The 137,359-nt window shown below is 52.0% G+C and overlaps 8 protein-coding genes and 2 pseudogenes across 18 annotated transcripts; 4 read left to right on the top strand and 6 right to left on the bottom strand.

Annotated features, from left to right (window-relative positions):
* Positions 1 to 11,020: 11,020 nt before the first annotated feature.
* On the top strand, positions 11,021 to 11,839 carry LOC311620845 (AP-3 complex subunit sigma-1-like; annotated as a pseudogene). Its single transcript has 2 exons — positions 11,021 to 11,331; positions 11,572 to 11,839. The product of its transcript is annotated as an AP-3 complex subunit sigma-1-like (transcript).
* Positions 11,840 to 16,063: 4,224 nt separating this feature from the next.
* ACHE (acetylcholinesterase (Yt blood group)) lies at positions 16,064 to 21,847 on the top strand. 2 transcript variants are annotated; one of them, XM_084881555.1, is made up of 6 exons: positions 16,064 to 16,198; positions 17,301 to 17,504; positions 17,818 to 18,927; positions 19,273 to 19,757; positions 20,497 to 20,666; positions 20,776 to 21,847. In XM_084881555.1, exons 3-6 carry the CDS (start codon positions 17,860 to 17,862, stop codon positions 20,907 to 20,909), a joined length of 1,857 nt encoding a protein of 618 aa, XP_084737681.1. In that variant the 5' UTR covers positions 16,064 to 16,198; positions 17,301 to 17,504; positions 17,818 to 17,859; the 3' UTR covers positions 20,910 to 21,847. The 2 variants fall into 2 exon arrangements, with proteins under 2 accessions (XP_084737681.1, XP_084737680.1); XM_084881554.1 differs by having other exon boundaries at positions 16,111 to 16,198; positions 21,507 to 21,847.
* Positions 21,848 to 22,283: 436 nt separating this feature from the next.
* On the top strand, positions 22,284 to 23,081 carry UFSP1 (UFM1 specific peptidase 1). Its single transcript, XM_084881600.1, has one exon. The coding sequence runs from the start codon at positions 22,423 to 22,425 to the stop codon at positions 22,876 to 22,878; it is 456 nt and encodes a 151-aa protein (XP_084737726.1). The 5' UTR covers positions 22,284 to 22,422; the 3' UTR covers positions 22,879 to 23,081.
* SRRT (serrate, RNA effector molecule) lies at positions 23,079 to 37,589 on the bottom strand. Of its 6 annotated transcripts, none has more exons than XM_084881518.1 (20): positions 37,288 to 37,589; positions 36,881 to 37,020; positions 30,239 to 30,367; positions 29,874 to 30,020; positions 29,437 to 29,625; positions 27,492 to 27,661; positions 27,193 to 27,377; positions 26,877 to 26,975; positions 26,676 to 26,793; positions 26,326 to 26,480; positions 25,893 to 25,954; positions 25,698 to 25,776; positions 25,193 to 25,381; positions 24,741 to 24,914; positions 24,502 to 24,655; positions 24,153 to 24,346; positions 23,891 to 24,047; positions 23,604 to 23,705; positions 23,365 to 23,491; positions 23,079 to 23,272 (listed from the first exon to the last, which is right to left on the bottom strand). In XM_084881518.1, the coding sequence occupies exons 2-20, from the start codon at positions 37,000 to 37,002 to the stop codon at positions 23,197 to 23,199; spliced, it is 2,628 nt and encodes an 875-aa protein (XP_084737644.1). In that variant the 5' UTR covers positions 37,003 to 37,020; positions 37,288 to 37,589; the 3' UTR covers positions 23,079 to 23,196. The 6 variants fall into 6 exon arrangements, with proteins under 6 accessions (XP_084737644.1, XP_084737647.1, XP_084737645.1 ...); XM_084881521.1 differs by having other exon boundaries at positions 23,604 to 23,693; XM_084881519.1 differs by having other exon boundaries at positions 23,604 to 23,693; positions 26,326 to 26,483; positions 37,288 to 37,588.
* A 2,201-nt stretch (positions 37,590 to 39,790) lies between these two features.
* On the bottom strand, positions 39,791 to 43,347 carry TRIP6 (thyroid hormone receptor interactor 6). Its single transcript, XM_084881556.1, has 9 exons — positions 43,086 to 43,347; positions 42,718 to 42,845; positions 42,483 to 42,608; positions 41,797 to 42,186; positions 41,384 to 41,477; positions 41,103 to 41,272; positions 40,515 to 40,693; positions 40,154 to 40,274; positions 39,791 to 40,042 (listed from the first exon to the last, which is right to left on the bottom strand). The coding sequence occupies exons 1-9, from the start codon at positions 43,192 to 43,194 to the stop codon at positions 39,911 to 39,913; spliced, it is 1,449 nt and encodes a 482-aa protein (XP_084737682.1). The 5' UTR covers positions 43,195 to 43,347; the 3' UTR covers positions 39,791 to 39,910.
* A 344-nt stretch (positions 43,348 to 43,691) lies between these two features.
* Positions 43,692 to 53,268, bottom strand: SLC12A9 (solute carrier family 12 member 9). Of its 3 annotated transcripts, XM_084882041.1 has the most exons (15): positions 53,132 to 53,268; positions 52,170 to 52,391; positions 51,867 to 52,001; positions 50,782 to 50,913; positions 50,289 to 50,371; positions 50,063 to 50,114; positions 49,330 to 49,437; positions 49,088 to 49,199; positions 48,403 to 48,560; positions 48,214 to 48,296; positions 47,901 to 48,025; positions 47,552 to 47,744; positions 47,203 to 47,377; positions 46,865 to 47,011; positions 43,692 to 44,974 (listed from the first exon to the last, which is right to left on the bottom strand). In XM_084882041.1, exons 2-15 carry the CDS (start codon positions 52,348 to 52,350, stop codon positions 44,088 to 44,090), a joined length of 2,571 nt encoding a protein of 856 aa, XP_084738167.1. In that variant the 5' UTR covers positions 52,351 to 52,391; positions 53,132 to 53,268; the 3' UTR covers positions 43,692 to 44,087. The 3 variants fall into 3 exon arrangements, with proteins under 3 accessions (XP_084738167.1, XP_084738166.1, XP_084738168.1); XM_084882040.1 differs by having other exon boundaries at positions 50,063 to 50,371; XM_084882042.1 differs by having other exon boundaries at positions 50,063 to 50,371; positions 53,136 to 53,249.
* Positions 53,269 to 71,897: 18,629 nt separating this feature from the next.
* Positions 71,898 to 87,639, top strand: EPHB4 (EPH receptor B4). The gene is made up of 17 exons (XM_084881515.1): positions 71,898 to 72,417; positions 75,093 to 75,163; positions 75,398 to 75,685; positions 76,346 to 76,742; positions 77,752 to 77,907; positions 78,074 to 78,406; positions 78,728 to 78,852; positions 79,208 to 79,373; positions 80,466 to 80,568; positions 80,759 to 80,823; positions 80,936 to 81,049; positions 81,151 to 81,398; positions 84,154 to 84,369; positions 84,647 to 84,796; positions 85,182 to 85,375; positions 85,581 to 85,736; positions 86,907 to 87,639. Exons 1-17 carry the CDS (start codon positions 72,366 to 72,368, stop codon positions 87,034 to 87,036), a joined length of 2,964 nt encoding a protein of 987 aa, XP_084737641.1. The 5' UTR covers positions 71,898 to 72,365; the 3' UTR covers positions 87,037 to 87,639.
* Positions 87,640 to 121,221, bottom strand: ZAN (zonadhesin; the record flags this gene model as incomplete). Its single annotated transcript, XM_084882122.1, has 43 exons — positions 87,640 to 88,931; positions 89,083 to 90,203; positions 90,300 to 90,402; positions 91,538 to 91,678; positions 92,125 to 92,263; positions 92,358 to 92,557; positions 92,977 to 93,116; positions 93,419 to 93,589; positions 93,844 to 94,015; positions 94,200 to 94,329; positions 94,806 to 95,053; positions 95,388 to 95,529; positions 96,065 to 96,276; positions 97,642 to 97,952; positions 98,292 to 98,416; positions 98,614 to 98,778; positions 98,889 to 99,139; positions 99,559 to 99,700; positions 99,933 to 100,141; positions 101,228 to 101,404; positions 101,718 to 101,812; positions 102,176 to 102,290; positions 102,581 to 102,761; positions 103,000 to 103,247; positions 103,531 to 103,672; positions 105,212 to 105,414; positions 106,110 to 106,279; positions 106,393 to 106,497; positions 106,841 to 106,990; positions 107,327 to 107,470; positions 108,481 to 108,626; positions 108,868 to 108,992; positions 110,385 to 110,501; positions 110,662 to 110,803; positions 112,975 to 113,159; positions 114,167 to 114,632; positions 114,729 to 114,916; positions 115,890 to 115,977; positions 116,161 to 116,432; positions 116,595 to 116,741; positions 117,235 to 117,287; positions 118,441 to 118,535; positions 121,207 to 121,221. 42 exons carry the CDS (start codon positions 121,219 to 121,221, stop codon positions 90,104 to 90,106), a joined length of 6,870 nt encoding a protein of 2,289 aa, XP_084738248.1. The 3' UTR covers positions 87,640 to 88,931; positions 89,083 to 90,103.
* Positions 121,222 to 128,403: 7,182 nt separating this feature from the next.
* Positions 128,404 to 134,369, bottom strand: EPO (erythropoietin; the record flags this gene model as incomplete). Its single annotated transcript, XM_084882121.1, has 6 exons — positions 128,404 to 129,133; positions 129,294 to 129,473; positions 129,746 to 129,832; positions 130,070 to 130,212; positions 134,019 to 134,125; positions 134,311 to 134,369. 6 exons carry the CDS (start codon positions 134,367 to 134,369, stop codon positions 128,975 to 128,977), a joined length of 735 nt encoding a protein of 244 aa, XP_084738247.1. The 3' UTR covers positions 128,404 to 128,974.
* A 1,986-nt stretch (positions 134,370 to 136,355) lies between these two features.
* On the bottom strand, positions 136,356 to 137,135 carry LOC311621733 (transcription initiation factor IIA subunit 2-like; annotated as a pseudogene). The gene is made up of 2 exons: positions 137,131 to 137,135; positions 136,356 to 136,957 (listed from the first exon to the last, which is right to left on the bottom strand). The product of its transcript is annotated as a transcription initiation factor IIA subunit 2-like (transcript).
* Positions 137,136 to 137,359: the final 224 nt, after the last annotated feature.

The raw sequence follows: 137,359 nt of genomic DNA, 5'->3' as shown, positions 1-137,359 counted from the left end.
TCCATGAAACAGGGCAGCCTACAATAACAAATAAATAAAACACAATAAACAGCCTGGCCAGTGTGGCTCAGTGGTTGAGCATCGACCCATGAACCAGAAGATCACGGCTGGATTCCTGGTTAGGGCCCATGCCTGGGTTGCAGGCTTAATTCCCAGTAGGGAGCATGCAGGAGGCAGCCGATTGATGATCTCCCTCATCATTGATGTTTCCATCTCTCTCTCCCTTTCCCTACCTCTCTGAAATAAATAGAATTTTTTAAAAAATATAACAAGGTATCTAGATGAGGTGGAGCTCAGAGCTAGACAGCAATACCACAGATGCAACCCAAGGAGGGAGCTGACAGAGAACCAGGCCATTCTTGGGGATCCTCCATTTTGATTTGTTAACAGATTTTATCAGTTTGCAAAGCATTAAAATACTCGTTTTTGGAAAGTTTTGTTGTTTTTCAGGAGTTTCTGTGAGACTAGGGCTCTGTGGTCAAGCACTTGGGCTGACTGAGATGTAAACAAAGCACTAAATTTGAGCTACTGTGTTGAGGACACAGACATGAATGGACCCCTGTTGTAAGGGACACCAGGCTCCTGGGAAGATGGATCCTGATCCAACTTCAGGCTCCCTGATTCCTTCCCACCCATCCTTTCAACTTTATTTCCCTCTGCTTCTCAAACTTCCTTCTGCTCCAACCAGCAAGCATCTAAGGCTTTCGTACTTCTTGACCTTTGCCTGAGCTATTTCCTACGCCAGGAATGCCCTCTGATATCCCTTTCTCTTTCTGTCTATGAAACTCCTACCCATCATTTATTGTTTTTCTCCTTTATCTCCTCCCACCAGGAAGCCATGTATGATCAGGAAGTGACCTTGCCCACTCCTGAAATTTAATGGCGCTTACTACCAATAGCTCTCCCATGGCTCTTAATTATCATTTAGTGGGAGGGATTACAGTTACTTGAATGCCTGCTTATAAGGGGGAGAGAAAGGTTATATCTTTGCATTCTCAGCTAGGTCAGTTTCCAGGGGAACCCTCATCTAGTTTAGGAAGGAGATGGTCAAGAAGACTGCTGGGCCTAGCTGATTTGACTCAGTGAATAAGAGTGTCAGCCTGAGGACTGAAGAGTCCCAGGTTCGATTCTGGTCAAGGGCATGTGCCTCAGTTGCAGGCTCCTCCCCGGGCCCAAGCTCTGGTGAGGGTGTGTACAGGAGGCAACCAATCGAAATGTTTCTCCCACATCTCAGATCAATATTTCTCTCTGTCTTTCCCTCTCTGTCTTCCACTCTGTCTAAAACTCAATGGAAAAATATCCTCGCATGGGGATTTTAAAAATAAGATAAGACTGCTGTAGTCTTCTTGCTGCTGTCCAAGAAAACCCCACCCACCCTCATGATGGAGTCCAGCCTTACTTTCCTCTAGGCTGTCCACATACAACTGCAGGAAGCCAACCATTGTCTTCACTGTCAGAGAAGTGTAAACAAGGATCCCAGAACGCTGGTGACCTTGAGCCCCTGGCAAAGGCCAGTGCTGTGCACCTATTGTTTAGTCCAGACAATGGGGGAGGGGGGGTCAAGCAATTTCCTGACCAAATATACTCAGAGTAAATCTTTCTAATATTTACTGACCTTTAGGGTAGTCTGTTACAATTACTTGCCTAAAGGCTAGATGTGTATTCAAAATTGAATAAAAGGTTGGTGAGGCCTGGGCACCAGTGGAAGTCCTTTCTCTTGCATTGGGCTTGCCCTCCTGGCCCCCAATATTTCCAAATTATTATTTCTTGTCTCGTCTCTTTCATTTGCGTGCAGCCCCTTCTCCAGATCCTGAACCCTGAACTGTTACAAAAACCAAAGAAGAACAATACTTAGAGAGATGGAGTTACATTTATTACGCGCTGGCCCAGAGGAAAATGTATCTCAAATTCTGGGCCCCAATATGCAGGAATTCTCCCTATTTATATAATCCTACCCTCTTTGTCTCCCAAATATGGAGTGTTTCCAGCCCCATTTTGCAAGTTCTTAAAGAGCCAGTGTGTACTGAGGTCTTGAGACCTCAACCAGAGGCCTGGCCTGGCACCAGCACTGATGACCTTGTCTGGGGAAGGTTAAATCCACAGAAGCCAAATAACAGTGTTAAAATTTCAAGCAGCAGTTTTCATACAAGATGGATGTTTCAGAACCACGTGGGATGTGGGTATTTACATACACCAAGACCCAGATGTGGCTCCAAAAATAAACATTTTATCTGTTTGCGAAGCATTAAAGCATTAAAATAAATGGTCCCCACCAAAGTTTGAGAGGGACAAAAGGGCTCCTGGTGAGGGGACATGGGCAGAGGTGGGAAGACTGGAGGCTAAAGATGTTGAGGTTAGCCCAATCATTAGTTACATCCACCATTGGGCCTCTTCATAGCACCTTACTCCACAGGCGAGGTAACATTACAGAGGGGTTCACGGAGAACAGTGAGGGCCATGGGGCTTTCTCCCAGGTCTCATCATTGTCACTGGGGAAACTGTGAATCCAGGGAAGCACAGTCTGGGACCACCCTTGAAATGTCAAGGACTATGGAGAGAGTCAGGGGTGGTTGGGAATGTTAGGCCAGTATCCTCACCACCCTCTCCGCTGTCATGATCTAAATTGTGGATGCAGTTGAAGGTGTGAGGGGGTGGGAGTCGACATGCTGACCAGAGTTGTCTCTGAAGGCCTGGTTGGTGGGATTGGGCAATATTGTTTTGCATGATGACAGATGAGTAACTGTGTGTGAGGCAAGTGGAAACCAGTGATAGTGATGTTGGTATGTCAGTCAGGAGATATTATGTTATGCTGAGATAATCAACAATCTTAAAGCTCAGTGGCTTATAATAGCAAAGGATTATTTCTCACTTATAGTACTTGCTCATTTCAACATCTGTGCTGTCCTCTATTTCATCTTTATTTGAGTACTCAGGTTGATGAAGCAGCCTCTATGTGGGACATTATCAGTTTCATGATAGCAGGAAATGATAGTTGGCAAAACCTCAAGCTGGCTGTTTAAGCTGCTTTCCAGAGATAACGTGCGTCCCTCCCATCCATGTTTTGCTATCCAAAGCAAGTCACATGGTTGCACCTGAGTTTGACAAGAAGGGATATAAAACACGTCAAAGAGAGGCACCGCAGGTCTGATGCCAAGCTTAATATCAGTGGGGAGAGAAGGTATAATCTACTGGAGAGAAGGAAAGTAAACATGTTAAGCAATAACAAAACCTACCACAGCTGGGATCCTGGCAGTGGTTATGGTTTATGCTAATCAAAATCCATCAATGTGAAGCCAGTGTGGCTCAATGGTTGAGCATTAATCTATGAACCAGGAGATCACAGTTCGATTTCCGGTCAGGGCACATGCCTGAGTTGTGGGCTTTAATCCCCATTAGGGAGCATACAAGAGGCAGCTGATCAATGATTCTCTTTCATCTTTGACTATAGGCTTGGTGCATGAAATTCATGAACTCGGGGGCAGGAGGGTGCCCTCAGCCGAGCCTGCACCCTTGCAGTCCAAGAGCCCTCAGGGGTTGTTCTAAAGGCTTAAGCCCACTCCCCGGGAGGAGCAGGCCTAAGCCGGCAGTCGGACATTCTTAACCCTGCCACAGAGGTGGGAGAGACTCCCGCCACTGCCGTTGTGCTTGCCAGCCCACCAGTTGTGAGCCCAGTTCAGGGCTTCTGGCTAAGTGGCGTCCCCCCTGTGGGAGCACACCGACCACCAGGGGTCTGCCTCTGGTGGTAAGTGCATGTCATAGCAACCGGTTGTTCTGCAGTTCAATAGATTTGCATGTTAGCCTTTTATTACATAGAACGTTTCTCTCTCTCTCTCCCCCTCTTCCTTTCTCTCTGAAATCAATAAAAATATATTTAAGGAAAAAAAATCCATCAATGACATCAGCAGATAGAATAAAACCCCTGATGGGTCTTTATGTGTTCGTTAAATAAAGCTAATGGAGATGGTCCCTCTGGTGATAGAATTAGGAGAACCAGATGGCATGCTGGTGGGCTCATCCCCAACTCCAGTAATCAGAGATGCTGGAGAACTGCCCACCTTTATACTGGACACTGCAGCTATGTTAGAAAAAGGAAGGAAGAAGGGTCCCAGAACTGGGGAGATTTGACAAAGTGCTCATAGAAGTATTGGAAGTGATTACTAACAATGGGAAGGAGGTACCTTCAATATTGGGTACCTCCTATATCAATATATGGAGTAACATGAGAAGCAAGAGATGGTAACAACTAGTGTTATTTCTGGACATTTTGTATAAAAAAATAAGACAGTAATGGAGAGAATTTTGGTATTGGTAGGAGATGGTGGAACATGATCATATCTAAAAATCAAGAAATAGGGTAATAATGAGGATAAGAATTGGCTCACAGCAGAATATATACAGTACAACTCCATTTATATGACTTTTAAAGGCTAATCCAATCAATATTTTTAATTAATATTCCACAGGTGTATAATACCATAAAGAAAATCAAAATACTTATTTTTTTTAAATGTAAGATTTTTTTAAAATATATTTTATTGATTTTTTACAGAGAGGAAGGGAGAGGAATAGAGCTAGAAACATTGATGAGAGTCATCAATCAGCTGCCTCCTGCACGCCCCCTACTGGGGATGTGCCCGCAACCAATATACATGCCCTTGACCGGAATCGAACCCGGGACCCTTCAGTCTGCAGGCTGACCCTCTATCCACTGAGTCAAACCGGATTCGGCTCAAAATACTTATTGATACAAACTTCAGGATAGCAATTATTCCAAAAGAAGGAGCTATATGCAATTGGTTAGAAGAAACTAGGGAGTCTCTAAGTATATGATGCTCAATTTCCTAAGCTGGGTAGTGGATATATGGATGTTCTTTATTATTCTTTTTTTTTAAATATATATTTTTTATTGATTTTTTACAGAGAGGAAGAGAGACAGAGAGTTAGAAACATCGATGAGAGAGAGTCATCGATCAGCTGCCTCTTGCATGCCCCCCACTGGGGATGTGCCCGCAACTAAGGTACATGCCCTTGACCAGAATCAAACCTGGGACCCTTCAGTCCGCAGGCCAACGCTCTATCCACTGAGCCAAACCGGTTTCGGCTCTTTATTATTCTTTAATCATGTGTGTGTTTTCTATACTTTTTATGAATAATGTATTTCTCAAAAAATAATTTAAGGGAATCAACAGTAACATACAATCTAAATAATCAAATAAGCTATTTTTTAAAAGATTTTTTTACTGATTTTTAGAAAGAGAGAGGAAGGGAGAGGGAGAGAAACAGTCATGTGAGAGTAAAGCATCCAACAGCTGCCTCCCGCATACCCACATTTTCTTTATCCATTCAACCAAACACAGGTTGTTTTCATGTCTTGGCTATTGTAAGTAATGCTGTAATAAGCATGAGGGTGCAGGCATCTTTTCAAGTTAGTGTTTTTGTTTCCTTTGATAAATACCCAAACGTGGAATTGCTGGATCATATGATAGTTCTGCTTAATTTTTTTAGGACCCTCCATACTGCTTTCCATAGTGGCTGCACCATTTGCATTCCCACCAACAGTGCATAAGGATTCCCTTTACTCCATATCCTCACCAACACTTGTTATCGCTTGCATTTTTTATAACAGCCATTCTAATAGGTATTGATATCTCATTGCAATTTTGATTTGCATTTCCCTAATGATTAGTGATATTAGCACCTTTTAATGTACCTGTTTGCCATCTGTATGTCTACAGTATGTATATGATATAGAAATGTCAGGGATAAAATATTAATCAACTTTTGAAAAGTCTGTTTCCATGTGAAGTTTTTTTTTCCATAAATTGATCTGTTTTCTCCTTTGTTTTATGCATTCATAGTACTCCTAGGAACAATCAAGTGCTTAGCTCACACTAAGTGACAGCCAGTTTTGTTTTTAACTTTCTTTATATATTTTTAATTGATTTTTTATAGAGAGGAAGAGAGAGGGATAGAGAGTTAGAAACATCGATGAGAGGGAAACATTGATCAGCTGCCTCCTGCACATCCCGCAACTAAGGCACATGCCCTTGACCAGAATCAAACCCAGGACCTTCAGTCCACAGGCCAACGCTCTATCCACTGAGCCAAACCAGTTTTCAGCTTGCTTTTAACTTTCTTATTGGCATTTTCATTTTATCACCACTACTTTAATACCGTTTTTATAAATTCATCATAGGCTTTATGATTAATCCAAAAACTATAGCTTGAGAAAGAAAAATTGGAAGAGGAAATGAGAGAGCTTGCCTGTTTCAGAATTATGGGGGTTCCAGAAGAAGAGAGAGAGCAAGATACTGAAAACCTATTTGAAGAAATAATGACAGAAAACTTCCCCCACCTGGTGAAAGAAATAGACTTATAAGTTCAGGAAGTGCAGAGAACCCCAAACAAAAGGAATCCAAAGAGGACCACACCAAGACACATCATAAAATGTCTAGAGCAAAAGACAAAGAGAGAATATTAAAAGCAGCAAGAGAAAAACAACTAATTACCTACAAGGGAGCACCCTTACGATTGTCAGCTGATTTCTCAACAGAAACTATGCAAGCCAGACAGGAGTGGCAAGAAATATTCAAAGTAATGAATAGCAAGAACCTACAACCAAGATTATTCTACCCAGCAAAGCTATCATTTAGAATTGAAGGTCAGACAAAGAGCTTCACAGATAAGAACAAGCTAAACGAGTTCATCACCACCAAACTAGTATTATATGAAATGCTGAAAGGTATTCTTTAAGAAGAGGAAGAAGAAGAAAAAAGTAAAGATAAAAATTATGAACAACAAATACATATATATCAACAAGTGAATCTAAAACTCAAGTGAATTAAAAATCTAAGGAACAGAATAAACTGGTGAATATAATAGAATCAGGGGCATACAAAGGGAGTGGCCTGACAATTCTCAAGGGGAAAGTGGCGTGGGGTGTGGGAAGAGACTGGAAAAAATCGTATACCTATGGATGAGGACAGTGGGTAGGGTAAAGGCAGAGGGTGGGGTGGGAACCGGATAGAGGGAAGCTATGGGGGCGGGGGGGGGGGGGGGGAAGAGGAACAATTATAATAATCTGAACAATAAAGATTTATTTAAAAAAAGATTGGTAGATTTTTTTTTCATAGTATTGTATCAATCAATGTTCATTTCCTAGTTTTTAAAAAAATATATTTTTATTTTATTGATTTTTTTTACAGAGAAGAAGGGAGAGGGTTAGAGAATTAGAAACATCGATGAGAGAGAAATATTGATCAGCTGCCTCCTGCACACACCCTACTGGGGATGTGCCTGCAACCAAGGTACATGCCCTTTACAAGAATCGAACCTGGGACCCTTCAGTCCGCAGGTGGACTCTCCAGTTAGGGCTATTTCCTAGTTTTGATCATTGTATCATGATGATGTTAGATGGTAATATATCATGATGATGTTAGATGGTAATATTCAGAAAAGCTGAGTGCAGGATATACACCTCACTATTTAAATTCCTTCCACTGTCCTTGAACCTCAGGGTCCCTATGGATGTCAGGCCCTCCTGCCCTCCTTCCCACTTTCCCGCCAAGAGTCCTCCAGCCTACAAAGAAGGAACTAGGGGAGATCTGATCTTTCCCCTTCAATCTCAATCCTTGAAAATCATGGAGCCCCAGAAAAGGGGGTGGTCTGGGTGGAGTAAAAAGGCTTCAGAAGCAGCCGCTGAGATGGGGGATAGTAAGGGAAGGTCAGAAAGATGGGTCTGGAGGCTAAGGGACCACTGTGGTGGCCTGTGGTTTCAGAATGGGCTGGGAAGACTCAGTGGGTGCTAACTTCCTCTCACCATGGTGGAGGCTGGGCATCTCCCACCCTCAGGCCCTGGCCTGGCTGAAAAGGGCTCCATCCTGCTGTCAGAAGTGCCATCCGAGTATGGTAGTGAGCTGAGACTTGAGGTCCCAGGTGGAGACGAGGAAAGTTCCCTGAAAACTGCAGAAACCATTACCTGCCTTTCCTCTCCCTCAGAGTTGGGTATCGTTCACTTGCCTTCCCCGTTCAGAATGCTGGAGCAATACCCAGGTACCTATAACCCAGACCTATTTTCAGGTCCAAGATGGCTGGAAGGTCTGACAGACCAGATCCTTGACTGAGGCCTGAGAGAGACAGAGAGAAAGGGAAGGAGAAAATAGGGGGGAAAGGGAGAGTGGGAATCAGGTAAGAAGCTATCCCAGGAAGCTCATGTAGGTACCTGCCCCACCCCTTTTCTTTTCTTGGACTCTAGGAGTTCACTTTCTGGAAGTCAGAGAAAAGGTGAGTGGCTCTGAGGCACACCAACCCCAGAACTAATCAGAATTCTCATCCAAAGTCCAGGGCCTCCACTAGATAGCTAGTAAAAGTAAGCAAATACTTAACCTCTCTGAATGTCAGTTTCAATTTCCTGATGGTTCAATTGTAAGGATAATAGGGTGTGCCTCCTTGGAATGTTGTAATCAGGAATTATATTGTATGTGGGGTTTTTTTGTGTTTTTTTTTTTTTAGCAAAGTGTTCAGGCCTGTGCCTGGCAAACAAAACCCCAGGAAGCACAAACATGAAAGTAACACTGAGTCTGAGCTACTCACCAACCCCCTCTAGTGTTTCTGATGTTGTAGACATTGATCTGGGGCTCCTGCTGTCCACAGGACTATTGGCCATGGGGCCAACCTTGCAGTAAGCTTGCACTGTCCCCAGTCAAGGTGGGGATATCCCAGGCAAGCTCTCCCCAACTCTACACCCCTCTGTGTGTGATGCTTGGTCTCCTTGGGATGAAAGCCAGATTTACCCAAGGAACCTCTACTTTGCTGCTTGCTTTAGCCTCTGGCACCATTATAGTTATGGACAGATATCAACCTGAGAAAGGTACCAATGTGTGTAATCCATCTGGAGCACTGGATATGGAACCCACTCTACCCTACCCCCAGCTAGAAAGAAGCAAAAATAAGCAGAAGGATGCCCAATGAACTGCATTGGAAAAGACTGTAAACTAGCTAAATAGTTAACAGAATTGTGAAAGTAAAATTAGACTATCCGGAGATTTGTGTAAAATGCTCAAAACAAGCAAAAGAGCAAAAAGGTATAAACAGGATGGATGGATGGATGGATGGATCCAAGAAAGAATCATGTGAAATTACATAACTTGGGTTAAGTATGAATTTTATGCCAATCTTCAGAAGAGGTCACAAGAAGACGTGGAGAGAGGGGAGAAAAGTCCCTTGGCTGGCTCGGGCTCCCAACTCTGCAGGTCAACAGCCCCATTTAATAAGGGTTGGGACAGTGGCCTCAGACAATGGCTGCCCCCAGTATCTACTCTCTCTTCTTCCTTAGTATTAGGACAGTAAAATTTTAGAGGAGTACACCGTCATCCAGGAAGTGTACAAAAACTACACCTCTGAACCTCCTGCATAGCCAATTACAACCTTAGAACTAGGTTCTGTCCGGTGAGATATAACTGAAGGGTTGTGTGTATGGTTTCCAAATATGTCTTTAAAGGGAGGAGCAAGGCCCTTCTTCAGCCCTTCCTTCTTCCTGCTGGCTGGAATCCAGATGTTACAGCTGATGCTCTAATAGGGGTGTCGAACTCAATCAGAGAAGGGGCCAAAATCTAAAATCCAGCCTAAATCACGGGCCGAATGGTTTACTGAACAGTCATAAACTGACAATGTCATAAACTGACAGCGGAGTGCAGTGATGACAGCGCGGTGCGGGCCACATTGCAAGGCCTGGCGGGCTGGATTTGGCCCGCGGGCCTTGTGTTTGACACATGTGCTCTAGCAACTACATTACACGATTAAGTTGAAGCTACGTGATGGGTAGGCAACAAAATTCTCTGTAAAGGAGCCTGGTCCCTGGCCTCCAGGACATCCTATCAATCTTACATGGCCTACTTCTAGGTTTCTTTTATGTAAGAAAAAAATATATTCCATTATATTTCATTCAAGCCATTATTGTTTGGGTTTCTGTATCACATAGCTGAACTGAATCCTAACCAATGAACAGAGGAGATGAGAATCCTTTTTGTTAGCAGAGGTGGGGCAAGGACTAATAAATATGTACACATGTACTACCTTAATAAAAAAAAATGGAAAAATAAATAAATAAAATAGAAGAAGAAAAAAAGTAGGGATTCCCTGTGTTGTCAAAAGTGAGCGACAGACATGCAAGGGAAGTAGGAGTGTTCCCTGAATTGGTAGAACTGGTGGTAGAATCAATATTAATTCTGGGATAAATAGCATGGTAAACGAAGAAGTGGAAAAATCAAGGATATCCCTGCAGTGACGGCTGTGGAGGGTAGGATCACAGAGGATGCTGGGGAGGTTACTATGTTGAACTACATAGGGAAAGGTATCATGGCTAGACAGGTGAGGGTCCTGCGTTGATTAGGGTTGGGGAGAGGCTCAAGGTAAAAAGAGGAATTATTCCTGGAAGTTCTATCCATTTTCAAGAACAAGCTCAAATCCTTGTCCATCTCTCTTCATGACCAGAGTTGTCCCTATTAGTTCTTGTACTCACTGACTGTCCACAGCACTTCCTGCTGACCCACACAGTCTGTCAATCCTCAGGAGGTTAGTCTGGACTGATTGTAGGGATACCTAATCCAGCATTTCTCCTCATGTGGTCCTCACAGCATCCTCATGGAACTGTCCTGATGAGCTGCTAAAAAATGCACACTTAAGGACTCCACCCAACACCGAACGGATCAGTCCCTCTACATGGCCCCCATGATTCCGACATACACTCAAGTCCAATGCACCATTTTACACATGGTGAAGCTGAGGCCCAGACAAGTAGTGACTTCCCAGAGGTCTCACTGAGAACAAGAGAATCCAGGAATCAGGACCTCCAGTGTACTCCAAAGCCCTGACACCTGCACCCTTTATCTGGCTCTCTTGGGTGGTCCCCTGAAATTTAAAAACCCTCTGAGGGGAAGGATCACAGTGAGATCCTGAGGCGAAGCTGATAGCCCACCCCAGCCCTGGCCCTCAGCGCTTACCTGGCCCACCCAGCTCAGCCATGATCAAAGCAATCCTCATCTTCAACAGCCACATAAAGCCACAGCTCTCCAAATTCTACCAGCCTTGCAGAGAAGATAGCCAAGCAGCAAATCATCAGGAAGACATTCCATTTGGTATCTAAGAGAGATGAAAAAGTTTGCAATTTTCTGGAAGTATAATTAGTAATTGGAGGAGCTGACAACAAACTGATTTACAGACATTTATGCAATGTTATATTTTGTCTTCTGTGTGGATTTTTCAGACAGTGAACTTGGCATTGAAGATATAATTCAAGTATTTGTGGAAACACTGGACAAGTGTTTTGAAAATGTCTGTAGCCAAAACTGGTTTGGCTCAGTGGATAGAGCGTCAGCCTGTGGACTGAAAGGTCCCAGGTTGGATTCCGGTCAAGGGCATGTACCTTGGTCTCGGGCACATCCCCAGTGGGGGGTATGCAGGAGGCAGCTGATCGATGTTTCTTTCTCATTGATGTTTCTAACTCTCTATCCCTCTCTCTTTCTCTCTGTAAAAAATCAATAAAAATATATTAAAAAATAAATTTAAAAAAATGTCTGTGAACTGAATTCCATTTTCCATGTAAGCAAGGCTCACAACATTCTTACAGAGACAGTGATGAGAGAATGGTATTAGAGACCAACATGAATGAGATTGTTACATAAATTAATGCAAAAAAATTAACTGGAGAAATCTGAGGCTGGCTTAAAGGGAGTTCCAGCGCATACTATAACAGCTGTGAAAAATATGAATCTTCCTGAGACTCCAAGAAATATTTGGTGACATCAGTATAAAAGTGCCAAACCTGTCCTCTTTTAAATAAAAGATTTGAAAGTCCACTTCCAGGTAAAATCCAGGGGAGAAAGTCGTAAGTTTACCATGTAGTTGTTTATTAAAAACTAGAGACCCAGCACACGTAATTAGTGCATAGGTAGGATCTCTAGGCCTGGCCTGCAACTAGGGCTGATCCCGGCTGCCAGCTGCCACCAGCCAACCACTCTTTGTGAGGGTGTGATTGGGGCCCTGCTTACTCACACCCACTTTGGCCTGGTGCCTCCACTCACTCCTGGTTCTCTGTTCCCCATCAGGCAACTGGAGCCTGCCAGGAGGGACCACAGGGAGAGGGACAAAGAGGTTGGCCAGCAGGTCCTGTGGCTTGGGGGCAGCTACTGGATTGAGCGTCTGCCCCCTGGTGGTTAATGTGTGTCATAGCAATTGTCGTTTCACTGGTGGATTTGCATATTACACCTATATAGAGAGATAGAGGAGAGTCTTTTTTTTTTTTTTTTTAATATATTTTATTGATTTTTTTACAGAGAGGAAGGGAGAGAGATAGAGAGCTAGAAATGTCAATGAGAGAGAAACATAGACCAGCTGCCTCTTGCACACCCCCTACCGGGGATGTGCCCGCAACCAATGTACATGCCCTTGACCGGAATCGAACCTGGGACCTTTCAGTCCGCAGACCGATGCTCTACCACTGAGCCAAACCGGTTTCGGCAAGAGAGTCTTTTTTATTTAATGTTACCTTTTTAAAAATATATTTTATTGATTTTTTTACAGAGAGGTAGAGAGAGGGATTGAGAGCCAGAAACATCGATGAGAGAGAAACATCAGCTGCCTCCTGCACACCCCCACTGGGGATGTGCCCGCAACCAAGGTACATGCCCTTGACTGGAATCCAACCTGGGACCCCCCAATCTGCAGGCGGACGCTCTATCCACTGAGCAAAACCGGTTTCAGCTGATATCTACTTTAGCAATAATTTTTATAACCCTCTAACTCAACAAAATAAATAAACGTATATCTTATCACTGTTTAAAAAATAAATATACATTTAAAAAAAATGTTTCTAACTCTCTGAAATGGAAACACAATCTGCATGGTGTCCTCCATCCTCACAAAAATCCCAGGACAAACTGCAGGCAGAGGAGACACCATGGCCCATGGGCACATCTCCCAGAGCTGCTTGCAGCTGTAGAGCCCTGGCCTCCTGCAACACCTACCTCACAGGCACAGGGCTGCGTGCCCTGGAACCCCATGCAGTCTTGCAGATTCATCCGACTGAACATTCAACTGACCCCTCTTTTACCCAGAGTCTGGGAAGTACATGAGGGGCTCCAGGAGTAGGATACCGCCTCAGATTCCAACCCACCCACACCTCCACAGCCCCCATACCCTCTACTGGGCTTGCCTCCCCTTCTTCCCATCTCCCCAGGCCTGGAGAGTGGATACCGAAATAAATGGCTGCATCCTCTTCCTGCCCAGAGACTCCAGCATGTTTGGAAACTCCACTTCCCCTTCCCACTCCCGCTGGCTGACTTTCTATAGTGCCCACCTCTACCCCACCCCTGGAAGGAATAGTTCTGACTGGCTTCAGAAGGCTTCACAACCTGCTTTGCTCTTTCTTACCTCCCACAGATCCCTCACAGATATTGCCTCTCTGAAGCCATCCCTAAGTAGGCAGGAACTGCTCTTGTCCTTGCTCTCCACTCCAGCCCCCGCAAACACATCTGGACACCTTTTCTGACTAAATCCAGTTACCATCACCCACATAAATATAGGACCTGTCTCGCCGGGAGATTGCAGCCCACCATGTGTGTCCTGTCCTTGATTCCAATGGCAGGTCCAGGCTATATTCAACACTGACCTCTCTGAAGCAGTCTCTGCTGGGCGGGCTCCTAGGACATGCCCTGTCCTTTCATCTTCTAAATTATCTAAGGTCCACTAGTTCCTGATAACCCTGGGCTAGAAGCGGTCCCTCCCTGCCTCCCCTATCTTCGTGGTATAGGCCTAGGGACTTCTGATTATAAAAGTCGGGTGAGGCGCTTGTGTGGCACAGCCCTTTTTGGAGAATGACAGGGAGGCAAGCCCTCATCACTGTCAGGACCTTTTCAGGTCAAAAACCTCCACAGCCTTGGGCCTGGAGCATGCCTCTGCTCGTTCATTAACAGTTGACTGTTATCATTCTAATAGTTCATAATTACCACGCTGGGAAACCTGCCTCACATCCTTTTCTCCTGTAGCTACACCAACTGTCCATTTTTCTTATCCCCACCCACAGCCCTAATGACAGGGGACATGGTCTAACCACTAGAGAGCCCTCAACCAGGACGCTGAAGGCCGACTACAGGGAACCTCGGCGTCCTTGCAAGGGGTTCGGGGGTGACTGAAGAAAGGGGTTCAGAAAGCCAGGCGCGGTGGGAAGATAGGATGAGGGGTTCATCTCCGCATCCCACCCCAGTCTCCGAGGCCCGAGCGGCTGTCTTCCGCGCCACCTGGCGGCCGCCGCCTTGAAGCGGAGAACAGACTGGACTCCCCGAGGATCCCGGGCTTGCGGAAACCGGTCCCCTCGGGACCGCGCAGCCCGGGGAAAAGCACGTCTCTGGATTCGGGTGGGTCCCACGACACTCGCGAGACCCCGGCCCGGTGCATCCGGCCCCTCCCCGGGGCAGACGCAGGGCCCGGACGCGGGGCCCGGACGCTGCGGGGCTCCCGGCAGTATAATGAGCATGCGCGCGCGCCCGCCGCTCCACGAGGGCCCCGCACCGCCGCGCGCGCGCACGCTCTCCGGGACGCTCGCCGCGCCAGCCCGTTCCCGAGAGCTGGCCACCCCGAGGGAACAGGGCAGCCTCGCGCGACGCAGTCACGCGGGCGCCGCCTCACACGTTTCCGCCCTCACCTGGAGCGTGAGACGCCGCCGCCGGGCCGCACTTTCCCACGGGCGACCCCCCAGAGGGCGGGGCGGGGCGGGGCGGCGGCTCCGGCGCTCACAGAACAGCCGGGGGGCGCCCGGCCTGGCCGCTCCCACCTGCGGCTGCGGCAGCCAATGGGAGGCTGGCCCGGTGATGTCATGCCCTTAGCCGACCCCGGGGAGGAACGTCCGAGGTCACCCGCCGGGGAGCCGGCGCAAACCCACCCCAGGGGTTCCCGAAGCTTCCACTGCGATAGAGTGCGTCCTCCCTCCTCTCCATCATGGGGGTCCCCTTCATTTCCACTGTGCGTCCCCCCTCCTCTCCTTCATGGGGGTCCCCTTCATTTCCACTTGTGCGTCCCCCCTCCTCTCCATCATGGGGGTCCCCTTCATTTCCACTTGTGATCTGATGTCCACATCTTCATTTCCACTGTGGTGCCCAAGAATGTCCCCTGTAACCTTCTCTCCACCAGGGCCGCCTGGTCCTCTGGGGGGGGGGGGCCGTCTGGTCCTCTGAGGGGGTCACATGGTCCTCTGGGGGGCCGCCTGGTCTTCTAGGGGGGGTCAATGGTCCTCTGGGGGGACCGCCTGGTCCTCTGGGGGGCCGCCTGGTCCTCTGGGGGTCACATGATCCTCTGGGGTACCGCCTGGTCCTCTGGGGGGCCGCCTGGTCCTCTGGGGGGCCGCCTGGTCCTCTGGGGGCCGCCTGGTCCTCTGGGGGCCGCCTGGTCTTCTGGGGGGCCGCCTGGTCCTCTGGGGGGTCCTCAGCCACGCTCTCACGTGCCGGGCTCGCAGGCCACCCTGCTGGGTCGTGGCCGGGATGCTGATTTACTCAGTCCCCAGCCCCAGATGGAGCTGCCACCCGCCGTGTCCGGGGTGTCCGTCTATGAGTGTCTGTCCCTGCGTTTGTCTGGCGGTCACTGCGTTTGTCTGGCGGTCACTGCGCTTGTCTGTCTGTCCCTGCGTTTGTCTGGCGGTCACTGCGTTTGTCTGGCGGTCACTGCGTTTGTCTGTCTGTCCCTGCGTTTGTCTGGCGGTCACTGCGTTTGTCTGTCTGTCCCTGCGTTTTTCTGGCGGTCACTGCGTTTGTCTGTCTGTCCCTGCGTTTGTCTGTCCCTGAGTTTGTCTGGCGGTCACTGCGTGAGGCCGTGACGGTCTCACGTCCGCCTGCGCTTTCTGTCCCCGTGGGCGTTTGCGCCACCGCCGCGGGGCTTTGGGTCGGTCTGTCGCCGCGTGTCTGTCCGTCTGTCGACGGGCGGCGGTCACCGGCGTCCGGCGGGCCGCAGGGTCTCCGTCTCCGCTCCGAGGGGGAGGAGAGGCGGCGGCCCCGGCGGCGGGGAGTGGCGGGGGCGGAGACAGTGGGCGGGGGCGCGGTGCGGGCCGGAGGGGTGTGTGCGGGGGGCCGGAGGCGGCGGCTGTCAGAGTCGGCTCAGCCTGCGCGGGGAACGTCGGCCGCCTCCCGCTCCCGGCCCGGCTCGGCCGCCTCAGGTGAGTCTCCCGGACCCTCCCCGGCCCGCGGCCCCTTCGGCGAGTGGGACCCGGGGCCTTCCCGGCGGGATCCGGGCCCCTGATCCGGACGCCCCCGGGCCTGCCCAGAGACGCCCCTCCGCCGCCGCGCCACACTCCGCCTTCTCTCGGAGCTCGCCGCCGAAGACGTACGGTCGCCGGTGCGGGAGCTGGCACCCCGCAGGGCTGGCCGCTGCCTCAGCTCCCGACTTCTCTGGGGACCCCCCGCCCCGAGCGTCCAGTACCCCGTTAGTCCTCAAGTCTGAGGCCACTGGAAGACGCCCCCTGCTTAGGGCGGAACCCAGGCCGCGCATGTTCCCGGCGCCCGGCTGCCATCCCCCACCCCCACCCCGCCGATCCCGCGACCCCGGCGCCCTTGCGAAGCGCCGGGCGAAGCCCCCTGCCTGGCCCAGGCATCCCCCTCCCACGGGGACTCCGTCTCTATTTTGGGGGAAGGGGAGGCTCAGCGGAAGCCCCGAGTTATAATTAGCCCCACTCGGGTTTCCTAGATAATCTCAACCCCACCACCACCACCACCCCCCCAGCTCAGGGCGGCGGGGGCTGGGAGAGGGGTGACCGCCGCGAGAAAGGGGGAGTTCCGACCCGGGGAATTTTGATCCCTTGGCTGGAGATGCCGGAACCACAGCAGCTGCGGCCCCAAAATAGCGCCCCCGCCCCCTGCAGCCGGGGATCTCCGGAGCTTGGAGAACACAGGCGTCCCGATTCGCCCTTCAGACTCCTCCGTAATGCCCTACACCCCTCAGACCCCCGCCCCAAGTTTTCTGCTCCTTTACTTGGGGCGGGGAGCGCCGTTATTTTACGGTCTCTACTGCCCCCCTCTGGCAGCAGTGTGCACAGCATCATCAGACCAATGAGGGACGAATCCTGGGGTCCAAGGCTGGCGAACCCGTTCGCCGAGGCTAGGCGACAGGGATGCCCAACTGATGGGCACACACGGGTACCAACACGCTGTGCCAGACCGTGGAATAGGCGGGCTTGGCGTGGCAGGGTGTGGAGTAGGCAGGATTTGGGGTGCCCCAGGACCTGGGGCTCCCACATCCTGAATGCCCAACCCACCCTCCAGGGCCCCAGCCCTGGCCAACGCAGGAGAAGCTGTGCCTTCACGCCACCGCAGCCACCGCACGCACGCACGCGCCCCCATTGGCACCTCCCATCATCGAGGGCTACACCCCTGTCCGGTGGCCTGTACGTGGACTGCAGCCTCTGGTGCGGGTGCCCACAAGGCTCACACTGGGCCCAATCCAGCCCACCCAGCTGGGGGAAGGAGGTGAGGGCGGTGGGTCCTCTGGGGGGGGGGGGGGGGGCGGGGCGGTATGCTTGGCAGATCTCATCTCAGTTCCTTCCATCTGTCTGTCTGGGTGTGAATGGGCCTGATCTCTATCCTCCTCCTGCTTCTCACTGTCTGTCTGCCTGTGTCCTTGTCTCTGCTTGTCTGTCTCCTTCCCTCCATTTCTCTCCTCCTCTTTGCCAATCTTCCCCACCCCCTCTGCAGCTTAGCGATAACCCCTGGGCAAGAGTGTTACCTAATCTCCTCCTGGCAGCCTCAGGCCTTCACCCTCTGCCTTTCTTTCTCCTAACAGCCGCCTGCCTGCCTTGGCAGCCATCTGCCTGCCTTGGCAGCCATGAGGCCCCCATGGTGTCCCCTGCATACTCTCTTCCCACCGTTCCCACTTCTCCTCCTCCTCCTCTTCCTCCTGGGAGGAGGGGCAGAGGCTGAGCACCAGGAGGATCCAGAGCTGCTGGTGATGGTGCGTGGGGGCCAGCTTCGGGGCATCCGCCTAATGGCCCCTGGGGGCCCGGTCTCTGCTTTTCTGGGCATCCCCTTCGCAGAGCCACCCGTGGGCCCCCGTCGCTTTCTGCCACCGGAGCCCAAGCAACCCTGGCCAGGGGTGCTAGATGCCACAGCCTTCCGAAGTGTCTGCTACCAATACGTGGACACCTTGTACCCTGGCTTTGTGGGCACCGAGATGTGGAACCCAAACCGTGAGCTGAGTGAGGACTGCCTCTACCTCAACGTGTGGACACCGTACCCTCGGCCTAGGACCCCCACTCCTGTCCTCGTCTGGATCTATGGGGGTGGCTTCTACAGTGGGGCCACCTCGCTGGATGTGTATGATGGCCGATTCCTGGCCCAGGCAGAGGGGACCGTGCTGGTATCCATGAACTACCGGGTGGGAGCCTTTGGCTTCCTGGCCCTACCAGGGAGCCGGGAGGCACCAGGCAATGTGGGTCTTCTGGATCAGAGGCTGGCCCTGCAATGGGTGCGGGATAATGTGGCAGTCTTCGGGGGGGACCCAATGTCAGTGACTCTGTTTGGGGAAAGTGCAGGTGCCGCCTCTGTGGGCATGCACCTGCTGTCCCCACCCAGCCGGGGCCTGTTCCACAGGGCTGTGCTGCAAAGCGGTGCACCCAACTCGCCTTGGGCTACGGTGGGCATGGGAGAGGCCCGCCGCAGGGCCACACTACTGGCTGGACTCGTGGGCTGCCCCCTAGGGGGGGCTGGTAGCAATGACACAGAGTTGGTCGCCTGCCTGCGGACACGGCCAGCTCAGGCCCTGGTAGACCACGAGTGGCATGTGCTGCCTCAGGAAAGTGTCTTCCGCTTCTCTTTTGTGCCTGTGGTAGATGGAGACTTCCTCAGGGATACCCCGGAGGCCCTCATCAACACTGGAGATTTCCACGGCCTGCAGGTGACTAGTGGCTGGAGCGGGTAGAGCTGGTTCCTCTATGCCTGTTCTCCCACCTACCTACCTACCCCCCCTACCCCTGGGGACCCAGGCATGAGGGCTCCTCAAGACCCACTTCCAAAGGCTTCTCTTCCCTGAGGGTCCAATCCCAGGGTGGCCAGTGGGACAGAGAGGAAGAAAATGTGGGTATATTTTCTCCTCTCCATCCCCCAAGCTCATACTCTCTACCTCCGTGGTGCTGGGTCTGTAACTGTCCATCTCTCTGACTCTTTGTCTATCTGTTTCTGTCTGCCTGTCTGTCTGTGTCTGCCTCCACCCCCACCCCATTCCTTCATCCTGTTCCCCTAGGTGCTGGTGGGTGTGGTGAAGGATGAGGGCTCCTATTTTCTGGTTTACGGGGCCCCAGGCTTCAGCAAAGACAACGAGTCTCTCATCAGCCGGGCCCAGTTCCTGGCCGGGGTGCGGGTCGGGGTTCCCCAGGTGAGTGACCTGGCTGCCGAGGCTGTGGTCCTGCATTATACAGACTGGCTGCACCCTGAGGACCCAGCACGCCTGAGGGAGGCCATGAGTGACATGGTGGGTGACCACAATGTCGTGTGCCCTGTGATCCATCTGGCTGGGCGACTGGCCGCCCAGGGTGCGCGGGTCTATGGCTACTTCTTCGATCATCGCGCATCCACGCTCTCCTGGCCCCCCTGGATGGGGGTGCCCCACGGCTACGAGATCGAGTTCATCTTTGGGCTCCCTCTGGATCCCTCGCTGAACTACACCATTGAGGAGAGAGCCTTTGCCCAGCGAGTGATGAAATACTGGGCCAACTTCGCCCGCACAGGGTTAGCAGTGCCAACGGGAGGACGGCCTCTGGGAGCCAGGGAGGCTGGGGGGACAAAGGGAAAGGGGGAGGAAGACAAGCAGAGGCAGAGAAGAAGGGCCAGAAAGAAAGGGGAAAGTCCACAAAGGAAATGAGACCAAGGGGGAGAGAATGACAAAGGAGGAGGGGAAAGGAAGGAGAAAGTGGGGTGGCAGATCCTGAAGAATCAAGGCAAAGGGAATAGATGGACAAGGAGAGACAGAGTTGCCATAGCAGTTAGGAGGGTGAACCGTAAAGCCGGATTTTATTATCTGGCATACACACACACACACACACACACACACACACTTACACTTTACCTATCTGAAGAAGGGGACAATAAATCCAGTGTCACATGGGTGTTATCAAAAGTAAATGTGATGTTTGTAGAGATAGGACTGAGCCTTGTTACATAGCAAGAGCTCAACAAATCAATTTTTTAAAATGAGAGAAACAAAAATCACGACGGGGCAGGAGAACTGAAGGAAATGGAGAAGAGAGACAGAAAGAGGGCAGGAGGAAGGAGAAGACTCCAGATGAGGGATACTGGAGAAGAGAAAGAAGGGTTAGGGCAGCAGTGGGAGGGAAAAGGTGGGGCTCCTCTTGGAGCTTAGAGGGCATGGGGTCTGGAAGCACCTGCCTCCTCCTCCTCACCATCTCCAACCCCCAACCTCAGGGTGGGGCAGGCTTGACTGAGGCTGAACCTTCCCTTTCTTACACAGGGACCCCAATGACCCCCGGGACCCTAAAGCCCCGCAGTGGCCACAGTACACGGGGGTAGCGCAGCAGTACGTGAGCCTAAACCTGCGGCCTCTGGAGGTGCGGCGGGGGCTGCGAGCCCAGGCCTGCGCCTTTTGGAATGGCTTCCTACCCAAACTGCTCAGCGCCACCGGTATGTAGGGCCAGTGGGCAGGGGCTGGGTGAAGGGGCAAGAAATGGGGCGTGGAGAAAGGGGAGTGGAAGCCGCCGGCGGGGTGTAACCCCTCTCTCCTCCCCACCAGCCTCGGAAGCTCCCAGCACCTGCCCAGGCCCCGCCCACGGGGAGGCTGCCCCGAGGCCCAGGCCCGGCCTCCCCCTGCCCCTCCTTCTTTTCCTCCTCCTCCTCCTCCTCCTCTCCCGGCTCCAGCGGCTGTGACCACAGCTCCTTCCCCCTCCGGCCTCTGGGGGCCCCTCTTCTAATGAGTTGTCGGACCTGGGGGAGGGCCCCACTCAGGGATCTCCGACCCAGTGCCCCTGCCCCCCTCAAACCAAAAAGCTCCAACTAGACAGGGCATGGGGAGGGTTGACCTACAATCCGTCTCAGGGACTCACACACCTTTATTGTTTAAATGGAAATGGAAAAGTTCATTTTATTTTTTTATAAAATTTATTCCTTGGAGCCCGAGACTGGTGTTGGGGGAGAGGGAAGACTCGGGGCTAGATAGCAACTCCCAGTGGGGCTATAACCGTCAACCATTTCTGTCTCTTCTCTTTTCCCATCAACCCATTGATGCTCCCTGCCTCTGACCCCTTCTGTCCCCTTGTCTTCCGGTCATTTTCTCCCCCTCTCTCTTCCCTTCCGCCAATCCTTCTCCGGCCCCACCTCTACCCTCACCCTCCCTGGTCTTTCGTGTTTCTCCCATCTACCTGATCCTCTTTCCACCATCCCACGTGCCTCTCCTTGTGTACTCCTGCACTCACAACTCCCACCCCGACCTTCTCCACATCCTCCTTGTCGGGCGCCGGGCCGCAGACACGCTGGACGAGGCGGAGCGCCAGTGGAAGGCCGAGTTCCACCGCTGGAGCTCCTACATGGTGCACTGGAAGAACCAGTTTGACCATTACAGCAAGCAGGATCGCTGCTCAGACCTGTGACCCAGGCGGGACCCCCGCGTTCCGCCGCCCTACCCGCCTTCTCTTGGTCCCCAAGTTGTACATACTATTTATCTAAGGGCTGGGATATTACAGAGGAGCCCTAGACCCACCCCAACTTTTCCCCGGAGCTTCTTGTCCTCTGCATGTCTCGGCCGAGCCCCCTACCCCGTGGTGCCTTCGCCCCTCTGGGCTGCCAATAAACTGTTACAGCCAAAGGTGTGTGCGCGACTGGGAGCGGTATGGCAGAATGCCTAACGAATTGGGCCGAGGGAATGAAGGGGTGGTCGCTGGGACACAAGGCGCCGCCCCGCAGAGAACTCGCGTCTGCGCAGTAAGAAGGGAAGGGCGGTGGGCGGAGCAGCGGTGCATTGTGGGAAGCCCACAGCCACATGGTCCGCAGGGCCTATGCTGTTTCCTGCTGCCTGGCGATATTGTCAGAACCTGTGCGCCGGTCCTGCCCGCAGCTCACTCAAGACCCAGGCCGGCCGAGAGTAAGTGCTAGATCCTGAATTCTCCTCGGAGTTCACTCCACGCCGCCAGACGCAACTAGCAACTTCTGCCCTAACTCGGTAACTCCGCTCCTGCCCACCACTCTGGAACCACTGAAGGACGTGCATCTGGGCCTTGCGCCACCTGGCCACGGCCCCGCTCGCCTAGCCATCCTCTCGGGCCACTACCTCTACTATCACTATGGCTGCGACGGCCTGGACGACCGGGGCTGGGGCTGCGGATACCGAACTCTGCAGACGCTGTGCTCGTGGCCACATGGCCGGCCCGTGGGTGTTCCCGGATTGATGGACGTGCAGGCCGCATTGGAGGACATGGGTGACAAGCCCCCTGGGTTCCGGGGCTCCAGGGACTGGATCGGCTGTGTAGAGGCCAGCCTCTGCCTAGAGTACTTCAGAGGACCCCAGGGGCGCCTCTGCCACGTTCCCCGTGGAGCTGGACTTCAGGGGGAGCTGGAGAGACTTCACTCCCACTTCGCAGGAGGCGGCGGGCCTGTAATGGTTGGGGGGGATGCGGATGCGCAGTCTAAGGCCTTGCTGGGAGTCTGTCTGGGGCCAGGCACCAAAGCTTTCGTCCTGGTATTGGACCCTCACTGCTGGGGTGCTCCAAAAAACCCCACTGAACTACAGATTGCTGGTTGGGTGGGCTGGCGAGAGGTGAGCACAACATTTGACTCCAACTCCTTCTACAACATGTGTTTGACCAGCTGTAACTCGGAAAAGCAGCTGCCTACCCAGGACTGATATCCCCAAAACAGGACTGTCTCTGGCCTCACACACTCAAGGGCAGAGGCTTAGAGACTGCAGCATCCCAGGCCCCCAGGAAGTCCCAGTAGAGCCTGGAAACTCTGGCATCAATAAAGTAGCAAGGCCCAGCTTAACCATTCCCCCAGCCAAAGTTTGGGAGGATTTGGGGAGGTATATAATAAACATTTGGTCAGGAATCACTGCGGAAGTGCTTTTATTGGCAGTAGGGCTGGACGTACAAAAAATTCTGAGAGCTGGATGGGACAAGGCAGTCACAAGTATAGATGGTACTGAGAGTGAGGGAAAGTTGATGGCTCAAAAGAAATCCACATCATCTGGAGCATCCAGGTCACGGTATTCAACAATGGCCCGTGGATCTCCACGGACCATCCTGTGAGATAAAAAAGAGGTAAAATGGGATGAGAGTTGAGGGTCCCAGTTTGAAGAGGGCCAGAAAACTTGGACATCTTATCTCATTCTCACCTGTTTCGAGGTTTCCCAGGATAACCTCCCTGGCCTCGGAAGACATCATAGTTCCCTCGGCCAGCACCATAAGGGGCATGAGGATATGGAGGCCCTCCTGTGGGGACTGCAGGGCGGACAGCACCAGCTATGAAAAAGATCAGTGTTGAGTTGAAAACCTATGCCCTCAATTATATCTTAGCTGCTTTCTCCCTACCCCTCAAAACCACCAAGCCCTTTCAAGACCTTCCTATACTTACCTCCATACCCCAAAATAGGGGGCCGGGGCTGGCCATAGGGCATCAGGCTCTGGGGAGTCTGGTGTGGGTAGGGGAGTCCTGGAGTCAGGCCTGGGGGGAGTACAACACGGACAGGGACATGAATTACTGGGGAAGGAGGTTTGGGGATAGACAGGACACAACTAGCTGTTAGGAATATGGCCAGAAAGGTAAGAAACTTTTTCAGAGGACAACAGGATAAAGAACAAGGAGTCCTTAAAGAGTCAAGGGAGAGTGAATGTGGCAGACCCTCATGGATCGTATCTTACTCTGGGCAGGACCAGGTGGCTGAGCTGGCTTGATCTCAGGCAGAGCTGGGCGCTTAGCATCAGTGAGAAAGTTGTTAAAAAATGCTACCTCCTTCTTCACTTCCTCAATTTTCTCTGAATGCTTATTGAAGATATGTTTGCGTACAAACTCAGGTCCCTGGATGAAGAAGAGAGTCAGAACTGAGCAAGCAGTTCCCTAATTCCCTAGACCCCACAATAATCACCCTTCCCTCCCACCTATCCCATAACTAATATCCCAGACCTTGAATTTCTTGCCACTGAGAGGGCATAGCCACTTATCCTTGCCCAGTTCCTGGGTGTTAGAGGTGACAAATTTTTCCACTTCCTGCTCAGGATCTTTGCGACCCATCTTCTGGGCCTCTTCCTCTGAAAGTGATTCCCGCACACTCAGCAGTGGAGTCAGCTTCTCCTCAAATGTCTTCTGCCACTCTAGAACTGTGGTTTGGGAAGAGGCAGACAGCAGGTTGGAGAAGGAAGTCAGAGCAAGGAATAAGCAAGGAGGGGATTAGAGGAGAAGGTGACAGCACTGCTCCAGAGCAGAACTAAAACAGAGGCAACTAGAGAGAAAGGGGCACCAACGGGGAGCTCACCCTCTCCATGACTGATGCGGTTGGGTGGCATAGGCCCCCGAACATGGATAATGCCACAACGGTTGGGCATTTCATCCTCATTGGGGTACTCGCATGTGTTATAATAATCCAGGGAATGCACAATGCGCAGATAGAGGAGGAGTTTGTCCAAGACCTAAGAGGAATGAGAAGCCATGAGTTCACACTCACCCTATATCACCCCAAGCCAAGCTCTCATCCCACTCTGCTCTCACTGGCACCTTGATCAGCTTCTCATCTCGTTCCACGTTGATCTCTGCTGGGTTTCCTTCCTTAGGAGGCTCCTCCGGGGGGGCCCCGCCACTACTCCCCAGCAGCTCTTCCTCCTCAGCACTTACTTCCTCAATCAGGTAGTCAGTGATATTCTTCAAGATTGGATTCTGAGAGGGCAGGCTCTGGTTAGGAGGGAGAAGGAAATCAAGTGAGGCAGAGAAAGTCCCTTACCGTAGGTAGCCTGGGAACCTAATTTGAAAGGCAAGGTGAGGCTGAAAGAATTCAAGGCTCACTTGGCCTGTTACCGCTGCCTCAGGATTTGTCTTCATGTTTGTATTTGCTCTACAAATTAGCCCACAAATAATCACTAACACCAATCTGTTCTGCTGGAAGACCAGAGATGCCCACAGATGAGGGGGTATTGGCTGCTTTTGAAAAAGTTCTATGGAGAGTCACTGACTGTTGGCAGAGGAGGTGTCCCAGGCTCAGAGGCCCAGAGCTGGGTCCTGTCGTCCAAAGTATGGATCAGCTTGGCTGCCAGCTTAATGTCATTGCGCACTATCTGCTTGTGTTGAGTAATGCCATTGATATTGCGGACGCGACGGGTCAGGTCTCTGTTCACGCCAGGACTCAGCTCACACTCCCGGAGCTGGGAAGAACAGAAAGCTTATCAACACTTCCCCAAGAAGCAGCAACTCAAAAAACTGGCCCTATTGAGAGCACCAGTGATTAGAGACTGAGTTCCCTGAGGACAGGGATCAGGTGTGTTAACCAAAACAGTCCCAGAGTCCAGCCCAGAGACAACAGCACACAATTAATGTGAAGAGACTAAATAGATGAAATAGGGGCAGAATGAAAGACTAGAGGGCAGATAGAAAGAAGCAATCAATGAACAAAACATTCGGAGGTGTGCAGCATAGGGAGCCGCACTTCTTCCTCAAAGCAGTCCTGCTCCAAGTACTCACTCGGATATTCTGCAAATTCCAACAGATCTCTTTGATGTTAACACTGCGGTCAAATGTCACCCAGCCACGACGGAAAAACCTAAACAAGAACAAAGATGTCAACATAATCCTGGAGGAAGGTGATGTTGGCCATTAACCTTCCCCCTGCACCTTTTCTTCAAAGTATCCAGGGTCACACTTCTCTCCATCCCTCACCTCCTCTCAGGCTGGGGCTCTGATAATGCCACACGCATAAAGCCCGGATATCTTTTACAAAGCTGGAAAAGCAGAGGAACAGAAACCCCTTTAGTAATTTAAGGAGTCACATCTTCCTTCAATCCCCCCCCATCCCCAGGACCCTAGGGAACTGCTTTTTGTCTTTACTCAGACAAGGGAAAAACAAGAGCTTCAGAGTAACAGCACTTAAAGGCAAATGGTTCAACCAGGACCAGCCCTAGAAAGGCATGGGCCCATGGGAAAAGAGACTCCCTATTAGAAAAATAGGGATGAATATTAGAAGCAGTGTCAGATTATCTTCTCCCCACCTAGTATACCCCCCCTTGCCTCCCAAATTCTTCCCCCACCCAACCCCAGGCAAAATATGAAGCTTGGGTGTGGTCCCTGCCCCCAATGCATTTTCCCCACTCACAGAAATGATCTCAGCCCGGGAAATGTTAGGTGCGATGTTGCGCATAAAGAGAGAGCAAGTCTTATGCAGAGGCCGGGGTTTACATTCCACCCCAGGAGCATCCTTGGGCTTCTCCCTTTCTTCTTCCTTGGGCTTCTCCTTTTCCTTGAGTGCTTCTTCTATGCAGGAAATGGTGGGAGTTAGTGAGTTTTTATTGTTGATTTTGGAGGAGATGGAGAAGCTGTCAAACTCCCATCCCACCTCCCCCAAGCCCTTTTCTCCAAAAAACCACCCTCCCATCAATTTCACCAACTTCTCACCTCCCCCACCATTCATAGGAAGGGAATGGACTAGAAGAAAATAAAACCTACCAGCCTCCTCCTTCTCCTCCTCAGCTTGGCCACTCTCTGACTCTGACTCCGACTCCGACACACTGCCTTCGTCAAAGCTGTCATCACCACTCTGCTTCCTATTCCGCTTCTTGCTACCCTGTGGGAGCCACAACAAGAAGAGATGAGCCAGACAACCAGGACCCCAGTCCTGACACTGACCACATGTAAGAGATCCTCTACCTTTTTGGCTTCTTTTTCAGAGTCTTCTTTCTTCTCTTCCTTGTCCCCATCACCCTCAGATTTCTTAGTTTTGTCATCACTACAACTGCCATTTTCAACCTACAGGTAGAGATAGTCACTGGAATGTCCATTTCCCCAACAATCTTTATCAAAGGACCCCTCCCACCCTCAACAACTGAGCCTAGAAGTTCACCTCTCCCCCACCCAATACACAGCCCTCTAGTTCTAGCTCCAGTGGACCCCAGCACAACTGAAACAGTTCCGTTCTCTTCCCCCGGCACTCACAGGCAGCACCCAGGGGCCCCAGCACTCAGACCTGTTTGCCATCTTCCTTCTTGTCTTCCTTCTCATTGGACTTGCGCTCTCCATCCACCAGGCCTGGTCCAGCCCGCCCTTCCTCTTTCTTGCTGGGCTCCCCAGGCTTTCCTGCCTGTTCCTCCTCCTCCTCCTGCTCCAGGATGCGTAGATCATTCTCTGTACCTCCTTCCATCTTAATCACAGCTACCAACAAAGGGAACAGAAATCACAATCCAACGGTCCTAGCTTTCACCCTGCTTCTATTTCCCAACCAAGATCTTGGCCACCAGACATCCACTGCCAGACCAACCCACACACCTGCATCCAGCATCTTGACAATGGCATCAGCCTTGTCTATGTCCAGGAGAAGATTATCAAACCAGCCACTCTCCATGAGGGACAGGAATACCCTTAGTCGGTTTTGCAGGGCCCCTCGGGCCTCCTGCCGACGCTTCCCCACCTCATCTGGGTGGTACTTAGACCGAAACCTACAAAGGAAGTGGGAAGGGAAGAGACAAAATAGTCACTGGAGGCCAGGGCCAGGACATGGGGAGGGGCCCACGAAAATCAGAACTTTGCCCCCATCCTCTCATACCCATAAAAGATCATAAAAGCAGAGATTGGGGAGAGGGGTATAATAAAACACCCAATACCCCCAAAGAAACCAGAGGTTATTTTCTGAGAGGATTTGGGGGAGAGCCAGAAACTAAGAGCTCTAGATTTGGGAATAGGGGCCCGGGGTTAGAGAGGCAGACCTTGCCTTAAGTCTCTGGAAGAGACTAACTTAAAAAGTGTAGTTTCCCGAAGCTTCTGAGAGGAAAGCTAAGGAAATAATAGGCCCCAAAGAACCTCCCTCTCCTTGCCAACCCCAAAGCAGAATCAGTGAGAGGACTGTTTCCACCAACTCCCTTCATCCCTAGGTGGAAGACAGGGAGAAACCTGAAATTTACCAGATAGGAAAAGCCAAAAAAGGCAGGATACCTTTATTATTCCCCCCTTGGGAAGATAAGCAGATGGTGAAGGTACAGGGAAAGACCAAAGGGAAAAACTGAAGTGCCCTTTTAACCTCGAGTACTGCCCACAGGGAGAGCAAGAAAAGAAGGGTAGAGGGTTAGGGTAGAGCATGAAAACATAAAATAAGACTCTGGGGTAAAAAACAGGAAATGAAGTATAAGAAAAAGAAGTATAAGAAAGTCCCAGATATAAAAAACAAAGGGAAAAACTGAAGATCAGACAGAGAAACCGGGGGGTGGAGGGATGGCAGGCGTGTTAGGCTGGGAGCAAGAACAGAGACAGGGAGAGAAAAGTACATGAGAGTGAGACAGAGAAAGAGGAGGACAGTGGAAGACATAACAGAACCACAGTTGAGCATAGAGGAAAGAAAAGCTGCAGGCATCACCTCCAGGATCTTTACCTTGGCCGCTTGGTCAAACAGAGCTCAAGATTTAACTAGCGCGCCCAGGGCCCATGCTGCAGGTGGGCCACCGGCTGGCTCCTGGCTGGGGTGTCCCGGCCCGGATGCCGCACCCCCGCGGGACTCCGCGGTGGGGGCCCTGTCTGACTAACTGCCTGAGCAATCACATTCAGCTAAACTGCTGCATTGTGCACAGCAGTGCCCTGTCTGTCTGCCTGGCCGGGGCAGTGCAGCTCAGCCCAGGGGCTCATGTATGGGCTGGGTATGGTGGGGGTGGAGGTGGGTTTGCTCCGAGCTCCGTCGATGAGCGGGTGTAGTTCCCAGTTCTGGCTCTTTTCAAGGAGGAGGAGCAGAAAGAGGATGAGGAGGAGGAGCAGGAAGGGGGGAAAAGATGGTTGATTAAAATTAAAACATCCACAAAAAGAAAAAAATTAAAATTCTTTTCTGTCAAATGACCCTGAGATCTTTGCTTTTCTTGTCTGGATTCACTCGTTGCTTTTAGGACACCACAGCCACACAGGGTCCCGGCGATCAGGAATGACAATGACCCAAATCCAGCAAGTGGGTAGCAGTGTGTCTGCTGCCCCAAGGGAATGGGTGGCTCTGCAGCTGCCTGGAGGTGTCCCACTGACTGAGGACAGTGGGGAAGGGAGATGGATAGGGGGCTGTGGCAGACACTGAAGTGAGGAGGAGAACCCATCAGCCAAGGCTGTTGTAATTCCCATCCCCCACCCCATCCCAGGAAGTTCTGGATTGGGGAAAATGGGAAAAGGACAGGGCTGCAAGCTCCACTGGCAGGACCAGGGGAAACATGCCAGGGAAAAGACCACAAGAAAGTGGGGCACTCACCATTCCTCGTCCTTATGAGCCAGGAAGAAATCCTGCATCTGCTGCCTCCGAAAATCCAGCTTGTAGTCATTATAGCGCTTAACTGCCTCTGTCTCATCCACAGAGTCATCCAACGATAGGAGAAACTCCTTGAAGGTTTTCATTACCGGTGGTGGCACACCCAAGTCAATCTCTGCAATGCTACCCAGCCTGGAGGGTGGGGAGATGGTCAGGAAGTCTTGGTTTTAGGGGAAAAGGTTGGAGGCTGGAGAGGTCAAGGTAGCCAGCTGCCCCCCTTCCTTTGCCCACATGGACCTCACCCCAGCACCAACTGTTACTACCCCCACAGGCACTCTGTGTATCTAACCCACTTCCTGACGCAGTCTTCAGCAACCCAAATCATTCCCCAAGCCCAACAATTCCCTTCTCCCAAGAATCCTAGAACCGCAGGTCTTTACCTGGCCTGGATAGGCAGGACATGATGCTGCATGATGTGGACATCTGGGTGGCCCCAGGGCTGAGGGGGGCCATAAGTTGGGCCCCCACCACCCCCAGCATAGGGCATCTCATAGCCACTGTGGTATGGGTCAGAGCTGTGCTCATCCCTGAGGGTGGGGGACACAAAAGTCAGACAGAGGAGAAAATCATCTCTCCGGAACATAAAGGAGGATGGGACAGAGGGAGAGACATGGAATGTGGTCTCTCACCCAAGGGTTTAAAAAGGACAAAAAAATAAAAATGGGTTTATAAGAAGTTCGAGAAAAGGAAATGACAAAGTTCTCAGCAGAAGTGAGGGAAGATAGAGAAACTGTTGCCATCTCACCAGTCTCGCCTCATGCGCTTCTGTGGGGGGCTGAGCTCATGGCGGGGAGGAGAGAAGCGTTCTCGCCGATTCCTGTCATAGTCACGATATTCACCCCGACTGCGGCGCTCCCGGCCACGGTCCCACTCTCTGGAGACAAGTAACAGTAAGACACAGTTGGATATCCCAAGGTCACACTCCTGAACAGGCCATTCCAATCCAGACTAAAGTCTGAGACACCAGACTAAAGCCAAAAATTATAAAACTACTTGCTAAACAGAAAAAGACTCTTGCCTACTTCCATCACTTCAGCTATTACCCACAAACTAATAGCTCTCAATTCTCTTTCTTCCAGCCTGGCCTTCTTCCTGAATGCCAGACCAATATCAATAATCCCCTAAAAGAGATCTGGGGGAGATTAAAGATCAACCGAAGGACTTGTATACATGCATATAAGTACAACCAATGGACACAAAACTCTGGGGAGGGAGGGTATGTACGGGAATGGGGGGTATTGATATATGTACAAAAATAATAATTTAATTAAAAAAATGTAAAAAGTAAAAAAAAAAAAGTTTTAACTTTAAAGAAAAAATAATAATCCCGGCCTAAAAGATGGCCATTGTCACCTTAAATTCAATATGTCAGAATTCAGCCTATTATTTCCATCATTATGGGACCAAACTTATTTCCCCCTCCTGTTTCCCATGCTCGGCATTATCAATATATTAGAGGCCCGATGCACAAAATTCATGCACTTGGGGGGGGGGGGGCCCCTAGCCTGGCCTGCATCCTCTTGCAGTCCAGAAGCACTTGGAGGATGTCTGACTGACAGCTTAGGCTGGCTCCCTGGGGGGTAATGGGCATAAGCCATCAGTCGGACTCCTTAGCACTGCCACAGAGGTGGGAGAGGCTCCTACCACTGCCACTGCACTCACCAGCCATGAACCAGCCTTCTGGCTAAGCAGCACAGCCCCTGTGGGAGCACACTGACCACCAAGGGGCAACTCCTGCATTTAGCGTCTGCCCTCTGGTGGTCAGTGCATGCCATAGCAACCAGTCATTCCACCATTTGGTCGACTGGCATGTTAGCCTTTTATTACATAAGATTACCATGTATCAGTTATCAAGTATCACCCTAACCATGACTTTATTGGTTTGTTAATCCTATGCCTCAAAGCCTATCAAAGCTGCCCTCTTGCTTGTCATCCCTAGGTAATTTCTCTTCTGAGTGCAGCATGGGTTCTGCTTACCTGCCTCTGGTCTCTCCCCCCTCCTCTACAGTCAGTGATCTTTCTCAAATATAAATCTAATCATGCCATATCCTTGCTTAAATGCCAGTACATAACGTTGTTTAAAACCTTGGTTCCTAGCTGTCATCCTAGACTCTCCACCAGTCATTAGTATCCCATCCCCATCACAACAAAATGTCCTTTGCTTTAGCCCAGGTTTTTCAAACTTCTTGGTCTTAGGACACCCTCACACTCTTAAAAATTATTAAATATCAAAAAAAAATTTTGCTTACATGGATTTAATCCAGGGGTCCTCAAACTTTTTAAAGTGGGGGCCAGATCACGGTCCCTCAGAGAGCTGGAGGGCCGGACTATATGAACTACTAATTCCTACTGTAACACCTCGGCTGCGCTCACTGCCCAAAAAACCTGGCGGGCCGGATCAGACTCCTCTGTGAGCCGCATGTGGCCCGCGGGCCGTAGTTTGAAGACCCCTGATTTAATCTATCAATACTGTATTCAAAATAAGAACAGAAAAATACCTATTTAATTTGAAGTTGTATATTAACATGTTATAGATTTTTATTAACAAACTAAAGGCCCGGTGCACGAGATTCATGTCCTGGGGGGAACAGGGGGTCCCTCAGCCTGGCCTGTGCCCTCTCGCAGTCCGGGACCCCTGGGCAGACATCCCACTTGCAGTCCAGAACCCCTTGCTTCTTACTACCCGTATGCAGTGGCAGTGTGCTGCGCTCGCCAGCCTTGAGCCCAGCTTTTGGCTGAGTGGCACTCCCTCTGTGGGAGTGCACTGACTACCAAGGGGCAGCCTGGTGGTCAGTGCGCATCATAGCACCTGGTCGTTCTGCAGTTCGATTTGCATATTATGCTTTTATTTTAAAGGACTAGAGGCCTGGTGCATGAAATTCATGTATTAGGGGGGTGTCCCTCAGCCAAACCTGCACCCTCTCCAATCTGGGACCCCTCGGAGGTGTCAGCAGTCGGACATCCCTCTCATAATACAGGACTCCTGGCTCCTAACCACTTGCCTGCCAACCTAATCACCCCCTAAGCACTCCCCTGCAAGCCTGATCAATGCCTAACTGCTCCCCTGCCAGCCCAATCACCCCCAATCCTCTCTGCTGCTGGCCCAGTAACCCCCAACTGCCCTCCCCTGCAGGGCTGGTTGCCCCCAATGCCTTCCCCTGCCAGCCCAATCACCCCTAACTGCCCTCCCCTGCTGGCCTGATCACCCACAACTACCTCCCCTGCTGACCATCTTGTGCAAGGGTATGAGGGTCAATTTGCGTATTACCCTTTTATTAGTATAGACGGCTATTTTACAAAAAAATATCGGTGAGAAAAGTGTCCTAGTTTTTACAATTAAAAATCTTTTCAAGGCCTGCTTTAACAGACAGCTAGATTCTCATATTTGCTTCTATATTTAATCTTTTGTGATATGTTGTTTGCTTGAAAAATATGAAGAAACCCTGCTCAGGTGGCTCAGCTAAATGGAGTATCGGCCGAAACTGGTTTGGCTCAGTGGATAGAGCATCGGCCTGCAGACTGAAAGGTCCCAGGTTCGATTCCGGTCAAGGGCATGAACCTTGGTTGCGGGCACATCCCCAGTAGGGGGTGTGCAAGAGGCAGCTGATCGATGGTTCTCTCTCATCGATGTTTCTAACTCTCTATCCCTCTCTCTTCCTCTCTGTAAAAAATCAATAAAATATATTTAAATTTAAAAAAAAAATGAAGTATCGTTCCCATATTCCAAATAGCTGTGGGTTCCATCCCGTCAGGGTATATATGGCAGGCAACTGATCCATGTTTCTCTCTTTTCCTCTCACCCTCTTTTAAAAAAAAAAATCAATAAAAACATATTTATTTTTTTTAAAAAGGGAATACTTTAATAGCCTTTTCAGATAATTGGGAATATTATTTGGTTCCACCCAAAACTTGACAAGAGGTAGTTTGTTACATTAAAATCTATTTTTCTACCTTGATCTTTAAATAGATCTTGACACATCTCCTTAGATAATATCAAAATATTAATTCATTAGTATCACTATCTCCTCAGAAAACACTTTAAATAGAGGGAAGCTGTCAAGTTCACATGGGTAGATACAAGTTTTCCAAAACTTGTTTTCACTGGAAAGTTACACTTCCTCATTGTCAACAAAAGTGACAATTTTCTTTGAAGTAACAAATTGTTTTCAATAAAATTTCTGCCAAACACCCAAATATGATAACCAATTTTGATACTCTTTTCATTCAGATTTTTAAAAATATATTTTTATTGATTTCAGAGAGGAAGGAGAGGAAGAGAGAGAGAAACATCAATGATGAGAGAGAATCATTGACCAACTGCCTCCTAAACACCCCCTAATGGGGATTAAGCCTGCAACCCATACATGTGCTCTGACCAGGAATCAAACTGGGATCTCCTGGTTCGTAGGTTGATGCTCAACCATTGAGACACACCAGCTGGGCTCATTCAGGTTCTTAAAAAACTAAAAAACAAAAACAAAAACAAGCCCTAGCCCATTTGGCTTAGCAGATAGAAATTCAGCCTGTGGACTGAAGGGTCCCAGGTTTGATCCCAGACGAGGGTACATGCCTAGGTTGTGGACTCAAGCCCTGGTTGGGGGCATGCAGGAGGCAGCGAAACAATAATTCTCATCATTGATGTTTCTCTCTCTCTCTCCCTTTCTTTTCCTCTCTGAAATAAATACCTATTTTTAAAAAAAAGAAAAAAAAGAAAAAGACCTGTTATTCAGCTCAGTTTAACCCCACAATGCTTTTCCTCAAGATGATCACTTTAGAAATATTTAAAGTGATGAATAGCAAGAACCTACAGCCAAAAATAATTTACCCAGCAAAGCTATCACTCAGAATCGAAGCCCAGATAAAAAGCTTCACTAATAAAAAAAAAAAAGCTAAAGGAGTTCATCATTGCCAAACCAGTATTATATGAATTGCTGAAGGGGGTTCTTTCGGAAGAGAAAGTAAATAAAGATAAAAACTATGAACAACAAATATGTAACTATCAACAAGTGAATCTAAAAACTAAGGGAATTTAAAAAATCTGATGAACAATATTAACTGGTGAATATAACAGAATCAGAGGTATGGAAGGGGAGTGAACTGACGATTCTCCGGGAAAAGGGGAAAGGGGGGTGTGGGAAGAGACTGAACATAAACTGTGCACCTATGGATGAGGACAATGGGGGATGGGGAAAGGGCAGAGGGTGGGGTGGGAACTTGGTGAAGGGGAGCAATGGAGTGGGGGCAGAAATGAGGAACATTTGTAATAATATGAACAATAAAGATTTATTTTTTTATGCCGAGACCGGTTTGGCTCAATGGATAGAGCGTCGACTTGGGGACTGAAGGACCCGGGTTCGATTCCGGTCAAGGGCATGTACCTTGGTTGCGGGCATATCCCCAGTGGGGGGTGTGCAAGAGGCAGCTGATCGATGACTCTCTCTCATCGATGTTTCTAGCTTTCTATCTCTCTCCCTTCCTCTCTGTACAAAATCAATAAAATATATTTAAAAAAAAAAAAAAAAAAAAAGATTTATTTTTTTTAAAAAAAAGATAACCACTTTACTCCTATATGCATACTTCCCATTTGTCATGAGTATTAAAAAATGTATATGCAAGAATCCAATTTAATAAAAGTTTAAGGACATTAAGTGAAAGTGGTCTGGTTTGTTTGTTTTTATGTTTGGTGTCACTGCCTTGATTTGTGCTAAGGCACCAGCAGTCTTACCTACCATTACTATAGCACCAGCAGTGCAAATGTCAATACAGTGAAAATGACAATACTTATTTAGTATTACAGTACTATAAAAATAGTTGTATTTAATCTCACACACACCCTAGGGTCTGTGGACAACATTTTGAGAACCACGACTCGAAAAAAACTAGAATATCTGCTCTTTTCTGCACCCATTATATCCACAATTCAAAGCTGTTCACACCACATATGTCTGGGGAATTCCCACTCATCTTCCCGTCTTGCTATAAGCATTACTTTCCTGTAGCTCTCCCCAATACACCACCTCCACCACTGTTCCTCTCCCTTAAAAGATGTTCCTTCAATGCTTGCCATTTTTCTGATGATCTCTCATACATACTCATTTGTAGCATACGCCCCAGAACATTTTGCACCCCCAAGACTGTAAGTTCCTTAAGGGCAATATAGGCCAGTATGTCTCTGCAGTTAAGCAGTGACCCAGGAACCAAGAAGATACCGGACTGGATCACCAGGAAGGGTGTGTGCAGGAGGCAGCCATAATGTTCCTCTCTCATAAATGTTCCTATCTCTCTAAAATATCAACCTTTTAAACACCGTATTTAAAATAAATAAAAAACTACATCTTATTCATCTTCAAAATCCTCTTTCTTAGAAAATACCAAAGAAAACAAAGTGTCAGAGTCTCTACAGTGAAGAGATGTCTCCATAGTGAAGATGTTCCTTCAACGGTTGCCATCTTTATGATGATATGATGATGATGATGATGACGATGATGATGGACTGAATGATTTGTTATCACAATAAGTGAGCAAAAACTTTTTTTTCTGGTAGTGTTTGCAAATGGAGCCACTGCCATCAGCTGATTAGATATTGGTGGCACCTCTTATATTAAAAAACAAATCTTCCAGTTTCTCTTCATCTTGATTGTTTTTGAAATCACATCACATGTTTCTTAATGAAAGCACCCCAACTATAATTAACTCAAGAATATCCCAGAGAGCCGAAACCGGTTTGGCTCAGTGGTAGAGCGTCGGTCTGCGGACTGAAAGGTCCCGGGTTCAATTCTGGTCAAGGGCATGTACCTTGGTTGCGGGCACATCCCCAGTAGGGGGTGTGTAAGAGGCAGCTGGTCGATGTTTCTCTCTCATTGGCGTTTCTAGCTCTCTATCTCTCTCCCTTCCTCTCTGTAAAAAATCAATAAAATATATTTAAAAAAAAAAAAAAAAAAAGGAATATCCCAGAGAGCTAATCACTCTCGAATCAGACCTAATCCCGTCACAGCCGAACTCAACCATCACTGTCCAAGGATCTTTCTGATTTTTAGGCAAGACAACCACAAGAAATTGAATCATGTTTCTGCCAGGGAACTGGTCTGACCACCTCTCCACTCAAAACAATTCCATACTACTTTGTTTGAATCAATCTTCTTTGAATTACATTTATAAATACTGCTTTTACTGCTTTTCCATACTCAAACTCTCTTAATTCTATTGCTTTGATCTTGTGGATATTTCAATAATCTTTGGCCAATAGCAAATAGGTTTAACGAACCACATGAAACAATCAAGTATGCAGGATTTCACAGTTTGCCCTTATAAAATTAGCGAGGAAATGCAATGAGGGTGGAGTGCAGCAGCAGGAGACGGGGGACAAAACTGAGGAAAAGTGTCTTACCGGTCATTCCAGTCGTCCCCTCGACGTCTCTCATCTCTTTCCCGCGAACGGTCATAGTCGCTGCGCTCTCTCCTGAACTTGTCCCTGCGTCTTCGGTCGTACTCGTCATCACTGTCACCCATGGCGCGGTCTGAGGCGGCCTGGGGCCCAGAGAGGGGTGCTCAGGGGTGTTGGACAATGACGAGATGACAAGCTCGCCCCTCTGGAGCTGCACACCCGCCTCTCCCCGCAAATGCCAGCCTTCCGCCGTCCCCCGCCATCCTATCTTCTTCCCCGGCGGGTGGACCGCCCCCACACTCCACTCCCACGCCCCCCTCCCGCCTGGCTCTCCCGCCCATCCCCATTGGGCGCCGGTCCCTCCCTCCGGCCTCAGCTCCTCAGCTCCCAGGCCCCTCCCATCCCCCCACCTGGGAGGGTCGCGACCGTTAGTCTCGCACTCCGACGTACTGGTTCTCTGGGAGACCTGCGCCCGCCCCTCGCCTCGGGCGCGCGGACAGGACCGGGGAGAGGGGGATACGGGCTCTCAGCTCCGGGGCCGAGGAGGCGCGATGAGTGTGGGGCGGTCGAAGATTGAGCGGTCGGCGCGCGCTGCTCGCGCAGCGCCTGCGTCACTCGCGGAACTGCACCTCGAACTACAAACTACTACCTGAGCGGCCCTAACTGGAACCAAACCAGAGAGGGAAAGGCAGGGTGCACAGGGGGATGATGGGAAAGTACGGGGAAACTGGGAAACCTCGCGATATTTCCGGGGCGGGATCTGCGTAAACGTAAGGAACTACGGAGGGTGGGCTGGGCCAAGCGTAGCCTGAGGAGGGCGGTAGAGTCCTTTGGACGTGGAGGAGCGCTTCCTCAGGCCGAGGTCGAAGGTCGCACTCACCCGGAAGTGTCTGGTTCTGGACCGTAGGCATTAGCCCGCCTTCAATTTGCTCTGAGTATTTCAAGACGTCGGAGTGGTTCACCACTCCCCTCGCGTGGGGCAGGGGCTTGAGGAATGCGGGTGTTCAGCGGGGTAGGGCAACCATTTTAAGCATTTCCCACCATTTTGTGCTCCCACCCGAGAACCAGCTTTTATTAGTGCCTAGTATGCGCTACCTGCAAAACCCATTATTCCCACTCTTCTTCGGCAAAGGTGCCCCTTTTGTAAGTAATACTGTCAAATCTCAGTCTCATCCCCAACTAGTACTTTCATGACAGAGTTTGTAGATTGAGATCTTGATCAACAGGCATTATCTAGCTTGCCCCAGAGTAAATGCACCGTCACCCCAGGAGTAACATCTAGTCAGTGGGTTGTTTGGTGAGTGTGAAGATTTCATAGGAAATGCTGCCTCCCTGCAGCATACTGCTGCCTTACTCCCAGCACTGAGAGGAGGGCTGTCTTTACAGCAAACTACATTAAAAAGAGTGTATACAGCCCAGCCTGCATGGCTCGGTGGTTGAGTATTGACCTATGAACCAGAAGGTCACAGTTCGATTGCCAGTTAGGGCACATGCCTGGGTTGCTGGCTTGATCCCCGGTGTAGGGTGTGCAGAAGGCAGCCAATCAATGATTCTCTCGTCATTGATATTTCTCTCTTCCTCTCTTTGAAATCAATAAAGAAAATTTTATGTGTGTGTGTGTGTGTGTGTGTGTGTGTACAATCAACCCTTGGTGTACTTTGGTATCTGCAGGGAATCGATTACAGGACCCCCAGGGTACCAAAATCTTCAGATGCTTAAGTCCCTTATACAAAATGGCATAGTGTTTGCATATAACCTGTACACATCTTCCTATATACTTTAAGTCATCTCTAGATTATGTATAATGTCTAATACAATGTAAATGCTATGTATATAGTTCTTATACTATTTAGGGAATAATGACAAGGGGGGAAAAACTCTACGTGTTCAGTACCAGATGCAACCATGGTAGCCCTAACCACATAGTACACGTTAGCTAAATGTAACTGTTTTTAAAAATATATTTTATTGCCCTAGCCGGTTTGGCTCAGTGGATAAAACATTGGCCTGCAGACTCAAGGGTCCCAGGTTCAATTCTGGTCAAGGGCATGTACCTTGGTTGTGGGCACATCCCCAGGGGGCGGTGTGCAGGAGGCAGCTGATCGATGCTTCTCTCTCATCGATGTTTCTGACTCTCTGTCCCTCTCCCTTCCTCTCTGTAAAATCTCAATAAAATATAAAGAAAAAAAGAAAGCTGTCATTTAAAAAAAAAAAAAAAAAAAAAATATATATATATATATATATATACACACACACACACACACACACATATTTTTTTTTATTGGTTTCAGAGAGGAAGGGAGAGAGAAAGATAGAAACATCAATGATGAGAGAGAATCATGGATTGGTTGCCTCCTGTATACCAACACTGGGGATCGAGCCTGCCACCTGGGCATGTACCCTGACTAAGAATTGAACCATGACCTCCTGATTCATAGATCATGCTCAACCACTGAGCCACACCAACCAAGCTAAATGTAACTTTTTTTCTGAATAGTTTCTATCCTCAGTTGATTGAACTCAGAGATATAGAGGGCCAATTATAGCAGAGTTGCAAAAAATTGGACCAGGGTCCAGCTGGTGTGGCTCAGTGCTTGAGTGTCAACCCATGAACCAAGAGGTCACTGGCTGCATTCCTGGTCAGGGCACATGCCCAGGTTTCAGGCTCAATCCCCAGTAGGTGGCATGCAAGAGGCAGCCCATCGATGTTTCTATCTCTCCATACCTATCCCTTCCTCGCTAAAATCAATAGAAACATTTTTTTTTTTTAACAGAACTAAGAAGACCTAGATTCTGCCACTTGGGAACCATGCAGTCTGGGGAAGTCACTTCTCAGCTAAAAATGCGGACAGTCACAACAGTTATGCCTCGTTGGGCTGCTGTGAGAATCAGATGAGACAATAGACTTGAAAGTGTCTTGTAAACTCTTGAGAGATTATTATTTCATCATTGGAGGAGGAGGAGACAGTATTTGGTGGCAGACTAGTAAAAGTAGATGGGAAGGGAGGATGCAGCAGGTGCTTCTGGTAAGACTCAGCAGTCAGTGGTGACGGTGGCTGAGAGCTCCTGGATACGCCAGGCACTGCAGGCCTTGCACAAGATGTGCCCATCAAGGGGGTAGCAGCCCTGACATTCACCCTCAGAGGAGAGCAGCAACCCGCACTCCTGTTAAGAAAGAAGCAACAGCTTTCCACCAGGCCAAGACCTCTGGGTCCTACTACACCCAGCGAGCCTAGAACCCAAGAACTCCTCTTCCCCTGGCCCAGACCCCCTCACCTCACACTTGTAACAGCTAATGTGAAAACTGCGATCCAGAGCAACAATTCGCACCGTCTCCTCCTGACCTGGCTCAGGCATGATGGCCCCACCACACACTGAACATCGTGGAGCAAACTTCCTGGGGTACACAAGAGAACCAAGGGGGTTGTCAAGCCCCAAGGTTCAAGGAGACTAGCAATGGAGCCCAGAGGAGGTGGGGTGCAGGACAGAAGAGGACAGGCCAGGGATGAAAGCGATGTTAACCAGAACACGGCATGGCACGGGTGGGAAGCAGGAGGGGCTGGTCCTGGGACAGGAAGAGATGAGAAAGATCAGAAAGGCAGACATCCTGAGACAAAGGTGGGGGATCTGGCCTGACCTGTGGAAGTCCTCAATGCAGTGGATCTGGCTGGTGGCATCCACCGTGAAAGGAATGCCATCAAGCCCGCGGTGGCACACCACACAGGTGAAGCAGCCAGGGTGGTAGGCCTTCCCCATAGCCCGAAGGATCCGGTCCAGGATGGGCTGAGAGCAGGTGGAGCACTTCTCCAAGGTGGCCTGTTGGGAAGGAGGGCAGGAAGGTTGGAGTCTGGGGAGGACCACGGCAGCCCTACAGGCACCTGCCAGCCCACCCATCTGTTAATTTAGTGAGAGATGGCTTTGAACAGATCTGAGTACAGAACTGCAACTTCTGGGACAAGTTATGTAGCCTCTCTGAGCTTCAATCCCCTTCAGTATATGCCTTACAGTGTTCACACACTCCCTTAACTCTAAAATAAATGCCTCACATTTGTAAGGGGCTGTTGTCCTTCCCCTTCAGCAGCCAGTATTTAGCTGCCTAATTTCTCCCTCCTTGTATATCAGTTTCAAGATGAACTGAACCCGTTCCTCATGGACATCTAGTTGCCACCTTGGATGGAAGCCCCTGCCTCTTCTGCTGGCCCACCCCCCAGTCCCAACCACTCACCACATAGCAGCTCTCACAATACGCCCTCCTCTCCACGGCATAGAAATGCTGGCCCCGAAGCTGGGCACGGCACGTAGAACACACAAAGCAGCCAACGTGAAAGACGCGGTCCAGGGCGACAACCCCGGCCCCATCCCCAACCACGTCTTCTCCACAGCCCCCACATCGGCCTGGGGACAGGGAGGGACAGGGTCAACCTGCATAGGCCAGGAAGCCAGAGCTGGTGTCCCTCTGGCTCTCCGGTCCCCCACCCTTGTCACCCACCCTCAGACTCGGCTCACCGAAGTACTCCCCACTGGGCAGGTGGCTCATGTCATGCACCAGCTTCTTGGTCAGTCTCTCGAGCTCCTCCTCAGGAGGCTGGCTCAGGGGACCCTGGGGGTTGAGAATCAGGAGTTTGGCACTACCTCTAGCTCTCAGTGCTGTCAAAATACCTGAGGGTGACCTTGAAGTTCCACCTAGAAAGCTCATTGGAGCATCCCAGGGTCCAAGGGCATGACTTAAAAAGCTAGTGTGACTCCAGTTCCCCTCCCTCCCGACATTTCCTGACCTGCCCCACACCCCTGGAGGGAGAAAGGTAAGTGCGGAGCTCTGACAATCCAGGTCCCTGACAACCAGGACTTAGAACACCACCCCCGCCACACAATCAGTGTCCAGGTGTCTGAGGACTCCAAATCCCATCCCCGGGGCTTACCTGGTGCCCGTACCCACTTCCTCTTCCAACTCCGAGAGGACTGGAGCTCCCAGCAACCTCCTCTTTACTCCCAAGCCCTGGCTCTCGGTGGCTCCTATAGCCAGCCCCCCAGACGTCACCTCGGCCTGGGAGAGGAAAGTGGGGGCCCAGCAGGGGCCCCGAGGCCTGAGAGGGTCCCCCCCTGGGAGGGCCACAGCCTCTCACGGGCTGTGCCACCTTCACTTGCACAGGAAAGGCGGGGCCGGCAGGAGTGCTGGCGGTAGCATAGGAGGCTGGGGTGGGGCCCCCGTAGGGGGATGCCGGGAGCAGCGGCGGAGGAACACCCCCTCCATTCGGCTTCAGGGAGCCTGAGCCAGGGCGGTAGGCAGAGGGCGGAGGGGGCTCGTAAACCTGGGGAGAAAGGCAGACCAAAAGGGGTGAGCAGGCCATTATGGGACACGCGTCTGTGGAAACCCACCCCCACCCATGTGTGTGTCACCCAGGTGAGGGCTGGTTTCTGACAGGGGCCCACCCTTGAGTGGCTGACAACCCATAAGCTCTGGTGGCCCAACTCCTGAGCTGGTGTGTGCATCGCTTACACAGAGAGAGAGGGCGGGCGGTGGGGGTGTGCAGGGTGTGCAGGGAAGAGATTAGGCTGAGGGAAGGGGGACAAGGGAGAAGGGACAGGGGAAGAACGGGAGGGTCACCTGCCGGTCAGGCCGCCGTGGGGCATGACCTCGACCCCCATCCAGCTCAGCCAACATGTTAGTGAGGGAATCTATCTCAGCATCCAGACTTCCTGGGTGCAGCCGCCCCCGGTCTGGGGGGAGTCCCTGGGGATAGAGCAAAAGCAGGGAGAATGCAATCACATGGCTTCCTCTCCTGCCCAGGGTGCTATGCACACTCCGCCCCCCCGGCCCCCCCAAAAAATCTGGTTCTTACCTGCGAGCGCTGGGGTGCTCCACGGCACCCCACCCAGGCCGGCCCCCGGTCCTCCAATCCCCCGGGGGCCTGGTAACACTGCTCCGGTGGGACGGGGCAAAAACTGACCCTGGGGTGGGGCTGGAGTGCTGGGATGAGTTAAAACAAAGTGAAGATGGGGATGGGGAAGGGGATAAGGGTGACATTTGTGGAGGCTGCCCTCTCGGGTCCCTCTTTCCTCCCCCTTCATCCCACCCACACCCACACCTACACCTGGGATCGGGGAAGGAGACCGGGGGCCGCCGCGAGGGCAGGGTCCCTGGCTCCAGCCCCGCTCGGGGCAGGGACGGCAGGAGCCGGCGGGGCGGGATGCGCTCGGGCTGCCTTACCCGCTCCGTGGGCTGGCGGCGGCCCGGGGGCGCCTCGGGGGAGAGCTCGCCCCGGAGAGGCTCGGGCGGGCTCCGGTTGCCTTGGGGGGAGCCAGGTGGGCCCCGACATGGCCGGGAGCGGGGGCTGCACGCAGCGGTCAGGGTCCCGCGGGGCCCCAGGCCTCCGGCCTGCAGCCCTCCTTCCGTCCCACTCCTCGGCTGGGACTCCAGGAAAGAAACTTTTTCTGGCTTTTGAACGCCCCCTTCCTCCCTAATTTGAGGGAAGGCCACGCCCCCGGTGATGTAAGCACATTCCTGGGGGAGGGTCACGTGGCCCCCCTAGGCTCTAAGCTGCGTCCCTTCCCCCTTCCCTTCTCCCCCTCCCCCAGAGCGGGCCCCCTGCTGCCCAGAAGGGAGGCTTTCCGCTGGAGCCCCAGCCCGGGGACGGCGGGCGGCCTCCGTTCCCACAAGCCGCCCCAGGCTGCCACCGCAAGCCCTGCACGTGGCCTCCTCGCCCTGGGACACTCCAGAGCTCCTCTTTCCCACATGCCCGCCTCACAGACCTCTCCCTCTTCCCGCCCCGCCTACCCAACCCCCACCCCCACCAGCAGGGCTCAGCCACAGCAGTTAGTGTTTTGGTCTTTTATTCAGTTCAGCAGTTAGAAAAATAAAACAGAACAAAAACATCACAACCTCAGGGGGTCAGTGAGTCTGTCAGGTGAGGGAGAGACTGAGGTAGCCTAGAGTCTCGAGCAGAGACCTAGCCCCCATCAAGGCACCGGTGAGGGGAAGGAGGGGGCAGAGCTGACTCCCTCCCCTGGCGTGGCAGGGACGCCGCCCTGCGTAAATTAGTGCATCAGGGCCCCTCTCCTAGAGACCCAGAGCTGCCCTAGCCCAGGATCCCCTAACGCCTCCGCCTGGCCATGTGTCCCACGTTCAGGGCAGGCAGGAGGCAGCCCGTCCCCTCCTCGTCTGCTACGAAGGTGGGCTGCCAGACTGGCCACTCTATTCCGGAACGAGGCATCAGAGATCAGTGCAAGTGACAGGAGTGACACCATGAATGAGCAGCGTGGGGCCCAGATCTCGGCTCAGAATCTCCAGCAGTGCCAGGTAGTGGGGGTATCGGGCGGGATCAGCAGGTGGCCGTGGCAAGTACAGAAAGGTGAGAGCCGTGGTGGGCCCCTCCTCGCCATCCCCACCCTCGGGCCCACCGGGGCCTCCTCTGCCGCGCCCTTGCTGGGCCCGAACCAGGCAATTGGCGCTGCATGCCAGGGCCTCTGCCTCAGAGTCTCCACGCCTGCTGTTCACAAAGTCCCCTTCCTCCTCCTCCTCGGGCTCTCCGGACCCAGCCCCATCACCCCACACCACCTCCTGCACCTCCGCCCGGATCCTCAGCTGGCTCAGCAGTGCCCGAAGGCGCCCCTCAGCAGCCCCGGGGGCCTCTTGAGGCCCAAGGCACAGGAAGATCCGGAGCCGGGCACTGTGCCAAGCAGGTACCATGCCCAAGATGGTTGCCATCTGCAGCAGGAAGAGGCCACAGACGTCCACGTAGCCCGGGCCACCCCGAGGCCGCAGCAGGTTGAGGGGCCACACGTCCACATGATGCTGCTGAGAGCTACTGCCAGACCCCCGGCTCAGCCGCTCAGGGGGCAGGGCCCCACAGGCCCGTGCCAGAACCACATTCTTGTTCATCTTGAGGGCGTCTACCACTGTGGCCACGTAGTCCTGAGGACTTAGAGAGCGGGGGCTCCCAGGAGCCCGGGGTGGAGGGAACAGGGTGCTCAGGGCTGGGGACCCGCCCTCCTGGGTACCATCAGCAGGCTCAGAGAAAGCCGGGTCTGTCAGGAAGTGATCCTGGGGTACAGCATCATCGTAGAAACCCAGGACCAACGTGTTGGGCTTCATGCCACCTGGGGGCAGAGAGGGGGAGGCAGGAACAAAGCAACAGGAATTAGACTCACCGGCCGAGTGTATAGCACGCCATACGCGTTCACTCATACCTGCTGATGGCAACACCGGGTGTGACATTTGTTTGTGCTGTGCTTGGGTTCTTAAGGCAACATTATGCAGGTTTGCATAATGAGTTTTAGTTTTCCCAAACACTTTCTCATGCATTTATTTGATTCATCTCCATGACTAATCCCCACATTTAAATGGGCTAAGTTTCACCTTAGGATTCTTTTAACTAACGAGCACTTTCAGTGGCAGTGAGATGCATTCACTCCAAGCCTCTAGCGACACACATTTTTCATGATGGGCAGTGAGAGTGTGACTCCACTGGGCAGACGGGACCCCTGAGTAGTCAAGCTGATGGCCTCGATATCCGAGGAAAACGGCTTGCAGACTCTGCTGGGGGATACTTTGCTGCACTATCTGTTTCCCTAATGATCGCATGTCCAAAACATGATCCCCGGGAAAGGGACAGCTGCCTTCTGCATGCTAACCAGGGCCATATCCTGTTGAAAGCACTTTGTATTTTATTTAACCCATCAATCCTTGAAGCAATGCTATTTCATAGGGGCTATTTACTCGCTCCCTTTATAAATAAGGAAACCGAGGCACAGAGCCCTGAAGTCACCTGCCCAAAGATTCGTGGCTGGTAGACACACAACTAACTCACTCAGCACCAGAGCCCATTCTCTGAGCCCCTGGGCTGGTGTGCATACCAACCACAATGCCCCAAGTCCCTGCCAACAGCTCCTGGTTTTTTATTTTTGAACAACCAGTGTGGAATCAGATAATTCCCCACCCTCCCCTCCCCCCTTAAAGAGGGCCGACTCTGAGATCTCTCCTAAGATCCTTTCTCTTGAAAACAAATGGGTTGCCAGGAGAATTTGTTTAAAGGAAATCATTTTGCTTTTATTTGAATCACTTTCTGCAGGATAAATTTCCTAAAAGTAGGTCTCTTGCTTGGCACAGGTTTCCCCACAAAAGAGATCAGGCCCTCAGATGCTCCAGGGTCTATCTCATAATGCCTGATAGCATCCCAAAACACCTCAACACCTGAACTCTGGCTGATCTTACTAGTCACATCAAACTAGTCACACCCCCTCTTGAGCATTTGCCAGGGTTCTGATTTACACCCAACAGGGCAATGTCCAACACTTGATCATTAGCCAGGTTCTGAGTGGAGAAGGAATCATGCACTCAGAGGGGGCACAGAGGCCAGTGCCAAGATTAAGAAAAAAGGAGGCAGCTGAGCACGGATTTGGAGGAGGCTGGGGTGCAAGGCCAGAGGCCTCAGCACTACAACAATCACAAGCTGGGAATCTCCCACTCCACCCAAAAGCATCGGCCGCACACACCCTCCGAATCTCTGTGGAGGCCATGTTACAGACCTCCCGACTGCTCCACCCCTTTCAAGGCCCAGCTGAGATACTATCTCATTAAAAACCCTTGGCTGGCCACATAAGGGCACACTGGTCTTCCTCTCTCTGGACTCAGGTGGTTAGAAACCAGCTGTCACGGATTTGGTGGGGCAGCCCCAGCTTCAAATAATACTCCCTTTGTCCCCGGAAATACAAATCCAGGCTCCTTGTCTTCAGAGCCTGGGCCCCGATTTTTGGATCAGAAAAAAAAAAAAATGTGTCACCCAACTCTAGTCCTTAAGCGTCTCTTCCAAGACCCGGTCACATACTATCTTATTATCTTTGAGTGCCACATCTTATCTGCATTAGATTGTAGGTTCATTTTGGGGTTTGCGGTCTGTAGTTTCCTCTCTCGGGTGGTGGAGGGGAGGGAAGCAGAGACTGAAAGGGGCCACAGAGGGGTCCGAGGGGACCCAGGGAGGAGAAGCTCACCGAGGCCTGAGATCCGCAGCAGGTGCTGAGCCCCCTGGCGCACAGAGGGCGAGAGGGTGAGGTCCACAAAGGCTTTCACTTGGGCCCGGTCCACAAGGCTCAGCCACGCCCCATACTGCGGCTGCACAGGGTCCGAGGGCAGGCAGTCTACGAAGAAGGAAGGCAGCAAATGGGGGCCAAACTCAGGTTCTTTATCCTAGAGTCCAAACCCCATGTACGCAGAAGAAGAAGTTTGGGCAGGGCCGTGTGCTGGGTGGAAGGGTCATCTGGGGAGAAGCACGAGGCCTCTGGGACTCAAAGAATAACGAGAAGCAAAGGAGAAGTGGAGGGCAGCTCACCGAGGTCCCCCAGCGTGACGTGGCCTAGCACGTAGAGGCCTCCCTTCTTGAGCTGGTTGGCCAACCGAAGCAGAGGCAGGGCGCCCCGGGGGTTCCCCACCAGGAGCAGCAGCTGGGGTCTCCAGAATTTCACGTGGTCCTTCCGCACGTCCAGCCGAAGCAGGTATTTACGCACCTGGGGAAGGGGTGGGGGGTGGGGGAGGGGAGGAAGGACTCAGCTGGGCAGCCCTCACTCAGTGCCTACCAGACAGGACCCCCGGCTCTAGCCGAGGGAAGAGGAAGCTCTTTGTAGGGTGGGCTCTCCCAGACTGCCTCCTCCCCTCCCCACCCTCCTCTGAGATCCCCCAACCTGGTGAAAAAGCAAGGCCTGGCTGACGTAGCCCCAGCTGCTGGGGCCGCCTCGAGCTGTGAGCAGGGCGCAAAGCAGGCCCATGAGCAGCAGGGAGCCGCCTGCGGCCCCAGGGCTGATGAGAAACATCATGAGGAGGCAGGAGGCTACCCCCAGCAAGCAGGTGTGCCAGGAGAACAGGCTGAAGGTGGGGCTGCAGGTGGACAGAGAAAAGGAAGGACACTCAGGGCCAGCCCTGAACACCAGGCCACTCCGTTCCATCCCCAGATTTACCCCCCCCCCCCCCCCCCCGTTGGTCTGAGTCCTTCCTATTCTTCCTCTTTTTCAGGGGACACAGGCAATCTCTCACCGGAAGTTGGGGGCTGAGGCCCACTCCAGGCTCAGGCAGGACAGGTCCACTGCAGCATAGGCCACCAAGTAGAAGACAGTAACCACAGCAGCCAGTGTGTTCAGCTTCCCAGCGAGGAGCACCAGCTGGACAAGGACCAGAAGGCTGGGCATTTGAGCTACTCCCCACCATGACCTACTCCCCATCAAATGCCAATGCATCCTGCCTTGTCATGTATATCTCCCAGCCCACAACGTAGCTCCTCCTGATCCTGCACACACACCCAGCGAGGGCTTGGGGTGAGGGGAAGGGCAGGCTAAAGAGAAAGGCTTACCTGTACTAGGGCCCATGAATAGAGCACGGCTCCCCAGGGGTTCCCCCCTTGGGACACCACCTTGGCTGGTGCCAAAATCATTCCTGTGCAAACAGAAAAGCAGCAGCACATTAGCCTGGGCCAAGCACAGACTGAGACAGACACAGAGGGCATGCTCCGAGCTGGGCAAGGAGGCAGGGGACAGCGCACCAAAGAGGTCGTCCTGGGCCAGGGCGTGGAGGATGCGGGAGGCACCAATAAGGGAGCTCATGGAGGCCGAGATGGATGTGGCATAGATGCCGATCAACACCAGTGGGGGCCACAGGCTGATGGCACGAAAGAACCCGTAATCCTCCTGCAGCAGGGTCCTTCAGGAAGGGCAAGAGGAAGACATGGAAGAGAAATGTGCAGCCATCTGGGGTCCTTGTGAGAAAAGCACTCACCACACTGTGTGGGTGGGGTTAAGAGGCCAGGGTTCTCAACTGATCCAGCTCCTATCTCAAGGACCACAGGAATAGATCGAGTGTGCCGGGGGATAGACTTGACATTCATTGGTTATTGTTGGGCTGCAGTGTATGAACAAGGAGCCAACTGTTCATGGAATTTGACTGGAAAGGCATTCCCCACCCTCAAACCAAGTGCTTATAACAGTACCAGCCACATGGCAAATGCTGGCTGCGGGTTATCTATCAGCACTTAGCCAACCCTCCCATTGGCGGCAGCAGCAGCTCAATCTCTCTCCCTTGGGAGAAACAGTTCCCATTTTCCCATTTACCCCAACAGCTTGGGTATCTGTTCCCCAGCCTGTGCTCTCTTTGGCGATCCAGGTGCATCAACCTTGTCCCAACAACCCCCTCACTCCCTAGAGGGCCAGGCTCCCCCCCTCCCCAGGCACCTGTCACAGGTAAAGCTGGAGAGGAAGAAAAGCAGGATGTAGATGAAAAAGGTGTAGGCAACAGCCACAATGGTGCCCAGAGGAATTGCCCGGCTGGGGTCCTTCAGCTCCCCTGGAGGGAGGGGAGCAGAGGGAGAGAGATCAGCCTTTCACCATCCACTACATCCCTGAGTCCCCCATACCCAGGTAGGGGCACAGGGTGGTAGCCCCACACCCCCAAGAGGCTGTAGGCAGGGTCTCACCAGACATGTTAGCCCCAGCCATGATGCCTGTGCAGCCATTAAAGAGGACGGCAAAAACGCTGGCGAAGGTCATCATGGCCCCGGTGGTGTAGTCCTTTGCGTAGCCAGCTGAGAAAGGATTGTTCCCAGGGAGGAGGTGTTACCATCCCTCCCTGATCCAGGCGTCTTGGCCCTGCCCCCCAACCCTCACATTCCACAACCCCATTTTCCCCCACCAAACTCACCAAGACCCCACCCCTGACCCATCATGGCCTGGCTCAGCTCCTCATCACCTCCTACTCCCGGATACACAGTTCCTCCCTCCAGGCCTTATCCATGCTCTTTCTTGAGACACCTTCCTTCCGGCACCTACCTGAATTCCCCAGCCTACCTCAGGACCCCCTCCAGCTCCACCTGCTCCCATCTCCCCAGCCATACTCCCATCTGGCTCCTCTGGCTCCTCTGTGATTCTTGTCTGCTTGAATCACAGGCAGTCTATTATGCTACTTAATTGTTTCCTGAATGTACATCTTATCTCTCCAACCAAACAAGTTCCTCTAAGGCAGTGACAGCCTTGCGGTCAACTCTCGCGGCCTGCTGGGCCAAACACACAGCAGCCAACACACACCGAGCAGATCTTCTTTAAACTGCTCTGCTCCGAGGCCCAATCTTCTGCCCCCGATTATCTACCACATCTGACCTCATGCAGGGATTCCCACACATGCCAGCCCCAGCACCCAGGAGCCCAGCTTACCGCCCAAGTTGGCCTTCAGGGTGCTGCTGTTGAAGCCGGTGAAGTGGCCAACCTGAGGTGGCAGGGAGGAGCCATTGGGGCCAGGGCGAGGGGTCAACTGGATGACCCTGGGCCCCACAGCCACAAAGCTGACCAGCACTGAGGCCAAGGAACCAGACACCAGGAGGAAGGTGAGGAAGGAGGCTCGGGCGTAGAGGCCAGCCCCCAGCGTGCAGACCCCACCCACCAGGCCTAGAAGCAAGGTGCCATAAAGCAAACTCCAGCCGTAGCCCTGGGGCAGGACTCGGAGCCCACTGGACCCTGTGGCATCTGCAGAGGAAGAAACAGAGTTAGAAGGCCAGGCCCCTTGGAGGGACCCTAACCATGACACAAAGCAGGAATAGACCCCCCTCTTTGGCCCACCTATCCTCAGGCCATCTTCCCTGTTCCCTCGCTGAACCGAATCCCAGCATCCAAGCCCTGCCTGGTGTGGCCCACTAATCTTGCAGTCGATCTCAGGGGTATTAGCTGGCCTCTGAGACTAGATGGTAAGCTCCCTGTGGGCCAGGACAGTCTCTTGAACATCTACATATGGCTGGGCACATGGCAAAACCTCAAGAAAGACAAGCTAATGGGGCACTTTGCCTCTCTCCTGGAAAGGGCCTCTTTCCTTCCAGATTCCAGCATGCCAGACCCTGCCAACCCACAAAGCTTATGTGACAAGGGTGGGGAAAACAGACCAGCCCCGAAGACATCAAGCATGGACTCCACCAGCCCCAACAGGGAGACAGCACAGCCACAGACATTAGCCAGGTAGAACATGAGGCCGATGCTGCCTCCAACCTCAGGTCCCAGGGTCCGGCTGATCATGACTAAAAGTGGAAACGGGGTGAGTGTTAAGGGAAAAGGAGCATGAGGAAGGGCCCTGGCATGGAGCGTTCTGCAGCTGACCCTACAGGTCTGGGCTTTCTACGTGTGATTCCAAGGGACAGCCACTCCCAAGCCTGTGGCTTCACAGAAGTTCCTGGTGCTCTAGAATACCAGGTTCCTCCCCTATAAAACGAATGCAATCTAATCAACAAGACTGTTAGGAGGGCCGAAACCGGTTTGGCTCAATGGATAGAGCATCAGCCTGTGGACTGAAAGGTCCCAGGTTTGATTCCAGTCAAGGGCATGTACCCTGGTTGCAGGTACATCCCCAGTGGGGGGTGTGCAGGAGGCAGCTGATCGATGTCTCTCTCTCTCATTGATGTTTCTAACTCTCTATCCTTCTCCCTTCCTCTCTGTAAAAAATCAATTAAAAATATTTTTTTAAAAAGATTAAAAACAAGTATCTTATTTTTTTTTAATATACTTTATTGATTTTTTACAGAGAGGAAGGGAGAGGGATAGAGAGCTAAAAATATCAATGAGAGAGAAACATCGACCAGTTGCTTCCTGCACACCCACTACCAGGGATGTGCCCGCAACCAATGTACATGCCCTTGACTGAAATAGAACCTGGGACCTTTCAGTCCGCAGACCGACACTCTATCCACTGAGCCAAACCGGTTTCCACAAGTATCTTATTCTTTAAAAAAAAAAAAAAAGACTGTTACCGGTAGGAGGACCAAAATGACAGCTGGAAGATTCCTGGTGGACTTGAAAGTGACACTAACATGTAAAGCCATGTGGGTCACCTTCCCCATATCAGCCTGCCTCCAGAACATTCATCAGAACTTGCTTCCTCTTGCCCTGCCCTCCAAGGGATGGAGAGAGTGACCCCTTCGTCCTCCCTACAAGATGGAAGAGCCCAGACCCCAAAGCCATCAATATTGGAGGATACAGTAGGCTCCACCGCCCCGAACAGCTCCGTTGGTGGCGATGGCGCAGACAGAGAGGACAGTGAGCGCCAAGATGATGTAGGCAACCAAGAGCATGGCCAGAGCCTGCAGCAGCCCAGCGTGGCCCACCACGAATCCTGGAACAGGAGTGGCAAAGCAGGTCAGAGGGTGGCTCACTCCCCCCCACCCCCCACCCCCCTCCCCTCACCCACTGGTCTTCAGTAACCTCCAGCCCTTCCACAACCTCATCCCAGACCCCCTGCTCCCCACTTCACCCCCTATAAGCCCCTCCCCCATCCACTCACCAATCCTCAGGAAGACAACTATGCTGAACATGGACAGGACGGTGGGCACCACCACACCCAGGAAGGTGGACAGCTTTCGGGCAGATTCACCTCCAAGTCCTCCAGCCCCATTAGCAGGGAAGGCAACCCCCTCCTCCCCCAGGAGCCGGTAGGCCAGCAAAGGAGAGTTTTCACTGGCCATGGCTGAAGGCAGGTGGAGGAGCCAGCAATGGATTATGAGACCTGCACAAGAGAGTGTGCTGAATGGAAAGCAGCTCCTGAGATCCCCCTGCCCCACAAACACACCTCTAAGCAAACACCCAGATGCCTTGCACCCAAAGGGAGAGCTGCAAGGAAACACACATACATAAAGAATTAGTGTGTGTGTGTGGGGGGGGGGGGGCCTGACTGGCCCTGGCCACTGCCCCAACAATGGCAGAATTTGAGTATCAAGGCCCCTTTCAGCTTTTGAGGGCCACACCTTCCCCCCACGCCCCTGAGACTAGGGATGACAGGGTTCTGGGAAGGGGCAAAGATTCTCTTCCTCCTTAGCTAGCCGCAGAAGAGGAAGCAAATCCCCCAAAAGGGAAGTGAGTTACGGGGCGGGAAGCCCTCCTCACCCTCTCCTCCTCAGGAATGAGGCGACCCCTTCCCATGCAGCCCCCTAACGTCAATAAGAAACTTCCAAATCATCCCACACCCCACCCTCCGTCACCCCTCTTCCTCAACCCATCTTAAACCAGCTCCTCTCTCCCTGGGCCCCATCAGATGCTTCTGCCCACATGAGGCACCCCCCGCCCCACCCCCAAACACGCTCATCGACGACCAAAACAGAAAACACAGGCAGGCAACACAAGGTGGACCCTCCTTCCCCCACTGGTTCCTGCCCACTTTCTCCCGGGGCGGGTAGGAAGGGGCCGCGATCCCCTTCTCCCCGGCCCTGAGCACCCCGACAGCCGGGGTGCGGCAGGGCGCTCACTCACCCACCCGGAGGCCGCAGCTGCTCGGGGGCGATCCCCGAGAGCCAGGGGGGTCCGCTGCGGGCGGAGGGGGACGAGCGCCGGAAAAGACAGCTGCGGCTACCGGGATGCCAGGCCGGGAGCCTGCCCCCCCCCCCGCACACGCGCCCATTGGTCCCGGGGCCCGGCCCCGCCCCGTGGGCGCGTCCTGGGAAGCCCCGCCCCTTCCAGGCTCCATTGGCCGGCGTGGCTCCCTCTCCACGTGCACCCGGGATGCTACCTGGGTTGCCCCTCAGCAGGCGCTCGTCTCCTGCTGGGTGTAGGCCTGGGGGCTCCTGCAGCACCCATCACCCTGATGCAAACAAGCGCCCGTTGCCCGAACAGGATCCCACTCCGCGCTCGGAGGCGTCCGGGAAGAGCCACCGCTGAGAGGGGCGTGTGGTTACGGCTGCCGACCACCTGCATGTGGGCGGGGTGGCGACACCTGGCCTAGGTTTGTCGCCAGGACCGCGGGGGCTCGTGGGTCCATGCCTTCGGAGGTCCTATTCCAGCCTCTTGGATCTCCGGGATGTCCGCGGGGTCCTGGCCTCATTCCTCACTCCCGGTGTCCTTTCCCCAGCGCCCGATCCAGCCCACCAGCTGCGCTTCTTATTTCCGCCACCGGAGGGAGCCATTGCCGCGCAGGCCATGGTGGGTCCTCCCGGTCCGCCGCCTGCTTTTGTGCCTTCTTTCGTGGTGTTCTCCCCTCGAGCAGAAATTAGAGGATTTGTGAACCTCCGGGAGTTAGGACACCCCGCTCCCACCCTTTTCATTCTCTTCAGGTACCAGCAACATCACCACCTGGCAACGTTTTTCATCTGTAAACTGGGATTAACTAAAATCTCCCACATAAGGTTACCCTGAGAGTTAAACGAACTAATAGGCACTTGAGAACAATGCTGACATGTTCAATGTTACCATTTGCATGCGGTACCTCATTAAATATGCATCACCACTCTGTGAGGTAAGTAGGTTCTGCTATTATTTCCATTTTTCATTAGGAAATTGAAGCTTGGAGAGTTAGTAATTAATTCCTAACTTTCCTTTATGGTAACACTGTCATTTGAGCCTCAGAAAATGGCTACTTTTCCTCCCCCTCATCTTTGGCTGCATATTATCTGCAACATTTACTTAGCAGAGGAAGGGGCTCCAACCAGCAGGAATGTGGCCAGGAAGAGGTCTCGTGAGTAAACTGGCATTTTTAGTGGTCATCTCTGCTGCCCACCACACGGAGTGTGACTCCTGCATCTCACCAACACCCCCCTGCCACCGTGTTTGATGACTTCAATATCCACATTGATGAGACTTCCAACACCCTGGCCTGGCAGTCACTTAAATTCCACTTCCACCCTGGCCGGTTTGGCTCAGTGGATGCAGCTTCGGCCTTCGACTGAAGGGTCCCAGGTTTGATTGTGGCGAAGGGCACAGACCTGGGTTGTAGGCTCAAACCCCAGTGTGGGGTGTGCAGGAGGCAGCAAATCAATGGTTCTCTCTCATCTTTGATCTTTCTATCTCTCCCTCTCCCTCTCCCTCTCCCTCTCCCTCTCCTCTGAAATCAATAAAAAATATTTTTTAAATAAATTCCACCTCCTCATAGATCTTACCCTCACCCTACCCAATGGTCATACCTAGACTTTGTCCTTAGCAATAACTGCAGTCATTCTTTCTATCTTTTCCTCCCTCTCTCCCTTCTTTCCTTTCCAACTTAGAACATGACAATCAGCGCACAGTCTCTGTCCACCCCTCAATAAGTTCATCATCTGTGGTTTCTGGAAACTCTAGAGGCCTAAGGAGTTGTCCCCAAGTGACCCAGACATTTCAGAATGAGGACTCAACAACCCACCAAAAGTCTCCCCTCCTGCCTACTGCTTTAATTTCGGCACCTCCCAGTTTGGCAAGAATTACAGTGCCAAGCTCCCCCACTCAGGGCCTCATGGCCCAAGTGCTCCTGGACTCCAATCTAGATTAGCACTGAACCTAGAAATAATCCATGGCTTGAAAACTGTCAGGCCCGCCCCCACCCCTCCCAGCTCAGCTTCCACCCCAAGGCCGCTCACCAGCTGACCAGTTGGCCCAAGGCCAACCACAGGCCTCGGTGTTTCCCAAAAATATGCCTGATTTTCAGAACCCACTGAGTCCCAGTGCTCCCAGAACAGGTCTTCCCTCTTTCTGTTCACCTTATCTAGTAGACCTGTTGAGTAAAAGTTAACTAGCTGTTTGTTAAAATGATAAGACTTTATTCAGAACTATTGCGATAGATGTCAAGACTCCATAATAGGGGAGTGAAGTGAAGCTCAATCCCCAAATACAGCAAATTTTATACCTAACAAGCAGGATGAGGGGGCCAGTAAATGGAAAATTACTGCAAGGAAATACCATGAATAGGGGAAGTCTAACTAAAAACACTAAACAGGATTCTTGCTGAAAACAGGCCAGGGTGACCAGATATCAAAACATCAGTTATCACCTGGCTGGTGTGGCTCAGTGGTTGAGCATCTACCTACGAACCAGGAGGTTGAGGTTTGATACCCAGTCGTGGGGCATGATACCAGAGGTGGGGCCTGTGGGAGGCAGCTCATCGATGATTCTCTCATTATTGATGTTTCTATCTCTCTCCCTCTTCCTTCCTCTCTGAAATCAATACAAATATACAATATATTTTTAAATTTAAAAAAATGATATCAGATATCTCTCTAAATTGGGCTGGGCAGGCCCAGCAAGGATTGGGGGAGGGAGAGCGGTCATGGTCAAGACCTAGTCCAGAAGAGGGTTCAGAGGAATTTGACTGAAATTTGGTTAAGGAGAGGTCAATCCTCTACTTCACTGAATTCCCAATCCATTGATCCTGCCCTCTTTCCACTCTCCCACTCACTTCCTTTTTTACCCAGCTTAAAGGTCACAGTCAGTGAAAAGCACTCCCTTGCCTCTCTCTCACTTAGTTACACCTCCCAGCAAAACCACAGCCCTGGTAAACACAATTTTTCGTCTACCCTGATCCTGCCCAAGCAGCTGAATGAAGCTGGTGAAAACACCCAACTATGGCAGCCAGTCTCATTTCAAATTCATGATCATGAAACATACCTGGGTCCTTAATGCTGCCCAGCACTCAGACAGGATCTCCCTAGTCCATTTACTCTCCCACACTCCTAGATGACTGTTAAATCTTCATCTCTCTCCTCCACAATCCTGTGCTTCCCCCACTGTTCTCACTCTCAGCTCACCGCCTTCTTTCCCAACTGAGAAAATAGAAGCCATCAGATGATACTCTAAGTAAGAGCTCCTATCTGCCCTCCCTCTGTTACTAGGGATGAATTCATCATACTCCTAGTTAAGGTTAACCAGCCACTAGGTCCCATATCATCATTTTGTTTTCCCTTTCCAGTTAGTCATTCCCACTAGTATAAATATGCTTTTATTTATCTTGTCTTAAAAGAAAACAAATTTTCTTGAATCTACTACACTCCCCCATCATCACTTTATTTTTTGTTGTTAACTCCTTATAGCAAAACTTCCCATATGAGCTGTCTGTACTAGTCATTTCCAGTCCCCTCCTCTGTTTCTTCTTAAACCCACTACACTTAGGCTTTAGCCCCCCAGCAAAAGGGAAACTGTTCATCAAGTCAACAATGACTTCCAGTTGGCCAGTCCTCATTTTACTAAACTACCAGCATCATTTGACATACTTGATGACTACCTTCTCCAACACCTCCTCATGTGGCTCATAGATTTCCTCCTGTTCTCTCTCTTATGCTGGTTCTTCCTCAACTCTCCTCTTTTTAAAAATAAAATAAAATTATATATATATATATATATATATATATATATATATATATATCCCCCCAGAGGAAGGGGAAGGGAGAGAGAAAATAGAAACATCAATGAGAGAGAAAATCATTGATTGGCTGCCTCCTGCATGCCCTCTACTGGGGATCTAGCAACAACCCATGTGCCCTTGACCGAAATTGAACCTGGGACCCTTTAGTCCCCAGGCTGAGCCACTGAGCCAAACCAGCCAGGGTAAAAGCTGAAAGCTTTTCTTCTAAGACCAGGAACAAGACAAGGATGTCCAGTCTCACCACTCTTATTCAACATAGTGCTGGAAGTCCTAGCCAGAATAGGCAAGAGAAATAAATAAAAGGCATCCCAGTAGGAAATGAAGAAGTAAAACTCACTTTTTGCAGGCAAATGATCCTGTATATAGAAAACCCTAAAGACTACAACACACAAAAAACTATTAGAAACAATAAACAAATCAAGTTGCAGGATACAAAATCAAAGTGCAAAAATCCATTGCCTTTCTGAATACTAACAACAAAACTTCAGAAAAAAATATGGGAGAAAAAAATCCTTTTGCAACTGCAACCAAAAAAATAAAATATCTAGGAATAAATTTAACAAAGAACATGAAAAACCTATACACTGAAAATTATAAAGTATTATTAAAAGAGATTGAAAAAGACACAACAAAATGGCAAAATATCCCATCTTCATGGATTAGAAGAATCAACATAGTTAAAATGGCCATATTACCCAAAGCAATATATAGATGTAATGCAATCCCCATCAAAATTTCCATATCATCTTTTAAAGAAATAGAATGAGAAATCATCAGATTTGGCCTTGGCCAGTATGGCCCAGTTGGTTGGAGTGTCAACCTGTACAACAAAAGGTGGCAGGTTTGATTCCCAGTCAAGGCATGTGCAGGAGGCAGTCGATCAATGTTTCTCACATTAATGTTTCTTTCTCGCCCTTCCTCTCTCTAAAAACCAATTTTTAAAAAAATTCAAGTTTATATAGGGACAGATAGTTTTTGACAAAGGAGCCAGAAACACGCAACGAAGTAGACAGTCTCTTCAATAAATGATGCTGGAGCCCTAACTTGTTTGGCACAGTGAATAGAGTGTAGATCTCTAAACTGAAGGATCCTGGGTTCAATTTTAGTTAAGGGCACATGCCCTGGTTGCGGACTTGATCCCCAGTGGGGGGCGTGCAAGAGGCAGCCAATCAACAATTATCACTCATTGATGTTTCTATCTCTCCCTCTCCCTTCCTCTTTGAAACCAATAAAAAAATATTTTTAAAAAATAAATGTAATAATAAATGGTGCTAGGAAACCTGGAAAGCCACATGCAAGTGGCTTTTGGACAGCAATTTGTTCCCATGTACAAAAATTAATTCAAAATGGATCAAAAACTAAATATAAGACCCAAAATAATAAATTACATAGAAGAAAATATAGATACCAAAGTTATGGACCTTGGTCATAGAGAACATTTTATGAATTTGACCCCAAAGGCAGGGGAAGTAAAGGCAAAAATAAATGAATGGACTATAACAAACTAAAAAATTTCTATACTGCAAAAGAAACTGTCAACAAAACAAAGAGGCAGCCAACCAGATGGGAGATGATATTTTCAAGCAGTAGTAACTCTGACAAAAGTTTTTAATTTCCAAAATATATAAAGAATTCATAAAACTCAACGCCAAACAAACAACCCATTCAAAAAGTGGACAGAGGACTGAAAATACACCTCTCCCAAGAAGACATACAGCCAATAAGTATATGGAAAGATGTTCAGCCTATCTAGCAATCAGGGAAATGCAAATCAAAACTACAGTGAGCTACAACCTCACACCTTTCGAGTGGCCATTATCAACAAGACAAGCAACAACAAGTGTTGGACAGGTACAACAGAAAGCAGTCTGGCGATTCCTCAAAAAATTAAGAATAAAGCAATTCCTCTTCTGGGTATAAATCCAAAAGCCTCGAAACATCGTATCTGTAAAGCTATATACACCCCTATGTTCACTGCACCGTTATTCACTGTTTCCAAGACATGCAAACAACCAAAGTGTCCTGAGATGGAGGACTAGATAAAGAAATGGTAGCCCTAGCTAGTTTGGCTCAGTGGATAGAACATCAGCCTGCGGACTGAAGGGTCCTAGATTCAATTCCAACCAAGGGCACATGCCCAAGTTGGTAGGCTCCATTCCCAGTAGGGGGCGTGCAGGAGGCAGCTGGTCAATGATTTTTCTCTCATCATTGATGTTTCTATCTCTCCCTCTCCCTTCCTCTCTGAAATCAATAAAAAAATATTTTTTTAAAAAAGAGAAAAGAAGCTAAGAACCATATGATTTCACTCATATAGTGGATATAAAACTGAAACTCATGAACACAAACCTCAGTGTGGTGGTTGCCGGAGAGAAAGGGTGGAGGTTGAAGTGAGTCATAAAATATGGTGACAGAAGATCTGACCCTGGGTGGTGGGCACACAGTGCAATATACTGGTACAGATCTTACACCATAAAAACCCACACCTGAAACCCATATGTTCATGTTGACCAATGTCACCCCAATAAATTTAATTTTTTTAAAAAACACAACTTTGATCTGCTGCCTCCTGCATGCTCCCTACTGGAGATCAAGCTCACAATCCCAGCATATGCCCTGACCGGGAACTGAACCGACAACCTTTTAGGTGCATGGGAGAATGCACAACCAACTGGCTTACACAGGCCAGGGCCCATCTCTCCTCTTTCACTCAGGAGCACCCCAAGGTGTTGGAGAAATATTCAAGAGGTCACTGTAAACTGGCCACTCTATTGAGGACTGAAGCTCAATCCTCAGATTTCTTTTCACCATTTATGCTAAGCATGTCAAACTCAAAGGCTAACATAGGCCAAATAAAAAAGGTTTAAGTTTATGTGGGCTACAAGAAAACAAAAGCTTCAATTTTCATATAAACGTAGTTTTGTTTTGATAGAGACATGCTGAATACAAAGGGTTGAAATAAATGAGTAATTGTTAACATAAAATAATAGGACATTTTACTAATAAAAATTAATTTTCCTTAAACATTAATTCACCAGGCACTGAATAACTGCACAAATTAATAAGCATAATGCAAATAAACCTATTTTTCTTGTTCTCTGAAAGCAAATATTTCCTGTTGCACACGTCAAACAAGTCAGTCCAAGACTAATTGTTCGCTGCTAGTATTAGTGGAGAGAAATGGTGCGCCTGCATATAAGGTGTGTAAGGTAAATGAATGTAACACAATTATAGTATATAGTAACCAGTCATTAGTGAACATTGTAGTTCATTATTAATAATTATGTATAAAGGATATTGTAAAAATTAAGTTACAAAGTTTTAAGTAAAACATTTCTTACCATTATATCAGCTGGGCCACAAAAATATTCATTGTGGGCCACATGCGGCCCATGGGCACGAGTTTGACATGCTTGATTTACACCCCTTCTCCTGATGATCTCATTCAATCTTATAGTTTTAAATACTATCTATCTAAATATATAAAAGCTTAAGCGATCATCGCAACTGAATGGATAACTGAACAGGCTGCATGAGGCGACTAGGCTGGCATGGGGGGCTGATGAGGGGCGACCAAATGACCGAGCAGCAGGCTGCGTGGGGCAACCAGGCCTGCAGTGGGGGCAGTTTGGGGGGACCAGACCAGCAGGAGGGCCAGTTAAGGGTGATCAGGCAGGCAGGCAGGTGAGCAGTTAGGAGCCAGTGGTCCTGGATTGTGAGAGGGATGTCTCAGATTGGAGAGGGTGCAGGCTGGGGGGAGGGGTCCCCATGCATAAATTTCATGCACTGGGCCTCTAGTCTCTATATATAAAAGCCTAATATGCAAAATGTCCCCTTGGGAGTTTGACTGACTTGAAGTTCGATCGCTCACTATGACATGCCCTGACCACCAGGAGGTGGCATGGAATGAAGGAAGGCCCCAGACAACAGCTGGGGAAAGGAGGCCCCAGTGGGCAGCTGCTAGGAACTCTACCCATGCATGAATTTTGTGCACTGGGCCTCTAGTATCTATAATAATGTCCCCAAGAGTGTAGCTCCAGCCCAGATCTCTACTTTGAATTTCAGACTGTATGTCCAACTACATACGAACTTCTCTGCTTGGCATCAAACAGACAACTCAAACTTGGTATGTCCAAAATAAAATGCTTAAACTTATCTGTTCCTCTTCTGATCCTCCCACCTTACCTTTGGGTTGTGCTTGAATATTCTTTCTCATGCCCAACATCCAACTCATTAGCAATTCTTTTGCCTCTACTTTTAAAATATAAGCAGTATCCATATCAAACCACATCTTACTACCCTACTACAAGCCACCATCATCTTTTTTTCTTTTCTTTTTTTAATATATATTTTTATTGATTTCAGAGAGGAAGGGTGAAGGAGACATGGAAACATCAATGATGAGAGAGAATCATTGATAGGCTGCCTCCTGCACGTCCCCCACCAGGGAGATAGAGCCCGAAACCTGGGCATGTGCCCCTGACTGGAATCGAACCGGGGACCCTTCAGTCCACAGGACCACGCTCTATCCACTAAGCCAAACCAACCAGGGCCCACTATCATCTCTTACCTGCATTATTGCACTAGTCCCCTAACTGGTTTCCTACTCTACCTTTGCCCCTACAGTCTGTTCTCAATAGAGCAATTAGAGTGACGTTATTAAAGCAAATATTAGTCATGATGCTTCTCTTTTCAAAACTCTCCAGTGGTTTCCCATTTTCCTCAAAGTAGCAGTCAAAGGCCCTTATGCATAGGGTATCCGTACTCGCCTCCTGATTCACTCACTACAGTCCTACTATAAGTTTATGCCCGTTGCCTTGTCATATGCATGGACAGCGCTTCCTTTGCTCAGTCATGACCCAGAGCCATCTACACATTTCATTATACGGCCAGCCTACCCATGAAGCCCTCCCCAGTCACATCCTTTCCCCGCCATCTTGCTCACCTGCCCCACAATGGCCTCGGGCCTGTCCCTAGAAAGCGCTGTGGTTCCCAGGGCGTGAGACTCCCTTGTCTTCTGAACTCAAATATCGTCTTTGGTGAAATCTTTTCCGCCAACCCCATTTAAAATGGAGCCATGTTTTCCTTCCTATCCCCTTTCCTACTTTTTAAAATATATATTTTTTATTTAATTTTTACAGAGAGGAAAGGAAAGGGATAGAGAGCCAGAAACATGGATGACAATCATCCACCAGCAGCCTCCTATACTCCCACACCCCCTTCCCCCCCCCCCGCCCCCGCCCCCCCCCACACACACACACACACATAGGGGATGTGCCCGCAACCAAGATACATGCCCTTGACCAGAATCCCGGAATCAAACCTGGGACCTCTCAGTCCGCAGACCTTCGCTCTATGCACTGAGCCAAACCGGTTATGGCTCCTTTCCTAATTTTTCCCCCCTTGTAGCCCTTAACACCATCTAATATATGTCGTTTACTTGTTTACTTGTTGACTGCCTCCTCTCAAAATAGAGTTAAGATCCACAAAAAAGCCCTGGCCAGTTTGGCTCAATGGATAGAGCTTCGGTCTGCGGAATCAAGGGTCCCAGGTTTGATTCTGGGATTCCGGTCAAGGGCATGTACCTTGGTTGCGGGCACATCCCCAGTGGAAGGTGTGCAGGAGGCAGCTGATGGATGTTTTTAACTCTCTATCCCTCTCCCTTCCTCTCTGTAAAAAAATCAATAACGTTTTTAAAATTTTTTTAAATATATTTTTATTGACTTTTTACAGAGAGGAAGGGAGAGAGCTAGAGAGCTAGAAACGTCGATAAGAGAGAAACATCGACCAGCTGCCTCTTGCACACCTCTTACCGGGGATGTGCCCGCAACCAAGGTACATGCCCTTGACCGGAATCGAACCCGGGACCTTTCAGTCCGCAGACCGACGCTCTACCACTGAGCCAAACCGGTTTCGGCACATATTTTTGTAAAGCCCACGAAAATGTAACTTTTGCTTTCTTCGCGGCTGCACTTGCAACAGTCCCTGCACTCAGGGGGCCCTCGCCACCCTTGTCCCCGGCGGAGGGACACCGCGGGGCCGGAGGGACCCCGGGGCCTGGGCTCCCCTCACTGGGCGGCGGCCCCGCCCCTCCTGGGGGGGGGGGGGAAGATGGCGGCGCCCAGGGGGAGGCGGCGAGCGAGAGGCCCGGCCCTAGAGCGTCCCCGCCGCCCCGGTGCGGGAGCTGCTGGGAAGGGCGGGCTCTGGGCTCCCGCGCCGGGCCTCCCCCTCACCATCCCCCGGCGCCGGGGAAGCTAAGCTGCTCCTCCGAGCTCGCTGGGTCAGCCCTGCCCGGCGCCTGTCCGCCGATGGCATCCCCGGGATCTGGTCTCTAAGTTCTTCTCCCCGCTCCGGTCCCCCCCCCCCCCCCCCCAGGTGTTGGCTCCAGGCTCATCGTCGGTGACTTCCGAGTTTGGGCCCAGTCCCCGGTTCTAAGGACCCCCTGACACATCCCCAGCCCGCCCCCCAGGGGCGAGGAAGTCCCATGCGCCCACCCCCGGAGAGCCCACTCCGAGTCCAGGCTCCAAATGCTAATCATTCCTGGTGATGCACCCTCCCCACCCAGCCGGGAGCGCCCCAGGGGTCAACCCAATGGGTCTGGACCCCCTCCCTCCGGCCCCGGGACAGATGAGCCCTCGGCCACCGCCCCTATAATTTCCTGCAGACCCAGCAAACAAAGGGCTCGGGAAGAGAGGCGAGGCTGCGCGGGGCGCCCTTCCTGCAGGAACAGCTGATGGAGCAAACTGGCCCGGGCGGGAGCGGAGGGGAGGGATGAAATTCTGGAGGAGGGATGAAAAATCCTAGGGTTCCTGTAGGACCGCGGTGGGAAGCCAGGCTCTAGATCTCGGGGAGGTGGGAAGTCCAGGGAAGTGGAGGTGGAAGACCCAGGCATGCCACCTGAGTCTGCTGGGCTCTCCTGGGTGCCTCCTGCCTTGTGGGAGTGATGTCAACCTTAGGGAATGGAGGGGGTGGAGGAACAGGGGTTCAGGTGAGTTCTCGGGCCCGCGGAGGCTGGGATGGTGGGGGCTGGGACAAGCCTGAAGCCCTGCGTCATCTCCTCTGGGGCCCAGCCTACAGCCCCCTGGCCTGACCTGCTACCCTCGGTGCTGGCCCCACCCAAGGGTGATTTCCTGCTCCTCCCCAGGCACAGGGCTTTCCCTTGCCAAGCTCCATCTCCGTGAACCAGCCCAGGAGCTTCTTGTCCCTTCAGGACCCTGATAGTCTACCCCCCACCCACAAATAGTCCTTAAATTCCCTCCTTCAGCCAATGTCCCTGCCCCATTCCTGTCAGGGACACAATGGTAAGGGAAGGGCCACATCCAGTGGGTGGGGGGATGTTGGCATGGAGGGGGGGCTTGGCCTCATATCCTGTCAGGCTGCCAAGGGAAGAGAGGAAACAAAAGACTTCCCCCTGCTGGGACAATGAGCCTCCCACTACCGCTCCCCCTTTCTACTCTCCCTCCCCCTCCCCGCCCGCCGCCCCCCCCCTTCCCCCCCCACCTCACAACAACCTCTCCCTTTCAGCTCTGATCTCCAGCCGCTTTGCCTCCTTCTAACCACCACCTCTTTGCCCTCAGGTAGCCTTGGCCTCTGCGGTGAGCTCTGCCCTTCCCCTTCCCTCCTCCTTATCGGGCCCCTCTAATGCTCATTCCCAGTCCTAGCTGTTTCAGTCCCTGCTATCCCATCAGTGCCCAGGGGCCCTTCTTCTATCCCCAGCACCAAGACTGGAGGCTGGATGGGCAAGGCTCTGGTGAATGTTAGTGGGGAGCGCACAGCCCTTCCAAGGCTAGTGGAAAGTAGGAGCTCTGCCAGAGAAAGGCTTCAAGTCTGAGGGAGGGAAGTGCCCTCGGCCTGCCCTGGGTGAGAGAAGAAGGAAAGGGCCTGGGAAGTGGGGCTGGAAGGCCGCCCTGGGGGCAGTGGGAGAGCCAGGCCTACCTGCTGACTACTAGTGAGTGCAGTGGGCAGGTCACTTAACCGTTGGAGCCTGTCTCATCTTTAAATTATTTATTTTTATTTTTAAAAACATATTTTATTGATTTTTTACAGAGAGGAAGGGAGAAGGATAGATAGTTAGAAACATCGATGAGAGAGAGAGACATCAATCAGCTGCTTCCTGCACACCCCCCACTGGGTATGTGCCTGCAACCAAGGTACATGTCCTTGATGGGAATTGAACCTGGGACCTTCCAGTTCGCAGGCCGATGTTCTACCCACTGAGCCAAACCGGTTTCGGCTTTAAATTATTTTTAATCATCACCTGAGAATATGTCTTCATTGATTCTTTAAAGAGAGAGGAAAGGAGAGAGAAACATTGATTGATTGCCTCCCCCACACACCCCAACCAGGGATGGAACCCACAGCCTTTTTGGTGTAGAGGACAAGACTTCAACAAACTGCACCACCAGGGTTCCTGTCTCTTCTTTAAAGTAGATGTCATAATAGCACCCATCCTGCCTGTCTAACCAGGTTCTTAGGATGATCTAAATATGGTAATGTTTGTTTTTTTAAAGGTGAAGTAGTAAGGTTTTCCTCAATCTTTCCAATCTATAGTCGCCTCCACACCCCCATTCCCACTCCCTGAAGCTTACATCACCACATATGCTCAAAACTCCCAAACTTGCATCTCCAGCCAAAAAGCTGTCTCTGAACTCCTAAATAATACACAGCAATCTCAAATTCAATAGGTCCATCATCTTCCTCCCCCATGGTCTGGCTCACTAGCTCCTACCAAGCTGCCCAAATCTGAAACTTGAATCATGCTTGATTTCAGCTTCCCCAATCCCCACAGCTAAGTTGTAAGTCCTGTCCAATTTAGCTTTTTGATATCTCTTAAGTGCTACCCTAAGATACACACACACACACACACACATACACACACACACACTTATGTTCATCCCAAACCTTACTGTCATTTGGAGAACTGCATTTAGTTTCTCTGCCTTTTTCTTTTTAAAAATATATCTTCTTAAAAAATATATTTTAGCCGGGACCGGTTTGGCTCAGTGGATAGAGCGTTGGCCTGCGGACTGAAAGGTCCCGGGTTAGATTCCGGTCAAGGGCATGTACCTTGGTTGCGGGCACATCCCCAGTGGGGGGTGTGCAAGAGGCAGCTGGTCAATGTTTCTCTCTCATCGACGTTTCTAACTCTGTCCCTCTCAATTCCTCTCTGTGTAAAATCAATAAAATATATATTAAAAAAGTTTAAAAATATATATATATATATTTTATTGATTTTTTACAGAGAGGAAAGGAGAGGGATAGAGAGCTAGAAACATTGATAAGAGAAACATCGACCAGCTGCCTCCAGCACACACCCTACCGGGGATGTGCCCACAACCAATGTACATGCCCTTGACCGGAATCAAATCTGGGACCCTTCGGTCCGCAGGCTGATGCTCTATCCACTGAGCCAAACTGGTTTTGACTAAAATATATCTTTATTGATTTAGAGAGGAAGGGTGATGCAAAGAGAGAGAGAAACATCAATGATGAGAGAGAATCATTGATCAGCTGCTTCCTGCATGCCCCGCACTGGAATCAAGACTGAAACTGGGGCATGTGTTCTGACTGGGAATCAAACAGTGACCTCCTGGTTCATAGGTCAGCGCTCAACCACTGAGCCATGCCTGCTGGGCTCTGCCTTTCAATCCATTCTCCAAAGCTGTATAGTGGGAACTTTCTAGACAAATCCACTGATGTTTCTTTGCCTTAAAATACTTCAGTGGCTCCCAAGGTGTTCAGAATAAGTATATACTTCTGGAAGATCCTATAATGGCCCAGGTTGGCCTTGCTCACCTCTCCAGCTCATCCATTGTCACTGTCCTTGCACTCTACACTCTGGTATTATGAACTCTTGGCAGTTTGGGAGCAATCTCACCATGTTTTGCTTTTGTATCTGCTCCTTCTTCAGCCTTTAAAGCACCTATTCCTGCCAATCTCCTTTATGACTCATTCAGGCAGCATTAGCTTCTCCAGAAAGCTCACCTTCACCCTGCAGGCTGCATAAGGTGTGCTTCCTTCCTAATCCCATAGGACCCTTTGTATGCCACCATTTATGCTCAATACATTTCCTGTTAGAGGTTCCATGCCTATTTCTATCTCTGGCTGTCAACTAGAAGGCAGAGGATGACTTTGTGTCCCTAACTCTGGCCCATAGTAAAATGTTCCAATAAGTAATTTCTGAGTAGCCCTGGCCAATGTGGCTATGTTAGTTTATATACCAAAAGGTTTCAGGTTCTATTCCAGGTCAGGGCACATGCCCAGATTGTGAGCTCAATTCCCAGTGGTGGGTGTGCAAGAGACAGACAATCAATGATTCTCTCTCATCATTGATGTTTCTGTCTCCCTCCCTCTCCCTCTCCAAAATCAATAAAAATATATAAATATCCTATATAATAAAAGCCTAATATGCTAAGTGGTCATCTGTTCAACCAATCAAAGTTTAATATGCTAATGATATGCTAAGACTGCTCAAGCGCTTGCTATGATGTGCACTGATCACCAGGGGGCAGCGCTCCAACCAGTAGGTTAGCTTGATGCTGGGGTTCAGTTGATCAGGACTGAGGAGAAGGGTGTGACATATCTTGGAACCCTCTCTCATCCCCCTCTGGCTTCAATCGTGCACTGATGGGGACCTTAGGACTAGCTTGTGCCGTCTCACAATCCAGGACTCCTTGGGGGATGTCAAGAGCCAGTTTAGTTTTGGCCTGATCCTGCAGGCCAGGCTGAGGGACCCCACTGCTGCATGAATTTGTACACTGGGCCTCTAGTATGCATATATTTATTTACTAGTATTTACTATGGGCCAGACAGTATATGTTGAAGAGCTGCTTTCATGAAATTTAGGGCCACATGCAAGTAAATATACAATCACTAATAAATTAATAAAGGCTTTTATGTGTGTGTCTAATACAAGTTTGTATATGATTATTTCAGAAATATTTGTGGTACTCAGAGAAGGGTAAACAAAATACTCAGATTTTGTCAGTCCTGATGTTTATATAATTTGGAGAACCCTTTTTAAGAAAACAAAGTTATGAATATAAAATTAGGTATAAAAGTTAATGTTTATTTAGATTGAGAAATCACAACCAGTTACAAGTGTTAGGTGATAAATACCATAAATATTACAAAAACTATATAAGAACTTGTTTATGACTTAAAGATGTTAACCATATGTCATACATTGCAAATGAAATACCATGTGTCCTGCTATCATTTTATTGTGGTGTTTTACATTTTGGTTGTACGAAAGTTGTGTATTCAAATGTAATCACGTATTATTTTTTAAAAAGCTAGATAAACAACCCTGGCTCAGTTGGTTTGAGTGTCATAAATAACTACTGACTACACCTTTATAATACTTTCATGTCCTGCTCTGGCTGGTGTGGCTGGGATGGGCTTTGTCCTGGGTACCAACAGGTTGCTGGTTCAATTCCTGGTCAGGGCACATGCCCGGGTTTTGGCTTGATCCCCAGTAGGGGATGTGCAAGAGGTAGTACTATAGTAGATCAATGTTTCCCTCTCTCTCTCTTCCTCTCTCTCCTTAAAAAAACAATTTAAAATATTATTTAAAAAACATTAAAAAATACTACTTTCACGTCCTACCTTTTTTTATAGGTGTACTCTTTATCTGATGATGATTTTGTATTATTATTTTTTATTCTCTCTGTATCTGTCTTCTCTCTAATATGAACTATTTCATTTTCCCTTCCATTATTGAATTTATTTATTTATTCTCACCCAAGGACATGAGGACATTTTTTTTAAAGAGAGGAGAATTAACAGAAGGGAGGGAGAGAAACATTAACAGGAGAGAGACACATCGATTGGTTGCCTCCCACAAGGGGCCGGGACAAACCCTGAAACTGAGGTACTGCCTTTGGCTGGGAACCGAACCAGCAACCTTTTGGTCCAACACTGTAATCTCTGAGCCAGATCGGCCAGGGCCCATTATCGAATTTATAAAAACTCTTGGCTCATCATTGGTGAGATGAAAAGCCTCTATCAAATTCCTTTCCTACAAGAGGTGTAAGATTCCAGACCATTTCAAAGGTTCTCATGCAGTGACTCACCTTAAAAACTGTTTGAATAGATGGCACTCATTAACCAGGGCTTTGGGAGGAGCGAGGTAGGGGAGCGCTGCTGAAGGGTAAACTTCAAGCGCTTCCAGGTAAGTTTAACTTATCTGGCTTATAGGGCCAGAGATGGGGGCTGGGATATGGAAAGAAGAGTGATAATTTCTACAACAGATGGTGAAATGAGATGATCCGTTGTGGGTTTTTTTTTTTTTTTTAGTATGCATAGGAAAAGTTCTAACTCCAGGAATGCTACAAACTGTAATGATGTGGATAGCAACAGGAAAGCCCTGCCAGCTGTGAGGGGCTGCTGGGGGATAGGGTGCTCCACATAGGTATTGCCATGGCGACACACGACAGCAGCATATTTGGGGTGGGAAGACAGTGAAGTGCCCTAAGTGCTTTGATAATGAAGAAAGGAGGGCTTGAGAGTTGTTCGGGCTGGTTTAGGTAGTGAGATGGCTGCTCACCTGTGTGATAGTGGATACTGAGTTAGCTTGCCTAGGAAGTAGACTTGGATGGTCAGAGGTTGGAGGAAATGACCTCACACCTACAGGATAGACCAAGGGTGATTTCTCTTAGCATTGATTGGAGTGAAAATCTCAGCCATCATCTCCAGAAAAAGGGGAAGCAATAGGATCTCTGACAGATTATAAGATCTTTGTGGCCAGAAGCCATGTTTCACAAATCTTGCAAATCGCCTGTCACATAGTAGATGCTCCATAAGTTTCATTGTATTCATTCTTTTATTGGTGTATAATCTAAGAACTGGATTACGTGCTGGGAGTTGGGAGCTGAGGACCCAATGATATGGGATCTACTGGGTATTTTTTTTTTTTTAAAAATATATTTTATTGATTTTGTACAGAGAGGAAGGGAGAGAGATAGAGAGTTAGAAACATCGATGAGAGAGTCATCGATTAGATGACTCTTGCACACCCCCTACTGGGGATGTGCCCGCAACCAAGGTACATGCCCTTGACCAGAATCGAACCCCAAGCCGATGCTCTATCCATTGAACCAAACCGGTTTCAGCTACTGGGTATTTTCTTACTTTAGATGCTCTCTTCTCTCTAGTTGAGGGGGGGAGGGGTCTGGTACTCAGGGGTCAGAAATACAGGGTTCAGGTCTACAGTGAGGGTGAGCTATTATACGATTTCACACACACACACACACACCCGCCGTCTTATCAGCTCTTCACTCCACCCTCCCTCATTTCTCTGTGTATCTTGGTCTCTACTATTTAAGCCACACACACCTCCACCCCATCATGATGAATCTGATTCATCCATAATGGTGTACCACCCCCACCTCCACCTCCATCACCAAATGAGAAAAACCAAGCAGAGCCCCGGAGGAGACATAACTTTTAGAGGAGAGAATCTGAGCCCCGAGAAAAAGCAGGGAAAGGCGATGGAAGGGGCGAGTGTAACCTGGAGGAGGAGCTGGCTTAGATCAGGGAGGGAGGAGGGTGGTATTCCCAGTCCCTGCCTGGTCTGCCTGACTCCAGCCAAGCCGGCTGTTTCCTGCCCTTTGTGACCCTCCCACCCCGGAGCAGGACCCAGGCTGGGCAACGAGGAAGGGCAAGGGTGTGGGGAGCACCACTTGTGGCAGGAAGATAAGTGAGCTGGGACAAGAGGTCACTAGAGGCCTGGCTGTCCTCTGGGGTGTAAGAGGCACTTGGCAGGCCCCCAGGCATCCGTGGCTCCTCCTTCCTTCTCTCTCTCGGCTCCGCAGCTCCTCCAGACCCTGTCCCCCTTAAACATTTCTGAGTGTAAGCCCTTCCCTTCTAGTTCTTCCACTGGAAGACTTTGGCAGCACCCCCACACACCCCCTGACTCACACTAGGTGCCCTGATGCAGAAGGGGGTTGGTGGGAAGTTCACTGCTTTCCTAGACCCTCCCCTCTAACTGATGATATGGGGGAGGGTGGTGGCAATGAGAGGAAGAGCCCTCCCAGCCATCCCGAGGCCCCCCAGGAGCCAGACAGGAAACAGCTTCAGGAAAGACAGCCGCAGCCGCGGCCCCAGCCCCAAGGGTCAGGGCTGCGGGTGGCACGGAGCCGTCCCAAACTCGACAGTGAGAGTGAGGACGGTGAGCTGGGAATCCATCAGGACCCCTCACCAGCTCAGACCCACCTACCTTTTATCTACCCTTGCTTCCTAGACTTTTCTGTGTTCCTCCCCATCTCAACTTCCAGTTGCCTCACTTCCTCCCCGCACTTGTCAGTGCTAGACTGAGTGCATAGTTAAGTCCCCAGTGCTGTTCTTAGTTTGTTGAATGATTGTGTGAACGTCCACTCCAGGGTTATCTAAGATGAGATCTAAGCTGAGATCACAGCCTCCAGGCTCCCAGGGCCACCCTCCATCCTCAAAAGCTTCCCTCGAACACGGTCCCTTGCGCCAACTAGGGGGCAGCGGGCTAATCCAGAAGAATCCAAAGTCCGCAAGAAAAGAATGCGCACCTGGGGGCGGGGGGGCCCTCTCCGCGCCGCAGGGTGTGCTGCTCCGCTCCCGGGTCCGCCGGGTTGGGGCCTGTCCCCGGGGTCCCTGGGCCCCCATCCGGACGCGCGAGCTCAGGGTTGGAGCGCACCCAGCCCAGCGCACTGCGGGGCGGTCCCGGGCTCCGCGCCCTCCGCCCCTCCCCCTTCTCCAAACTTTCTCCCAACTTTCCGAGCCGCCGCGCTGCGCCCCGCTCCGCTCCCCTCATGAATTATTCAGCAGCGCGCCATCCAATCAGCGCGCCCCGGCCCCCCAGGCCGAGCCCGGGCTGGGGGCGGCTCCCCAGCTCCCGCGCGCCCCTCCCTCCTCCCCCCGCCAGGCGCCGCCCGGCCCAGTCCCGGCCCGGCCCCGGCAGCCCAGCCCGCGGTCCTGCCCCGTCCGCAGCCTCCCTCCCTCCCTCCCGCTCCGCTGCCACCCGCCCCGCCGGCGCGCAGCGCAGTCGGCCCCGCAGCGCGAGCAGAGCCACTCCAGGGAGGGGGCTAGGGAGCGCGAGACAGGCCCACCCCCCGCCCGCTGGGGCGGAACCCCGAGGCCCCGGAGGGACCCCGACTCCAGCCACGTCTCTTCTCCGCTCCCGCCCGGCGCGTCTCCTGCGAGGACGCCCCCCGCCAGCCCGCGCGGTGGGGACGCGGGGCCGCACCTGGGCGCCGCCGCCCGGTGCCCGGCGCGCCCGCATGGGCCTGCGCTGAGGCCCCGGCCGAGAGTCCCGCGCGGGGAGTCGGCCTCTACCCGCTCCGAGGGAGGGCTCAGAACTGGGGGGGCTAGCGCCCCCCACACTCAGATCGGATCCGACCGGAGTGAGGCGGCGCCATGGAGCTCCGGGCTCTGCTCTGCTGGGCTTCCCTCGCAGCCGCTTTGGAAGGTGAGTTTCCTGAGCGGCATCCCGCCGCTCCCGGGGCCCCCAAAGTTGGGCCTCGGAGTGGAGGGGCCGACCTCTCCCTACCCCTTCCCGGCACCTCAACCCCAACACTTCGGACCAATGGTACTAGCCCGGGCGGGGGGCGGGGAGGAGGCGGCCCAGCGGGGAGTGGAGTTTTCTTTTGTTTGGAAAAGAGATGGAGTCGGGCTCCGTCCTGGGACGTCCCCCTGCCCGGGCTCCCCGAACTCTCACTTCTGACTTCAGGCGCCTTGGGGGGCCTTTCCTTTTCTCCCTACGTCAACCTTCAAAACTCTCTTCAAAGTTTCTGATCTTCTTTTCGCCTCGGCAAAAAAAAAAAAAAAAAAAAAAAAAAGGAAGGTTTCTGGAGAAACAACTGCAGACAAGGCAGAATTCTGTGCTAGGCCAGAGACCGCCCCCACCCCTCATTCCTTGGCATTTACACCTTGAGCCTTACAATTTCACACGCCTCTGTCGGGATGGCCACCTTCTGCACTCACACGCTGAACAAATCTCCCAAAGCCACGACCCCAGCCACAGAGAGGCCCCTGCCTGGTTCCCCCAGCTTGCACCCCCAGTCCTTTAAATTCTCTCTAGCCCCCAGCCCTGCCCAAGTCCTAGACAAGCTGGCTTCCCTCCAACCCTGCAGGCCAGCAGAAACTGCCCTGTGCAGCCCCTCTCGTCCTGACTCAGCCTGATGATCACCTACCTCCTCGTCTCTCTGAATTCCTCATTTTTCTATATTCTCCCTCAAACTTTCCTCATCCATGAGCCTCTCCCCTTCCTTCACCTCCTAGAGGGGAACCAAGAGCCCTATAAACCCTCCTAATCTCCTCTCAATGAGCTGCAACACCCCCCCCCCCCCTTTTCACTGGAATCAAAGGGGTGTTTGGGGAGGGGGTTTTAGGGAGGCTGCTGAGGAGGAGGAATCAAAAGCAGTTGGAAACCCCTCTCCCTCAGGCTGGGCAGTGCTGCTCAGAGCTGGGGATCAAAGGCTGGGAATGGGGAGAGGGAAGCCTGGCCCGGCCCTCTCAAAGAAAGAAGGGGCAAGACTGGGAGAGAAAGGAAAGCAGAGTGGAGAGGAAACCCGCCCGCCCCGGTGAAGTGGAGGGAGAGGAAAAGAAAAATGCAGAGAGGAAAAGGGAGTCACTTGATTGCTGTTGTGAAGTGCTTTCGAGGCCCCAGGCCCACGCTGAGGGCTTTATGTTTTCATGGTTCCCTCAGCCTTGAGGGTGGGAGGGATTGTTCTCCCATTTTACAGAAGACGAGCCTGAGGCTTAGAGGAGTTCACTGATTTATCCTAGCCTAGGCTGGGTGGAAAGTGGGAGACGGAAGAGGAGAGAGATGGCTAGAGAAATGGAGGTGGACAGAGAGCTGGGGAGAGGTGAGAGGCAAAAGAACTAACAGATCCAAAGAGAGCTCCAGGGGGAGGCCAAACCAGAGAAAGTGAGCCACTCAGAGCACAGGGACAGCCCTGAAACCGACGGCGTGTAAATTGGAGACAGGAAAACACTATCCAGGCTGGAACAATGGAGGGTGGAGACGGCAGCCTCTATCCACCCCTTTCCCAGAACCCTGGCATCCTGTCCCCTGCATGCTGGACTGTCTCTCTCCACTCGTGGGGCCTGGGCCTTACCTGGGCTGGCCAGTCCCACCTAACCGCTTGCCTAGGTGGTATCGCTTGGTCCCCCGGGAAGAGGTTGCCTCACCCACTTGTCCTCCCTTCTCTCCAGCAGCCCCGGGGTTGGGAAGTGGGGACCTGGTCCCAGGTGTGCTGCTGGCTGCCCTAGGGGCCGTCTGTCCACCTTGCCTTGGCCTTCGAGGGGATTCCCCTACCTTCCCTCCACCCTCCGCTGCCAGGGCCTGTGCAGTTTCCCCTAATCCACAGCTTCCGCCAGAGGCCCACCCCTCTCTGGAGTCCCTCCCCCAGGCTGAGCTGAGCCAGGTGTGTTCACCACCCCGCAGACACACACACCCCTACAGTCTCCTCCCCTTTTCCTCCCCATAACCAAATCCAGATGTGAGGCCTCTGCAGGCTGGGGCCAGGGCGGGAACCCAAGCATCCCAGCCTCCAGCACTTCCTCCTCTGACACCAGTGAGCTGAAGGGAGGGGAGGGAGTCGGGGTTCTGGCTGGGCCTCAGTAGCTGAGCCCCACCTTCCTGGATCTGAGTGTTGGGTCTCAAAAGGGGTGGGGACATGGAAGAGGAATAGAGCTGGGGGCAGGGAGGCAGCACCTTGGGGACTGAGGCATTGACCCTGGAGGCCCCAGCCCTGGAAGGGTGTCCCCATGCCTGCAGCCCTTTGCTCACCCCAAGGTCAAGGCCAGGTTGGGGCTCTAGTTTGATCCTTTTTGACCTGTTTGCTCTTCTCCCTCTTCCAGTGGTTGCACTTTCCCCTATCTTCCAGGGAACTGCCATACTAGGTCTGGGAGTCCTAAGAGGGCTGCCAACCTACCAGCTGTTAGGTGTGGGCTAAACCTTCAGAAAAAGAGGCAAGAAATGGGAGGGCAAGGCTCACTCCCCTCCTCGTCTCTTGTCTCAGCCTGCCTGACTCCTCCAGCGTGGAGCTGCTAGGAGGACCCCCACTATCTCCGTTCCCAGGCATCTGGTCTCCCCGGAGTGTCCCCTAAGCCCTGACTGGCTCTGTCTGTCTGTCTTAGAGACCCTACTGAACACAAAACTGGAAACGGCCGATCTGAAGTGGGTGACGTTTCCTCAGGTGGACGGGCAGGTAAGAGCTGGGCCCAGGAGCTGGGGTTCAGAAGGGAAACGGAAGGACGAGTAGCACCCGTGCTGGCCTGCCCCCCAGGCCACTGCCCCCAGGCCACAGCAGCAGGAACTAGTGTCCTCTGCACTCTTGCTCTCAGCGGTCCCCTTCCCTCGCCATTCCTGCTCGATGACCAACACCCTCCCCCTGACCTTTTAGCCATTCAGCGGCCCCTCTGCTGACCCCTTCTGCCCACAGTGGGAGGAGCTGAGCGGCCTGGATGAGGAGCAGCACAGCGTCAGGACCTATGAGGTGTGCGACGTGCAGCGCGCCCCGGGCCTGGCCTACTGGCTGCGCACAGGCTGGGTCCCCCGGCGAGGCGCTGTGCACGTGTACGCCACGCTGCGCTTCACCATGCTCGAGTGCCTGTCCCTGGCCCGCGCGGGGCGCTCCTGCAAGGAGACCTTTACAGTCTTCTACTTCGAGAGTGACGCCAACACGGCCACGGCCCACACGCCAGCCTGGATGGAGAACCCTTACATCAAGGTACCCGCTCTGGGCACGGCCAGGGGCCGGGGTGGGGCAGGCCTGTGGTCTAGGGGCGGTGGAGGTGAACTTCCAAGGCCCTTGGGTGGGGTCCTGGGAGCAGGAGCCTCAGGTCTGGAAGGGAAGAAGGTGGGCTGCTCGGTGGAGCCACAGCATGCAGCTGGGCTGCCGGCCTGGCCACCAGAGGAGGTTCTCTCTCTCCATTCCCAGGCATCTGGTCTCTACTGTACTGTACTTAGGCCACCCTGCACTCCCCCTTATTTCCCTACCCCACACCCTGGAATGGCTTCTCTCTGCCTCTTCTTCCCACCTATGATGTCTTCTGAGTCCCAGCTCCTTTGGGTACCTTTGCTGAGGTGCCCCGCTGTGGGGTCCCACCTGCCATAGCCCTCCTCATGCTGTACAACCACATATCCATGTTTCCTTCATTTCCGTTTCCTCCGCGCTGAGTTCAGGACCCGGCGTAGGGTAGACTCATTTTGCGTGGTGACAAGTTTTGGTAGGGGAGTGAGTGAGTGAACAGAAAGGGGGAGTGCCGGACAGAGTGTGGACACATCCTAGGAGCTCAGCAGGTGTCTGCGGAAGGATAAGCTAGGAAGAGGAAGACGGTCCTTGGGAGCGGAGCACAGCAGCAGTTGAGTCTCTTCTCGGACCCGGCAGGTAGACACGGTGGCTGCTGAGCATCTGACCCGGAAGCGTCCTGGGGCCGAGGCAACTGGCAAAGTGAACGTCAAGACGCTGCGCCTGGGCCCGCTCACCAAAGCCGGCTTCTACCTGGCTTTCCAGGACCAGGGCGCCTGCATGGCCCTGCTGTCCCTGCACCTGTTCTACAAGAAGTGTGCCCAGCTGACTGTCAACCTCACCCGCTTCCCAGAGACAGTGCCCCGGGAGCTTGTGGTGCCAGTAGCAGGAAGCTGTGTGGCTGATGCCGTCCCCGCCTCTGGCCCCAGTCCCAGCCTCTACTGCCGGGAGGATGGCCAGTGGGCTGAGCAGCCAGTCACGGGCTGCAGCTGTGCTCCGGGGTTCGAGGCCACCGAGGGGAATACCCGGTGCCGAGGTGAGGGCTGGCATGTCCCCGAGAAGGTGTTGCCAATCCTTGTGGGGAAGGTCCTGGACCCTGGTCTTGGACCACTTTTTGAATTTTCACTTGGAACATTCTTTGCTCTCCTAGGCACTCAGTTCCTGGAGGGCCTTCTCTCCCTCCCCTGCCCATTCCCAGCATAGCTCAGCCTTCCTCACGTCCACATTCCTCCTGTGTCCACTCTGTTCTGGACCAGGGAGCATGTCCAGGGATGCAGGACCTTACTGGGCTCAGAGGACCAAGGTGTCATGGTCTCTGCCCTTGTCCATTATGGTTCCTGGCTATTTTCACAACCCATCTTGACAGATGGTGCAAGAATGTCAAATGCTGTGTGTGCTCCTCACCACTTCAGTATGACAGTGGCTGTTAGATCGGCTACTCTATCTTGCTAAGAAAGAAGCATACACATTGCTGTGTCACAAACTTTTCTTCATATTATGATCATTGTATTTCCACTTGATTTACTTTGTAATCCGGCGTGTTTTGGCAGTGCGCATTTAAAATTGTTGTTCTGAGCCTTAGTCTCTGGGTTGTGGGTATCAGGGTTAATCCCTGGTCTGGAGGAGGTTTCCCTCTCTTAGATGTGAGATTTCCGAGCTCCTGCCCTGTTTTCCCTCTTTGCACTTCATGCAGACTTAAAAGCAGCTGCGTGTTTTTTTGTTTTCACTAATCCTCACCTGAGGATATTTTTCCTTTTTTTTTTTTTTTTTTTTTTTTTTTTTTTTTTTTTTTAGAGAGTGTGGAAGAGAGGGAGGCAGGAGGAGGGTGAGAAGAAAAACATTGATGTGTGAGAGAGACATCCACTGGTTGCCTCCCACATGAGCCCCTACCAGGGCCAGAGAATGTATAGGCACGTGCTCTTGATGGGGAATCGAACCTGAGACCCTTTGGTCCCTGGGCCAATGTTCTAAACACTTAGCAACACTAGCCAGGGTAAACTGCATGTTTTTTAATGCATGGTTATTGAATGCTTGCTTTCTTTCAGCCTGTGCCCAGGGCACCTTCAAGCCTCTGCCTGGGGAGGGGTCCTGCCAGCCATGCCCAGCCAACAGCCATTCCAACACCATTGGCTCGTCCACCTGCCAGTGCCGTATAGGGTACTTTCGGGCCAGCACAGACCCTCAGGGTGCACCCTGTACCAGTAAGTGGCCAGTGATCCCTGGGGAGGACCCCCATTCCAGCCTCCACCTTCCCAGGCCTTCCCCTTCTTGACCCTGGCTTGCTGGTGCCCAGCTAAATCGGCGTCTGTCCCACTAGCCACCCCTTCCATTTGCTCAGCCTCTGACTGACTTCCTGGTTTCCTGCAGCCCCTCCGTCGGCTCCAAGAAGCGTGGTTTCCCGCCTAAATGGCTCCTCCCTGCGCCTGGAGTGGAGTGCCCCCCTCGAGTCAGGTGGCCGGGAGGACCTCACCTACGCGCTCCGCTGCCGCGAGTGCCGCCCCGGGGGGTCCTGCACGCCCTGTGGAGGAGACCTGACCTTCGACCCTGGCCCCCGGGATCTGGTGGAGCCCTGGGTCACCATTCGAGGGCTGCGGCCTGACTTCACCTACACCTTTGAGGTCACTGCCTTGAACGGGGTGTCTTCCGTAGCCCCCGTACCCGTGCCGTTTGAGGCTGTGAATGTCACCACTGACCGTGAAGGTGAGCCTGGGGCCCGGGGGCAGCCTGTGGTCAGATGGGAGAGATGGTGGTGGGTAGAAGCAGCCAGCGAGGTCTGAAGTGGGGAAAGGCAGAGGCTATGGAGCCGGAGCCCCAGGAAGTATGGAGCGTCAGGGCTCTGGGTGCAAGAGGAGAAAGAGAGTGAAAAAGATGCAGGGCGGGCTGGAGAATTGAGGATAGAAGTCGGAAGGGATTCTTGGGACATCTGGAGGATCAGGACAGGTGTTGCCAGCAGAAGCATCGGGAAAGGTAAGGAACCAACATGCTGAGTGGAAGAGCCCCAACATGCCTTGTCTCTCACAGTGCCACCCCCAGTGTCCGACATCCGGGTGACTCGGTCCTCACCCAGCAGCTTGAGCCTGGCCTGGGCTGCTCCCCGGGCACCCAGTGGAGCGGTGCTGGACTATGAGGTCAAGTACCACGAGAAGGTGAGACCAGGCACCTGGGGGTGGGGTAGGAGGGCGGTGCGACGTGCTCTAGGTAGGCATGGAGCGCTGGATTGCAGACACTTGGATTCCAGCTCTGTGAGCCCTCGGGCCAGCCCCAGGGCCTTTCTGAGCTCAGCATCCCCATCCGTAATAGAGTTGCCTTGTCACGTGACTATTAAATGAGACAGTGAATGCAAACGCTCAGCACAGTGCACATAAGTCAGCACTGAGGCCTGGCCTGCTACGTTACAAGACCAGGATGCTCATTGTGGGGGTGCGGGGCAGGGGGAGGTCGGAAGAGCAGCGGGACTGGGGGCCTGTGCTTATGGCCACCCCTCCTCCTCCTCCTGGGCAGGGCGCAGAGGGCCCCAGCAGCGTCCGGTTCCTGAAGACATCAGACAACCGGGCGGAGCTGCATGGCTTGAAGCGGGGAGCCAGCTACCTGATCCAGGTGCGGGCCCGCTCCGAGGCCGGCTATGGACCCTTCGGCCAGGAGCACCATAGCCAGACCCAGCTGGATGGTAAGCCTGGGACCAGGCATGGGAAGGGGGTGCTGTTCCTGAAGGGCCCCCAAAGCCACATTCCCATGCTCCTCTTTCTCTGAACTGAGAGTGTTTTGGCCGGGTGAAGAGAGCAGAGGGTCAGAGACCCAAACCAACAGCGAGTGTGAAGAGCTGCTTAGCAACCTTCCCTCCACTGTGTGACCATTAGCAAAAACTTAATCCCTGAGTTTCAGCTCTCTCATCCCCAAAAAATGGAAATGTGAGGCCTCTCTCACAGGGCTCCTCTCTCACAGGGCTCCAGGGAATAAATAAGATGACAGCTGTTAGTTATAATGTGTTGGCCCAGGATTTTAATTTTTTAAACAGTTTTATTGAGAGATGATTCACAAACCAGACACGTCACCCATCTAGTGTATAATTCGTTGACTTTTAGTATACCCACAGAGTTGTGCAACCGTCACAATTTTAGAACATTTCAGCACCCCCAAAAAAGACCCTATTCCCCTTTCATCTCCCCCTCCCCCCCCCGGGCCTTGGCAAATACGAATCTACTTTCTGATTTGCCTGTTCTGGGCATTTCATACAAATGGGATCATACAATATATGTTTTTTTGTGACTGGTTTCCTTTACTTATAATGTTTTCAAGATTTCATCCATATTTTAGCATGTATCAGGGATTCATTTCCTTTATGGCTGAGAAATATTGCACTGCGTGGCTGTGGCACATTTTATTTATTCCTTCACCCATCGGTGGACATTTGGGTTATTTCCACTTTGGGGGTATAAACCCTTTCATTTTTATTTAGCCTTTGGAACCTTTCATTCAAATGGGACTTTTTTTGGTCCACCAGTATTTATAACAGAACAAGATCAAACCCACCCTGGCAGTAATAAGGCTGAGAGCCCCCTCCCTTGCCCTGAGGGGCTCTGTAGGGCTGGATCCATAGCCCATGAGAAGCAGTTTGGAAATCCCACTGTTTCCCCCATCCTGCCTCTCCTTCGCCCTCCCCATGCTGCCACACTGTTCTCAGCGGAGCCACAGCTCATTCAGTTGGTGCAGGGCCCTCGGTGGTCATTGGGTCTGCCTGATCACGTTTTTTCTCCCCCAGAAAAGGAGAGCTGGCGGGAGCAGCTGGCCCTGATCGCAGGCACTGCGGTCGTGGGTGTGGTGCTGGTTCTGGTGGTTATTGTCATCGCAGTCCTTTGCCTCAGGTGAGCGCTCTGGGCGCCAGAGAGGCCCCTGTAAAACCTGCCCTCTTGCTCCAGGGCAAGCCTCCTTGGATGCCCCCAGAGCCCATCTCCACTTGGAATCTTTTTCAATCCCCCTCCTCTCTTCCCATCCTGTCCCTCTGGGAGCATAGATACGTGACTCAGTTTACCTTTTCGTTCCCATTGGCTCTAGGAAGCAGAGCAGTGGGAGAGAAGCTGAATACTCAGATAAACACGGACAGTATCTCATTGGCCACGGTAAGTAGGCCTACCCTGAAGGAAACAGGGCTGGGGCAAGGCTGTGAGCCAAGAACGAGGGCATCTGAGTGCAAGAAGTTTCTTGGCTAACGGGCCCCGCACGATTCCTCAGGTACTAAGGTCTACATCGATCCCTTCACGTACGAAGACCCTAATGAAGCTGTGAGGGAATTTGCCAAGGAGATCGACGTCTCCTATGTCAAGATTGAGGAGGTGATTGGTGCAGGTGAGAGGCAAGAAGACTGGACGCCCAGGAGGGAAATGGGGTGGGGAGGCAAGGCAGGGCCAGACCGGGAGGAGAGCTGACTCTTGGCGTCCTTCCTGAAGGAGAGTTTGGGGAGGTGTGCCGGGGGCGACTGAAGGCCCCGGGGAAGAAGGAGAGCTGCGTGGCCATCAAGACCCTGAAGGGTGGCTACACAGAGCGGCAGCGGCGTGAGTTCCTGAGCGAGGCCTCCATCATGGGCCAGTTCGAGCACCCCAACATCATCCGTCTGGAGGGCGTGGTTACCAACAGCATGCCAGTCATGATTCTTACTGAGTTTATGGAGAACGGTGCCCTGGACTCCTTCCTGCGGGTGAGTTCCCTGCCTCCAGCCTCCCAAATCCACCTATGCTCCCCCAAAGCAGCCAAGGGGCTCAGAACCCAGGACAGCTGGTGGGTTCCACATCACTCCCTCTTCACCCTTCCTTCTCCTTTAGGAAGGGTTGAGTTCCTTAGGCCTCAGGTGGAACTGGCCTCTGTGGAGCCTCTGGCCCTGGGCTATTAAGGGGTCATCATCCTTTTTTTAAATTATTATTAAATATATATATTTATTTTTTACAGAGAGGAAGGGAGAAGGATAGAGAGTTAGAAACATTGATGAGAGAGAAACATTGTTCAGCTGCCTCCTACACACCCTCTCCTGGGGATGTGCCCACAACCAAGATACCTACCCTTGACCGGCATTGAATCTGAGACCCTTCATTCCATAAGCCGACGCCCTATCCACTGAGCCAAACCAGTTAGGGCTCATCCATCCTTTTGACAAATATTTTCTGAGCACTTCCTTGTGCACCAGCTACTGTCCTAGGCCCGGGAATAAAGCCATGAATATCTCTGCTCTTGGGGAAGTGTAACGGGGAAGACTGAAAATTAATGAGTAAACCAGCTTTTATAAAAAGTAATCAAGTAGTTTCAGATGTGAAAACAATTAAGAACATGGAAAAGTGGCTTGAGATGAGGAGGAAGAGTTATTTTTGTCACTTTAACAGATTTTACTGAATTTTATTATTTTGTTAATTTCACGTTGCTTGAAAAAAGAAATCAAAACGTTTTCCTACATAGCAAAATAACATTACATCTAGCCCTGGCTGGTGCGGCTCAGTTGGTGGAAGAGTCATCCTGTACACAGAAAGGTGGCAGGTTGGATTCCTGGTCAGGGCACATGGCCAGGTTGTGGGTTCAATCCCTGGTAGGGTCTCGTAAGGGAGGCAACCGATTAATGTTTCTCACATCAATACTTCCTCTCCCTCTCCCTTCCTCTCTCTCTAAAATCAATAAAACTACCCTCAATGAGAATTTAGAAAAATAATAACACTACATTTAAACAAATTACAATTTCCTGGTATCTTCTAATACTCAGTCGATATCCACATTTCCCCAGTTGTTTCCAAAATGTCCCTTATTACTGGCTTATTCAAACCAGCATGCAGCTCAGGAGCAAGCATTATACCTGACGGTTCTCATTTTTGAGCCTGGCATGCTGAAGAACTGGGCTACTGGTCCCCTTGAATGTCTCACCTTGTAGATTTATCAGGTTCTTCCCTGTGGGGTCATTTAGCTTATTTATCCATATTTCCCGTAAGAGAAGCTACGTCTAATATTTTGAATGTTCAAAATTAAACATTGGTGGCCAGCCTACATTGGGGGTGCTGTGAATGTCACATGACACCCCATCAGGAGACACGGGCCACCTGGCTCCCCCATGAGTGATGATGAGGTTGACCTGGAGTGGTGTGATGATGCCTGACCCTCCGTGTGGACACAGGAGTCTATTTTATTGGTGCCTGAGAGAGATTCTGTTGCAGGGATGGGAAGAGGGTCTATTTTAGAAGAGATGACATTTGGGTTAATGGGAAAGAGCCAGCCTTGAGAAGATGGGGAAGAATCGTGTTGGGGGCAGAGAGCAGAGACCAGAGTGGTCAACAAGAAGCAGCAAGGCAGGCGAGGCTGAACCTGGGGAGCAGAGGAACCTTGGTGGGCCTTAATGCAGGTGGTGGCCCTGCCACATGGACTTCTTGGCCTTGGTCAGGAATTTGGATTTGATTAGTTCAAGGGCCAGTCTTCGGAGGAGTTTCCGTAGGAGATCCCTTTGGTGGGTGCTGGGGAACAAGAGTGGAAGGAAGCCAAGAACCAGTGAGGAGACTTGTCATTCAGGCCGTGAGGGTTGGCTCAGGGCGCAGAGAAGAGGTTGGATTTGGGGTATGTTTTGGAAGCAGGGCCAGCAGAACTTGCTGATGGGTTATAAGTGGCAGGAGAGGGGAGAAAAAGGAAGAAATCGTGGAATCACCGAGGTCTATACTCTGAGCATCTGGCAAGTGGTATTTCCACAAACAGATCCAAGGCCGGGGGTGTGTTCAGGCTTGGAGGATGGATTCTGTTTTGGACTCTGGTGTCCCTGGCCCTGCAGGGCTGCCGAGGGTCCCCTGCATGTTAGCTGAACCCAGAAGATGGGATTAGTTAACCATTTCTGATCGCTTGGTTTACCTGGTGAGAGCAAACTAGAGGTCAAGGACAATAGACCTTGGTTTTGATGCTGTGGTTGCTGATGGTGCCTCGATTCCTCTCTTGATACTACACTCAGTCTAAGAAGGCTGAGCTAGATTTTGCCTCACAAGAGTGTGTGGTAGCTCACAGCACACTCTTGTCAGAGCTGTTACTCTTCAGTCTGCAGGACACAGCTCTCTCCACTGAGCCAAACTGGGTAGGGCAGAACTCTGTTGCTCTTAAATAAAAAGCATTTGCTGAGTATGTCCTGGGTGTAAAGCACTGTACGAGATTAAAAGGAGAAAACATTTAAATCTCTCCTTACAGCCTAATTAAGAGAATGAGTGTATATATTTGAAACGGGAACATTTTATAAGCATTGTGCTATGACAGTGTAGTAAGAGCTCAGAGAACTTGGGATAAGGAGAGAAATAGGGCTTACCTGGGAAGTCTGCATGCAGGCCTGTTCTGCAGGGGAACACGAGGTGGATCTGAAGTGGCAAATATCGTTTAGAATGTGGAAGGAAGGGGGAACGGAGAGTGAACTATCCTAACCATGCCCCTCTCTCCTGCTTGGTCTCCAGTTGAACGATGGACAATTCACTGTCATCCAGCTGGTGGGCATGTTACGGGGCATTGCCTCAGGCATGCGGTACCTTGCTGAGATGAGCTACGTTCACCGTGACCTGGCTGCCCGAAACATCCTGGTCAACAGCAACCTTGTCTGCAAGGTTTCAGACTTCGGCCTTTCCCGATTCCTGGAGGAGAACTCTTCTGACCCCACCTACACTAGCTCTCTGGTGAGGCCGAGGGACTGACTAGGAATTGGGCTCTTAGGGCCAGGTGGGCAGGAGCAGGTGGCAGACTGGGGGTTGACAGCTCTGATCTAGGGACAGGATGAAGGAGCAGACCACAGAAGTGGGGGATCCGCTTAGGGAATCTGACTTCTGGTTGTGTAGGAAGAGAATTGCGTTGGGAGCTGGGTCCCAGGAAGAAAGGAGACCTGGGCTAGGGGAAAAGAAAAGACGGATAGAGTGGTTGGGTCCCTCAGCTCATCTTTGCTTTCCTCATCTTTAGGGAGGAAAGATTCCCATCCGATGGACAGCCCCTGAGGCCATTGCCTTCCGGAAGTTCACATCTGCCAGCGATGCCTGGAGTTACGGGATTGTGATGTGGGAGGTCATGTCTTTTGGGGAGCGGCCATACTGGGATATGAGCAATCAGGATGTAAGTGTCCCAGGACCCCACTATGTTTTCTTGAATGTTCTCACCAGGGATATGGGTGGGGACGGGGTTCCCAGAGAGCTCATCCCTGCTGGGTCCTTGAGATGATGAGAGTAGCACAAAGAAGAGTTGATCTTTGTGGCCAAGAGCATGTTTGGTCACAGGACACAGGATGGAGGGCACAGTTGGGAAGTTACACATCTGAACCACAGCCCAAGAGTGGCTAGGGCTTTGAGTCAGAGCCGGCCTCGACCCCAGTTAGAGTTAGTCTCAACCCCCCTAGATTTGCCATTCTGGAGCTCTGTCGCACCCATCCAAGCATCTGCTAAGTCACCATTTCCTTAAGGTCCTCCCAGGACATCCTCACCCAGTTCTCCTGTCATTCTAGGTGATCAATGCCATTGAACAGGACTACCGGCTACCCCCTCCCCCAGACTGCCCCACCTCCCTGCACCAGCTCATGCTGGACTGTTGGCAGAAGGACCGGAACGCACGGCCCCGCTTCCCCCAGGTGGTCAGTGCCCTCGACAAGATGATTCGGAACCCTGCCAGCCTCAAAATCGTGGCCAGGGAGAATGGCGGGTGAGGACTCCTAAGAATGGGCCCTCCTTGCTGCACTCTGCCACGCCCTTCCTCCCTCCCACCCTCCCAAAATCTCCAAAGAAAAGTGTGTTCCTTTGTGGGTATGTGGGATTGTCCCTGGCTGCCTCTCCAAGGCTGGGCTCACTGTTGTCGACATCCTGACACAGCCCTGGTCCTCAGAGCATCCCTCCATCCTGCCTTCCAGGGCCTCACACCCACTGCTGGATCAGCGGCAGCCTCACTACTCAGCTTTTGGCTCTGTGGGTGAGTGGCTCCGGGCCATCAAAATGGGAAGATACGAAGAGAGTTTTGCAGCTGCTGGGTTTGGCTCCTTCGAGCTGGTCAGCCAGATTTCCGCTGAGTAAGTCATGGCTGGAGCTGGAAGCGGGGGGGGAGGGGGGGGGGGTAGAGCCAAGCCCGAGGGGCACTTGGGACCAGAATCCAGCGCACTGGTTCATCAGGGGCCTTTGGGGTCAACAACTGGTGCCAGCTTTTCTAGGAAAGCAATAACAGCTGCTGGGGCTGAGAGCCCAGGGAATCTTCCAGGCCAGCTGTGACCGCCTCACCCTCTTGCACCATTTCAGCCCTCGGTCCTTTCGCTCCCTGCCTGGCAATCTGTATCTATCTTTGTGCATCTCTCTGCATTCCAGACCCTGCTCTCACATTAACAACGTGTCAACTTTGGATGTTTTCCCACCCATAAAAGGAGAAGATTGGACTAGGTTTTGGAGAACCTTTCCAGCTTTAATGTTAAATAGTTTTATTTCAATGCTTCCCAAATACTTCCCCCCCCCTTAGTTTGGCTCTCTCTGATACTTCTCCTTTCTGCCCTCCCATTTCTCTCCCAAGGACTCTTCTGGCCCCAAATCTGAATAACAGAAATAGGAGGCATAGAAATCTGGAACCAGAGGCCCTCTCCTGGCGGGGCAGGTCGCAGGCGGGGCTGCCTCACCGGGGCTGGGCCCTCTCCTCTCCTCACAAACTTGTTCCAACCTCTCCTTGACACAGGTTCTAGCTCTCCGTTTCCCACCTCTTCTTTTTTCCCTTATCTCAGTCTCCAGGCCTCAGGATGGAGTGGGGAGGCGGTTTGTTTTCCCCCTTCCCGCCCCTTCCTTTCCACCCAGCCCTTCCTCTCCGGCCTTTTCCTCCTGCCGGCTCCTTTCTCCTCTAAAGCAGTCTGTGCATCCCCTTCCCCCATTTTGTGGGCCTTTCTTTCCTTTTCTGATTCTCTGCCTTAATCCTCGCTGGAGCTTCCATCCAGGCAGACCCCGCCCCGCAACCTCCCACCTTTAGACCCCGCCCCCTCGGCCAGGGGCCTGCTGGATACTTAAGTCTGGTACCCTGGACGGCAGCCCTGCAAAGCACGTGTGACCCTTCCCCTCCTTCCCTCCTCCACCCCACCCCCACCCCAGTCTCCCGATGGCCTTCCTGATTGGCTGGCAATCCGGGGGCGGTGACCAGGTTTCTGGAGCTAAGCTAGGAGCGTGGTCCCAGCAGCCTTATGGCCTCACCTAACTCTCTCCTTCCTCAGGGACCTGCTCCGAATAGGAGTCACCCTGGCGGGACACCAGAAGAAAATCCTGGCCAGTGTCCAGCACATGAAGTCCCAGGCCAAACCTGGAGCCCCGGGGGCGTCGGGAGCACCAGCCTCCCAGTACTGACCTGCACCTCATCACCGGGCCCACGGCTCTGGAGCAGCAGGAATTCCCATGCTGGGGACACCGCTCCCCTTCTTTTGGGGGCAGAGTCAGGTGGGGGCCCAAGAGGCCCCCATCCCTGCACCCCATTGGATTGCACTTTGAACCTATGGGGGTGGGGAGCTGGCAATGGGGAGAGTCAGCATTTGGGGATTCTGCCATCCGGGAGTGTAATGTTCCCCGAGGGTGGGTGTGCCCCCAGGTGGGTGTGGCCAGAGGGGAAGGAAGTGCCCAACATCTGCCAACTCCCGGGGTGGCCGTGGGGTGGCTCTGTGCCATCCCCGCAGCTTCCCTTTGATCCCAGCCAGGGCCCGGGCCCCTCCTCACCGGGAAGGGCCGCAGACCCTGTAGACCAAAGAGAAGAGGGTGGCAAGCCTGTAAGCTCGGGAGTGGAGCACCATAGTGGGAAGCGGGAAGGGCGTCGTGGCCCGGTGACACCATTGGACCCGGATGTCCCAACCTTGCTGCTGTCTCCCCCGAACTCAGTTCTCCCTTGTAAATGCCCCTCCCCCAGCTGCTGCCTTCATATTGAAGGTTTTTGAGTTTTAATTTTTGTTTTTGGTCTTATTTTTTTCTTCTCTCTCTTTTTTTTTTTTACTGTCCATGTCATAACTTTTTGTGTCGGAAGGGACCTGTTTTGTCATCCGCTCCTTTGCCCATGTTGAAACAGGAACCCATTGTTGTGTCTCTTTTCAGAACAGTGCCTTGGTCAGGCCACAGCCCCTAGACCCCTGCCCCACCAAGTATCCCCAGATTGTGTCCATGAGGGGGTGTGGGGGGCAAGGCGGCCGTAGAAACAAGAGACAGACACTGGTGCTTGGAGGGGTTCTTAAATTATATTTAATTTTTTTTTTTTTTTTGTATAAATAAAAGAAAATGGGAAGTTCCCAGCCCCAGGGTGTGTTTGAGGTGGTGGGGTGGGGGCAGTGGGAGATGAGTCATTGGCGGCTGCTTCTAACAGCTCTCGATGGCTCTGCCAAGAGCCCGGGGCACCTCCGGGGTGGGGCCGCCCCCCCCCCCCCCCTTGCCCTGGTTCCCTAGCCCTGGAAGGGTGCTTGTTTGAGGCCAAGAGGAGGCCTTGAGCTCCTGGTTCTGCTCTATAGCCCCCTGAAGTGGGGGGAGAACCCACTGGGATGGGGGTCCAGGCAGCTGGAGACAGATGTAGACCAGATGTTGACCGCGGGCGGGTTCGAAGGCACAGGGGGAAAGTGTCTGTGCCGGCTGTGGGGGAGGTGCAGAGAGCTGGGGTGAGGATGCAGGCCCCCACGTGTGTACACATAACACAGATGCTGGGCTGGATCAAGAGGACAATTCCCCCTTTCAAGATGCTGCCCAGGCAGGTCCTCCCAGCCTCTTGGGAAGGGGGGGGGGGAAGGTACTGGGTGTCTTCCCCCACTTCTCCCTCCCGAACAGAAGGACGAAGATGGGGTCAATCCCCGTTGCTTTTCTCTGCCATCTTCTGTTTGTTTCTTCCCGGTCTGCCCGCCCGCAGGGACACCTGCAGGGGCAGGCCTGGACTGGGGCAGCTTTGTTTAACGGGAGCAGCTGTTCTTTCTACATCTCAGCTGCCCCCCCTGTTGTGGTGTTGGGGTCAGTGCAGGCAGGATCCTACATCATAGCTCTGCCTCTCCCAGCCCAGGGAGCCTCAGGCAGTGAACCCATCTCAGTCATTTGGAATCCCGTCTCCTCATCTGATGAGATGTTGCCCATATTATACCTCCAAGAGACCGAGGGAGGGACTCAGTCTTGCCAAGGACAAGGGGTGTGGATCCAGGAGGAGGAGGTCTATCTGGAGAAGGCTGGCTCAGGCCACCCGCTTCCCCTGACAACTGGACACGTGGCTGAGAAGGTGACCCGAGCTGGCAGGAATAGATCAGGGAGCAGGCACAGATGAGAACAGGTAAAGGGTTAAAGACGCAGTGGTCTGTGCAGGTATCTTCAGGAAGCCCGGGGCACCCAGATCAAAGCATGGCCAGCCCATTCCAGAGTCCCTGAGCCTGCCCACCGCACCTGCCGTGTGAGCTGCCTCCTCCGGCAAAGCTTCAGGGTGGTCTGGCCACGGGCACTCCTTCCTCCCGAGCCCTATCCCCAAGCACGTTAGGTCTTGCTTCCTAAAAGGAAAGGGGCTGCAGGGTCAGTGATCTAGAGGATAAGTACTGAGTGAGGATATCTTTCTAGAACCCAGTGTCCTGCCTGCGTTGGTACCCAAGCCACTGACCCTTGGGGTCCTACATCCTGGTCCCCCCCACACCCCAGTTGGGAGCCTTTCTTTCCTTTGAGCCCAAGGAGACTGTCCCACCCCCCTCTGCCAAACAAGGAACTGCCTGGTGCCAGGCACAAGGCAGGGGTCGGCGTCAAAAGGTTTTCCCTTTGACCTCAGGCTGAAGTGTGGGGGTGTTGTCTCTCCTACTAAGATAGAACGAAGTTAAGACTCCTCAGCAAGAGGCCCCAAGTCCCACTCTGTTGCCACAGTAACCCTTAGATCCTTTTGGGAAATGGGTGTGTGCATAAGGTGGGGACCTCCGCAGAGGGTCCTAGGCCTGTTCACCCCTTTAAAATAAAACACTCCCTGTTCTTAGCCTCTGCCCGCAAGTCATCGCATCGTTAGGAATGTCAAACTCCTCAGGTCCACTTCACTACCCCGGTGGGAAGCTCAGGGCCAAGTCCTCTGAGCACGAGGATTCCTAGGGGGAAACATGACGAAGGCCATCTTTCCTCCTTATCCCAGAAGCCTGAGGGCTGACTGCCCATCCAGATGTGGCTTTGCTTAAGGAACAGACCTCACCTCCTCAGACATCCCCTCTCTGGACATTTTCTAGATCGCAGCCTGATGTCCTTAACATACCCCTTCCTCCTATTTCTCCCCCTACAAGGACCCATCTCACAGACCCTTCCACCATGATTATATGGAAATCCACATCTCAAAACAAATAATTTTATTTTCTCTCTTCCTTACTCAGGACAACTCAAACTAAGTGACTTTGAAGGCAGGTTCTGGAACAAGACCTGGGGGGAAGGGAGAAAGCCCGTGTCAGAGGCTGCCTCCGCTCCCGGCTCTGGGCTCTGGGCCGTGGGGTTGGTTCTCACCTGTGTCTGCCAGCCTGTCTCTGTGCCGGCTCCGCCTTTTCTCCCTAGGGGATGGTGGGGAAAAGAGAGGGTCAGTGCCCACTCCCCATGTCCACTCGCTCCCCCCCCCCCCCCGCCAGCTGCCCTCTCCCCGAACTCACCTCCTCCTCTTGCTCTTGGAAACACATTCTCTGACCACCACCAGCACTAGGACCACCATGGGCACCAGCATGCCCAACAGGATGACCACAAAGCTGGACACTTCTGGAATGGGGCAGGAAGGGGTGGGGAAGGAGACACGAGCTTTTGGTCTTTGGTTGTCGTCCTGAAGGTCCTGCATCCCCTAAGTCCCTGGCTGTGACCGGTAACTCTCCAGGGGGCTGTTGCCCCAGGGGCTCCGAGTCCTTAGTGGCACTCCCTCCCCCAAGAACTCTCTGTTTCTGGGCACATAGCTCCATGAGCCTTTTAGGGGGGTGTCATCCAGTTAGTCCCTGGGGTCCAGGGCAGCCTCTCCACCAGCACTTCTCAGAGAAGAGTCCTAGAATGACTTCGGTCGCCTGGGAACTTATTAAAACGCAGACTTCTGGCCCTCTCCAGATCTACCGAACCCGAGTCTCTGGGGATGAGTCTCAGAATCAATGTGATAAATAAGCCAACCCTCCCAGCCCTGCCCCCTTCCCAACCTTAAGTAAGACAAAGTTGGAGAGTCACTGGCCCAGAGGCTCAAGGGAATTGTAGTTTTGGAGGGGGAAAGACAACAAAAGGTCTTGGAGAGGCCTGGAGTGATACAAGAGGGGAAGGAACAGGGGGGGTGAGGCATATAGACCTCAGAAGAGAGCTGGGGATCAGGGAGGTTCCACAGTGACTCAGATTCTTGGAGAACCTGTCTTGTTAATCTCTGGAGATCATATTATAATATTATATATTACATTTTCTACAATATAGATTATATTAATACTATATTACCTATCTGTTATATGTCTGTAATACCTGTCTATTAGATGTGAACATTATACACTGAGTGGTCAGATTATTTTGATCTCTGAACACAATCTGGCTACTCAGATTGTGTGTGTGTGTGTGTGTGTGTGTGTGTGTATTTTTTTTTTAATTTTTTTTTAGAGGCCCAGTGCATGAATTCATGCATGGGTGGGGTCCAGCCAACCTGGCCAGAGGGAGGGGACATGGGCCATTGGCTGGTCTGCCTGCTGATGGAACTCCTGGTTGAGGGGACAATTTTCATATTAGCCTTTTATTTTATAGAATATATACTGAGTGGCCAGATTATTATGGGTTCAGAGATCATAGTAATCTGTCCACTCAGTGAATACATGGAATAGTGGCAGTTGCTGGTGGGGCAGGGACTGTGAGGATACAGGGCCAGAGAATAAATTCTTACCTGGCTTTTCGGGGAGTGGCATGTCCCGAAGCTCCGTGCAGAGGTCTCCTCCGTAACCAAGTGCACACTCACAGGTGAAGTGGGCGCCCTGCTCCCGGCAGTGCCCGTCGTTCTGACAGGGGTTCCGCAGACATGGGCTTTCTGCAAGGACGAAAGGGGTGCAGGGAGTGGTTCTGGGAGGACACCCCAGCCCAGGAGAGGGAAGAAAGCAGCAGCTTCCACTCCTGCCTCTGCACTCACTAGCCCTGGCTCTAGGGAAACTGTTCACCTCGGAGTCCTTGTTTTTTTTAACCTGTGAAACGGGAAGATTATGCTTCTACCAAGTGCTGAGTAAGGACTAAAGGAGATCATGGAAGGCTGATGCTAAGCGCTTGGCAGACAGCAGATGCTCAGGACACATCAGGTCCTTAACCTTTGCCCCTCTTGACAAAGGAAGGGGCTAAGCGAGAAGAAGCGGAACTAAATGGCACAAACTTCCTGGCATTGGTGGGGAGAAGTCCCCGGCATAGGACAGGGAGAGACAGTCTCAGTCCAGGGAGGTCTGAGCTATGGAGGCAGCTGAAAGCCACGGGGTGATCCAGGCTCACCTCGGAAGCAGCCACGAGTGAGGTTCCCCAGGGTGCAGATTTCCCCAACGCTGCAGCCGAGGGGCTCACACAGCAGGTGCTCTGGGCTGACACAGGTGCAGCGCTGAGAGCAATCCTCAGTCACAAAGCTGTCACCCCGCTGGGGAGGGAAGAAGGGATGGGAGGAGAAGGTCCTAGTTTCCTGTCCCCACACCTCCACCCCCACTCCCCCGAGGCCTCCCACACACCCTGACCTGGTAGTAGATGCCACTGTTGGTGCAACCGCAGCGGGCCAGGGGGAGGCTCCGGGCACCGCTGTAGATGTAGCCTGGGAGGCTGGCACAGCCTTCCACACAGGGGCCCTCACAGTCCCTGGGAGCCGCCAGGTTGGCACAAGAGGCAGGGCAGCGTGTCATACAGCTCTGATAGAGGGTATTGGCTGGGCACGCCAAGGCTGAAGGGACAGAGACACAGTCAGAGAGTGGCCAGCTGGGGTCGGCCCAACAGGTGTGGAGGGTGTGGGACTGGAGAGGAAACGAGGTCTCCAACAACTGAGCATCGTTCCAACTCGGCCAAGAAGGTATAGGCAAGGACGCCAGAGTGTGGGCTGGCTCTGAGGGTCTCTGTGACATTAAAGCACATGAAGGAAATGGAGGAGAAAAGGTGGCCGTTGATGAGAAGGAGCAAGATCGGGGACAGGGTGGGGTTGGAGCTTCCCTGGCGGAGGCAGAGAGGGCTTAGGTTGAAAGGACGCCGGCTTGGTGAGCGTTGAGTGATGGGGCACCCAGAGGGGAAGCCCCGGGTAGGAGCAATGCGGTGGCACTGAGCTGAGCAGAAGCAGAAATGGCTGACGGGGTCGGGTCAGTGCCTCACCGCAGTGAGTGTGGTCCCGCCAGCTGGCCAGGGTGGCGCCTGCCTCCTGGCAGATGATGGCGTAGGCGCTGAGAACGTGGCAGCGCAGCTCCTCCTGCTCCTCAGGGTCCCGGGTGACGCACAGGTCGAACACACAGTGCCTAGGGGAGCCGTGGGGACAGCTGAAGACCGTCAGAGGGGGAGGAGGCAACCACACCCAGCCCTGCAGAACAAGCCTGGGAGCCCCAGCAGAAAGACAGAGTGTGTGCGTGTGTGCAGTGCATGTGCGTGCGTGCGTGCGTGTGTGTGTGTATGTGTGTGTGTGTGTGTGTGTGTGTGTGTGTGTAGGGGGTGGGTCACAAGGTATGGAGGCCACAGAGAGGTGAGCCAAATAGCAGAAGTGAGAGACAGGCAGCGGGACCCAGAGAAAGGCCATTCCCGGAGTCCTGGGCTCCTCACTCACTGCTGGAAGGGCTCCGGGGCCACCGTCTGGTGGCAGGCGGCAAAGGGGCCCACGGGGTCCGCCATCACCCCACAGGCCTGGGTGCTGTTGATGAGCTCCAGCTGCTCTGAGCTGCATTCTGACACACCGAAGCCTGCCTTCTCTTCTCCCTCCTCCTCCTCTCGGATGGACCTGGGGCAGAGACAGCCACAGGCCAGGGGAGGCTCACAGAAGCTCGTGGATTGAGAAAGAACTGAGGGGAGAGCATGGGCACAGGTACCCCTCTACCCCCAGGATTAGGAGAATCAGGCCAGTGTGTCCGGGCACTCGCCTGCGGGTTTCCTCCGCTGCTGAGAATATGGGGTGGGCGGGGTGCGGACAGATACTGGGCTATTGCTCAGGCCCTGGAGCCTGGGCCTCCCTGCCCCGAGCCCCGGCCCTCTCACCTTGAGAAGCGGGGGAGGCCTCCCTTGGTCTTCACCTCCCAGCTGTTGCCAAAATTGATGAGGTTCTGAGTGAGGGCACCATTGGGCAGCATGAATTCATTGTTCTGGTTCTTGTCAAAGTTCCCGCACAGGCCACTCACCAGCCCCTGGTACGTGCTGGGCAGGGAGATCACTGCAGAAGGAAGGGGCATCCAAGACTCCCTACCTCTGCTTTCCCACCCTCCCGGGGCCGCCACTGGAGCTTGGGGCCCCGCTCCCAGGCAGGGGTCCTCTCCCACCATGCTAGGTCTGTCTAAGATGTGGTCCTCCCCCCGCCCTCCATCCCAGAAACATCCCACGTCCCCAGCCTCAGGTACCTGCATTGTCCTTCCCATCAAAGCTGACAGTCAACTCAAAATCAGTGATCAGATACAGCCGTTGGCTCCGAATGATGACCTGCAGCTGCTTGTTGGGGTTGTAGGGGGTGTCCATCTTCTGGTCGTTGACCTGGAGGGAAGGCAGGAGTCAGGGAGCCCTGACTCAACCTGCCCCCCCGCAGCTATGGCCCTGCCTCGCTTGGCACAGCCCAGGGCCTCCCTGTGTCACTGCTCCATGGAAGGAGACACGCCAGTAGGCTTCGCTGTCTGTGTGGCAAAGGCCTCCCAGGGATCTGCCGCCTCTGCAGCCCCAGCCCCTTTCTTGCAAAAACATTAGCAGACTGGGTGGCTCGGTAGTTCCTCAGGCGGCTCCACCTTCTCATTGCAGGCTTTCTCTTTCTCTCTCATTCCCATTCCCTGTCTCTCTCCAGCCTGTTGCTTAATCACATGCCCTCCACTGCCTCTCCTCACGACATGAGTATGACACCACTAACTCCGAGTTCTATAATCAGGCAGCCGCCGTCAGAAACTTCCTGGGGAACGGAGTCCAGGCTTCACCGGCTCCAGGCGGCCTCCCCAGAACCCCCGGCCTGGCCAGCCTCTTACCACGAGCTGCAGTTCAGCCTGGAGCTGGACTGTGTAGCCGTAGACGATCACAATGACCTCCTGCAGAAAGATCTGGCCGAGGGGCATGTGCACTTTGTTGCGTCCCTCCACAACCAGGGGCTCCACACTCCTGGGGAGCGTGTCCACGGTCTTGACCAGAATGTAGGTCATGCGGCCCAGGAAGTGGTAGCTAACGCCATCGAACGTATGGTAATGGGGGTCTCCGAAGACCGAGCAACGTTCCAACTCTGCCAAGAAGGGCCAACCATGAGAAGGCACCCTGCCCAGATGTAACAGCCCCCAGAATCCTGCCCCCCGTCTCTTGTCGTGCGCGCGCGCGCCCCGCCTCCACCCCCCCTTAGCCCTGAGCCCCCTTGATACCTAAGCTGAGACTTTCCCCTCTCTCAGTCCCATTAAAAACCCGAGAGCAGTTCCCTCTTTTTGCCCTTAAAGGAGTGAATCCCATTGAGGGTCATGACCCACAGGGAGCCACAGAGAACACAGGCCCGCCCCATGCCTGAGCTTGGCCTTGCCTCTGCAGAGCTGTGCAGCCCCTGTCCGCCTCCCGTGTGCCTCCCTTACTGTGGAGGGCGCAGCTGCTGCTGCCGTTGGAGCTGGACTGGCAGTGAGAGCCAGAGGGGCAGACGAAGGGCTGGCACTGAATGGTTCCTGCTCTGCAGGTGCAGTTCTGGATGCAGCCATTGGAGAGCCAGGTTTTCCCTGTCTGTGGAAACCATAGGAAGAGCGAGGGAATCAGGCGGGAAGGCCAGTTCTCCTTCCTCTCGCCCCTTCAGCCCAAAACCACAGTCTAAATAGCTTAATGGGCGCAGGCTAGAGGCAGTTATGGAGCCATCCACACACTTATGTCTCTGTACCACCCCCTGGAGGCACTGTGCTTGGTGTTTTACATATGTTCTTCAGGAGTTAACTACTGGACCCGTCTTACAGATAAGGAAACTGAGGTAACACAGTTCCCTGAGTGGAACCATTAGAATTCAAACCAAGGCCATGCTCTCCAGTACACTGTGCTGTATCCCAAGTTTTGGATTCCTCAGATCCAAACCACCACCACCACCACCCCGCTCCCCCCTGCGTGCCCCCGCCCCCCCCAGCCCAGGCCTGGCTGGAGACTGCCCTGCCCTGTTGCCCCAGGTCGGGCCAGCCACACGGACATGGCATCCCAGGCTGACAGAGACTGAGGAAGGAGAGAGTACCATCCTCAAGGTGTGCGGGTCCCACCCAACCTCCTTCCCACTCACGGGGAGGGAGCGGCCCTGGGCGTCCCTGCAGCCGCACTGAGTCCTGGGCACACACTGCTGCTCGCTGAGCACGTAGCCAGGCAGGCAGATGCAGCCCTCCTCACAGGTGGAGGGAACTTTGGTCTCATCACACTGGCCTTCCATGTCCCAGCAGGAGCGCGAGCAGGAGGGGACGCAGGACGTGTAGGTGCTGTGGGAGGGGCACTCCAGAGCTGGGGGAAAGGAGGGGAAGGGTAAAGACTTAGTGACCGTGGGCTGTGTGCCAGGGCCCCAGGGAAGGAAGGAAGAAGAATGGCTCTCCCAGTTCAGCCTGGGAGACAAAAGATTGGAAACAACTGGAAAGTCCATTACTAGGAAACTAGTTAAATAAAAGATGATGAGTGGGTTATGACAGAACAATGGAACAGTATTCAGCTGCAAAACCAAGTGGGACGTGGCTATCCGACACGGAAGAGAATATCTGATATAGTAGCATCGCCAAGTTAGATTGTCAAGTGAAAAAAATAAAGTGCAAAATACGGGGTCTCAAAGGCTATTGGTGAGAAAATAAGGAAAGCAAAGTTGTATGTTTGCATGTGCATAAAGACCTTTGGGAAATACTGAGGCACTGATAAGAGCAAGCTAGGCAGTCCACTCATGGGGTCAGCGGGGAGGGAGACTTCACGACTCTTAATACTTTTAAAGTTTTTGAGCCATATGAATGCATCACATACTAAAAACACTTTAATCACTGTTTTAAATTTCAAAAGTTTCAGGAATTAGATGGTTGCAGAACCTTGTGAACATTCAAAAAGCCAGTGGACTGTACACTTTAAAAGGAGTGGAGCCCGGCCAGTGTTGCTCAGTACTTGAGCATGGACCTATGAACCAGGAGGTCACGGGTTCGATTCCCGGTCAGGGCACATGCCAGGATTGCAGGCTCAATCCCCTATCTCCAACATGCAGAAGGCAGCCCATCAATGATTTTCTCTCATGATTGATGTTTCTCTCTCTCTCCCTCTCCCTTCCTCTCTAGAATCAATAAAAATATAGTTTAAGAAAAGGAGTGAATATTATGGTATGTGACTAATCTCTTTTTTGAAATTTTAAAGAAAAGAGCTCCAGAAAGACGCCTAGAAGTCTGCCAGGAGGGGAGAAGAACTTTCTAGGTGCAAGGAGCAGTGTGTATAAAGGCAGGGAGGGTGCGGGAAAGCAGGGCTGTGTGGGGAATGGGGTCACTGGGTGCAGGTGATGGCAGATGCTCAGGACAGGGGTGAGAGGAGGGGCTGGGGCCGTGTGCAGGGTCCCATCCATCTCAGGCAGGAGCTTGGACTGATGTTGCAGACAACAGCCACGCAGGGGAGTAACGCGATCACATATCCTTTGGAAAGACAGTGTTAGAGAAGCAGATGAGGAGCAGCCCCGCCTGTCCTGGTGGGAGGGGCCTGGACTAAGAGGCTATTGCCAACAGCGCTCCTCAGAGACAGTGAGGTCAGAAATGGGTCAGAAGTCACTGGAAAGGAGCACAGCGTTAAGGGATCCGCAGGCAGAAACAGGGTTTGGGAACACTATTTGGGATAGCCATGGAGGGCACTCACGGCAGAAAGAGCTGTTTCTCCAGATTGGCGGCTTGAGCCCCCGGGCCTGGCAGGCGGCCCCGAAGGCTTGCAGAGAGTCGCAGAGGGCACGGGTTGGGCCTTCGAACTCACAGAGGTTGTGCATACAGTCCAGCAGAAAGGGCGTGAGGGCCACGTGGGCGGCACACCTGGTCCAAGCCGGAGTCTGAAAGGCCACTTTGCAGTTCTTCATGGCTCTCATTAGGTTAGACGGCTTGCAGTTTGCATTCTGAGTCTCCGGGTATCCTGCTCTGGTCTTCATCTGCTCACCTATTAGTTCGTCGCTTTTGCAACTGGGAAGGGGGAGGGATCATCACCGGGACAGCCACTGCCCCGCCTGTGAAGATTGCTTGGTGCTCCCAGATGACCCCGAAGGCACCTCTTGCTTTCACTGGGAAGCGGGTTTGAGCTCTGGCCACCTTCCATGCAGCCTCGGTCCCCTCCCGTGTTTTGAAGCCAAGAAAGGAAAACTTTGCATGTTTCTCCAAATCGGTTCCCAGAACCCAGGAGCCGTTCCCAGGGAAATCACACACGTACGGGAAGGCTCTGCGCTCTGGCCCCGGTGTGCCACGTTACCTAGAATCCCAACTCGTGTTCCTATGAAAAGGCAGAAAGATAGCGGGGACAATTACTTTGGGTTGGCCTCCTTATCTTGCCAACTGTGCACAAAATCAATGTCATTCTGGGCTAGTTCGTCACTGGGCATCATTAACTCATCCTCTTCCTCGTCGTTGAAGTTTCCGCATATGCCACAGACCTGGGTGGGCAGAGGGGAGTCTCACACGCGGGGTCGGGGCAGGGAAGCACTCTCATTTAGTGCCCCCTTTTCCACGCGAAAGAGAAAGGAGCGCTTGCCATCCCTCTCCTGTTCTGGGCAGGGCCATCTTGGGTCTAAGGCCCCCGCCATATGGGGGTGCAGACCTCCCTAGGACAAGGTCCAGGTGCGTTCCTCACCTTTCCGTAATAGGCTCTAGGGATTTCGATCTGTAAGGACCCTCTGCCATCAAACTTGACTTCCACCCCAATGAAATGTCTGAGCACGGTGTGGGTGCCACTGGCATAGATGTTCACACCCTTGACCCGGTTGTTGGAGGGAAGGGTGACCTGTTTGCCATTGATCTGCAGAGGAGAGTAGGGCATGCGAGGAAGAGGAGGAGGAGGAGGAAGGACCAGAGAGCCCTCTCCCCAGAGCTTGCTTCCTCTGTCCCTGACGGTGTCGCCCGGCTCACCAGCACATGGTGGTCCTTTTGTAGGGTGATCAGGGAATCATAGACGCTAAAATTGAGCTGGCGGAGGTAGAAAGCAGGGGAGTGGCCTTCTTCCCCCTCCTCGTTCTCGCCACTGATCTTGAAGAAGGGCAGGTCCGTGGTGAATTGACATGTTTTCATCAGGACGTAAGCACAGGTGCCCCTGATGGCATGGTAACGGCCATCAAAGCTTACAAAGTAGGCCTTGTCTGCGATCCGGCACACTCCCATCCCTGCAGGAGAGAGAGGTGGCTGAGGAGTGCCCAGCCTCCATCAAGCCCAGGCATTCTCCTTCACAAGGGTGTGAAGGCACGAGGCCTCCAAAGGGAAGGAAGACAAAATAAAAGAATCAAGAAACAAGAGCTAGGCTGGTGTAAGGCTGAGGAGTAGGACGGGTAGTATTCTGCCTGGGAGAGACTTCTAATGTCTCGTCTAAGTCCACATCGGCTATGGGAGAACCATGAGTGACTGACTTCAAGGAGTCCTTCCCAGCGCGGTGGTCTCTTTCCCCACCAGAAGCTCTGTACAGCAGGGCCACATGCTGGAGGGCTCCAGATGGCAGTGAGGAGAGTATATGGGGAAATTGGGGAGAGCTTGTCTTGGGGGCTGCAGGGGGGGGGGGGGCCCTCTGGCATGCTCAGGGGCCTCCTACCCGAACTCCGGCAGCGTATGAGCCCATGCAGGGCCCAGCACAGTTGTGCAGGCTTGCAGGAGGTGTCGAGGCAGGAGATGTTGTGGCTGGAGCAGAAGCACAGCCTGGAGCAGCTAGTGTCCGTGTACCAGGTCTCCCCAACCTGTGGGACGTGGGCACACAACAGATTCTTGGAAGCCAGAGACAGACTGGCCCCCACACCCCGAGAACTCCCTGTGAGGCTGGCTTCGCTCAGTGTTTACCTCCATGCAACCCTCTCTTAGCCTTTTGGCTCTGGGCGTACTCCTCAGCCCCCAGGACTGGCCGCCTTACTCCTTCTGCCCCCAAACCTGTAAAGCTGGGAGGGCAGGGCCCCCTTTCGCCTGGCCGCTCACCGGGTAGTAGGAGCCCCGGGAGTCGGTGCAGCCGCACTGGCTGAAGGGCACACAGGAGGCGCCGCTCAGGACGTGGCCTTTTCGGCACTCGCAGCCCTCGGCACAGGGCAGTGAAGCCGGGCAGTCCTGCGGGGTGTCTAGGGTGCGGCAGGTGGCTGGGCAAGGGTTGGCACAGTGGCTGTAGCTGCTGCCAGCAGGGCACTTCAGAGCTAAGAAGAAGCCAGGGTTAGGAAGGGCTGAGTGACTTCCACCTCCCTGCCCTTGGGGCATCAATAGTTCTTAGGAATGTGTATTAGACTAGTGGATAAATGAAATGGGCTCAATCCAAGTAATGGAATATGACTCAGCTTAAAAAAAAAAAAAAGAGGATTCTGGCATAAACTACAACATGGATGAACCCTGAGTACATTACGTTACGTAAAACAAGCCAGTCACAAAAAGACAAATACACGAGGTCAAATTCATAGAGACAGAGAGGAAAAGGCTGGGTGCCTGGGGTTAGGGGTGGTGGTGGGGTGGGAATGGGAAGTTGGTGCTTCATGGAGACAGTTTCAGTTTGGGAAGATGAAAACGGTCTGGAGGTGAATGGAGTTGATGGTTGTGTAACAATGTGAATGTACTTAATGCTATAGAACTGGACACTTAAACATCTTTAAAATGGGAAATTTTACAGTGTGTATATTTTACATGCATTTTTTAATAAAATGAGTTCCTGGGAAAGACAGGAAGAAAGGAAACAGCTGGCCGAAACCGGTTTGGCTCAGTGGATAGAGTGTCGGCCTGGGGACTGAAAGGTCCCGGGTTCGATTCCGGTCAAGGGCATGTACCTTGGTTGCAGGCACATTCCCAGTAGGGGGTGTGCAAGAGGCAGCTGATCGATGATTCTCTCTTATCGATGTTTCTAACTCTCTATCCCTCTCTCTTCCTCTCTGTAAAAAATCAATAAAATATATTTAAAAAAAAAAAGAAAGAAAGAAAGAAAGAAAGAAAGAAAGAAAGAAAGAAAGAAAGGAAACAGCTGGCCTCGGTAAGAGGGAACGATGCAGTAACCACATGAGGGTGGAACTTTTTGGTGAGGTGAGAACCAGGTGGAGGCGCGCGGTGCAGCAGAGGGTGAGGGATGGGCTTGGGGAGACTGGGAAGTGAGAACAGAGGAGGTCCCCTGTGAGTGCTGAGGACCAGGCTGTGAAGGGAAGACCAGAGGAATAGAACTTAGGGAAAGGAGGCGAGGTCCCGGCTGGGGGCGGGCGGGCGGACTCCTCCGGGCTGCCCGGAGGCACGGTCAGGTCACTTACGGCAGAAGGTGCTGTTCCGCCAGGCAGGCGGCTGGCCGGCCTCCGCACACTGGGCGGCATAGGCCTGTAGGGAGCGGCACAGGGTCAGGGCGTCGCCCTTGGTCCCACACTGGCCATGCACACAGCTGGCAAAGCTGAGGTCTGGGGCCACCACCTTGTGGCACTGGGAGAAGGGGCCTGGAGGACGAAACCGGAGGTGGGTGAGAGAAGAGCAGAAGCCTGGGAAGGGACCAGAACCAGGCAGCTGCTTGGGGCAGATTCAACATCCATTTTCATCAAAACCTCTGTTCACTGAGAACCTCCTTCCTGAGACATAAAAGCAGCTCATCCTTCAGGCTCCCGAGAAGGTGCACCCCGCCTCTGCACACTTCCTGCCGACTTTCTGTCTATTTCATGCCTCTCTTCCTGCCGCCCTGACAGTCCCCCTCCTCCTTCTCTGGCCGGGGAGGGGATGGGGGTGTAAAAAGAGCCAGCAGGGGGTGAGGCTTACCCTGAGGGTCCATTAAGATATTACAGTTCTTACTCCAGGCGTCTGCCACTTTCTTCTCCTGGCATCTGGGGGGCTTGCCACCTGCAGAGAAGCAGCTAACCCCCAAAAAAGAGGGGAAGGATAGGAACTTAGGGGTGGAGGAACCTTCCCACACACTGAAAAGTCTAGAGAAAAACAGGGACGTGAATAAGAACAGACAAGAGAACGAAGCTGTGCCCTCAGGTTAGGAGAGTCAGAAGGTACAGAAGGAAGGAAGGTGACTTCTCGGGACAGACTGCCCAAAGGTTCTCCAAAGAGGCAGTTCCGTAAGCGGAGGAGAGGTCAGCAGGAAGGGGCACCGAGGTCCCAACAACCTCCGATCACCTCCGGTGCCGGAGAGACTGGGGACACCGAGGGCACCGGCAGGCTGCCTGCTGAGGCTCTTCCTCCGGCCCATCGCCCCTCTCCTCCCCGCTCACCCAGATTCAGAGAATTCATCTGACTTCCAGGCAACCCCCAGTTCGATGGAGCTGGCCGCAGGCTGTCTCCGCCCTGGTTTCAGATTGTCATCTGAGCTGTTGCCGTTGTAGTTTCCTGGAGGAGGGAGCGGTGAACAGAGGCGCGGACGAATCCTGCAAGCGGCCCCAGCCCCGGCCCACCACTTTCCTCCCCGCGGGAGGCTCCTTCAGTCCGCACTCCACGGAGGAAGGCTAACTTCTTCACCGTGACCTTCCCTCAGCGCCCACCCCCACGCCAATCGCCCTCCGCCCGCGCCGCAGCGGACAGGCCCCTGGGACACCGAATGAAGGGTGTGGCTGAGCAGCGAACGGGACAGGCTCCTTCCTGTGGTCCCGGCTCTGCCTGCAGGCGCCCACGGAACTCACCGCACAGCCCGCAGAGCCGGCCGGTGAAGGTGGAGGGCACGGTCACTTTGACCAGGTGGTTCCCGTCGTAGCGAACCTGAAGCCCCAGGTTCGTGTAGAGGAAAATGAAAAGGCCACTGTGCCTGATGCCTACCCGGCCTTGTGCAAGCCACACAGGCAGGGTCACCCGGCGACCGTTCAGCTGCAGGGGCGGGGAGGACGTGGCAAAGAAAGGCGTTTGGAACAAGAATAACAACCGGACCAGGACGGGAGCAGGAGGGGGGCAGAGGGTGTGTCTCAGGACCTGGGGCCGGACCTGCTGTGGGGAGCCTCTAGGCCTGGAAGCCAGACGGGCAGCTCTGCAGGCAAGGAGGGGCAGCGTGGAGGCTCTGAGCAGACTGGTCAGTGTGGAGCCCCGGGAGGCAGGCGGGGGCACGTACCACGACCTTGTAGCCTTTGATCAGCGAGATTCTTTGTTTGAAGATCTGTACGTGGACGGCGGCCACGTGGGAGACCTCCGCGTTTCCGCCCCGGAACTCATTGGTGGCGCTCACGATGAAGTAGTTGTCGAAGGACCTCGGAAAGCAGAGCTGGGTGAGGATGTAGCTGCAGGTGCCCATGAAGTGGTGCAGGGCTCCGTCGAATGTCAGGTAGTGGGGATCCCCTGAGACAGTGCAGGTGGCAGACCCTGGGAAGGAGGAGAGGGGGTCAGAGGTGCACTAACCCCGAGGTTCCATCCTGGTGAGTCCACGTTGTGGTGGCCCCCGTAACTCATTGGGTAGTCAGCTTGGCTTGGGACTACCCCGACCTCCCTCTCTGGGTCTTTGAAGACACTGCTTGGTTCTGGGCAACTGCCTTCCAGCCCCGGGATCGGCTCCAGCTCTCTGGGGAGCCTGCTTTAGGGCAAGGTCGTGCCCTTGCTTGAGGCTGCACAGGCAGCCCCTCTGCTCACCTTCCACAGGGCTGCTCACCTGTGGCGTGGCAGCCATAAATGCCGTCCTCCTGACTGCAGATCTCCTGAGCACCGCACTTCCAGAGCACACAGTGAATTTTGCTGTTGCCCTCACAGATACAGAGCTGTTTGCAGTCTGGTGCAAACCACTGCTGCCCTACCTGGGGAAAGGAAGGAAAGAAGGAAGGAAGAAAAGGAGGGAGAGAGGGAGAAAGGAAGGAAAGAAGGAAGAAAAGAAGGGAGGGAGGGGGGAGGAAGAAAGAAGGAAGGAAGGAAGGAAGGAAGGAAGGAAGGAAGGGAGGAAGGAAGGAAGGAAGGAAAAGAGGTTATTCCCAGGTCTGACTATTCAGTGCTATTCAGTGCCCACTGCTAATAAGACCATTGGGCTGCTCATTGGCCTGCCCAAAGACCAGGAGTAGTTATAAAAGTCTGGCATTCACTCACGAATCCAATAATTCCATCATCTGCTATTCCTTCACTATTTCAACAGATATTTATGTCAACAGATATTTATGTCCAAGCCTTATGAATTTAGTAATGAACTGGATGGACGATGTCCTTGCCATAAGCCAACTCATGACCCAGTGGGGGCAGTAAACAAATAAATGGATAGACCATGTGCTCCAGCACAATATGCACCCGAAGAAGACAAGCAGGGCATCCAGTGAGAGTTTCCTGCCTTCAAAACAGACAGTAAATGCTGGCTATAAAACAGACTAGAGAGGTGCTTTCTGATTCTGCCTATCAAAAAGGCTTCAAGCTGAAACCAGTTTGGCTCAGTGGATAGAGCATCGGCCTGCAGACTGAAAGGTCCCAGGTTCCATTCCGGTCAAGGGCATGTACTTTGGTTGCAGGCACATCCCCAGTAGGGAGTGTGCAAGAGGCAGCTGATCGATGTTTCTCTCTCATCGATGTTTCTAACTCTCTATCCCTCTCTCTTCCTCTCTGTGAAAAATCAATAAAAAAAAATATTTTTAATAATAATAAGAAGAAGGCTCAAGGAGGAAGCAGCATTTCAACAGGGTCTCAAAGGAGGTGAAGAATTCCAACAGGCATAGGTGGCTGGAGGCAGAGCAGGGTGAAAGGAGCTGAAAAGAAGGTGAAATTGAGAGGAAGGCAAGACAGAGACAGAGAGCATTCAGTGGGCCTGGACCGGGGCCACGGGGAGGAGATCCACGTGGGCCTCAGGCGGCAGGCGGCTTTGACAGGCATCAGTGTCATGTCCAGGACTTGGGGTGATTGAAGGGCCGGCAAAGAAGGAAGAGAGAAACGATATAGATGAGGATTTGACTCCAAATGCTGCCTCTGAGAAAAATGTGGAGACAGGGGCCCAGGAGGGAGCTGAAGTCCTTCAGCAGAGAAAGGGGGCTTGGTAGGAGAGAAGAGCGTTTGGGAAAAGTGCAGGGAAGACACAGATGCAAGAAAACGACTCAGGCTCCCGGAGGCAGAGAAGATGGGAGGGGAGAACAGCAGGGGTCTCAGGCTCTGCCAGGTGGTGTAAGCAGTAACTGATTCCATCCCAGTCTGCTTAAAAAATACTAGAGGTAAATGAGGAAAAGGGGAAAAGAGAACTAAGCCAGAATTTTCGTAATCCCAGCCACGCAGGCCCCACCACACCCCCTTCTCTCTTGCTGTCACTTCAAATGCCCGAGGAGGGCTTTCTGACTTCATGGCTGAGAGGCCCAGCCCCAGAGACTCACCATGATGTAGCGGCCCATGAAGTCCAGGCACCCACACTGGGATCGGGGGATGCACTGGGAACCACTGAGGACGAAGCCAGGGTTGCACTCACAGCCCTCCACGCATCGGTCCTGGCAGTACATGACAGAGAAGTTGGAGTGGCAGGTCTCAGGGCATGGCTTGGCACAGATGGAATACTTGCTATTGGGTGGGCAGTCCAGAGCTGGCAGAAGGAGAAGCACAGGTAAGGAGGGTATGCGGCCAGCCGAGGATCCGAGAAAGAAGGTCCGAATCTCGTTCATAATCCAGACTCCAGAAGGCCCACAACTAGAGGCTTCTGCCCATGTTGAACAGAAGAGAGGAACTGGGAGCAGCATGACTGAGTAACTTAGTGTCTACCTTAAGCCTGGAGGAGAGTCCTGCAGGGGATGACCAAGGGTCAGGTCTGTGGGAGCAGACTGATCCAAGAACCTCAAGAGTGTGCTATGCAGACACACCCAACATCAATGGTCAAGGTGGAAGGAGAGCTAGGGGACCGCCATGTGGCCTTGAACAAGGGCATGGCCTTGCCCTAAAGCATCTCTCCAGAGAGCTGGGTCATAATCAGCAGGTGTGCAGCAGTCATGGCGCTGCCTCCCAGCCGCAAGTCTGTATTTTATGTGTGCATCCGGCACACACCCCCAGGCACTGGTCTGCACAGCTCAGGCAGCTGGGAAGGCTTTCTGAGTTCATAAGTGACTGATTTTCTCAGTGGGTATTTCTGATTCTGTAGAAGTCCCCATCCACACGTGGGAGTGAAGGGGTTAAACCAGGTGTTCCCAAGCCTGTGCTAACCCTCAGATGCTGGCCCTCTGCTCCCATGTGTGTCTGAAGGAAGCACTCCCCCTCCCCTATCCCCCGCTTCTCTGCACGACTCACGGCAGAACTGGGGTTCTCTCCAGGGCTTCACCGTGTGGCCAGCAGCCTGGCAGGCCTCGGTCAAGGCTGCCATATGGACACACAGCATCTGCTGCAGCCCCTGGTATTTACACATGTCAAACATGCAGTTGTTGAAGAAGTAAGAGGCCGAGAGGTGAGGCAGACATGTCCTGCAGAGAGAGGCCAGGTCAGAGGGACTGCGGGGGCAGAGAGGGCAGAGCTTCTTGTCTTGGAAGACCCCCAACCCCCGCCACCACCCCTCATTCTGCCTCCCCCTTCATACTCAAAGGCTCCACGGAAGACTGTGATCCGTCCACAGAACTCTGGCCCCGATAGAGTGTTCTGCAAGGTTGAGTTGCAAGATGAGGGGTTTGCATTGCTCTGGCACCTAGAAGAGACACCCCCAAATGCCTCAAGAGCCAAAATCTGCCTCCATTCAGTCCCTACCCCAGCAGTCTCCCATTCTCAGCAGCCCTGCTAGAGCACACTGGAACACCAAGCCCTGCAGAAGGTGGAAACCTGGGCTGGACAAGCAAGAGGGGGCCCGTTCGCACCTGTCTGAGGAGCATTGGTGGCAGGGTGAGCATGTTGGTAATGAGTCCATGGACTTGGCTGGGACAAAAGTGGGGGTGTGCAGAAGGAGAGGAGAAACAGGGTGATGCCGGCCCGAGTGCTTGGTTCTTAAAGGGGGCAAAGGGGCTGCCAACAGAGATGGAGGCGTCTTCACTCACTTCTTTTCCATATTGTCTCCTGCCAGCCAGCTGATGTCCAGGTCCTCATGTAGTGCTGGCCTGCCGTAAGGTAACTGATAGTTGTAGCTACGTGCGGTGCTGTCGCTGTCATGGCTGCCACAAAAACTGCAGAGTTTGCTAGAGTAGCTGCTGCAAGGGCGGGTGCGGGACAGAAAGGCACGGAAGTGTTAATGGAAAGAAGAGGCCTTCAGCACGTGAGGGATCACAGCGGAGTGGGATGAGTGCGCGCGTTTTAACGAGTTCATGGACTTGGCTGGGACAGAAGTGGGGTGCGGAGAAGGAGGAGGAGGAGGGTGATTCCTGTCAAAACTGGGGTCCTCTCCAGGGCTTCACCGTGTAGCCAGCAGCCTGGCAGGCCTCAGTCAAGGCTGCCATATGGACACACAGCATCCCCAGGGTGCTTGGTTCTTAAAAGGGACCAAGTAGCAGGAGGGCGGTGACAGAGATGGAGACGTCCCCACTCACTCCTCCTCGGTGTCCTCTATTGTCTGCCAGCTTATGCCCAGTTCCTCCTCATCGTGTGCTGCCCTGCCATCAGGCATCTTGTTGTCGTTGCCACTGTTGCCATCGTAGTTGCCACAGAAACCGCAGAGTTTGCCATAGTAAGTGCTGGGGGTGGGGGGCAAGGTGAGGAGGAAGCGTTAATGGAAGGAAGGGGCCTTAGTTATCTCAGGGACCACAGCAAAGTGGGATGAGTGAGGCGGGCAGAGAAGAAAGAGGTGCAGACTCAGATCAAGGGTTCCATGCCAGTGCCAGACACACAAGGACCTCACAGCTCTCTCCCCCAAGCCATCTTTTCAGTCTCCTCTCCTCCCCTTCTTTTGCTCACATTTCATATTCCAGCCTAACAAACTCTTTCCCCCCCCCCCATTGATTTCAGAGAGAGAGAGAGAGAGAGAGAGAGAGAGAGAGAGAGAGAGAGAGAAACCAATGTGAGAGAGAAACATCAATTGGGGACCCAGAACCTGAGTATGTGCCATGACAGGGAATCAAACCCACAAACCTTCGGTACATGAGACAATGCTCTAACTGAGCCACACAAGTCAGGTCCATAAAAAATCTTTTAAAAAAAAATAAATATTTTATTGATTTTTTACAGAGAGGAAGGGCGAGAGACAGAGAGCCAGAAAAGTCTGATGAGAGAGAAACATCGACCAGCTGCCTCCTGCACAACCCCCAATGTATATGCCCTTGACCAGAATCGAACCTGGGACCTTTCAGTCCGCAGACCAACGCTCTACCACTGAGCCAAACCGGTTTTGACCATAAAAAACCTTTTGCTGGTCCCAAGACATTCAAGTTTTGTCTCGCATTTGCTGATCACGACTTCTACCAAGTCTTTCTTCCTCCCGTGAGCCTTCCTTGAAGACTGGGATCCAGTGACCTCTCTTCTGAAAGCTCCCACAGCCCCTTAGTGACTCCTCGTGCATTCCCAAAGCATTGTGAGTACATCCTGCTATTATCCGCCGCCCTGAGACCATTTCCGCCTGTCTCCTCACCCACAGGGAGGCCTGCCTGGTGAGCCACACTGGGAATCAGCGTCTGGAATGGAAAGCGAAGAGGCCTGGAGGGCCCAAGGAGGAGGAGGAGCGGAGCAGGGGGAGTGGCCGCTGCCTCACCTGGGCACGCTCAGAAACAGCTGCTGGTCGCCATCCCAGCGTATCCGCAAACCAAAGGCAGTATGCAGCTCCACAAACCGCCCGCTTAAATGCAGAAAGACGCCTGTAGAAGGTATGGCCGGGAGGTTGACTTGCTGACCCTCAACCTGGAAAGAGAGGCCGAGAAAATAGGCAGAGAGACAGATCCGGGGGTCAGGAAGACACACACACACACACACCCATCCCCCCGCAACACTCCCACATCCACCCTCACAGCAATCCTAACAACTTCTGCACCGGGAGTGCTCTGGAGCCTGTTCCCGAGGGGCTGGGAGCTGCAGGAATGGCCGGGACCAGGCTGCAGTAGCTCCCGGGCTCCCCGCAGAGCTGAACACAAAACGGACTCACCAGCGTGCGCCTGCCCCGGAGCAGGGCGATGGAGGTCTCAGGCAGCGTCACGTAGACTTTGTTCAGGCAAGACATGCCTTCCTGTGCGCCCTCCTCGTTCTTCCCCGCCACCCTGAAGAAGGGCTCTGGTTGGGGAGAGGAGTGAAAAGCACCCGGGAGCTCACTCAGCAAGCATTTCTGACCCCCCCTGAGGGAGCGCCCCACCCCGGGCACCGTGGGGACAGACTGGCTCTGTAGCTGAAGAGGTAAGCCTGGGCCCACGTGTGAGCGGGACGTGACTGCCTGCCTCTTCCAGAACAGCCTGCAGGGGTGCTGCCAGTCCACCTCGGTGGACAGGGATGTCCTCCAGAGGGAGAGCTTGTGCTGTTTTTCTGGTCCCTTCATGGCCACGGTGCCAAGCCAGCCTCTGAATACCAGCTGGCCAAGGAAGCCACTGGTGCAGAGAAGGGTCTTGGCCAAACCAAGGCTCGGCGGGCCAGGAAGAAATGTGGGGGTGGCTGCAGGGCCACAATGGACAGTGTCTTCACACAAGTGGAGATAAATCTCCAAAAATAGGTAAATAAACCTTTAGCTTTTTCTATTTTACAATTAGCACATGCCGTTTTACTTAGTTATGAGAAGGAAAACGTGGGAGATGAATTCAAGAATGGCATTGTGTTATTAACCGATGTCACTCCGATGAATTCAACAAAAAGAAATTGCAAGAAGGAAAAAAAAAAAGAATGGTGTTGCACATGTTATGGTTGGAGACTGAAGTATAAACACCATTGGTTTTGTCTGAGGGCAAAGCCTAATCTCTTTTCTCACTCTTTTCATAATAAAATACTATATATATATTTTGAACGGTGATTGTTGAAAACTGTCATTCTACTTTATATTCCAACATTAGATTTTTAAATTTTAAAGATATCTTCAATTTGTTGTATAAGAGCTTTGATCAGATGCATGCAACTTCCAAATCTGAGGAAGATCCTTTTGACGTGAATGTACAGATTTTTTTTTTTTTTTTTTTTTTACCATTTATGTGCCTCTTGAACCTAATTTTTTTCTTTTTTTTTTCTTCTTCTCTTTCTTTTCCTTTTCTATATGTGGTGTGGACGTGAGCACTAATTTTTTGTTTTGAAATAATTTCAGACTTACAGGAAAATTGCAAAAATAGTGCAAAGCACTCCAGGACAGCCTTCACCCAGATTTTGCAAATGTTAACATTTTACCCTATTTGCTTGATCATTTTCTCTCTCTCTCAATCTTTCCATCACTCCTCTGCCTACTCATCTATCTATCTATCTATCATCAATCATCTACCTATCAGTCCAATCTCCCACCCACCCTAGGTTAAAAAAAGAGAGAAGTGTCTTAAGGTGCATTTTCCCCACGTAGTTCGGTCTTGAGAAAGTCCTGCTTCTGAGGTGGACTTGTCCACCCTGACTTTTCTTGCTCTTCCCATTTGCTCTCACGCCCACCTTTTCTGTCAGATACTCCCCCACCCCCACCCCAGACCGTAGGGACAACCCTACCTGTCGAGTTGCCACAGAATTGGGCCAAGATGTAGGTGCATTTTCCCATGAAGCTAAAGTGCCTCCCGTCAAAGGTCAGATAATGAGGGTCTCCATAGACCAAGCAGGTGGCAGAGCCTGTTGAGGGAAGAAAGGGGACCCTGGGAAACAGGTTCACCATGCCAGGTCCCACGGCCCCCTCCCCCGCTCCCACTGGCTTCTCCTGTCAAGGGAGGGGTTGGAACCACATCCTCCCTGAAAGCTGGCAGGTGGGACAGAATCAGGGGGCAGGTCTCACCATAGGTATAACATCCATACTGGCCGTTCTTCTGCTGACACAACTTGTTTCCCTGGCATTGAAAGGCCTGGCACTGTACTCGGCTGCCAGGCAAGCAGTGACATCGTTCTGTGCAATTGGAGTTGAGCCACTCTGCCCCAGGCTGGGAGGAAGGGATTGGGCGTCACAACACTCTATGTCATCCCCTGCTAGAGCCCCTTCTCCTCCATGCCACCTGCCCTCACCTTTTCCTCTCCCCACCTCCTACTAGGTACTCCTGCCCACCAGGGCACCTTTGCAGATGTCACTCACTCATCCTGGAATGCTCTCCCTCATCCCTCTTTTAAAGCATTCTTACACATCAGCAGGTTCAGTTCAAGGGACACTACTTTCCCAGGAAGACTCTCCAGGCCTCCCTGATTAGGGGTCTGCATCATAGCTCTGGGTGCCTTTCCTTCCCAGGACTAACCACTTTTATATTTACTTTGGGGATTGTTTGATTATAATCCCCCCAGTGAGGCACCTTGTCTGTCTGCACTCACTACTTAAGCCCCAACACATAGCACAGTGCCTGGCAGAGAGCTCTCATTCAGTAAATACCTGTTGAACGAAGATCCAGTGTGTCCCAAAGAATCGGACAGTGTTAGGAGAGCAAGGACCACGCCTTATTCATGGTGACTGCCGTGCCCAGTAAGATTCAAAGTACTCAATAAACATTCACCGAGTGCATAAGTGAATATATAAATAAGTTAATATACGTCTTCCGTGGCAGGGAAGAGATGCTTGATACTGACAGCTGTCACAGATCTTCCCACCCAGGCTGCAGCTGAGGCTAATCCTAACACTGACACAGGGGCACCCAGGAGACTGGGAAAGAGAGGTGGGCTAGGGAGGAAGTAGCTCCTGAAGAGACAATTAGGAACTCTGACAACCAAAAGGAAGAGCACTAGGAGATGAGAAGAGGCACAGGACGCTAATAAATAAATAGCTGAAATGCACTGTTAATTAGTAGGCTGCAAACAATAGGTTTAATAATAATAATAATTAATATTAACATGCACTAGGTAATTGGTCTGTGTCAGGATCTGAATTCATCTCACAACCATCTTACGAAGTAGAAAATCTTACTGTGCACATTTTATGGATATGGAAACAGATTCAAGGAGGTAAAGAGCCTTGCCCAAGGTCATCCAGCAAAGTGCTGGAGCCAGGATTCAAGCTCAGATTGGCCCGAGTTTAGGGAAGCTCTGTTCAATACAGTGGCCATTAGCCACGTAGCCATTGAGCTCTTGACATGTAGCAAGTCCAGATTCAGATATACTGTGAGTGTGAACTATACACTGGGCTTTGTAGACTATTAGTATGGAAAAAGGGAATGTGAACAATCTTAGAAATCAGAATATTTGGGATTGAGGTGCTATTGGTATTGGTTTGACCTGTTTCCTTTTATTTTTTTTCCCTAACGTGTTTATTAGGAAAGGCAAAATGATGTATGGCTTGAATGCTATCCCTTTTGGACAGTGCTGCCCAGAACCTGTTCCCCTTTAGAGCCTCTGTTTCTGACAAACGTTCCCCCAGGGTGGGCATCGACAAGGAGACATAAGAACAGTAACTCCTCTCTTTTGACCTCTTCTATCAGGATTTGCAAATTCCTTTGGAAGATTCTGGAATACATGCCAGAAGCTCTACTCAATATCCAGGGCTCCCTATATACTCAGGGACCCCAAACTTCCCTCGTGATGGAAATAAGGGCCCTGCGTCACCTGGTTGGTCTAGTGTAGGAGTGTCGAACTCAATCAGAGAAGGGGCCAAAATCTAAAATCCAGCCTAAATCGCGGGCCGAATGGTTTACTGAACAGTCATAAACTGACAATGTCATAAACTGACAGCGGAGTGCAGTGATGACAGCGCGGTGCGGGCCACATTGCAAGGCCTGGCGGGCTGGATTTGGCCCGCGGGCCTTGTGTTTGACACATGTGGTCTAGTGTCTAATGCATCAAGGCTGCCAGCATGGAACAGAGAAGTACAGAGAGATCCAGACTGTTAGGCGCACTTAGCACAGAACCATGGGATAATGGAATCATCTGCACAGCTTAGCATCATGCCCGGTCAAAGTGGGTGCTTAACAAATATTTATTATATGAACAGAGATGTCAGTCAAAACTACAACCTGAGTGAATAACTCCATCATTGTGTTACCACTGCTTGAGAGCTGACCCCCTTGGACTGTTCCATGGATCCAAATTCATGTCACCAGGGAAGCACATGGCACCAGAACTCAGGTGTTGCACTAGCAATCTCCCTTGGAGGACCTGGACATCCCTTTGGTCTTACCTTATATTGATTATTGTTGTAGAAGCAGTTACAGGAAGAGGCATCGATGCAATGGGAGTCACTAAGCAAAAAGCCGGGATTGCAGACACAGCCGGGCTTGCAGGAGAGCTCACAGTTGGGCTTGGGGTTCTGGCAGGATGCTGGGCAGGCGCAGATTTCGTGGTGGGCATTTGGGGGGCAGCTTGCTAAAGGGGAAACCGTTTTTCATCAAGCCTACACTCTACAGCTTCCCTAGGGGAGACTTCCTGTCTCTCATCTACTCTCCTTCTTCTCTAAGAGAGAGAGAGAGAGAGAGAGAGAGAGAGAGAGAGAGAGAGAGAATGGAGTCCTACAACACGAATGAACCTTGAAAACATTGCACTCAGCCAGGCCAGCATGGCTTCAGTGGTTGAGCACCAACCTATGAACCAGGAAGTCATGGTTCAGTTCCCTGCCAGGACATATGTTTGGGCCGTGGGCTTGATCCCCAGTGTGGGGCATCCGGGAGACAGTTGACGAGTAATTCTCTCTCATCATTGATGTTTCTATTTCTCTCTCCCTCCCACTTTCTCTTTGAAAGCAATAAAAATATTTTTTTAAAAACACAAAAATTATGTTCAGTGAAAGAAACCAATCATATATGGTTCCATCTGTTTGTAATGCCCAGAACAAGTAAATCCATAGAGATAGAAAATAGGTTAGTGGTTGCCAGGGGTTGGGGTTAGGTGGACTAGGAAGTGACTACTAATGGGTATAGGTTTGGGGTTTTTTTGAGGGTTATGAAAATATTCTGAAATTAGAAAGTGATAATATTTGCACAATCTTGTGAATATATACTGAAATCACTGAATTGTATGAAGCATTGATTGGCTGCCTCCTGCACTTCCTCCATTGGAAAATGAGCCTGCAGCCAGGCATGTGCCCTTGACAGAATCAAACCTGGAACCCCTCAATCCTCAGGCCAACACTCTATCCACTGAATCAAACCATCCAGGATGAATTGTATACTAAAGAGGATGAATAGTAATAATAAGAATAAAGCCCTGCTCTCCCTCTCACTCAGTGTAGTCAGTCCTCCTTATTTTTTCTGAAGTCCCCATGTCTGATCCATCCTTCTCTAAGACTGTAGGTTTCTACTCGAAGCGTCCCTTTCCTTAATGCTCTCTCCTGTCATTGTCTCTTGCTTTTAGCTCTTTAGCCAACAATCACATACCTGGAGTAGATCTAGGGGTTGTAGTGGTGGCCAAGGTCATAGTAGGTACGGCGGTACTAATAAGATGAAGAGGCAACATCAAGGGTGTAGGGCTGCCGGGTGCGTGTGTGATAGGAGCTGTGGGCCTTTCAGTGGGGACTGTGTGTTTTTCAGTGGGGACTGTGTGTTTTTCAGTGGGGACTGTGTGTTTTTCAGTGGGGAGTGTGGGTTTTTCAGTGGGGACTGTGTGTTTTTCAGTGGGGAGTGTGTGTTTTTCAGTGGGGACTGTGTGTTTTTCAGTGGGGACTGTGTGTTTTTCTGTGGGGAGTGTGTGTTTTTCAGTGGGGACTGTGTGTTTTTCAGTGGGGAGTGTGTGTTTTTCAGTGGGGACTGTGTGTTTTTCTGTGGGGAGTGTGTGTTTTTCAGTGGGGACTGTGTGTTTTTCAGTGGGGACTGTGTGTTTTTCAGTGGGGACTGTGTGTTTTTCAGTGGGGAGTGTGTGTTTTTCAGTGGGGAGTGTGTGTTTTTCTGTGGGGAGTGTGTGTTTTTCAGTGGGGAGTGTGTGTTTTTCAGTGGGGACTGTGTGTTTTTCAGTGGGGAGTGTGTGTTTTTCAGTGGGGAGTGTGTGTTTTTCAGTGGGGACTGTGTGTTTTTCAGTAGGGACTGTGTGTTTTTCAGTGGGGAGTGTGGGTTTTTCCGTGGAGAGCAAGGTCTCAGAAGGGCCAGTAAGGGAAACTGGATATTTGGAAGAAAGCATTGTTGGCACAGATCCTACAAAGAAAAGAAAAAAAAATCCCTGAAGTTTAGTCAAAATCATACCACTACCCTCTTCACTCACATCTAATTCGAGTGGATGGGATCAAAAGGGTAGCATTCATATTCTTCCTTCTACTCCCAACCTAACCCTCACTCAACAAACACTACTCCTAATATATGTCAGTTATTGTGCCAGATACCGAAAACATAAAATGAATAGGACACTGGTTCTCCCTCTAGGGACCTATTCCTTAGGCAAGGTGTTCCGGACCTGCCACAGGTGAATGAAAGAGGGAGGATTCGCTTTTTCTAAAAGGAGGCAGCTCCAAAAAGCACACCCCCATCTGGAGTCAGAATTGTGGGTCCCCACCTGGGTCTTTGTGAGCCAGGGAAGGCTTTCAAGCCAGCTAGTTCCACTCGCCAGCGGCTGTTCCTGGCCCAGATTTCTTAAACTGCCCCGTCCTCGGTTTCCTCATCTGTAAACTGGGAACAACTGTACTTGCATGTTGTAAACTAGATGACGTGTGGAGAGCATCTTAGCACAGTCTCTGGGAGCTCCCTGCCTCCAGCTTCTGGATTTCTCCTTCCTTTGAATTTGCTCCCCCCCCCCCCCCCCCCCCCCGTCTCTAACATCAGCTTAGAGAGTTAGTTCTGGATGGATCTGGGGTAGCCTCCAGGGTGGCCCACCATTCCAGTTTGGCCAGGACTCATGTGCTCCCTGAGATGTAAGACTGCCAGTGCTCAGACAGGGACAGCCCGGAGCAAACGGAAATGGTGGGTCACCCAGGACAGCGATCACCACAGCTCTCCGTTAAAGAGAACCTCTCTCTAGGTGTGGTTGCTTCAGGAACCAAAGGTACAGGGTATGTAAGTAGAGAGAAGCAAGGAGACTCAGTTTTGCAAGAAACCAGGTCATGGTTCCTAAGCCATGCCTGCCACCCTCGCCAGATGGTGAAGGGGGAAGGAAGGAGGAGAGAAAGGGACTCACCCCTGCTGCAGGCGCCACGACGGATAGAGACAGAGTCCAGAGAGATGTCCAGGGAAGTAGGGCTGCCCCTCACTCCTTCAAATATCAGCTGTGGGAGGGAGGGAGGATCACCCACCCCATGAGCCCCTTTGCCTGAGGCTCCCAGTTTGCTGCCTGAGTTCAATTGGCCCAGCCACCTCTACACCTCCTCATTGTCCCCGTTCCCTTCTGGGCCCCCCACACCTGATACCAAGATTCCCAGGGGGTCCCCAGGCTCTGCCCTGGGCCTTACCTGAATGGGCAGGACTTGCCCCTTGGGCACCGTGACAGTGGTGGGCATCCAGGAGGGGCTCTGGATGTTAACGTGTTTCCAAAGCAGGTCGGGGTGCTGGCTCTCTGTGCCCGTGAGCTGCAGCAGTTTGAGCTGGGCACCCCACGTCAGCCCGAACATGTAGTAGGCGAAGTGCACACACAGAGGGCCTTGCACCCAAATGGGGGAGCTGAGCAGGCGGGCCACCCTGCCCTGCTGGGAGGTGCGGAAGTCCAGGTGCAGGTAGTAGCCCTCTGGGGAGGAGGGGCCAGGACAGTGAGGCCCTGCCACCCCGCTGGGCGGCTCCAACCCTTTCCCAGAGCCCAGATGCCCACTCCCAGCTCCTTCCCTGTCCCTCCCCCCGGATCTGACCGTGCCTTCCTCCCGCTGCCTCCCTACACGTTAGACTGTCTCACCTCCATTGGGGTAACCCCCGGTGGGCCCGGTGCTGCCCATGATGGAGGGCCCTTTGACTCGAATCCAGTTCCCGTAATTTGTGGATGCTTGAGTCCAGTCGCAGAAGGGTTTGGAGTTGTCCTCAAAATCACACTGGCTGATAACGGCTGGGAGGAAAAGGCCACGGTGAGGCCAAGAGAGGGGAGAGGGCTGGCTGCAGAGCCAAGCTAAGGGGGTAGGTGTTAAGCAAGACTGCCAAGCTTAGAGAAGGCAGCCACTAAGATTAGGGCCCAGAGCAGAGATTTGGGAAAGAGAAGCTGAGAAATAAGTCACCGTTTAGGAGAACCTCGGGGCAGGGGTGGGGTGGGTGGGGTGGGTGGGGTGAGCAGGGCAGAATGTCTAGGTCTGGAGTCACAAACGGAGATCCAGGGGGCTGGCTTCGGGGAGCCAGACGGGCTTTGTCTGGGCGGCATACACTTTGCTGTTGTTTCTTGGAATGTGACTCTTTTAGGCAGGGCTTGTACTCCTCCCCCGTTCCCTCCACCCTCTGTCACCTAAGGGCTGCCCCTCACACATTTATGTAACTGCCTGGCCTGGAGGGCACATGGTGGCCACCCTGGAAGGGAGAGAAAGTCTGAGCAGTCCCGGGTTTCAACTCACAGTTGTCCCTAGAAGTTTGGGCAAATGGCTTCTGGTCTGGAGGCTTCTCAGTCCTTGAGGTTGATGGGGGGTGGGGGGGGGGGGGAGAGATAATCCTTGTCAATATCAAGAATTATAAGCCTCAATAACTGTGAGTTCACTAAGTTCTCATCTCTCCCCAAAAAGGTGTCTTCCCTGGGAGATCCTCTCTTCCGGCCAGTGCCCTCCACCCCCGATGCCCTGGGTGTCAGGCCTGGTTGAATCTTGGGTGAGGAGGAACCACTTTATACCCGGGGAATCTCCTTCCTTCGGGTTGAGATCTTCTTGTCCTAAAGCCCAGATTTCCCCACGAAGGAGGGGCTCTATGGGGTCCTGTTTTGTTAGGCGTGGGGTGGGGGTGATATTGCCCCAGCTGCACGCGACTGAACGTAGGACTGACAGAGGGACCACCCTTCTCTCCTTCCACTTTCGGCAGCGAAGCCCCTGCCGCTCCTCAGGTAGTGTGGGCCACATAGAATAGTCCCTGGTTTTAGCCGTTCAAGTTCCATTTGTTCAAACCCCCCGAAATGAGCTGCTCCAGGATGCTGAGCCATGCATTTCATGCTTCCTACTTGAAGTCTCTCCTGTGTGCTGGGTCTGCTCTAGGTTTTGTCTCTCTTCTCCTCTGCCATTCTCAGACCTGCCACCCCGGCCCTACACCTCCTCCCTCTTTCCTCATGTTTCGGTTCCATCCTGCTCCCACTGAGCTCTCACACCCCTCAGGAGGCTGTGGGGGTCCCCTTATTTCTTCTTCTTCTTCTTTTTTTTTAAATAAATATATATATATATATATATATATATATATATATATATATATATATATATATATATATATAATTGATTTTTGTACAGAGAGGAAGGGAGAGGAGAGATAGAGAGCTAGAAACATCAATGAGAGTCATCAATCAGCTGCCTCCTGCACACCCCCACTGGGGATGTGCCCGCAACCAAGGTACATGCCCCTGACTGGAATTGAACCTGGGACCCTCCAGTCCCCAAGCCGACGCTCTATCCATTGAGCCAAACCGGCTTTGGCTATTCCCCTTATTTCTGTTCATCCTCTTTCAATCCCATGGGTTCCCATCTTCCTCCCAGGGTGTGCCCTTCATATCTAGTCTGCACGCCCCTCTGACTTTGCCCCTCACTATTCCTCAGAGCCAACCCCAGTCGCCCCCGAGCCCAGCTTACCGGACTGAGATGGGAATGTAGCCCTGGCTGCAGGCAGCCCCCATCATTAGCACCAGAGTCCAGACTGTCACAGCCATGTGGGACCTCAGCGCCAGCTCTCAGGGGATGAGGGGAAGGCAGAGTAAGGAGCCCGGGCTACTTTAAATGCTCCTGATCCTCCTTGTAGGGCATCCTCCCAAGGATGCCATGAAAAGTGAGCAATCAGAGAACTGGAGATAAAAACTATGATGGCTGGAATTTAAAATCCCAATAGAAGAGTTATAAATCAAAATTGAGAGAAATAAAATGAGAGCGAGAGAAAAGGAACACAAGAGAGAAAGAAAAGAGAGACTTGGAGGGTCAGTCTAGGATGTCTAGCGTCCAACCAAAATAGTTCAAAAAAGACAAAAAGAAATTACTTAGGAAAAACTACATAAGATTGCCCAGAACCGAAACATGAGTCTCTTGATTTAAGAGTCTGGTATGATGAACGCAGAGAGACCCATGAAAGGCTTGTCGTAAAATGTCAGAATATTGGGGTGAAGGGAAATCCTGAACACTTTCAGACAGAAAAAAGCAGGTCACATACTAAGTATCAGGAATCAGCATGGCAACTGTGGATTCTAAGAGTCAGCGGAACATTGTCTGCAGAATTCCAGAAATAACTTCAAACCTGAAATTCTATAGCTGGCCACAGCGGCAAAGGCAATGGGAAGGTCAAGTAAGTGAAGGCTAAAGTCCTATTGGCAAATAATTGAAAATTATATTTCACAGGAGAAATATAAGCAGCCAGTAAGTATTGGAAAGTATTCTCTACTTCACTAGCAATAAAGGAAATGCTGAACAAATTAAGTTGCCATATTGACAACAATTTAAAAGATTGAAAGGATCTTAGTGAGAATGTCAAATATCAATACATGAAAAAGGATCAGTCAGAAATTAGACATACATTAACTGAAATAAAGAATAATTTACAGGGATTCAATAGTAGAGGATTCCAAGAATCAAATCAATTATTTGGAATATGAGGAAGAAAAAAACCCAAAACAATCAGAAGAGCAAAAATAAAAAAGAATAAAAAAAATATAAAGATAATAGAAGGAGTCTCTGGGACAATTTTAAGTGTACCAACATTTCCATTATGGGGCTGCCAGAAGGGAAAGAGAGAGAACAAGATATTGAAAACCTATTTGAAGAAATAATGACAGAAAAGTTCCCCTTGAAAGAAATAGATTTACACGAGGAACCCAAAGAGGCCCACACCAAGGACACATCATAATTAAAATGCCAGTGTTAACGACAAAGAGAGACTCTTAAAAGCAGCAAGAGAAAAGCTCTTAGTTACCTACAAGGGAGCATCCTTACAGCTGTCAGCTGACTTCTCAACAGAAACTTTGCAGGCCAAAAGGGAATGGCGAGAAATATTAAAAGTGATGAAAAGCAAGAACCTACATCAAGATTACTCTACCCAGCAAAGCTCTCATTTAGAATTGAGGGTCAGATAAAGAGCTTCACAGACAAGAAAAAGCAAAAAGAGTTCATTACCACCAAACTAGCATTACATGGAATGTTGAAAAGTATTAAGAAGAAGAGGAGAAGGAAGAGGAGGAGGGGAGGAGGAGAAAAAAGGAGATAGGAACAATCAAACGGCAATAAACAGATATCTATCAACAACTGAATTTAAAAATCAAAATAAATGAACAAGAAATCTAATGAACAAAATAAACTGATGAATAAAATATAATTAGAGGTATGGGAACATGGAACAGTGTAATGAATCTCAAAGGGAAGGGGTGAGGGGTGGCTGGGAAGAGATTAACCAAAGATCTTACGTGCATATATGCATTACCTATGGACACAGACAATAGGGTGGTGAAGGCCTGTGATGGTGCAAAAACTGAGTGGAGGAGGCTAAAGGAAGAGGGGTTAGGAGGACATTTGTAATACTCTCAACAATAAAGGTTTTTTAAAACCCTAAATAATAAATAAATAAATAAATAAATAAATAAATAAATAATAAATAATAAATAATAAATAATAAATAATAAATAATAAATAATAAATAATAAATAATAAATAATAAATAATAAATAATAAGTAATTGTGACACTGAGCCTTGGCCAGTGCGGCTCCGCTGGTTGAGCATCCTCCCATGCACTGGAAGGTCACCGGTTCAATTCTCAATTGGGGCACATGCAGGAGGCAAACACTTAATGTTTCTTTTCTTTTTAAAAAAATATTTTTATTGATTTTGTACAGAGAGGAAGGGAGAGAGATAGAGAGCTAGAAACATCGATGGGAGAGAGTCATCGATCAGCTGCTTCCTGCACACCCTCCACCGGGGATGTGCCCGCAACCAAGGCACATGCCCGTGACCGGAATCGAACCCGGGACCCTTCAGTCCGAAGGCTGACGCTCTATCCACTGAGGCAAACCGGTTTCGGCTTAATGTTTCTTTTTAACATTGATGTTTCTCTTTCTCTCCCTCTCCCTTAATGTTTCTTTTTAACATTGATGTTTCTCTTTCTCTCCGTCTCCCTCTCCCTTCCTCTCTCTCTCTCTCAAAATCAATAATTAAAAAAAAAAAAAAAGATTGATAGCATTGAGTGCTGGTCAGTATGCAAGTAGATACACTCAAATACATTGTTAAAACTGCATATTGGTGAAAACATCTTAAAAGTTAATTTGACAATGACCATTCAACTTCCAAATGTGCATATCTTTGACCCAGCATTACCTTTCTAATATTCTTCCCACAGAAATACATGCTTATAAAGATGTACATACCTTAAATATGTTCATTGCAACATTGTTTACAATAGGAAAATAATTGAGATTACCCAAATGTTTACCTGTAGATCATATTCAAGGAATATTATGCAAGTATTAAAAAAAAAACAGTGTTTCTCAAAAAAAAAAAATAGTTACCATATGGTTTATCAATTCCACTTCTAGGTACATGTATATAGAATTGAGAAAATTGAAAAGAATCAAAAGCAAGGCCTGGAACAGATATTTGTACACCCATGTCCATGACAGCATTATTCACAGTAGCCAAAAGGTGGAAGCAACCCAACTTTTGTCAAATGAATGGATAAACAAAATGTAACATGTGCATACAGCAGAATATTGTTCAGCCTTAAAGTGGACGAAAACTCTTACATGTGCTACAACATCGAGGACATTACGCTAAGTGAAATAAGTCCGTCACAAAAGGACAGATACTATATGATTCTATCCATACGAGGTACCTCGTACAGGCAAAGTTATAGACAGAGATTTAGAATGGCGGTGCCGGGGGCTGGGAGGAATGGAGAGTGAGCAGTCAGTGTTTGATCGGCATGAAGTTTCAGTTTTACAAGATGAAAGTTCTGGAGATGGGTGGTGGTAAGGGATTGCACAAACAATGCGACTGTGTACTCAGTGTCTCTGAACTGCACGCTTAACAATGGACAAGATGATCAATGTTATGTGCATTTTGCCACAATCTTAAGAAATATTTTTAAAGTGCTACTTGATAATATGATACTATTGCAGTTTGTTACTGACTTAAAAATTAAAAAAAAAAAAAAATGGCAGTAGATCCATAGAGTCCAATGGTGGGAAGAGCGCTTACACATATATTAAAAGAGGTGAGACACAGAACAATTTTTATAGTGTGATCCCATTTATGCAAAGTCCCAGAACAAAGGTGTTCACTAAGGTGTCTATAACAAGCCAAATCTATACACAGGAACACTTGGCAGCTTTGAGGAGCCACCCAAAGTTGGGGGCATCCAAATGGGGGGTTCCGCCCCAGCTAGAGCAACTATGCTTCTATCAGTTTCATAGATGGCAATTCTACATAAGATTGCAGTAGAAAGGGCAGCTCTTGGGCTTTTGAAAATCCCGTGGATCCTCAGCAAACACACACAGTTGCAGCTAGACCAGAGAGCTGGCCCGCAGTGAGCTGAGCTATGAGGCCCAGATCCCTCTAGCACACCACTCCCATGTGTTCCTAGAAACCCCCCCCCCCCCCCCCCGTGTCATTCCCTTTTCCTCGGCAGCCCCTCACCCCCACTTCTAACTCTATGCCCGGGGCACCTGACAAGTACAGTGACGCCTCGGTAGGCCACTCTCCGGACTCTCAGGAAGGGGCGGGTACAGCTGTGCACCAGGCTCACAAGAGGCAAACACACCCCCCCCCCGCCCGCCCCTTTTCCAGTCTTGGGGACGCCTCTGCCCACATGAGCACCAGCAGGGCCCATGCAGGGGTTAGACCCGGGGAGAGAGACCCTCCACCCCTTCACATCGAAGCCAGGGATACAAAGGGCGCCCATCCCAAACCCTGGTCTCCCCTTCCTCTGTCTAGATCAGTAGTTCTCAACCTTCCTAATGCCGCGACCCTTTAATACAGCTCCTCATGTTGTGATGACCCTCAACCATAAAATTATTTTCGTTACTACTTCATAACTGTCATTTTGCTACTGTTAATGAATCGTAATGTAAATATCTGTGTTTTCCTATGGTCTTAGGCTCTGCAGCAGCGGTTCTCAATCTGTGGGTAGCAACATGGGAAAACACAGATATTTACATTATGATTCATTAACAGTAGTAAAATGACAGTTATGAAGTAGTAACGAGAATAATTTTATGGTTGAGGGTCATCACAACATGAGGAGCTGTATTAAATGGTCGCGGCATTAGGAAGGTTGAGAACCACTGCCTAGACCCGTGGTCGACAAACTGTGGCTCGTGAGCCAGATGCGGCTCTTTGGCCCCTTGAGTGTGGCTCTTCCACAAAATACCACGGCCTGGGCGAGTCTATTTTGAAGAAGCGGCATTAGAAGAAGTTTAAGTTTTAAAAATGTGACTCTCAAAAGAAATTACAATCGTTGTTCTGTTGATATTTGGCTCTGTTGACCAATGAGTTTGCCGACCACTGGCCTAGACCAAGTTAGCAGAGCAATCGATAGAGGGACAAAGCCAGGAAATGGTTAACCCAGGGAAGAGCCGCAGAAGCCAATTGATCGCAGCCCCTCCTGGTTGGGCAATAGGCCTCTGAGGGCTGCCTGTCCTGACCTCCCTTTGGCGCCACAGCTTCCTTTGCACAGTTACAGCTTCCACCCTGCCTGGGGGTGGGGGCTGGGAGCTCAGGCAGGACAGGAAAGTATGGTCAGTGGTGATGGGAGGGAACCGGCAGGCTCAGCATTTTGGGGCGATAGAAACAGGCAAGGCCCCAGAGGGTGTGTCCCTGACAAGACTGGCAGCTACAGGAATGGATGTGAGAGGCCCTGGGATGTAGGAAAACCCTGGAAACTAGTTCAGAGAACTGGAGAATCGGTCCTGGCATTTCTGTGTGCCCTTGGGAACTTGGCTCACCCTCTCTGGGCCTCAGTTTCCTCATCAGCAAGACTGAGAGGAGAGACTATCACAGTTTCCTTCCTTCCTCCCTCCTTCCCTCTTTTCTTTCTTTCTTTCTTTCTTTCTTTCTTTCTTTCTTTCTTTCTTTCTTTCTTTCTTTCTTTCTTTCTTTCTTTCTTTCTTTCCTTCTGTTGTTAATACTCACCCGAGGATATTTTTCCATTGACTGTTAGAGAGAGTGGAAGGGAAGGAGAGAAAGACACACTGAGTGATTGCCTCCCACACACACCACACCAGGTAGGGGATTGAGCCTGCAAATGAGGTATGTGCCCTTGACTGGGATTGAACCCAGGACCCTTCCGTCCTCAGGCCAAGGCTCTCTCCACTGAGCCAAACCAGGTAGGGAATTTTTTTAAAGTATTTTTAAAAATGATTTTAGAAAGACAGAGGGGAGAAGGGTATATAGAGAGAAACATCGATTAGCTGCCTCCTGCATGCCCCTTCCCCCTCTGTCCCAACCAGGGAACAAGCCCACAACCCGGACATGTACCCTGACTGGGAATCGAACCAGTGATCTCTTGGTTTGTGGTTCAATGCTCAATCACTGAGCAACACCAGTTCGGTCAAAGTTTCCCTAAATCAAAAATTGTGTGTGTCACATAATTTTTCAAATAATCACTTTTTTAAATAAAAAAATGGGGGGGTTTATAGACATCTGGGCATGACTCACTTAAGTTGGGAAACCATACTACTGTCTGTTGCCAATAATTCATGATGTCAATTTTACGATGAAATTTTAGATGAATTAGCCTTGACCAACTGGAAATGATAGCTATCTTTCAGTTTAGAGTCCTATGTCGAAGAGGCCCCATTCAGCTAACTCAGCTCCAGCAATCGTCATGCCTGCTGTGGTGAGACTTGCACACTGAGTAGTTTTAAAAAACCCTAGGCAGCCGAAACTGGTTTGGCTCAGTGGTAGAACATTGGCCTGCGGACTGAAAGGTCCCAGGTTCGATTCTGGTCAGGGGCATGTACCTTGGTTGCGGGCACATCCCCGGTGGGGGGTGTGCAGGAGGCAGCTGGTCAATGTTTCTCTCTCATTGACATTTCTAGCTCTCTAGCTCTCTCCCTTCCTCTCTGTAAAAAACCAATAAAATATATTTAAAAAAAAAACCCTAGGCAGCTGAGTGAGCCAGAGGCAGGCAGGTGCATTTGGCCACCTGAGGTTCAGCTCAGGCCCCGGGAGAGGATTCAGGCCAGTTTTACCCAAGACCAGAGGCTGCTGTCAAAGTGGGAGCTGGGGCTGCAGGAGGAAGCTGAGTTGTCCCCTAGTACTGGAGACTGGGCACTGGGGAGACTGGGAGGCATTTCTGGCTATCTAGGGAGGAAGTGGGAGCCGAGGCAGGGAATGGAGAGGGGAGGAGTTGGTAGTGAGAGATGGATGCGCCTAATGCTCCTTCCTCCCTCCCACCCACTCCCTCTCCTCTCTCCTCTGCCTCGGTGATGTGTGCTTCCTGTAGAAGAGGGGCCCAGCGTCAGAGAGCCTGGCTTGTGATCCGGACGCTTCCTCTCAGGATCATCCACTCTCTGGACCTCGGTTTCCTCTTCTGCAAAGTGCGGGTCCTATACTGTCTCTGTCTTCCCCATGGAGTTAGGAGAACAAATGAGAGATGCCCGGAAAAACACAGCACTGTACAAACAGAAGGCATCTCCATTAAACAGTTATGTAACCTGCTGACTCAGGCCGGGCTGCTCTGGCTCCTGCCCCACCAGGAAGTCAGAAGAGCCGGTTCCATCACTGACCTGGCACAACTGAGTTTTGGTTTCCCATCTGACAAGTCGGGGTGGTACCTATTGTTTTCCTGGATCATAAAGCTGTGCTTTAAATCCCAGCAGATCAGGCAGAAGCCAGAGTTTAATGTATTGTTCATCATAATCATCCTCACAGCACAGAAGAAAGTTCACACTCTTGCCCTGCGCTGGAAATTCACACTATCGACACTGACAATGCCCTTTATGCATAGCTGTGTCTCTGGCAGGAACTCTGGCCTCCCCAGGTTCTTAACATCTGGGCCTCTGAGAACTCCACATCTCAGCACTCAATCACACACCAGCTGACTATGCTAAGTTAATGGGCTCCTGTCCTTTTGCTCCTGGAAACTGCCAACTCTTGGAATACATTGGGCTATGAGCAGTACAGACTGTCATTCACTAGCACTTAGTGCAAAAGATAGCGCATAGGTGGCACTCCACAAATGTGCAATAAATGAATTATGGGAGGGGAGTTGTTTTTTAAATCCTCACCCAATAATATTCCCCCCATTTGTTGTTTGTTTGTTTTATTGATAGAGCAGAAGAGAAGGGAGGAGAGAGGGAGGGATGGAGGGAGGGAGAGAGGAAGGAAGAGAGGGAGGAAGAGAAGGAGGGAGGGAGAAGAGAGGGACATCCACGTGAGAGAGACACATGGATTGGGAGATTCAACCTGCAACTGATTCTCTTGACTGGGATTTGAACCTGTGCCCTTGACTGGGAATTGAATCCACGACCCTTTGGTCTGTGGGCCAATGCGCCAACCTCTAACCAAGCATGTCAAACTTGCGGCCAGCGGGTGCATGCCTCATTAGGCATGTGGCCCGCTGGCCACAAGTTTGACATGCTTGCTGTAAGCCAAACTGGCCAGGGCAAGTGAATTATGTTTTAATGTTCTTAACATTGCTTTCCCATTATACCTGGCCCAGGTCATCTAGTTCCGGTACCACTAACTACTTTTTTTGTTTAATTGAAAGCAGTAAGAAGTCTGAAGAGAAGTAGAGGGTCAGTGGCCCTGAATTCTTGGGACAAAAGAGCCAGGATATGAATAGACAGCAAGTCAGACCGAAAAGGAGTGGACAAAGCTTTGGAGTCATGAGTCCTAAATCTCAAGTTCATTTATTAGCTGCATTCCTTGGGCTTCAGAACAAATCTCTTAGCTCCAATTCCATCATCAAGAAAGAAAGATTACTCCCTTGCTGATTCACAGCAGGGGGTCAAGAACGGGATGCCATATGTGGAAACCACAATGTAAATTTTTATTGAAATGTGTGAGGTCAAAACCAAGGATGCTACTGCCTGCAGATTTCTCTAGCATTTCCTAATAGGGCCTGAAGAGGGCACTGTGGGCCAGGAGTTGGGGAAGCCAGGGTGAAAAATCGCCTTAGGTCCACCCCTTTGCTGCATCTTCCCACCATAGCTTCCCCCTGCCCCCTACACATGGTTGGCAAACACCCTACAACTCCCCCAATCTGCCCATAATTTTTTCCTGTTGAAAATTGCAAACATCCTCTCCTTTTTGCCTGTTTTTGGGAGCACAGGCTGATTTCTCTGTTTTGCTATAAAAGCAGAGAGACTCATTGCCATGTGCACTATAAAGGCCAGGACTGGAGTCCAGATAGTTTGTCACATCTTTTGCTGCCTGCACAGGTCTGTCTTGGGCACTGCTTTCCCCCCTGGGAGCATTATTTCTGGGAAGGGATTTGAAATTGGTCGTCAGAGTAAAGGGTTAGAGAAGTAGGGATCAGGAATGGAGGTTGAATTCATGTATTCTGTGTCCCCAACTCCAGAGGAGCAGGGAGCAGGTAGGGATTATGTGGAAGGAAGAAGCCGAAGAGGGAAGGGTGACTGCGGGTGTGTGTGTGTGTGTGTGTGTGTGTGTGTAGATTCCTGTTGCCTTGGTCTTGGGCAAATTACTTTACTTCTTTTTCTGTGCAATGGGAATGACAGCAGTAACTTTCTCAGGGGGCTGCTGTGTAAGGAATAAGTGAGGCCACAGAAGTGACCTACCTAGCCAAAACCGGTTTGGCTCAGTGGATAGAGCGTCGTCCTGCGGACTGAGGGGGTCCCAGGTTGGATTCCGGTCAAGGGCATGTACATTGGTTGTGGGCACATCCCCAGAAGGGAGTGTGCAAGGGGCGACTGATTGATGATTCTCTCATCAATGTTTCTATCTCTCTATCCCTCTCTTTTTCTCTCTGTAAAAACTCAATAAAATATTAAAGAAGAAGAAGAAGAAGAAGGAGGAGGAGGAGGAGGAGGAGGAGGAGGAGGAGGAGGAGAAGAAGAAGAAGAAGAAGAAGAAGAAGAAGAAGAAGAAGAATAAGAAGAAGAAGAAGAAGAAGAAGAGAGCTACCTAGAAGAGCTACAGGCCCTGAGGAGGGCTCAGCGAGCACTTTTTCTCTGGGAAAGCGGCTTCTGCACTGTTGTCTACTGAGCCTCCTGCAAGTCTGGGGGCAGAATATTCATGATGACCATCCCCAGGCAAGAAAAGAGGTCAGCTGGATATAAAGGGGGTTGGTGCACTGAGGTGGCAGAGACTGACGCCTGGAATGTGGCATTAGCAGAAGGGGTCACAGAGAAGAAGGGGCGGGAAGAATACGCGTTGGTAGCTGCCTACAGAGGAGTAGCCTTGAATGGAACCACCTTATTGACCAGTGTGGGCAGAGCTTGTGGCCTTACGCCCAGTGGGTCAAGAGGTCAGACAGGCCATGCGAGGCAGCACGTAGGGCTGGTTTCCCAGGCCCGCTGCCTGCTGCCATGATGGGGGGGGGAGGGGGGGGGGCAGAGCCAGGGAAGTGGTGGGCTCCCAGGAAAACAAACACGCCAAGAGCCATGTTATGGTTTAATTTCTTGCCGGTGAGATTGAAAAACACACAAAACACACAAAAACATACAAAGCCAGGGGCCAGCCCCCATCCCATCCTCATGGCTCCCACCACCTTCATTATCCGGGGGGATCTTGCTGTCAGGGAGTCCCCTGTGGAGACCTAGAGAATCCACGACTTGCCACCTACATTCTCCAGTCCATCCTATCCCCGCATGGTAGGTGCAAAGAGAGGCGTCTGCCCTCCAGCTTGTCCTGGCATCACAGTTCTGCAGGGCATGGAGGTGAGCTTGGTGCCGCTCCAGCATGGCACCGTCCCGAGTTTAAGCTGATCTCCTCTGAATTTTTCCTGCTTCTGGGCCTTAGACGGGCCCTGTGACATCCTTAGACCCGAGTTGAACTCTGGACAGTTCCTCTGGCCCCTAAGATGTCCCCGCTGGTCCTGGAGTGTCCTGGGACAGGCTGGTGCTGAGCTGATAGCCCCTGGATGGGGGTCGGGAGTGGTGGTGTGGGAGACGTGGCACGGGCAGTAGTGGTGAGCAAGGTGGTGGATGTGCCCAGGGCAGGAGCACCTGATCACCTGTCCCCTCTCCTGCAGGCCTCCCCTGTGTACAGCTTCAGCTTTCCCCGCAGGAAGTTGGAGTAGATTCGGAAAAACTTGCACAAAGTATCAACAGTGAATGTTCGGAGTGGAGCAGCAGTGGCCGCTGCATCTGGAAGGGAGATGGCTTCCTTCTGTCAAGGAGAGGACACGAGATTACTGCAGTGCCGGGGCCCGGGAGGGAGGCTGGATCCAGGAGAGGACAGGAGGGGGTGTGGGGAAAGTCTCCTTGGCAGGGCCCTTCTCCCACTTTACAGAAAGGGCGGAGTGTGAGGGAGGCTCTATTCCCCGCACCTGGCTTCCCAGCGCCCGGAGCAGGGAGGTGAGGCTGCGCAGGCCGCTGATGGCTTTGTCCACGTGTAGCTGCAGGGCCTCAGAGGTCTGGGAGGAGTTGGCCAGCAGGGCCTGGCCCCGCAGGATGGCTTCTGAGAGCAGAGCCAGGCCCTGCCAGACTTCCAGGGCCTGCTGCTCCACCTGCAAGGAGCAGAGAGTTGGAGTCAACTGGGCCCAACCCACACCTCATTCCTCCCCCTCAGCCACCCTGAGCACAAAGCTGAGCAAACAAGCAGAAGGCGGGCAAAAGAGTCCGTGGAATGAATGAATGAATGAATGAATGAATGAACAGATTAACCTATTCCATTCCGTCCTCATCTTTGCTACTCCATTTCCTCTCTGTATCATCCTCCCTCCTGCCCTATCAAGTTTCCAAAATGAGACTCCCCAAGAGGAAGGGAAAACGAACTCACCTCCATCCTCTTCCAGGCGTAGAAGTTAACCTTGGTGTCTGGGACGGTGATATTCTCGGCGAAGCTGCAGCCTTCAGCACAGCCCATCTGAAAGCACAGCGCCAGGGCGTCAATGCCGCAGGGGCCCACAGGCCATAGCCCCTCCGCTGTGCCCCGCACCCAGCTTCCAGGGGTGCACAGGGGCTACCGGTTTTGTCCATTTTCCAGGCTTCTCCCTCCAGCCTGAACCCCGTTCGGGGAAGGCGCTCAGGTCCCTGGCTTTGGGAGGAGGCCCCGGGGCCCCTCAAGGTGAACGCTGTGGACTGTCCTGGGAAGGGGTCTCACCGTGACGTTTTCAGCCTCCCGGGCCTCCAGGATGTACCGCTCCAGGACGCGGCTGTCACAGATGAGGTGCGGAGGGGCGCCCCGGACGGGGAGGCCCAGAGGAAGCAGCAGCAGGGACAGCAGGAGCAGCAAGGGAGGGCATTCTAGGAGAGAGAGCCGGGCTTGGTGTGAGGCGGGGCGGGGAGGAGAGGGGTTCGCTTGGAGGGGCAGGTTCACACACCCCGCTCCTGGCCGGGGCTGGCTCTCCCAACACCGGTCTGCCCAGCGCTGCGATTCCGCCTCCGGCGCCTTCATTCAATCCCGCCGCCCGGCGCGCCCCACCCCCCGCCGCCGGCGCGCTCCGCTCCTCGGGGCCAAACTTCACTCCGGCCGAGGCAGAGGCTTCCCCTCCCGCGGGTCCCGCCGGCCGCCCCAGGACGCAGGTATCCGCTTCCTCCCCACCCGCCAGGAGCCGCTCCTCTCTCCCGCGGACCCCCACACCTCGTCCCCGGCTCCAGGTCCCATTCTGCCTTTCCCGGGGTCTCCCCACCGGGGTCCCCCCGAGCCCGGCCGACACGTGGAGGCTGCCCCACCCCCTTCGCCCTTCCGGGGTCCCTCGGCCGGTCGTGTGGGTCCTTGGACCCGGCCACCTCGGGGCCGGCAGTCCCCGGGGCAAATCCCTTCGCAAACAGGGGCCGGCGGCACTCACCGCGCGCCCCCATCTCCGCGCCCCGCCGGGCCGCTCAGCGAGCAGGGGCCCGCCCGGCGCCCGCGCCCCGCGCCCTCATCCCGGGAAGCTCGTGGGGCCGGGCCGCCCCGCAGGCCGGAGGAGGGGGCTCCCTGTCCCGGGGCTGCCGGGCCGGGGGGTCGGGCTGAGCAGGCGCAGGGCCGGTGTGTGTCCGTCCGTCGGTCCGTCCGGGGCGCCGCGCGGGGAGGCGAGCGGCGGCGGCGGCGCGGGGACTGCGGCGGCGGCAGCGGGGGTCGGGGCTGTTATCTGCATGTGTGCGTGCGTGTGAGGGGGCGGCGGAGGCTGTGTGCGTGAGGGGTCGCCCGCGGCGGGGGCCATGAGGTCAGAGCCGGGGGCAGGACGCCTGGGTCGCGGGTTCGCCGGGGCGGGAGCGGCGCGGCGGGCGCGGGCGCAGGATCCCCTCCGGCCCGCCCGACCCCGCTCCGTGCGGCCCGGGATGGGCGGGACGCCGGCGCCCGGAGGAGGGCCGCTCCGGGAAAGGCTGGGGGAACCCCCCACGCCTCCCAGGGGGGCACTCGGGGCTCGGAGCTGGAAGAAGTGCCCAGGTTTCTGCGAAGGCGCTGAGTCTGGAAGCTGCTGGCAGGCACAAGTCAGTTGCCTTTCTTCTCGCGGCACTTGTTCCAGAATCAGTGTGGCTCACGTTGAGAAATCGAATGGTGTATGGAGCAAGAAATGCTGGGGTCTTCTCCCCCTCCTCCCTTTCCAGGACCCTGAAAGCCCAGGAATTGAACTTTTAGGGCACAAGTCACACGGTCTGGTCTGTAGGACATGTACGCACTTCCACATCGCTTCTTTGTCCTGGGACACAGGTCAGCCTGTGTGGCAGAACTCTTAGGGACTCTGAAATAAAGCTGGCCCCGGAGTGAGGGCAGTTAGGATTTGCTTTGTGAACTGTAGGAAGCCCCGAGGCAGGAGAGCAATCTTCCTAAAGCCAGACCGAGGCTGGCTGCCTCTCAAACCTTAGAAAATGGCCTCAGCCCCGGAGCCTGCGTCCTCACCTGTCACATGGGTGTGAGGGAAGTACCAGGCCCACCTCCGGCAGGTTTCCTAAGACAGCAAAGCCCTACAGGTAGTTAGAGAAGTTCCTTCACTCCCTACCTGGTCTCAGGATATTAGAGACATTTTTTTCATGTGTTCCGTGCCTTCTTTAGGCAAGACACGTGACTACACACACTTTGCAGGACAAAAGGAGGTGTGGAGACCTAGGTCCCGGACATCTCCTGGATGGGGTTAGTAGCTTCCCACAGAGACAAGCTGTGTGCACAGGCAGTGTGTGTGTGAGGAGAGTGCACAGAGCTGAGCTGTGGGAGTTTGGAGAAGGCAAGCTCCTGGAGGGGAAGTCAGGGAAGCTCTCATGGAGGATTGGACAGGAGCTCAGCCTTGAAGGGCAGGCAGGATTTCGCCAGGAAAAGATGTCAGGTGGGTGTGGGAGGCCAGTTACGCAAAGGGCCAGGAGGGTCGGGTGCAGAGCACAGGAAAAGGAGAGGAGGAGATCAGACCAGAGGGCTGGCGAGGGAGGGGCCAGGCTCCTTGAATGCCACTCTAAGGAATTTGGCTTTTGCTGGGAAATGTTCATTCATTTATTCAAGAAATTCTGTTTCCCCGGCTGGTGTGGCTCAGTGGTTGAACATCAACCTGTGCACCCGGAGGTCGTGGTTCCATTCCCAGTGAGGGTACGCACCCGGGTTTTTGGCTCGATGCCTACTAAGGGGCCAGCAGAAGGCAACCGATTATAATGTTTCTCGTTGATGTTTTTATCTCTCTATCCCTCTCCCTTCTTTTCTCTCTAAAAATCTTCTTTTTTTTTAAAGAAATATTTGTTGTTTGAGGAGCATCATCCCATACACCAAAAGGTTGTGGGTTCGATTCCTGGTCAGGACACATACTTCTGTTGTGGGCTGCATTCCCAATCAGGTACGCATGGGAGGCAACTGATTGATGTTTTTCTCTCAGGTATTTCTCTCTCTCTTCTCCCCCTCCCCCCGCCCTTCCTCTCCCTCTGTAAAAATCAGTGGAGCTAGACTGGTGTGGCTCAGTGGTTGAGCATTGATCTATGAACCAGGAGGTCACAGTTTGATTCCCAGTCAGGACACATTCCCAGGTTGCAGGCTCGATCCCCCGTGTGGGGCATAAGAAGGCAGCCGATCAATGATTCTCTCTCATCAGTGATGTTTCTATCTCTCGTTCCTTTTCCCTTCCTCTCTGAAATCAATAAAAAATATATTTAAAAAAGAAAAAAATTATTCTCTCTCATCATTGATGGTTCTATTTCTCTCTCCCTCTCCCTTCTTCTCTGAAACCAATAAAAATATATTTTCAAAAAATAAATAAAACTAAAAATCAATGGAAACATACCCTCAATGAGGAATTTTTTAAAAATGAAATGAATATTCATTCACTTAAGAAATCTATATATAAATGCCTATTCTTGGCCTGGACCTGGGGCTAAAGCTGTGCATGAAACAGACGCCCTGGTTAAGCTAGCATTCTAGTAGAGAGGCAGACGACAAACACAGATATGAATAAAGGGGATCTCCAATGGCAATGAGGACTAAGAACAAGCACAGAAAGGAGAGGGGGGAGGAACCAGGAGTGTTAAAAGAGGTTGCAATTTTAGATCAAGCAAGCAGGGATGCATGCTGAGAAGGTGACCTGGATGAAGAAGACCTGAATGAGGTGAGGGAGGGAGACATAAAGGGGTGAGGGGAGAGCATGACCCAAGAGGAATTCAGAAAGATGGAGGGGTTGGCGGAAGTAACGAGGACCTGACTCTCCCGCTCTGCTCTCCTGCCCTCGCTCACCTCCAGCCTGCTTTGGGAGCCCTCCTCGAACCTGGGCCCGGGATGGGGTCTGCACGCCCCACCATGCCCTCTGGTCCCAGTTTCCCTCTCAGCACCAGGCGGACTCCCAGCCCCTCTTGGCCTTCAGAGCCCAGTTCTGCTTCCTTCCCAGATCCCAGCTGTGAGACAAGCACATGCACACTCACGTCCACACACGTCCGCACATGTGTTCTGTCCCTAACCCCCCAACCCCCAGGCTCTGCTCTCCCAGTCCTCAACTCCGACTCCTGCGTCACTGCCCTGACCTGACCATGAAGAGGAGACCAGGAACAGATGGGGGTGGGGTGGACTCAGCCTGAAGAGGAGAGGAGAGGAGGAGCCTCCTGGGCTGAGGGACCTGCTCCTCCCTCCCCTCTGACAGCAGTTTGCCAGAGGCCCCTACCTTCAAGAAAGGAAGGAAGATGGTCAATGCACAGGAACCAGGGCCTCCTGGACAGGGGTGGTGCTGGCTCTCCTCTGTGGCGTTCAAAGAGAAAGCTATGGCTGCAGCTTGGGGGAGAGGGGAGAGGAGAAGAGCTTGGTCCGCCCCACACCCAATCCCTAAACTGTGTCATCCTGTTAGGAGGGCAGAGGCTGGCTTGGAGGACAACTTCAACCCATCTGTCCTCATCAGGGGACCCTGAGGATAGGGAAGAAAACAGGAAGCTACCTGGGGCTCTCCCTCCAACATTCACCAATTCACCATCTCCTGCCCAGCGCCCCCTCCATCTTCCTGCTTCCATTCCCCCAGCATGGTGCTGACTCAGTCCCAGGACCACTGCAGGTCTCCTCACTGACCCCTCCAGTTAACCCCCACCCCTGCCATTAGACTAACTTTCTTTTTAAAAAATATTTTTATTGATTTCAGAAAGGAAGGGAGAGGGAGAAAGAGATAGAAACATCAGTGATGAGAATCATTGATTGGCTGCCTCCTGCACGCCCCCTACTGGGGATCGAGCCTACAACCCAGGCATATGCCCTTGGCAGGAATCGAACCTGGGACCCTTCATTCTGTAGGCCGATGCTCTATCCACTGAGCCAAACCAGCCAGGGCTAGACTAACTTTCTTATTGGGTAGCCTCATTTGGTCACTCCCCTGAGCAGGAGTCTGCAATGGCTCTTGGTTGCCTCAGAACTAAGACCTTCTGTGTTCTGCCATCTACCGGCCTCTCCAGCCTGTTCTCCCGCTTTGTTCATCACACAAGCACAGTTAGATGGTTTTCAGCCTCCTGCCCTTTGCTCAGCCTCTGCCCTCCACGCGATCACCTGCTCACACTCCCTCTCCTGTTCTTCAAAGACCAAACCCAAGCATCACCTCTCCTAGGAAGCCTTCCCTGATCCCCCAGCAGGAAGTTGTCTTCCTCTGTGCTGCCATCCTCACCTGTCTTAGGTCTCTCACTGGCAGGGCCACCGTGTACAAGTGTAAGGTGAGCACTGCACAGCTCAAGGGGGTGCCATTCACAGACACTGATGGGAATGTACTCTCTGGAGTCATGCAGCACAGGCGCCCTGTTAATCAGAGCAGAGAGCGGAGGACAGTGTCTGACAGGCCTTGTTCACTGTGGCCCTCATGTGGCACTGAACATGTTTCCTGTTTACGGCTATCACTAGATGCCGTTATGTGGTCCCTCCACTTCAGACACCTCAGCCAGAGAGGGACCTAGGGAGGGGAAGTAAGCCATTCGTCCCCAGAGTGCTGGCCAGAGCCACACCTGGACAACCTAGCCCTGAGATACCAGGAGCTCGGAGGCCTCCCTCCACTTCCTGTGAAGACAGCCACTGAGGCAGGATCTGAAAGGGGACCGTCGTGACCAGAGGATGGCGGGGGTGGAGGCAGGCTCTGTTCCATGAAGTCTTCCTGGCAGCCAATTCAGATTGGAAATCCAAGGAGAAGCAAATTTACAGCCCCCCTGAGCTGTCCCAGACCCCAGGCAGCACGAAGCCCCAGCTGCCTGGAGCTGGGTGGGGGATAAGGGGGAGTGGAGGGCGGGCTCTGGGCCTCTCCTGCCCGGCTTTCCAAGCAGTTGCTTCTCAGCTTGACTCAGAGAGTTCAGCCAATGGCCCAGAAGACCTTCTGTGCTGGGAAGTGAGGTGGCCGAGGATGGGGAGGGGGGGCTTCCTGGCCCTTGGGAAACTGGAAAGGGAGCAAGAATGCCGGAGAAGGGATTCCTGCTGGAGAAGGAAAATCCTATGCAAAGATCAACTTGGAGAAATTGAGACAAGGGCCGTTTTCTTGGCCACGAGCAGCGAGAACCAGCTCCAGGTTTTTGTTCTCCGCAAGCAGCACTGTAACCTAGCGACCCAAAGGGGCAGTTCAGTAAACACGGGAGCCCAGATTGGTGGCCTGAGCTCTGCCACTTACTAGCTTAGCTGACTTATGACTTTCCCTCTGTACCTTGTTTCTATGGAATGGGGATGGTGAAAACCACAGCAACCCCTTCCCAGGCTATGGTGGGATTATGTAATATCTGACAGAGGGTAATGCTAGCTGTGATTTCTACGCTCTCTGCTTTACTATGCCAGCTATTTGTTCTCACTTTCAAGGCCTGGACACCAAGCCCCCAGCATATTCGTTGACCTTCCTCCAACATCTTTTACTGTCCCCTCTGGGGAGCTGGGCATTGACTGCCCTCGGAGGCACGTGCCCCTGAATACACCTGGGTGGGAGTTAGAGATGGGTTAAGACACAGATATCAAGACAAGACTCAAACTTTATTCTTTTTTTTGTTTATTTGTTTGAGTTTTAAAATGAATTTATTAAAGAATATTATTAGGAAGGCAACAACGTTTGATTTGTCATTTAAAAAAAGTCTGTTTCTCCATGCTGTAGAATAAGGTAATGTAAGAGGCTACAGCATATCTTGCTACTGGATTCTCTGATGGTATAGCACAGTGTAGTTGTTTCTGCAATGCTAGAATAAATAAAGTCTCTTCTATGCTTCTCTTTAAATAGTGAAGATTAGTAACAGAAGATGGTATAAAAAAGCCGTTTTTCTATTTGTTCTGTAGTATTGGAGCCAGTATTTTTATCATCACAGGCTGCAATTTTCACTTTATCCACTTTAATAAGTTCTGTCACCTCTCTGAATTCAACATCATTCAAGAGTCCACACATTATCGCAGAATCTGTGTGTATGTAGAGAGCCCCTGAAACTGACTGATCCTGACCCTCTGAGCCAATGCTGACTTACAGCCTTATCAAACTGGAGTGGAACTTACAGGGCAAGCTGGGGAGTGATCTGTTGAGACTGTGTGAGCTCATTGAGGCTTTCCTGAAGACAGTTTCCCGAAGTGGCATTTCTATAGAACTGATGGGCATGGCCTAGAAGGAAGGAACGTTTTCTTATTCAGTCTTGCATTATGTCCTGTGGGGAAGGCGCTTCCCGCCGCAGAGCAGACAGAATCAGCGCCGCCAGGAGCCCAGAGGGAGGCTCCTACCACCTATTCCCCGCTCCCCCCACCTCCCTCTCAAACTTTATTTATTCAAAGCCTAAGGCCAACCAAGAATTTCTTGCGCCATCAACGTGGGGCTCAAAAGCCATTGGACTGAGAGAGGCCTGTGGGCCCACTCTAGATGAGCCTTATGAGGCCACCTTTCTCAGTCACTTGACTCTTGAATCCCCCACGCACTTGAGTCCGTAAAGCAGGGCTCCCCGAGCACCAATACCTGTATCTCAAGCTCCAGAACCACTTCCTCCAGGTAGAGTTCTGTGAAAAGTGCCAGCCCAATCCTAGGATCTCTAG

This window comes from Pipistrellus hanaki (genome assembly GCF_964339955.1).
Source record: "Pipistrellus hanaki genome assembly, chromosome: 4".
Taxonomy (NCBI): domain Eukaryota; kingdom Metazoa; phylum Chordata; class Mammalia; order Chiroptera; family Vespertilionidae; genus Pipistrellus; species Pipistrellus hanaki.
Note: the sequence above shows the minus strand (reverse complement) of the source record. Positions and strands in the feature narration are given on the sequence as shown.

Coding starts and splice junctions, on each gene's coding strand:
- ACHE (XM_084881555.1), top strand. CDS start 17,860: ATGAGGCCCCCATGGTGTCCCCTGCATACTCTCTTCCCACCGTTCCCA. Junction 19,758..20,496: donor GCCAACTTCGCCCGCACAGG/GTTAGCAGTGCC, acceptor TTTCTTACACAG/GGACCCCAATGACCCCCGGG. Junction 20,667..20,775: donor CAAACTGCTCAGCGCCACCG/GTATGTAGGGCC, acceptor CCTCCCCACCAG/CCTCGGAAGCTCCCAGCACC.
- UFSP1 (XM_084881600.1), top strand. CDS start 22,423: ATGGACGTGCAGGCCGCATTGGAGGACATGGGTGACAAGCCCCCTGGG.
- SRRT (XM_084881516.1), bottom strand. CDS start 37,002: ATGGGTGACAGTGATGACGAGTACGACCGAAGACGCAGGGACAAGTTC. Junction 27,378..27,491: donor TGTCAAGATGCTGGATGCAG/GTGTGTGGGTTG, acceptor CTTTGTTGGTAG/CTGTGATTAAGATGGAAGGA. Junction 24,347..24,501: donor CCGCATCAGTCATGGAGAGG/GTGAGCTCCCCG, acceptor CCCAAACCACAG/TTCTAGAGTGGCAGAAGACA.
- TRIP6 (XM_084881556.1), bottom strand. CDS start 43,194: ATGTCGGGGCCCACCTGGCTCCCCCCAAGGCAACCGGAGCCCGCCCGA. Junction 42,846..43,085: donor GCCGCCAGCCCACGGAGCGG/GTAAGGCAGCCC, acceptor AACTCATCCCAG/CACTCCAGCCCCACCCCAGG. Junction 40,043..40,153: donor TTAGCTGTTACAAGTGTGAG/GTGAGGGGGTCT, acceptor CTTTCTTAACAG/GAGTGCGGGTTGCTGCTCTC.
- SLC12A9 (XM_084882040.1), bottom strand. CDS start 52,350: ATGGCCAGTGAAAACTCTCCTTTGCTGGCCTACCGGCTCCTGGGGGAG. Junction 52,002..52,169: donor AGTTGTCTTCCTGAGGATTG/GTGAGTGGATGG, acceptor CTCCTGTTCCAG/GATTCGTGGTGGGCCACGCT. Junction 47,378..47,551: donor AGGCCTTGCTTTTTCACCAG/GTTGGGGGATCT, acceptor CCCCTTCCCCAG/GTGCGTAAATACCTGCTTCG.
- EPHB4 (XM_084881515.1), top strand. CDS start 72,366: ATGGAGCTCCGGGCTCTGCTCTGCTGGGCTTCCCTCGCAGCCGCTTTG. Junction 78,407..78,727: donor TGTCACCACTGACCGTGAAG/GTGAGCCTGGGG, acceptor TGTCTCTCACAG/TGCCACCCCCAGTGTCCGAC. Junction 81,050..81,150: donor TGAGGAGGTGATTGGTGCAG/GTGAGAGGCAAG, acceptor TCCTTCCTGAAG/GAGAGTTTGGGGAGGTGTGC.